Source organism: Pelophylax lessonae (genome assembly GCF_965119305.1).
Source record: "Pelophylax lessonae genome assembly, chromosome: 4".
Classification (NCBI taxonomy): domain Eukaryota; kingdom Metazoa; phylum Chordata; class Amphibia; order Anura; family Ranidae; genus Pelophylax; species Pelophylax lessonae.
The window spans coordinates 14,196,624-14,340,802 of NC_138771.1; the positions used below are offsets into that span (position 1 = coordinate 14,196,624).

The window sequence follows — 144,179 nt, forward strand, 5'->3', positions numbered from 1 at the left end:
TATGAAAAAAAATTTGATTTTTAATTTTTTTTTTTTATTGGGAATGTTTTATAGCAGAAAGTAAAAAACTTTTTTTTTTTCAGAATCATCGCTCTTTTTTTGTTTATAGCGCAAAAAATAAAAGCCGCAGAGGTGATTAAATACCACCAAAAGAAAGCTCTGTTTGTGAGAATGAAGGACATCAATTTTATTTGGGTACAACGTCGCACGACCGCGCAAATGTCAGTTAAAAGTACGCAGTGTTGAATTGCAAAAATGGCCTGGTCATTAAAGGGGTAAAACCTTCCGGTCCTTAAGTAGTTAAGGGTATTTTTTCAAAAAATGTTTTGAATTTTCTTATATATCTCTGTGACCTTTTGTACTTAAATATGATTTAATTACCACCACAGGCCGCTAAATTCCCACTAGGGCAGTGATGGTGAACCTTGACACCCAAGATGTGTTGGAACTACATTTCCCATGATGCTCATGCACTCTGTAGTGTAGTTGAGCATCATAGGAAATGTAGTTCCAAAACATCTGGGGTGCCAAGCTTTGCCATCACCGCACTAGGGGGTCCCCCCCATCCCTTTTTTCCTATTACAAGGAATGTAAACATCCCTTGTAATAGAAATTAGGATGACGGGTCCTTTTTATGGAGAGATCGAGAGATCTGGGGTCAAAAAGACCCCAAATCTCTTCTTTATCTTTACAAGCAAAAGATTAAAAAAAAAAAAAAAAGAAAAAACTTTTTTTGATTTAAAAAAAGATTTAAAAAAAAATCTTTTTGCTTTAAAAAAAAAAAATGATTTACTTCCAGCCTAGACCGAAAGTGACATCATGACGTCACTTCGGTCCTCCAAGGCCATAGAGGTGATTAAAGAGTATCCACTCTTTGATTGCCTATGGGAGCAGCCGGCCGCGTCGTCGGATCATTTCTCAGGAAAACCGGTGGAAAGGTTAAGCGGTAGCAACACCGGTAAGCAGCGGGAGGAGGGGACGTCCCGCTGCTTTGGAAAGCATTCCAGCAGCCATAGACGTGTGCAGGGGGTATGTCAGGTGTGCCTAGGCACACCCTAATCACTACATGCAGGCACTGAATCCCCTCTATTGCCCCCCACCCATGCCCCGCAGTGCTGTTGGCTTCCCTCCTTTCCCCCCCAGCTGCTGCAGGGGGATGCTTCATGATGGAGAGTGGGGGGAAAGGGGTAGTAAAATTTGTCATTTACCAGTGCCTTCCTTTTTTAAATGAACACAGTGAACTCACTCACTCACTGTGTTCATTTATAACTGAAGCATAGTAAACTGTTTACTATGCTTCCGTTTGTGAATGAACAGGAAGCTGCTCAGCACAGAGCACTTCTCATTCATTCACTGTCCAGTGCAGCTGAGGCTGCAGAGAAAGGCATGTTGTATGAGCTTGGGGGTGCACACCCTAATGCCATAGGCAGCGCACACCTATGCCAGCGGCTTATGAGCACTCGGACTGCTTTCATGAGAAAGATGGCCGCCAGCTGCAAAAAAAAAAAAATGATACCGGGGTTATGGGTGATAGCAGGGCTGCTGTTAGAAATCGCGGGGCCCCGTACAGACTACCTGCAAGGGCCCCTCAAAAAAATATTAAAGATATATTTAGCTAAAATTACAACAAAATCACTATTAGCAGACACAAATATAACATAACTCGCATAATTCCTGCTAAATCTAAAAAAAAACTATGTTAAATAAAAAAGAAGATGAGATGAGAAAAATATACAGGCTGGGCAGTTGGAGCTCAGTGATCAGAGAGACAGAGAGAGAGAAACAAAGTTACAAATAAACTCCTGAGCAGAGATAACATTAGAGCCAGTGCTGGGAGGGGGGGCCCACACAAGGGAGGGGGATTAGTGAGAGACGACTGTCTCTTTCTCAACAGATAAAAACGCCCCCCCTCCCGCCGCCTTTCCGCGGTTCGCCCGGGTCTCCCGTCCCACCAGGAGACCCGGGGAACCAGCCTGCACGGCCGCCGAAGACCCAATTAAAGCCGCATTCGGCTCTGATCGGGTCTCCATGTAAAACCCGGAAATGACGTCATGACATCACTTCCGGGTACTCAGCGCCAAATTAAAAAATATGACCGCATTCAAAACAGCCAAACTTGCCGTTGAATGCTTTTAAGTGCAGAGGAGGGGTTTGGGGTCTTTTAGACCCCCAGATCCCTGCACAAGAGTACCTGTCCAGTGCTAAAAATAAAAAAAAATAAACATTTTTTTAAATGTACGAAAATATCGGCCAATATCGGCCGATACTGATATGCATCGGCCAAAGTATCGGCAACGAAAAACCGATATCGGTCGATCACTAATCCAATGGTTGTCAAGATGTCACCCCCCCCCCCCCCTTTGCTATTACCAAAAACTTCAAAACCAGGACTGAGGATTTTAACCCTTTCACTGCCAAATCAATTTTTACTTTTTTTTTTTTTCACACGTTTAAAAAAAATCATTTTAGGCCTGAAGATTACATAAAATCCCCAAAGCATTATATATTTTAGAGCAGACTCCATAGAGATTAAAACAGCAATAGTTCCAATTTTTTATGTCACACGATTATTACTGCAAAGGTATAAGAAATGCATAAAAAACCACACTAAAGTGAATGTTACAAAAATTAAAAAATTGTGCTCTTGTTAGACTTTCCTAAAGAGTGCCACATCCCTGGTATAAGACTAGAGTGGAAAATTCCCCTGGTTGTGGGATTTTTTTAGGCACTTCAAAAGAAAATTAGATATAAACATCAAAAATAATGAGAATATAATTTATTGAAAGTACAAATGAATTAAAATAAGGCTAGCTGTATACAATACATGACTTAGGTAAGCAGATGACAACCATAGGACCCCAGGGTGTGTACCCAACGCGTTTCGAAGTCAAATTGTAACTCCTTCTTCAGGGGTGACCTTGGGTAGTTGTCTGTGGGTAATTAATTACACAAGTAAATGATTTGTATGTTTATATAACAGTGCATATACAATACATATGATATACAGCAAAATCATACATAGAAATATCACTGGTGGGAAAAAATGATAAAGTGAATGTTAGGGCAAACAAACGCAATCAAATACTAAAATTGTTGATAAAATATAAATATTGGCAACTATGGGAGTCTGCCTGTCAGTTTTAGAGCCCATTCACACTAGCACAACTTATGAGGCGACTTGTGTCGCCCCAGGTCGCTTGACATAACAAAAGCAATGTTAATCAATCAGTGCCGTCTTAATTGGCACTACTGAAGTCGCTCTGACTTCAGAAAAGGGTCCTGTACTAATTTGAGGCGACCTGTGATCCAACTGTCCCATATACTTCAATGGGAGTCACCTCCTTATCTTAATTGAAGCGACTTGTTATCAGACTTTCCAGGAAGAAGAAAGAGTTTAGCCAGGCATTCCCCACATTGCAGCCATACCTATATGGTATATAGTATATGATATATGATATATATATACATATACATATACATATATATATATATATATATATATATATATATATATATATATATATATATATATATATATGTGTAATGGTATATATATTCCATTATCTCTGCTTGGTCTGTGTCAGTGGCACTGGTGGACACAGATAAGTGGCACTGGTGGACACTGATTCATGGCACTGGTGGACACTGATTCGTGGCACTGATACGTGGCACTGGTGGACACTGATTTGTGGCACTGATACGTGGCACTGATGAACACTGATACGTGGCACTTATACGTGGCACTGGTGGACACTGATTCGTGGCACTGATACGTGGCACCGGTGGACACTGATTTGTGGCACTGATACGTGGCACTGATGAACACTGATACGTGGCACTGATATGTGGCACTGGTGGACACTGATTAGTGGCACTGATACGTGGCACTGGTGGGCACTGATTCGTGGCACTGATACGTGGCACTGATACATGGCACTGGTGGACGCTGATACGTGGCACTGGTGGACACTGATTCGTGGCACTGATACATGGCACTGATACGTGGCACTGGTGGACACTGATTCGTGGCACTGATATGTGGCACTGGTGGACACTGATTTGTGGCACTGGTGGACACATCCGTGGCACTGGTGGGCAGTGGCACTGGTGGACACATACGTGGCACTGGTGGGCAATGAGGAAATTTGTTTAAAAAAAACAGAAAAGGGGAATTAGGTCACAACACATCATATTCTGATTGGCCAAATACAAAGTCGTCTGTCATATAAGTCGCGCAAAATAATTCACAAGTCGGCGCTGAAGTCGCGGTAAAATCGCGGTAAAAAGACGCTCCGACATGGGGCGACTGATAGTCGCGGCAGTGTGAACCGGCTCTTACACACAATCCCGGTGGCTGCAGCTATTGGATTGTGTGAAATCCCCCCGCTGTCAGGTCCTTAAGCTGTACAGACCTGGCATTGAAAAGGTTAAAGGGCAAAAAGGGTAAAAAAAAATTGCAAATAAAAAAAAAAAAAATGTAAATAGCATAAACAGTACAATAGCGCACAAGCAATATTATAATAAAATGTTTTGTGGAAAAAAAAAAAATGTTACTAAAAATGACCGCAAAAAAATACATAGGAGGGCGCAACCACCTTGTGCATCACCATAAATAATTTTTATTGATTCCACACAAACAAATGGATACTCGCATGCCAACAAAAAATAACAAGCCAAACTGATCCGCTCCAGCCGTCACGTGAAGTCCTAAATGCAAATGGTTGGACAACTGACGCGTTTCGGGGGTCATGCCCCTTTCCTCAGATCTCTGATAAGTTTGGATTTTTGTTTTTGGTTTGCATGTGAGTATCCATTTGTCTGTGTGGAATTAATAAAAATTATTTATTTAACAGTTAAAAAAAAAAAATTGGGACTTTTTTTAACCACCTTAGCCCCGGAAGATTTACCTCCCCTTCATGACCAGGCCATTTTTTGTGATACGGCACTGCGTTCGTTTAACTGACAAATGCGCGGTCGTGCGATGCTTTAACCAATTAAAATGTACAGTATGTCCTTTATTTCCCCCACAAACAGAGCTTTCTTTTGGTGGTGTTTGATCACCTGTGCGGTTTTTATTTTTTGCGATATAACCGAAACAAAAAGACAATTTTTGGAAAAAAAAAATATATATTTTTTTTTACTTTTTGCTATATAATATTCCCAATAAAAAACATTTAAAAAAAAAATCTAATTATTTTCATCATTTTAGGCCAATATGTATTCTGCTACATATTTTTGGTAAAAAAAAAAAAAAAAAACACAATAAGTGTATATTGATTTATTTGCACAAAAATTATCACATCTACAACCAAGGGGATAGATTTTTATATTTTTTACTAATAATGGCGGCAATCAGCAATATTTCTCGGGACTGCGACATTGCAGCGGACAGATCTGACACCTAACTGACATTTTTTAAACTTTTGGGGGGGGGGGGGACCAGTGACATTACTACAGTAATCAGTGTTAAAAATATGCACTGTTACTGTAATAATGACACTGGCAGGGAAGGGGTTAACACCATAGGCAATCAAAGGGTTAAGTGTGAGCCTAGGGGGTGCTTTCTAACTGTGTGGGGGCTGGACTCACTAGATGAACACAGAGATCCGTGTTCCTAAATAGCAGGCACACAGGATCACTGTGTTCACCCCTGACAGAATGGCGGTCTGCCTTGTTTACATCGGCAGCCCGCTGTTCTGTCTCTCTGGGGAGCGATCGCGGATGGCCAGCAGACATCACATCTGCCAGACCCGCTGATTCCTGATTGGCTCCCCCTGTGGCTAATCTGAGCACATGCACGCGCCCCCGCTGGCTATTGCGGGAAATTACATACAGGTAAATTGTTTTGTGCAACAGAGCCGACCTGCCTCTGTATATGTACTGCGGCTGTCAGCAAGTGGTTAATTGAAACATGGATTTAAAAAAAGCATCCTAAAATCATTGAGGCTGATACATCAATTTATCACATCAAAACCACCCCACATACATATTTTACATCATAATTGTTACCATAGCCAAATTCTGACACCAATGTTCATGTGAGTTCCGACGCATTTCAGTTTCCAAAATCTTCTTCGGGGAGAGGTGGCTGTTCTGCAAAATACAGTATCTCACAAAAGTAAGTACACTCCTCACATTTTTGTAAATATTTTATTCTATCTTTTCATGTGACAACACTGAAGAAATGACACTTTGCTACAATGTAAAGTAGTGAGTGTACAGCTTGTATAACAGTGTAAATGTGCTGTCCCCTCAAAATAACTCAACACACAGCCATTAATGTCTAAACCGCTGGCAACAAAAGTGAGTACACCCCTAAGTGAAAATGTCCAAATTGGGCCCAATTAGCCATTTTCCCTCCCCCGGTGTCATGTGACTCGTTAGGGTTACAAGGTCTCAGGTGTGAATGAGGAGCAGGTGTGTTAAATTTGGTGTTATCGCTCTCACTCTCTCATACTGGTCACTGGAAGTTCAACATGGCACCTCATGGCAAAGAACTCTCTGAGGATCTAAAAAAAAGAATTGCTGCTCTACATGAAGATGGCCTAGGCTATAAGAAGATTGCCAAGACCCTGAAACTGAGCTGCAGCTCGGTGGCCAAGACCATACAGTGGTTTAACAGGACAGGTTCCACTCAGAACAGGCCTCGCCATGGTCGACCAAAGAAGTTGAGTTCACGTGCTCAGCGTCATATCCAGAGGTTGTCTTTGGGAAATAGACGTATGAGTGCTGCCAGCATTGCTGCAGAGGTTGAAGGGGTGGGGGGTCAGCCTGTCAGTGCTCAGACCATACGCCGCACACTGCATCAAATTGGTCTGCATGGCTGTCGTCCCAGAAGGAAGCCTCTTCTAAAGATGATGCACAAGAAAGCCGGCAAACAGTTTGCTGAAGACAAGCAGACTAAGGACATGGATTACTGGAACCATCTCCTGTGCTCTGATGAGACCAAGATAAACGTATTTGGTTCAGATGGTGTCAAGCGTGTGTTGCGGCAACCAGGTGAGGAGTACAAAGTGTGTCTTCCCTACAGTCAAGCATGGTGGTGGGAGTGTCATGGTCTGGGGCTGCATGAGTGCTGCCGGCACTGGGGGGCTAAAGTTAATTGAGGGAACCATGAATGCCAACATGTACTGTGACATACTGAAGCAGAGCATGATCCCCTCCCTTCAGAGACTGGGCCGCAGGGCAGTATTCCAACATAACGACCCCAAACACCTCCAAGATGACCACGGCCTTGCTAAAGAAGCTGAGGGTAAAGGTGATGGAGTGGTCAAGCATGTCTCCAGACCTAAACCCTATTGAGCATCTGTGGGGCATCCTCAAACGGAAGGTGGAGGAGCGCAAGGTCTCTAACATCCACCAGCTCTGTGATGTCATCATGGAGGAGTGGAAGAGGACTCCAGTGGCAACCTGTGAAGCTCTGGTGAACTCCATGCCCAAGAGGGTTAAGGCAGTGCTGGAAAATAATGGTGGCCACACAAAATATTGTCATTTTGGCCCCAGTTTGGACATTTCCACTTAGGGGTGTACTCATTTTGTTGCCAGCGGTTTAGACATTAATGGCTGTGTGTTGAGTTATTTTGAGGGGACAGCAAATTTACACTGTTATACAAGCTGTACACTCACTACTTTACATTGTAACAAGGTGTCATTTCTTCAGCGTTGTCACATGAAAAGATAGAATGAAATATTTACAAAAACGTGAGGGGTGTACTCACTTTTGTGAGATACTGTATATGTACATAGCAAAGCAAAATGTTCCTGTGTGGCGAGCAGAATTATATATAACAATTTTAGCCAAACTGCATAGACAGACAGTAATAGGCATCAATGTCCACACATCGCTGATTACTATCATTGTGACAAGAGTGATATTTCAGGCACAACAATGGGGGATGGAAAATAGCCCAGTGAACAGCCAGGAGGCTAAGGATTTGTATTGTCTTTTTTGTCTTCTGACAACCCTTGCAAGGACTTTTCATGTTAATTTTTGATTTGCAAAGAAATAAAAGTAGGCAAGAAGCCCTAAAAAGCAATCTGATGTGTTGATAAGGATGCTCCTCACAAATACTCCATTTGAAGCTGGAATCTACATTTGGTGGAGCATGCGGGCATAAAATGAATCTCACTTTGCCTAAAGACAGCTAGTCCCCAATAAAAGCAAGCACTCCTGGTATGGAGTATGTATATTTTGGGCTAAATATGGTTCTGCAAGACACAGAACTGTGAATGAGGCAGCAGTTGTCGACCTTTGGAATTTAAAGGGACAGTGCACCTGTCAGATACCTTGGTTGAGGCCGAAGTGCTGAGAGGGCTTCCCTTGCAGCTTGGTGCAGATCACCCCTGGAAGTGGTACAGGAGATGACACGTCCCAAGGAGCACTGGATGCTTGTGCAGTATCGGTGGGTGGGTTAGGTAGACACCTAGGACAGCTTCCAGGAACTCCGATGGTATTCAGTAATACAGGTGCAAAAGTAAGGGCCAAGCCAAGGGTCATACACGGGTAATCTGTCCTGATGCAAGCAAGCAGATAATCAAGCAAGCCGGGGCCAGCGGTAGCAGAAGGGATAAACAGGAGCCAGTCCGTTTGAAGTAAGCCAAGGTCGGTACACAGGAGATCAAACAGAAGTGCAGCGGGAACAAGGGTGGTCAGGCAAGCCGAGGTCAATCACAGGAGAGGGAGCAGACAGGTCCAAAGGTAAGCCGGGTCACAACAGAAAAGCAAGGTAATTCATAGGATACAGGCACAGGGAGCTGACGATAAACCAGCGTTGGAGTAAGCCAGGAGAGAGCTTTATATAGGGGCAGGGCTGATGTGGTGTGCGTCATGACGCACGCGCTCCGCGCCGGCACGCATGTGTGCCCTCGCCGGCGCGCTCCCGCGCATGCGCACCCGCCCGAGTTGTTCTGTTGCCGCTAAGCGGCGATTACGTCCCTGACAACCCCATTTGTGGGGTTTGTAATACCTGCTGTGTGTATACACTAGAGAGATTCAGTAAGGCCCTAAAGTAGTTCTAAATGTTTTTTTTTTTTTTTTACCTCAGTGCATTCTCTACATTAGGTTAAACAAAAAAAAAAAACACCACTTGCCCCCCCCCAACATTTACCTGAGTCCTCTCACTGCTCCAGTGCTATCCAAGCTGCAGCACCACTCCCCTCTCTTTATGATCTCACAGGAGACCTACTACTGTCAATCAAACTCCTGTGAAGAGGGAGCCGGGGGACGTGACTTACTGGTGCTGTGTGTGTCTATGGATGCACAGAGCACTTCTCCAGAGCACGCATGAGTTCCCTCGATAGCACATGACTTGTTATGGAGGCACTCAGAGGAAGGGGAATGGACAGCGCCAGTGGGGGACAGCCAATGTTGCACAGAGCAGGTAAGTATAACATAATAATAATAAAAGCCTTTATTATCAATTTAAAGGCAATCTAATATGTTGATGGGCTCCTTACAAACACTTTATTTGAGGCCGGACCCTACAGGGAGCACTAAATGGGCAAAAATGGGCAGTCGTGACAATATGCAGGCAACAAATTTAACAATTGTGATGATATCCAGCAGGAATAGTAACTAGAGCCCAGTTCACTCGCCCTTCGAGTACTTCTACTCCTGGCCTCCAGCCACCTTTATTCAGGCATCACCTTCTGAGAACATTTATGACCAGAGGGAGGAACTAGGTGAATAGAGAGCACAGCCTGCACTTCCTCCAGGCTCTCTATTACTTGAAGGTAGACTGCAATAAAAACTCCTCTTCTGCCTGCAAGCAATGTTTCTTCTGAAAGTATGCTGATCCATGCATCACACACTGCTCAGTGTACATTCTCAACATGCAGTGCTGTATTTTGGCCTAGGCCAACAAGGCCCAGGCCTAGGGCAGCACTTTGCAGGGGGGCAGCAAAAAAGCTGCCCCCACTCCACCTGAGACTCTGTTGGCCACTAGCTGCTAGAACCGCCTCTCTCATCCCCCTCTCTCTTTCTCTATCATCCCCCTTCTCTCGCTCTCCTCTTACACTCTCTCTCCCCTCTCTCTCTCATTCCCTCTCTCTCTCATCCCCCCTCTCTCTCTTTGATTCCCCCCTCTCTTTCATCCCCCCTCACCCACCCTCTCTCTCTCTCTCCCTCCCTCACCCACTCTCTCTCTCTCTCTCATACCCACTCTCTTTCCCTCCCTCACCCACCCACCCCTCTCTCTCTCTCATACCCGCTCTCTTTCCCTCCCTCACCCACCCACCCCTCTCTCTCTCTCTCGCCCCCTCTCACCCCCCATGAGATCTCAGGGGTTCATGCTGGGACTTTCCTTCAGTTTTGGATGGAGTCACATCTGTTAAAAAAGGAGTGGGGAAAATTTACATGGGGTGGGGGGCGCCCAATTTTAGTCTTGCCTAGGGCAGCACAAAACCAAAATACACCACTGTCAACATGCCTTGAGTGCTGGGATGAATTGACATTTATGCGCAGGCACACGAGTTTCGCCACCCTAGGCTGGTCAATTAAGATGGCAGAAGCCGTTAGAGACAGTGTCTCTTTAGTTATAAACTATTTTCCCCACAAATTAGAACATTGTCAGGAAACCTTTATGAAGATATGGTGGCTGCCATTGTTGATGTCCCACTGTGAAATTGTGATTAACCGCCTGTCAAGCTAGCTGACCCTCTGATGTCCATACTTTGAAACATAATTCCAGAACAAGTGTGCAGATAAGTCTTCTAACTTTTTTCACACATTTGGAAGGGCTCATTCACATGGACGGGTGGTCCTTGCAACTGTGTGCCACCAGCTTGGTAAAATCAATGACGGGCTGATGGCTGAACAGATCTTTCCTGAAGGAACATCTCTGTGGGACTCATACATGGCTCTGAAAGCAGTATCGGTGGTCACTGGTCAGTAGAAAGATGAATGTCTCAGAACTGGTGGTCATTGTAAAGAAGAATGCCTCAGGATTGGTGGTCAATAAAAAACAGAATATTCCAGCATTGTCAGTCAATAAGAGGAGAATTAACCCAGTATTGGTGGTCAGTGGAAAGAAGAATGCCCAAGAATTAGTGGTCAGAAGAATGCCCCAGCATTAACGGTAGTGGGAAGAAGAATGCCCCAGCTTTGGTGGTCAATGGGAATAGGAATGCCCCAGCATTGGTGATCAGTGGAAGGAAGAATGCCCCAGCCTTGGTGGTCAGTGGAAGGAAGAATGCCCCAGAATTGGTGGTCAATGGTTGGAAGAATGCCCCAGAATTGGTGGTCAGTGAAAAAAGAATGCCCTGGCATTGTCGGTCAATGAGAGGAGAAACAACCCAGTATTGTTGATCAGTGGAAAGAAGAATGCCCCAGAATTGGTCAGAAGAATGCCCCAGAATTAGTGATTAGTGGGAGGAAGAATGCCCCAGGATTGGTGGTCAAAAGAATGCCCCAGCATTAGTGGTTAGTGGGAGAAAGAATGCCCCAGAATTGGTGGTCAATGGAAGGAAGAATGCCTCAGCATTAGTGGTTAGCGGGTGGAAGAATGTCCCAATATTAGTGGTCAGTGGAAGGATGAATGTCTTAGAATTGGTGGTCAGTGGAAGGAAGAATGCCCCAGAATTGGTCGTCAGTGAAAAAAAAGTCAATGAGACTTTGTCGGTCAATGAGAGGAGAAATATTCCAGAATTTGTGATCAGAAGAATGCCCTAAAATTAGTGGTTAGTGGGAGGAAGAATGCCCTAGCTGTAGTGGTCAGTGGAAAGAAGAATGACTCAGAATTGGTGGTCAGTGGAAGGAAAATTGTTCTAGTGTTGTTGGTCAGTGAAAAACAGAATGCTCAACACTGTCAATGGGAGTAGAACTGGCCCATTATTGGTGGTCAGTTGAGAGAATACCCCAGAATAGGTGGTCAATGGGAGGAAGAATGCCTCAGCATTAGTGGTTTGTGGGTGGAAAAATGTCCCAGTATTTTTGGTCAGTGGAATGCCAAATACCTCAGAATTGGTTGTCAGTGGAAAGAAGAATGCCCTAGCATTGGTGGTCAGTGAAAAATAGAATGCTACAGCACTGTTACTCAATGAGAGGAGAACTGGGCCAGTATTGGTGGTCAGTGGAAAGAAGAATGCCTCAAAATTGGTGGTCAATGGGAGGAAGAATGTCCCAACATGAGTGGTTAATGGGGGAAGAATGCCCCAGTATTGGTGATCAGTAGAAAGATGAATGGCTCAAAATTAGTGGTCAGCGGAAAGAAGAATACCCCAGTATTGGTGGTCAGTGCTGGTCTATGTCCTTCTTTTCTGACTAGTAGGTTAGTGGGGGAAGAATGCCCCAGTATTAGTGGTCAGCGGAAAAAAGAATGCCCCATCATTGTGTGGTCGGTGGAAAGAAGAATGCCCTAGCATTGGTGGTCGGTGAACAGCAGAATGCTCAACACAGTTAGTCAATGAACGGGGAACTGGCCTAGTATTGATGGTTAATGGAAAGAAAATGTCTCATAATTGGTGGTCAATAAGAGGAATAATGTTCCAACATTGGTTGTTAGTGGGCGGAAGAATGCCCCAGTATTGGTGATCTGTAGACAGATGAATGTCTCAGAATTTGTGATCAGTTGAAAGAAGAATGCCCCGTCATTATGGATTTGGGGAGGAATAATGCGCAGCATTATGTGGTCAATGGAAAGAAGAATACCCCAGCATTGGTGGTCAGTGATGATCTATGTCCTGCTTTTCTGACTAGTAAGCAGACTAGCCAGGTCAGCAAGGGTAGCCAGTTTGACCAGGATGACCTACGTGCCAACAAGTGAAGCTGAACTGAGTACAGGTGTCCAGATCCAGTGACCCTCCTGGAACTAGATTGTGGCCAACCAGAAGATCCTCCAGTTATTTGGCAGCCTAGTCTAACCCTCCCCACAGTTACAAGGTGTCAGCACTTTTCTAGCAATATGCATTGGACACTTTGGTGAACGGGATAGGTGAACCTTTACGTAGAAACCCCCCTTTAGCAAACATTTCGATATCCAATATCTTTTTTTTCTCCTCTCTTGTGTTCTCCTCTACTTGGTCTCTCTTCCTAGGTCGGGTCCTACAATTCTTCTTTGTTGCACATTTTTCATAATTTATTGAATAATACTCATTGACCGTACTATGAACATTCCTGATAAGGAGCCCAGACCATAGGATATTGTGGGTTTGCTCTGTTACTTGCCTTCAAATAAATGTTTCATATCTCTGTACACAGAGGTGACAATCTTCCAGATGTATAGGTCGTGTCACCATGGAGATATGTACGCACCTACCCTCTTCTGCCTCCAGATCTGACAGGTTAATAAGCAGGCCTCCTCGGCGGCAGCACTCGAGGTTATAATTATGTCTGTCTCCCCTGTGTGCAGCGGCTTCCCATGCTGCAGAAATCAGCCCGAGAATCATCGGGATCATCCGCCTGCACAGCTGTCATCACGGTGATGGCCTAGCCGCAGGCTACCTTTGTTCACGTACAAACTAATAAAGTTGTACTAGAATATTGAATGCGAATATGTAACTGGTCTTTACAGGTTACAGCATTGGTTGGTGTCAGTTATTTTTAGGCTGTGAGATCTCTAATAAGAATAAAATTGTTTAAAATATTTTAAAATAATCTAACAGTTAGTGTGTGCTACATCAAAAAAGCAATTTTTGTACCTACGCCCTGGAGATACATAGCAATTAACCAGTTCTGGACTGGAAGGATTTGCCACCTTAATGACCAGGCCATTTTTTTTGCGATTCGGCACTGCGTTACTTTAACTGACAATTGCGCGGTCGTGCAGCGCTGTACCTAAATAAAATTGATGTCCTTTCTTTCCCCACAAATCACAAATAGAGCTTTCTTTTGGTGATATTTGTTCACCTCTGCAATTTTTTTTTTTTTGCGCTATGAACAAAAAAAAAAAGTGACAATTCAGGAAAAAAAACAATATTTTTCACTTTCTGCTATACACAGTATCTCACAAAAGTGAGTACACCCCTCACATCTAATCTTTTCATGTGACAGCACTGAATAAATGACACTTTGCTACAATGTAAAGTAGTGAGTGTACAGCATCTGTGGGGCATTAATGGCTGTGTGTTGAGTTATTTTGAGGGGACAGCAAATTTACACTGTTAGTCCCCATTCACACTAGCGCGACTTGTCAGGCGACTTGGTCGCCTGACAAGTCGCGGTGGGTCGCCTGCCATAGATTAGCACAGGACCGGTTCTAATAGGAGCGACACAAGTCGCTCCGACTTAGAAAAAGGGTCCTGTACTACTTTGGGGCGACCTGGAGGCGACCTGCATTGACTTCAATTATATGAAGTCCGTGCATGTTGCGCCGAGGTCGCGGTGCACGCTGTGCACCGCGACTTCACAGGTCGCCCCAGCAAGTAGGGTCGCCCCTGTGTGAACGGGGTCTTATACAAGCCGTACACTCACTACTTTACATTGTAGCAAAGTGTCATTTCTTCAGTGTTGTCACATGAAAAGATATAATAAAATATTTACCAAAATGTGAGGGGTATACTAACTTTTGTGAGATACTGTAACATTCCCAAAAAAAAGAATTTAAAAATCTAAATTTTTCATAAATTTAGGCCAATTTGTATTCTGCTACATATTTATTGTTAAAAAATTTGCAACAAGCGTATTTTGATTGGTTTGTGCAAATGTTATCGCGTCTACAAACTAGGGGACAGATTTATGTAATTTTTATTTATTTATTTTTTACTAGTAATGGTGGCGATCAGTGATTTTTTGCGGGACTGCGACATTGCGGCAGACAGATCGGACCAATAACTGACATTTTTGACACTTTTGGGGGTACCAGTGACATTACTACAGTAATCAGTGCTATAAATATGCACTGTCACTGTAATAATGTTGTGTTTCCTTCTCTCTCAGCGGGGAGCGATCGTGGGTGCCCGGTGGAATCACGGCAGCCGGTCCCGTGGATCGGCATCCCCGCTGCCTAGTGGGGGCGGCAGCGCGCTGCTGGCGATGCGCACTCGCCCACGCGCGCGACCGTTGTAGGGCTATGACATTTCGCGCAGCCGAGCCAGAGGGCCGCAGTAAATATGCAGTGGGTGGTCGGCAAGTGGTTAAAGAACTGGATTTGAGGCACTGAGGACTTTCATGGTACGGTAAAGGACTTACAAAACACAAGGTATATGTAAAAAATTACAACAATTTATTGAAATCATTTAAAAGCCGTGACCACCCGATTAGGGGGTTAAATATGCAACATATATTACATTGAGGTTGTCTATAACAGACTACTTGACTATTCCTCTGGCATGAATAGATGCCACCATTAAAAGGGTGGGACCAGGGCCACTAGAAGTGGCTCTTGCCAATTATACTCGAAATGTTTCGTGGGACTTCCGCTTCTTCAGGAGTTTTGAGAAATTATTCTGTAGATTTGTGGGAAAATTCGTCATCAGGTACGGAAAGTGAGGACAGCGACGATTCTGATGTCTCTTTCTGGCACATCGCTCGGTTGGAAATTCTGAAGAATCATTTGATATTCTTCCCAAATTCCACATCTATGTGCCAGAAAGAGACAGAATCGTCGCTGTCCTGAAGAAGCGGAAATCCCGTGAAACATGTCGAGTATAATTGGCAAGAGCCACTTCTAGTTGGCCTGGTCCCACCCTTTTAATGGTGGCATCTATCCATGCCAGAGGAATAGTCAAGTACAATTATATATGTATGAGTTATAACGGTTCTAGATGTGTATTAGTCTTTTATAGACAAACTCAATGTAATATATGTTGCATATTTACCTCCCTAATTGGGTGGTCCCGGCTTTTAAATGATTTCAATACATTTTTGTAATTTTTTACATATACCTTGTGTTTTGTAAGTCCTTTACTGTACCATGAAAGTCCTCAGTGCCTCAAATTCAGTTCTTTAACCACCTGCTGGCCGCTCGCCGCATATTTACTGCGGCAGGCTGGCTCGGCTGGGCGAAACGACGTAGCCCTACGTCGGTTGCGCGTGTGGTGGAGGGGGGGGGGGGGGTTGTGAGCACATTTACAAATTCCATACATATTACAAAATAAATATTTTCTGATTGGGCGGTAGTTGAAGTGGGGGCGGGCACAGGGGCTCTTCACCACCAGAAAAGAGGTGTGTCTAACTAAACCCTTTATTGCTGGCACTGTTTTCAGCAAGATGGCGATCAATGGATTCTGATCAGAAACAGGGAGATATATTCTGGCTTCTCATCCGTCATGTGACTATTAACAGTGGAAGATCATTTTCCCCAAATCAGAATGACTGAGAGGCGTGGATTGGAAGGCCAGACATTCAGGTTTATGCTAAAACAGGGGTGGCCCTACCACCTGTGCATTCTGTGCGGCTCCACAATGGCCGTCTGAGGCTACTTATACATCTATACATGAATTAGGGGTCTATTTATTTTAAAAAAATCACTGTATGGCTGTTTTAATTCTTCGTACAGCCATCACAAATAATCCCCTTCGTACATTTATTTCCTATAACCATCAGCTCCATCTAGTGGTCATATTGTAGTATGTTCCTGATTGAGGCGTTTCAGATAAATACTGCATAATGGCCACTAGCTGGCACTGATGATCATAGGAAATACACATACAGTATTAACCTCCCTAGCGGTATTACCGAGTGTGGCTCGGGGTTAATATAGAGTAACAAAAGCGGTAACCCCGAGCCACACTCAGGATTACCCCAGAATGATACTCACCTTCCCTGCGATCCCCCACCATCCTCCCTCTATCCTCTCCCTCTGTCCTCCCGCTCTGTGCTCAGCAGATGCCGGCACCTGTCTTCCGGTTCCCTTCCCTGCCAGCGTTGCAAGGGGGGGTGGAACCGGCGGAATTTCAAAAATGTAAATACACCAAATGAGATGATACATAGCTGTGATCCTAACGGATTACACTGAATCATCCCATCTCACCACAGGATTTCACCTGGTGACTTTTCCAGTGCCCTGCCTGTGCTTTTCCAGTTCTTTGTGCCTGGAAAATAGAGAACGACCATGGCGTCCAAAAAGCGTTATTTTTGCGCAAAATCGCTTTTAGAGGAACTGAAAAACAGCGACAGCGAAACGGAGTTACTTGAAGAACTGAGCGATAGCGATTGGTGGGAAAATTCGTCATCAGGTATGGAAAGTGACGACAGCGACAATTCTGATGTCTCTTTCTGGCACATAGTTGTGGAATTCGGGAAGTTTATCAAATAATTCTTCAGAATTTCTAACGGAGCGATTTGCCAGAAAGAGACATCAGAATCGTCGCTGTCGTCACTTTCCATACCTGATGACGAATTTTCCCACCAATCGCTATCGCTCAGTTCTTCAAGTAACTCCGTTTCGCTGTCGCTTTTTTCCAGTTCGTCTAAAAGCGCTTTTGCGCAAAAATAATGCTTTTTGGCGCCATGGTCGTTCTCTATTTTCCAGGCACAAAGCACTGGAAAAGCGCAGGCAGGGCACTGGAAAAGTCACCAGGTGAAATCCTGTGGTGAGATGGGATGATACAGTGTAATCGCTTGCAGGGAAGGGAACCGGAAGACAAGTGCCGGCATCTGCTGAGCACAGAGCGGGAGGACAGTGGGAGGACGGCGGGAGGGTGGTGGGGGAGGACGGCGGGAGGACGGCTGGAGGACGACGGCCGGGGAGGATGGCGGAGGAGGATGGCGGGGAGGACGGCAGGGGATCGCAGGGGAAGGTGAGTTTTAAAATATAAAACAACAGATTTCCATGCAAAACAATGTACTGTTTTTAGCACAGAAATCCTGACATAATCAGACCGCCAGGGAGGTTAAGCAAATTACATCAATTTTGTTTTAAAAATAGATTCCTAAGTGTTCTTGATTGGACGGTAGTTGAAGGGGGCAAAAATTGTTCTTCCCAAGGGGCCCTATATGCTAAAGCCTGCACCACCCAGTGGCGTCACTATAGGGGTGCGGACTACACCCAGGTGACACCCGCCAGCCAGAGGGGTTACACCCGTCCCACCATTTACAAGCCGAGGCGCCGCTGTCATTATTCCAGGCAGGAGACAGGACAGCTCAGGATAAAGGGCGGGGCTGCCCAAGTTAACAGCTGGTGATTGGTTGTTTGGATGCAGGTTGGTCCTAGCAACCAATAACCAACTTGCAGCCCCGACCCTCTGTCCAGACCCGCTGTGTCCCCAGGCCTCTGGACTGTCTATATAAGGTAAGACAGGAGAAGGAGCGATGAGGGGGTGGGGAGCTGAGGACAGCAATGGGGCGCTTGAGGTGGATAGCTGAGGACAGTAATAGGGTGCTGTGGGGGGAAGGGGGAAGCTGAGGAAAGTAATGGGGCCCTGTGGGGGGTAGGGGGAGAACTGAGAACGTAATGGGGTGCTGTAAAGAGGGGGGCTGGGGATAGTAATGGGGTGCTGTGGAGGGAGCTGAGGACAGTAATGTGGCGCTGTAAAGGGGGGCTGAGGACAGTAATTGAGCTCTGTGGGGAGGAAATGAGGACAGTAATGGGGCGCTGTGGGGGGCAGGGGAGACTGAGTTAAGTAATAGGGTGCTGTAAAAAGGGGGGGGCTGGGGACAGTAATGTGGAGCTGTAAAAGGGGGGCTGAGGACAGTAATGGGGTGCTGTGGGGGTTGGGGGAGAACTTAGGACAGTAATGGGGTGCTGTAAAGAGGGGGGCTGGGGACAGTAATGGGGCGCTGTGGGAGGAGTCGGGCTGGGGACAATAATTGGGTGCTGTGGAGGGAGCTGAGGACAGTAATGTGGCGCTGTAAAAGGGGGCTGAGCACAGTAAATGGGCGCTGTAGGGGGGGAATGAGGACAGTAATGGGGCACGGTGAGAGGGGGGCTGAGGACAGTAATTAGGCACTGTGGATGGCAGGGGGGAGCTGAGGACAGTAATGTGGAGCTGTAAAGGGGGGGGGGCTGAGGACAGTAATGGGGCACTGTGAGGGGCAGGGTGAGAACTGAGGACAGTAATGGAGTGCTGTAAAGAGGGGGGCTGGTAATAGGGTGCTGTGGGGGGAGGGGGAAGCTGAGGACAGTAATAGGGTGCTGTGGAGGGAGCTGAGGACAGTAATGTGGCGCTGTAAAGGGGGGGTTGAGGACAGTAATGTGGCACTGTAAAGGGGGCTGAGGACAGTAATGGGGCGATGTGGGGGGTGGGAATGATGACAGTAATGGGGTGCTGTGAGAGGGGGCTGAGGACAATAATGGGGTGCTGTGGGGGGTGGGGGAGAACTTAGGACAGTAATGGGGTGCTGTAAAGAGGGGGGCTGGGGACAGTAATGGGGCGCTGTGGGGGGAGGGAGCTGAAAGTAATGTGGCACTGTAAAAGGGGGCTAAGCACAGTAATTGGGCACAGTAGGGAGTGGGGGGGGGGATGAGGACAGTAATGGGGCACTGTTAGAGGGGGGCTGAGGACAGTAATTAGGCACTGTGGATGGCAGGGGGGAGCTGAGGACAGTAATAGGGCGCTGTGAGGGGCAGGGGGAGAAATGAGGACAGTAATGGGGTGCTGTAAAGAGGGGGGCTGGTAATAGGGTGCTGTGGGGGAAGAGGGGAGCTGAGGACAGTAATGGGGTGCTGTGGAGGGAGCTGAGGACAGTAATGTGGCACTGTGGAGGGAGCTGAGGACGGTAATGTGGCGCTGTAAAGGGGGGCTGAGGACAGTAATGGGGCAAATGTGGGGGGGGGGGAATGAGGACAGTAATGAGGTGCTGTGAGAGGGGAGCTAAGGACAGTAGTGGGGCACGGGGGGGGATCTGAGGAAAGTAATGGGGCGCTGTGAGAAGGGAGCTGAGGACAGCAATAGGGCATAGGGCATTGAGAGGAGGGGGGGGGGGAACCTGAGCACAGTAATGGCGTGCTGTGAGGGGGGGGGGCAGTAATTGGATGCTATAAGGGGTGGGAGCCGAGGACAATAACAAGGGCCTGAGGACAGGAATTGGAGGACTGAGGAGAGTAATATGGGGGGGGGGGGGGGGGGGAGCTTTGCCGATGCGCTAGCCTGCTCAGTGTCCTACTGAGCGGGAAGGGGGCACCACTGGCACCGCCATCAGCTGAGGTCTATCTAGCTGTATTGCTGTATTTAGGAATAGGAAGCGATGAACATGTATTTATGTCTTCTCACCTGCATGTGACTATTATTAGCAGAGGAAGATCACTTTCCCCTCTGATTGAAGATCTGCTTCCAAATGTGTTTATAAAGGGCATCCTCCTCACTTTGTTTAATATAAAGCGAAGTACTTTGTCTGTGAGCGCCCCCCGGAGACACATTTCTAGTCCTAGGAGCCCCTGAGAGCGGATAAGAAGAACATTAAATAGGAAGACTCAATTGTTACAATTGGATTGTTAGCAGTAACTTGTTATTCTTCTGTCTACATGAAGAGGTGGAAGGGGACCTCCGGGAGGACAACAGCAGAAGACACTTGTCAGGTTCTCAGGTGTTTCTTAGGAGAGTTTACTGACTCATCCTGCCATGGAAAGTCATACGATGGGACTGCGATTAGAAGAAGAAGTGCCATCTACTATCAGAGGGACGCGCACAGCATTGCGTTGCTAACGTTAGTTCACAAATCACAGCAAAGTAAACCCAGCAACTGCAACGTTTGTTATTATAAGATATAAATAATAATAAACGGTGTTTTTCTCTTTATTTGTCATGAAACATGTATTTTACACAAAGCACGGAATTACGTAATCAATCAAGTGTGTCGGCAGCACAGTTCTCCTTTTATTTGGTTCGTTACAATGTTTGAAGTTTTCTAAGTCATTGGGGATGATTTACTAAAACTGGAGAGTGCAAAATCTTTTGCAGCTCTAAACCAATCAGCTTCCAGGTTTTTCATCAAAGCTTAATTGAACAAGCTGAAGTTAGAAGCTGATTGGCTGCCAGGCACAGCTGCATCAGATTTTTGCACTCTCCAGTTTTAGTAAACCAACCTCATTGTCACAATTAGTGGTCATACAGAAGGCATGTAGGCAGGTGCAGTCCACTTTCTCCACTGCAGGTGGCAATCTTCTGCAGCAGCACTGTTGTTGGAGAGGGACTCAAGAGCTTCCTCTATGGTTTTCTGGGTCACTGGGGAAGCTATCCTATTGGATGCAGCTTCCCCATGTGACTCAAACAGTCATCTTTGGTCAGGCAGAGCCTGTTTAACCATTTAAAGACCAAGCCTATTTCTGACACTTGTTATTTACAAGTTAACCTCTTCCCTACCTGCACATTGTAAAATGACGCTGGTAGGAATGCTCTGTCCCTCCGGGCGGGCCTCATATGACGTCCGCCCATTCTCGCCGCTCTCCTGCGCCCCCGGGGGTGCACAGCGCAGTGATCGGGGGTGCGGCATGTCCCTCGCGACACAGCCCCTCCCCGATCAGTGTAAAGAGCCCAAAAGAAAAAAAAAGAGGCTCTTTACCATGTGACCAGCTGTGTCCAATCACAGCCGGCCACATGCACTGTCCCTGTGCAGAGCGGCGATCGGGGATGGAGAGTGTCACTCTGACACAGTCCATCCCCGATCTGGGTAAATCACAGCCGGTCACAGAATGTCAACAAACCCGGTAACTAGCTGTTACCGAGCTCTCCTCCTTACACACCAATCCCGTGTGAGGAGGAGATTGCGGTAACAGCTAGTTACCGATCATACAGTGCACACCAAACACACGATTGCCCCCCCAATAAAGAGGACCTGTCACCAGCCCACCAAAGTACCTGTCACTAGCCCCTCAGAGCACCTGAGTAGCTGTCCCAGCCCATTAGGTACTCTGATGACAGATACTCAGGTACTCTGATGACAGGTACTCTGATGACAGGTATTTGGGTACTCTGATGACAGGTGCTCGGTTACTCCGATGACAGGTACTCTGATGACAGGTGCTCTGATGACAGGTATTTGGGTACTCTGATGACGAGTACTCAAGTAACTCCGATGACAGGTACTCTGATGACAGGTGCTCTGATGACAGGTATTTGGGTACTCTGATGACAGGTACTCGGTTACTCCAATGACAGGTACTCTGATTACAGGTACTCGGGTACTCCGATGACAGGTACTCAGGTACTCCGATGACAGGTACTCGGGTACTCTTCTGACAGGAGTACCCGAGTACCTGTCATCAGAGTACCCGAGTAACTGTCACCAGCTCATCAGGGTACCCGAGCAACTGTCATCAGAGTACCCAAGTACCTGTCATCGAAGTATCTGAGTAACTGTCATCAGAGTACCCGAGTGCCTTTAACTAGCTCATCAGAGTACCCGAGTACCTGTCATCGGAGTACCCGAGCACCTGTCATCAGAGTACCTGTCATTGGAGTACTCGAGTAACTGTCATCAGAGTACCCGAGTACCTGTCATCAGAGTACCTGTCATCGGAGTACCCGAGTATGTGTCATCAGAGTACCTGTCGTCGGAGTACCCGAGTACCTGTCATCGGAGTACCCGAGTACCTGTCATCAGAGTACCTGTCATTGCAGTACTCGAGTACCTGTCATCAGAGTACCCGAGTACCTGTCATCAGAGTACCTGTCATCGGAGTACCCAAGTACATGTCATCGGAGTACCTGAGTACCTGTCACCAGCACATGAGAGTACCTCTCTGTAGCCCTTTAGAGTACCTGAGTACCTTCTCCAGGCCAGAGTACCCGAGTACCTGTCTCCAGCCCAGAGTGCCCGAGTACCTATCTGTAGCCCATCAGATTACCCAAATACCTGTCTCTAGCCCATTAGAGTACCCAAGTACATGTCTTTAGAGTACCCAAGTATCTATCACCAGCCCATCAGAGTACCCGAGTACCTGTCTCCAGCCCTTCAGAGTACCTGACTACCTATCATCAGAGTACCCCAGTACCTGTCTCCAGCCCTTCAGAGTACCTATCTGCAGCCCAATAGAGTACCCGAGTACCTGTCTCCAGCCCATCAAAGTACCCGAGTACCAGTCTCCAGCCAATCAGAGTACCCGAATACCTCTCTGCAGCTCATCATAGTACCTGAGCAGTACCTCTCTGTAGCCAATCAGAGTACCCGAGTACCTATCTGCAGACCCTCAGAGTACCCAAGTACTTGTCTCCAGCCCAGAGTACCCGAGTACCTGTCTCCAGCCCAGAGTATCTGAGTACCTGTCTTCAGCCCAGAGTGCCTGAGTACCTATCTGCAGCTCATCAGATTACCTAAGTACCTGTCTCTAGCCCATCAGAGTACCCAAGTACCTCTCTGCGGCCCATCAGAGTACCCAAGTACCTTTCTGAAGCTGATCAGTGTACCTAAGTACCTGTCTGCAGCCCATCAGAGTACCTGAGTACCTATTTGCACCCATGCCTCCTAGATTATGTGATGGGGAGTTTGCTTTCCAAAATGGGGTCATTTTGTGGGTGTTTCCATTGTCCATGTGCTCTGGGGACCTTCAAAAGTGTGATAGGTTGTCATGAAATTAGATGTGAAATTTATGATCCTAAAACACCTGACGGTACTACTTGGGTGTTGGGCCTCTGTATGTGGCCAGGCTGTGTAAAAGTCTCACATATGTGGTATCGCCATACTCAGGAGGAATGTCAGAATGTATTTTTGGGTGTAATTTTTGCTATACACATGCTATGTGTTAGAAATATCTTATAAATTGACAACTTTGTGTAAAAAAAAAAAAAAAAAAAAACAGGTTTTCATTTTCTTTTCACATTTTCCAAAAACTTGTGGAAAAAAATGACATGTTCAAAAGACTCATTATGCCTCCTAGAATATGTGTTGGGGTGTTTGCTTTGCAAAATGGGGTCATTTTGTGGGTAATTCCATTGTCCTGGCACTCCAGGGCCTTCAAAAATGTGATAGGTCGTAAGGAAATTATATGTGCAATCAAATGAAAGGTGGAGGAGTGCAAGGTCTCTAGCATCCACCAGCTCTGTGATGTCATCATGGAGGAGGGGAAGAGGACTCCAGTGGCAACCTGTGAAGCTCTGGTGAACTCCATGCCCAAGAGGGTTAAGGCAGTGCTGGAAAATAGTGCTGGCCACACAAAATATTGACACTTTGGGCCAAATTTGGACATTTTCACTTAGGGGTGTACTCACTTTAGTTGCCAGCGGTTTAGACATTAATGGCTGTGTGTTGAGTTATTTTGAGGGGACAGCAAATTTACACTGTTATACAAGCTGTACACTCACTACTTTACATTGTAGCAAAGTGTCATTTCTTCAGTGTTGTCACATGAAAAGATAGAATAAAATATTTACAAAAATGTGAGGGGGTGTACTGACTTTTGTGAGATAGTGCAGATAAAATAAAAAAATGGTAATTTATTGCACATAAATAATACAAATATATAACATGAGTTTCCAGATATTATACAGATATATGTGAAAAGAGTAAAAATTCATATTATAATATTTTGTATTTAATATTTTCTAACAAATATTATTTAACTATTATAATATGAATTGTTTTACTATATGATTTTTTTCTGTGTCAGCTTTTTTCACATATGTCTGTATCATATCTGGAAACTGATGTTATATATTTGTATCAATTACTGAATGTGTAATAAATTACTATTTTTTGATTTTACGAACAAAAACTGAACAACTGGAGGGCCATAGTTTGAAGACCCCTGGTCTAAAAGGTAAGAAATACGTTTTTTTTTTTGGTATGATTTGTGAATGGGAACATAACAAGCATACAGTGTACAGTGGGGTGTTATCAAATTTGATTATAAAGGTGGAAATACATTTGTGGCACCCTCTTAGAGTAGTGCAGGCTGTTAGGTAAATTTAGTTTGCTCCTCTGTAATCAAAGGAGCAGGGGTTGATTGTTTAGGCCTGCTCAGTGTTTCACAGGGTGCTGCTCTGATTTCTTCCCCTTGTATTTTAGAGGATTCTGGAAGTCTAGTGGGAGGAAGAACAGATTGGGCTGCCTGAATATTTATGGAACTTCAGCCAATCCCTTTGAAGTTCTGCCCAGTAGGTGGGTGGAGAGTCCATAAATAGTATGAGGCTTGAGGCAGAAGCTGCAGTGTTCCTGGGTCTAATCCTGCTGGAGGAGACCTCCTGTGCAGGGGCTTTGCCCTTGAGGCAGGAGTGATAAAGAAACCATTGTGAAGACACTAAGATCCCAGCTAGGATTATCAGGGTGCCTATTTGCAAGTCCTGGAATCAATTTAGGCCAAAATAGAGCTCACTGGAGAGAGCCAGGAGGAGGTAGGGGGAAAGAGTGTCCACCTTGTCCTACGGTAGTGTGAGTCTGCATCTTCCTCACTATGAAGAGCCTAGTGCAGTGATGGCGAACCTTGGCACCCCAGATGTTTTGGAATTACATTTCCCATGATACTCAACTAAACTGCAGTTTGCATGAGCATCATGGGAAATGTAGTTCCAAAACATCTGGGGTGCCAAGGTTCGCCATCACTGGCCCTAGTGGATATCAGAAGGAGGCAACTGATGATCCTGTGGCAGCGTGAGTAGATGGTCCATGTGCTGGAGAGTAAGGCCTCGTACACACGCAACGATTATCGGCCGACCGATCGTCCGACTTTTGTCCAGAGTGGTGTTTTGTTGGTTGGAATGTGCCTAGACTGCACACAAATTTTCTCGGCCAACAAAAATCAACTTCAGAAGTGATGTCATGTGCTGGTTTACTTTCCGTGTGTTTTTTCTTCTCTGAGCATCCCCAGTCTTGCTCATCAGATTTTTGTCTGCCAAAATCTGTACTGACTGACGGAAAATTGTCCGTTGTGTTGACGGCCAACAAAAATTTTATATCATGCACACCAGATTATTTTCGGCCGAAAAGTCGGAGTCGGTTGTCGAAAGCATCATACTAACAAGCCGAAAATCGGCCGATCGGGCGTTGGCCGAAAATTCCCGGCCAATAATCGATGCGTGTGTACGAGGCATAAGTGACTGTGTGTAGCTTTTGGTCTCTGGGAGAATTCATAGTCCCCATCAGCATTAGAGGTTCGTTGGGGCATTTTTGTACAGTGCCGCAAGATAATGAGTCCTCCAAGAGTTCAGTTCTGGGGTATTCCATTACTCCCTCACCCCATCCAAGTTTTATGTTCCAATAAAAGCTTAAAAAGACACCCCTAGACTGTTCCTTTGAGCCAGTGGAGTAAAGAAAATGCTAAGTGCCTGTCTGTGTGTTCTAACTAGGGAATAAGGCTAAGTTCACTAACGGGTCGTTCAGGGACACACTTTACGAACAACTTGTACCAAAGGCACAGTTGTCCTTCAAAAACAAGCCTTCCTTGATCTGACCATTTATTAATATTTGTAGGCACCTTACATTCTCATTGAATTACTCTATTATAACAAAGACTAAATGTCTAGAAATTTTCCTTAAAAAATTTGAAGTTGAACTGTTCGCAGTGAGCCTTGATGACTTTAGCCAGTGCCGGAGAGCCACAGTAGAACACCTGCACCTTTCCTTTCTTTTCTTGCTCAATTTTCTGGAAAACCTAAAACCAAGAATACAAATTATTAATTGCTTTTCAAAAAATTTCTATAAGCCAATCCATAAATATTCGTCTGGAATTTAGTCTTGCCTTGTTCCAGTCTGGACGTCCCGGCTGCGTTCGAGTCTTCAGTCCCGTAATGGAGTCTTTTTCTTCCTTCTTGGCCAGAAGGTCTAGAGCCATCTGTAGTCCGATGGCCTTCATGTCGTTCTTGCCTAGAGCGGAAGTCATGTACATGTGCATTTCCAGGAATCGACCTGTGATACAGAATGGTATTTCATTTTCTAAACAATTGTACTGCGGTCATATTTAAAGCATTTGTTACCCCAACACTTCATATCCCTGATATGTGCCTGTTGTACCATTGTGACGGAATGCTTGGCACCCCACATAGGTGCCAAACAGTGCCTCCTGTCCTCCAAACCCTTCCAGCAGACTGAGAGCCAATACCAGTCCTTTTGCCCCAAGCATCGTCCACAGACAAAATGTTGGGAAACGAACCAAAGGAATACAAGTTTTTATACACTTCAAAATTGGGTCAGTCACCACATGAACAACTTACCCAAAACATCACACAAAGGTTAGATAACGAGTTAGGCCCCTTACACACAGGCTTTCTGATCCGGTCCCTGTCAGTTTTTCAGGCGGACCCGATCGGATGCTCCATGCACCCCATGGAGCGCCAGATGTCAGAGGTGACATGTCCGCTGACACTCGTTGCTCTCCGATCCGATACTGTCCATGAAATCCAGACAGATGGAAACCCTATTTTCCATCCGTCTGGAGGATCGGATCGGATAGGATCGGATGAAAATGGACAGGTGGGCCATTTTCATCCGATCTCCAAAAGAGGAGAGCGGGGATCTGAAAGGTCCATCACAGCACTGTGAGCTTGCTCAGAGGGGCTTGGCGGATTGATCCCCGCTGAGCAAAACCGGGCGGAAAGCTCATGTGAAAAGACCCGTAGCGTTGACACCAGACTAACCCCATCATGTAGGAACCTCCAAAAGTTAGCCAAATTAGCCAACAGACAGAAACAATATGTGACTCAATGAACCCAGTTAACAATGGAAATGCACACCTAGAAGGCACACAATGATAGAGACACACTTAATAAACACGTAACACCTTAAGGCCCGTACACATGTACCGATCATCGTCATACAAACGTCGGCGGACGAAAGATCTGCCGATTGTACGCTTGTTAGTATGGTGCCTCCGACAGCTGTCTGCGCACATTCTGCGGACAAGAGTCTTTCTTGCAAACATAAAAATTTTTGTATGCCGACACCAGAACGGACGATTGTTCGCCAGTCAGTACAGAAATCAGCCGACAGACCGCAGATTTGCAAGACTGGGCATGCTCAGAAAAGAAAAAACACAGGGAAAGTTAACCATTACATGACATCACTTCTGCAGTCAGCTGAAGTCGGCGGACAAAATTCTTGTGCTGTCTTTGCACTTTTCAACAGACATCGACATCCCGGGGAGAAAAGACGAACGTTTGTATGACGACGATCGGTACGTGTGTACGGGGCTTTAGTGCCCTTTCACACGGGCTGTCTAAACAGGTCCACCTGTCAGTTTTTCAGGTGGACCAGATCAGACCCTACAGTTTCCTTTTTGGAGCGGCAGATATCAGCAGACACCCACCGCCATCCGATCCTGCCCACAAAAAAACAGGCTGGTGGTGGTCCTATTTTCCCTCCATCTGGCTGATCGGAAGGAACTGGGCTGGCGGTCTGTTTCCAACCAATTTCCCCATAGAGGAGAGCGGGACTGGGTCCGTGTCCGCTCTGCAAAGTGAGCGGACACGGACCTGCTATCCGCTTGCTCAGCGGAGCAATCTGCAGAGCTGAGCTAGTGGATTCCGCTACATGGAGGCGCCCGTGTGAAAGGGGCCTTAAGAAACAAACTATAGCAGGAGACCCCAGCATCAGGTTGCTTGAGCTGATTAAATTAACATCTGCTCCGAGTCTCACAGTCTAAAGCAGTCAATGCTGGTTTGGACATAGAGAAGGTGACCAGAATTTTAAAATGAAATCCGGGGACATATTTTTTTTTTTTTTTTGGCAAATGGCACAGGACTACACAATACACAGAGTGCTGGGCACAGGACTGCATAATACACAGAGCGCTGGGCACAGGACTGCATAATACACAGAGCGCTGGGCACAAGACTATATAATACAGGACTACTGGCCACAGAGGACGGAGAGAAGGCAAAAGTGCTAAATAATTTCTTCTCTTCAGTCTTCACAAAAGAATCGGGGGGCTACACTAGCCCAGATGGTAATGTTAAATTAAATAATACACCTCAGGAAGTACCGCCATGGTTAACAGAAGATAGACTTAGAACTAAACTAGAGAAACTTAACATAAATAAATCACCGGGACCGGATGGCTTGCACCCGAGGGTTCTTAAAGAGCTCAGCCAGGTGATAGCCAGACCATTATTCTTGATCTTTAAGGATAGTTTACAGATGGGTATGGTGCCAGCTGATTGGAAAAAAGCCAACGTGGTACCAATATTTAAAAAAGGGCAGAGATATATCCCGGGTAACTATAGGCCGGTCAGCCTAACATCAGTAGTCTACAAGATTTTGGAGGGGATGTTAAGGGACCACATACAAGACTTTAGTAATGAAAACTGTATTATTAGTAGTAATCAGCATGGATTCATGAAAAATCGTTCTTGCCAAACCAATCTATTAACCTTCTATGATGAAGTGAGCTGCCACCTAGATAAAGGAAGGCCTGTGAATGTGGTGTATCTGGACTTTGCATAGGCATTTGACACCGTTCCCCACAAACGCTTACTTTAGAAACTAAGGTACGTAGGTATGGACCATAGGGTGAGTAATTGGATAGAGAACTGGCTCCAGGGGAGAGTTCAGAGGGTGGTGATTAATGGGGAGTACTCGGATTGGGCGGGTGTGGAAAGTGGGGTCCCCCAAGATTCTGTCCTGGGACCAATCCTGTTTAATTTATACATAAATGATCTAGAGGAGGGGATACCCATCACAATCTCGGTATTGGCGGATGATAGTAAACTAAGCATGCCAATATCTTCTATGCAGGATGTGGAAACCTTACAAGCGGACCTGAACAAAATAATGGTGTTGGCAACTACATGGCAGATGAGGTTTAATTTTTAGAAATGTAAAGTAATGCACTTGGGCGTCAGAAACACAAAAGCAAGCTGCTCACTAGGGGGGGAAACCTCTGGGTGAGTCTAGGATGGAAAGGGACCTGGGGGTACTGGTAGACAACAGGCTTGGCAGTGGCATGCAGTGCCAAGTCGCTGCAAGCAAAGCCAACAGAATACTGGGATGTATAAAAAAGGGGATTCACTCCAGAAATAAAGAGATTATTCTCCCTCTCTACAAGACTCTGGTCCGGCCACATCTGGAGTATGCTGTCCAGTTCTGGGCACCGGTCCTCAGGAAGGATGTGCTGGAACTGGAGAGAGTCCAGAGAAGGGCAACAAAAATAATTTGGGGAATGGAGGGCATCGGTTATGAGGAAAGACTACAAGCACTGAACTTATTCTCTTTGGAGAAGAGACGATTGAGGGGGGATATGATATCAATGTACAAATACTGTACTGGTGACCCTAGCATAAGGAACAAACTATTCAGAGAAAGGGAATACAATAAGACACGTGGCCACTCACTAAAACTAGAGGAAAGGTGGTTTAACCTTAAAATACGTAGGGGGTTCTTTACTGTCAAAGCTGTGGGATGTGGAATTCTCTTCCACAAGCAGTGGTATCAGCAGGGAGCATCAAAAGCAGAGCAGTTCAAAAAATTATTAGATGGGCACCTTAAAGACCACAACATACAGGGGTATACAATGTACGGTTAACATCAAACACACACACACACATCATAGGTTGAACTGGATGGACTGATGTCTTTTTTCAACCTCACTAACTATGTAACTATGTAATACACAGAGCACTGGGCACAGGACTACATAATACACAGAGTGCCCTAACATAGAAGCCCCAAACATGTATCTGGGTCCTCCAGTTCCCAGGGTCTGTGTGTTTTGGGGAGACATGGATTTGAATCCAAAGTAAAATTACACCAACGGTCCCCCAGGCACACACCTCCCAAAGAATAGAGCCCCCCCAAACACCAGGGCCCATAGTCAGTAGACAAGAAGTTACCCTGCAGTCCCCTCCAAAAGTCTCTGTCCTGTGTGAGAAAGTATCCTGTTCTCTTTGTATTGCTTCCTTTATGTGAAATCCCTGGTGCTCCTGCCAGTCCCTCTGCTTTCCTATTAAAAACTGACCACACTAAGCAGGAGAGCACAGCGTGGTCAATTCTCTAGTGCTGGGAACTCTGTGTGCTCTCCTCCAATGATCACACCTGTCCTGACATGCACCCCCCCCCCCCCCCCGCTGCACAGCCTGTCACTGGGAAGCTCTGTGTACTGTTGCTTCTCCTCCCCCAAGCTCTTATGCAGCTGAGAACAGAGGGAATGTGATCACTTATAAAAAAGGGGGGAAAGGTGTTTATAAATTTTTTATATCTATATACAAATGTTTTGCATTTCATTTCTATTTTAAACTGAATGGGTTGTTTTACAAGGTGATCGTTTACAATCAAACTTTAACCACTTGTCGTAGTATAATGGCCCAGTATTGTGGGGGCAGGAGGGAGTGAGAGTGCCCGGTATTGGGGGGTCAGGATAGGGGGTGAAAGTGCTCGGTATAGAGGGGGGCAGGAAGGCGGTGAAAATTACAGATAGACTGATATGTTTTTTTCAGGGCCGATACCGATATTTTGTTCACAACATATCGGTATCGGCCAATATGGGCCGATATTTTGTACATTTAAAGTTTTGAAAAATAAAGACAATTTTTGACACAAATTTGGTACTGAACATATTCATTATTTAATGCTTAATGGCTGGTTTGCTGTCTCCCTGTGGTCGGTGGGTGGGTGGCTGGCTGTCTGGCACCTTGTGTGGTGGGTGGCTGGCTGTCTGGCACCTTGTGGTGGGTGGCTGGCTGTCTGGCACCCTGTGGTGGGTGGCTGCCTGGCTGTTTGGCACCCTGTTGTGGGTGGCTGGCTGTCTGGCACACTGGGGTGGGTGGCTGGCTGTCTGGCACCCTGTGGTGGGTGGCTGTCTGGCACCCTGTGGTGGGTGGCTGGCTGGCACCCTGTGGTGGGTGGCTGGCACCTTGTTGTGGGTGGCTGGCTTGCTGGCACCCTGTGGCGGGTGGGCTGTCTGTCTGGCACCCTGTGGTGGATGGCTGGCTGTCTGGCACCCTGTGGTGGATGGCTGGCTGTCTGGCACCCTGTGGTGGGTGACTGGCTGGCACCCTGTGGTGGGTGGCTGGCACAGGGCCTGTGGGTGGCTGGCTGGTACAGGGCCTGTGGGTGACTGGCTGGCTCGCTGGTACAGTGCCTGTGGCTGGCTGCTACAGGGCCTGTGGATGTCGGTGGCTGGCACCGGGCTGCTGTGGGTGGGTGTATGGCTGTGATACAGTTCCGCAAGACTAGTCCCGACTCCAAACGAGGCTGTTCAAGGCGAGGGAGGCGGCCTAAGAAGGCAGAATGACGTCACAAAAATATCAGCAATATCGGCCAGTTCCGGGGCCGATACCGATATATCGGGGAAAGTGCATATCGGCCACCAATATATCGGCCTTGCCGATAATAGGTCTCACCCCCTTCCTGCCCCACCCCCCCCCCCATACCAGGCACTTTCACTAGGGATAAAGTCCCCTGGACTGGGGGGGGAGCAGGAAGGGGGTGAAAGTGCCAGGTATTGGGGGGCACGAAGGGGGTGAAAGTGCCAGGTATTGGGGGGGGGGCACGAAGGGGGTGAAAGTGCCCAATATGGGGGGGGGCAGGAAGGAGGTGAAAGTGCCCAGTATTGGTGGGGGGAAGAGGGTGAAAGTGCCGGTATTGGGGGGGCAGGATAGGGGGTAAAAGTGCCTGGTATTGGGGGGCAGGAAGGGGGTGAAAGTACCTGGTATTGATGGGGGCAGGAAGGGGGTGAAAGTGCCCGGTATTGGTGTGGAGAAGGGGGTGAAAGTGCCGGTATTGGGGGGGGGGCAGGATAGGGGGTGCAAGTGCCTGGTATTGGGGGGCAGGAAGGGGGTGAAAGTACCTGGTATTGGGGGGCAGGAAGGGGGTGAACGTACCTGGTATTGGGGGGCAGGATAGGGGGTGCAAGTGCCTGGTATTGGGGGGCAGGAAGGGGGTGAAAGTACCTGGTATTGGGGGGCAGGAAGGGGGTGAAAGTACCTGGTATTGGGGGGCAGGATAGGGGGTGAAAGTGCCCAGTATTGGGGGGGACAGGAGGGGGATGAGAGTGCCCAGTATTGGGGGCAGGATAGGGGGTGAAAGTGCCTGGTATTGAGGGGGGCAGGAAGGGGGTGAAAGTGCCTGGTATGGGGCAGGGCAGGATGGGGGTAAAAGTCCCCGGTATTGGGGGGTCAGGAAGGGGGTGAAAGTGCCCGGTATTGAAGGGTTTAACTGGTTTATTATGATGACAATTATTAAGTTGGCATCCTCCCAGGGGGGGCAAATACTTTGACCGCCGTCCATAGGCGCAAGTCGCACAAGTGTGAATGGAGCCTCAGGCGCACGTTTCCAGTGCCCCCCAACCGCTGGGATAAATGAGGCCTTATGGATACGGGGACGCCAGTTTCCTGCATAATATGAAACACACCAGCCGGATTTGAATTTTAAGGGAAGCTGTGATTTCTTTTTTTTTTTTTTTCTTCAAAAAGTTTTCTCTGGCGTCCCTTCCACCTTCCCGTCACCCGGGGAAATGTAAAGTTCTTTTGGCAGCACAGATGTATTTCCCGTCCCGGGGTCTCCTGAGCCCGCGATGTGAGCGATCGGCGTCTGACAGCAACACTGCAATCCATGATTAGGATATGTGAGAGCGAGACGAGTCATTAATCACTGACAGCTTACCGCACCGTGCACACCTCTGACTGCGCATCGGGGGAGGGGAAGTGATCAGCGGGAAAGTAATAAGGAAACGTGTCGCTCTGCAATCATCGCAGGGAAAGAAGTGTGCAGGTTCCTGGAGAGGAGAAGATTGCCGACAACTTGCATCTCTTTCTCCGTCTTAAATTGTGTTTCCACTTTTGCAGCCAAATTAAGAAACTTTGACTTTAAGGGGGACCGGACTGTGACCATTGGGACTAGAAAAAGTCCCGACGTCAGTGGGAATAAAGAATGCCCCACTGTTGGTGTCAGTGGGAGGAATAGTGCCCCATTGTTGGTTTCAGTGGGAGGAATAGTGCCCCATTGTTGGTGTCAGTGGGAGGAATAGTGCCCCATTGTTGGTGTCAGTGGGAGGAACTGTGCCTCATCATTGTTGCCATTGGGGGGAATTGTGCTCCTTCATTAGTGTTGGTGGGAGAAGTTGTGCTCCATCGTTGGTGTCATTGGGAAGAATTGTGACCTATTGTTGGTGTTACTGGGAGGAATTATGCCCCATCGCTTGTGTCAGTGGGAGGAATTGTACCCCATCATTGGTATCAGTGGGAGGAATAGTGCCCCATCATTGGTATCAGTGGGAGGAATTGTGCCCCATTGTTGGTGTAGTTGGGAGGAATAGTGCCCCATCATTGGTATCAGTGGGAGGAATTGTGCCCCATCATTGGTGTAGTTGGGAGGAATAGTGCCCCATCATTGGTGTCAGTGGGAGAAATTGTTGGTGTCTTTGGGAGGAATTGTGCTCCTTCATTGGGTGTTGATGTGAGGAGATGTGCCCCAGCATCAGTGCAATTGGGAGCAATTATGCCCCATCGTTGGTGTTACTGGGAGGAATTATGCCCCATCATTGGTACCATTGGGCCCAATTGTTGGTATCATTGGGAGGAATTGTGCTCCTTTGTTGGTGTCATAGGGAGGCTCTTTGCCCCATCGTTGGTGTCATTGGGAGGAATTGCGCCCTGTCCTTGGTGTCATTGGGAGGAGTTTTGCTCCATCATTGGTGTCAGTGGGAGGAATTTTGCCCCATTGTGGTGTCAGTGGGAGGAATTGTATCCCATGGTTGGTGTAGCTGGGAGGAATAGTGCCCCATCATTTGTGTTAGTGGGAGGAATTGTGCCCCATCGTTGGTGTCAGTGGGAGAAATTGTTGGTGTCTTTGGGAGGAATTGTGCTCCTTCATTTGGGTGTTGGTGTGAGGAGATGTGCCCCAGCATCAGTGTAATTGGGAGCAATTATGCCCCATCGTTGGTGTTACTGGGAGGAATTGTTCCCCATAATTGTTGGTTCCAATTGTTGGTATCATTAAGAGGAATTGTGCCCCATCGTTGGTGTCATAGGGAGGATCTTTGCCCCATCGTTGGTGTCATTGGAAGGAATAGTGCCCCGTCCTTGGTGTCATTGGGAGGAGTTTTGCTTCATCATTGGTGTCATTGGGCCCAATTGTTGGTGTCATTTGGAGAAATTGTGCTCCTTCCTTGGGTGTTGGTGTGAGGAGATGTGCATTGGTGTCATTTTGCCCAATTGTTGCTGTCAGTGGGAGGAATATGTACCCCATATTTGGTGTAATTGGGAGGAATTGTGCCCCTTTACTAGTCTCAGTGAGGAGCGGGGATAATGCCCCTTATTGGTATCAGTGGATGTAAATAGTGCCCCAAGGGCCAGATAAAGGCAAACAAAGGGCCGCATCTGGCCCCCGGGTCGCAATTTGGAGACCACTGGTCCAAGAAACCGTTATCAGCCTGTGAAAGCATTGGTTCAGATGTTTTAAGAGCAAAGGAAAGATCTGGGGTCTGATCCCATATGCCTCAGAAAAGGGAACCTTTCACTGCCCATGCGGAGTGGCAGCAGTTTAGAAATTGTGGCAAGATTTCTTTGCTCCCCCTCTCGGAAATCTTCATCTCCACTCTAGTTTTGAACATTCCACCATTCATTCCTACGGGGGGCCAATTTCGTCACAAAAACTACGATATTTCGCAAATCACTCAGCGAAAACCTTCCAAAAAGTAATAGCAACGCGATCGGGAACGATCCGCTCGTTTCGGTATATTACTTGTCTATGTAGTGTGAAAACTGTGGGAGGAGTTAGGGTGCCAAATTTTCCCATAGGCTTTCACTATAATAAGAATAGTACATATGTGAAAGAATAGTATATATGTGAAAGAATAGTAAGTGTACATGCCATAGGCAAGAACACTTAATACTGTTTTTGTTAAAGGAGAAGTACGGGGAAAGCTAGTTTGGCTGTACTTCTCCTATGGATCACAGAAGTGCAATTCGTTTTGCACTTCTATGACCCGTTTTCAGCAGACAGCGGGCTGAAAACAAAACAAAACAAATTTTTTCATCATTCACATGTCTTTTAAGTACCGTCGTTTGTAGCGATTATACAATCGGGCGCAAACTTTAAGCACTTGCCGACCGTGTAACAATTTACTGTGGCAGGCCGGTTCTATTGTGCGAAATCACGTACCTGCATGTCATTAACTGCAATAGCCTGTAGGAGGCGCGCATGCACCGCCAGAGACCCGATCATGGGCTGATTGGAGAGAGGGGGAGCTAATCAGCGGGTCCAGCGGATGTCAGCTGGCCACCTGTAAACGTTCCCGAGAGAGGCAGATTGTGGTTCCGACAGAGGAGAAGATGGAGATCTTGTGTTTATGTTAAGCAGGAACACAGATCTCTGTCTTCTCCTAGTCAGAGCACCTCCCCCACACAGTTAGTAAGCACTCCCTAGGAACACAGTTAACCCTTTGATCACCCCTGATGTTGACCCCCTTCCCTGCCAGTGTCATTAGTACAGTGACAGTGCATATTTTTGAGCACTGATCACTATATTGTGTCACTGGTCCCCAAAAAAGTGTCAGTTAGGTGTCTGATTTGTCCGCTGCAATGTCCCGCTATAAGCCGCTATAAATACCTTCCGGCTCCTCGTCTGCCTGGTCCAGCTCCAGCTTGGTTAACAAACTGACAAACCACTCAAAAAACTTCTGGTCTCGATTTATCCAGATAAAGTCCACCTGGAACAGAATAAAATGGCGGAAATTTACTCATCACTTTAAATTCTTTTTTGCAAACTGCAGTTATTTATTTTATTCCAGTATTTGTCTGTTTTCTTATAATAACTTATTTATTGGTTAGCAGCCTCAGTCTAAGTTAACCGATTCAATACCGGACACTTCCACCCCCTTCCTGCCCAGGCCAATTTTCAGCTTTCAGAGCGGTCACACTTTGAATGACAATTGCGCGGCCATGCAACACTGTACACCTATGACATTTTTTATCATTTTTTTGAGACAGCTAGAGCTTTCTTTTGGTGGTATTTAATCACCACTGGGGTTTTTTTTACTAAACAAACAAAAATAGACCGAAAAGTTTGAAAAAAAAAAGATTTTCTTACTTTCTGTTATGAAGTTTTGCAAATGAGCCATTTTTTTTCCTTCACTGTTGTACGCTGATGAGGCTGAAATGATGTGCACTGATGAGTGTGCACTGATGCGGCTACACTGATGTACATTGATGAGGCTGCACTGATGTGCACAGATGAGGCTGCACTGATGTACATTGATGAGGCTGCACTGATGTGCACTGATGAGGCTACACTTATGTACGCTGATGAGGCTGCACTGATGTGCATTGATGAGGCTGCACTGATGTGCACTGATTAGGCTACACTGATGAACACTGACGAGGCTGCACTTATGTGCATTGATGAGGCTGCACTGATGTGCACTAGAGAGGCTGCACTAATATACGTTGATGAGAACTGATATACATTGATGAGGCTGCACTGATGTGCACTGATGTACGTTGATGAGGCTGCACTGATGTGCACTAGAGAGGTTGCACTGATATACGTTGATGAGGTTGCACTGATGTACATTGATGAGGCTGCACTTATGTACGTTGATGAGGCTGCACTGATGTGCACTAGAGAGGCTGCACTGATATACGTTGATGAGGTTGCACTGATGTACATTGATGAGGCTGCACTTATGTACGTTGATGAGGCTGCACTGATGTATGTTGATGAGGCTGCACTGATGTGCGTTGATGAGGCTGCACTGATGTGCACTAATGAGGCTGCACTAATATACGTTGATGAGGCTGCACTGTGTGAAATGATGAGGCTGCACTGATGTATGTTGATGAGGCTGCACTGATGTGCGCTAATGAGGCTGCACTGATGTGCGCTAATGCATTGATGTGCGCTAATGAGGCTGCACTGATGTGCACTGATGAGCGCTGATAGGTGGCACTGATAAGCTGCACTGATTGGCACTGATATTCAGGGAAATATGCATCTACCATTTTATTCTTTAGGGCCTCTGCTTAAAAAAAAAAAAATGATAATGTTTAAGGGAATTCTAAGTAATTTTGTAGAAAAAAAAGAAAATAAGTTACATGTAGGAGAGGAATGCGATTGGCCTGGACTGGAAGCGGATAATGAAGTTTTTATTATTATAGGGTTTATATTGCCATGTGTTATGCAGTATTGTGTTATCTGTAGCCGGTCCCATCGTCTACAGTCCTCACCTTTCTGAGCTTCATCTCGCTGTCCTTCAGATTCTCAAACCACGAGTAGCTGCAGTTCGGGCAATTCTGTTTCCGCCTACGGTACCTGATAAATATACAAATCATTCCCAAATACAGAGACAGTATTTTTGTGTGCTGGATTTTTATTGGTTCAGATGATGCTTGTAGCAGAGACTGCCCCTACCAACATACCGGACACCAAGGGGTGTATTTACAAGATAAAAAAAAAATGTAATATACGTGTTCGTCCATCAAAACTGCATGTAAATACGAGCCATGCAAAATCGAGTGCTCTCAGGCTATAGTTTTTGCCATTTGTGCGAATGCAGAAATACCACAGATGGCCACCAGACGGAGCCAAGGAGCACATGTATTCCTATATCAGTGCCATCTAGTGGCCATAATGCAGTATTTACAGTTATCACCAGATCAGATCAGAGGAAATCTTCCAATGGGATCACCTATGACGTTGACTGCTAAAAGGGGATTTTCTATTACTTTAAATTTAATTTCCTGTTGTGTCTGTTGGAAAGAAAGTGAATGAAGATCCCTAAAGAGACACGGACAGGAAAAAAAAAAAAATTTCCTACGCTTGGCTATAAATAAGTGCTGACTATTAATTTACAATTAATACAAAAATGCATTAATCTATAAAATTAACTAACTTACCTACTTCTAATGCAAATTAGGTAAATAAAGGGATGAATTTAAAAAAAAAAAAAAAAAAACTTGCTGAGCTATTTATCCTGCAGAACTGCATGTACATTCGTTCTGTGTGAATGGTGCAAAATGGACTTTTACTGGGTTGTTTTCTACCCAGGTCGGATGGTATTTATTCATAAGAAAAGCACAAACCACAACACACTACAATATGGCCACTAGATGGAGCTCATGATCATAAGAAATAAATATTTACTATGCTCTAGCTCCATCCACTGGCTATACTGCGGTATTTTCCTGATTCACACTGTATTAATGAATTAATAACACTTGATTTAGCCTAATAATATTCGATTTTGCAGTATTCACACAGAACGAATGTACATGCAGTTTTGAAGGGCGAATAGCATAGCTTTGCAAATTTTTAATAAATACACTCCATAGAGTTTAACCACTTCTGGACCGGAAGATTTTCCCCCTTAATGACCACCAGGCCATATTTTGCGATTTGGCACTTCGTTGCTTTAACGGACAATTGCGCGGTCGTGCGATGCTGTACCTAAATAAAATTGATGTCCTTTTTTCTCACAGATAGAGCTTTCTTTTGGTGGTATTTGATCACCTCTGCGATTTTTATTTTTTGTGCTATAAACAAAAAAACAGCGACAATTCTGAAAAAAAACAAAAAAAACAATATTTTCACATTCTGCTATATAACATTCCCAAAAAAAAAAAAATATTTAAACATCAACATTTTTTAACATTTCAGGCCAATTTGTTTTCTGCTACATATTTTTGGTAAAAAAAAAATCGCAATAAGCGTATTTTGATTGGTTTGTGCAAAAGTTATCGCGTCTACAAACTACGGGAAAGATTTATGTCATTTTTATTGTATTTTTTTTTTTTTACTAGTAATGGCGGCGATCTGCGATTTTTAGCGGGACTGCGACATTGCGGCGGACAGATCGGACACCTAACTGACATTTTTGACACTTTTGGGGTTACCGGTGACATTACTACAGTAATCAGTGCTAAAAATATGCACTGTTACTGTAATAATGACACTGGCAGGGAAGGGGTTAACAATATGGGTGACCAAGGGGTTAAATGTGTACCTAGGGGCATGTTTATAACTGTGGGGGGCGTGGCTTGTGAAATGATCATAGAGACATGTGTTCCTATATAGAAGGATCACAGGCGCTCTGTGATCGTTCCAGGCAGAAGAACGGACGGATGTGATTACAACAGCTGACCGTCCTTCTCTCTCAGCGGGGAACGATCGCGGGTGTCAGGCGGCAATTGGAGCCTCCTACCCCGTGCATCGGTTTCCCCACTGACGAGCTGTAGGCGCGCGACCGGCGTGTGGTCGGCAACCGGTTAAATACATATATGTGTCTTATATTCCTAAAAATTTGTAATTCCTTTAAGCTGATTTTGTGATTCATACACCCCGGTCAGGCGGGTGACATCTATTTTTTGGCAGATTTTAGCAGTTTCCTGTGTCACCTGTCTGTCTATTATCCAGGTAGGTGCCTTAGCACGGTGCAGGGTTGGACCATAAAGTAACGTGAACCTCTTTCCTGTGTGGCTACAAATATTTTGACAGGTAAAAAGCATAAACATGTATGTATTTAGCTCATTGGCTGGAATTACACGATGGGGGTGTGCTATGGGCTATTTCCTGTGCCAGTCGAGTGTTTTTTTCCATTCTAATTTTGATTAAAAATGGAAAATACTCCATTTGGCCACTAGATGGTGCTAAAGCATCATAGGGTTTGATCACCATCTAGTGGCCAAATGCGGTATTTCCTATTTTTGCCCAGTAAAAGTGCATGTACCTTCGTTCTGTGCAAAATGGGCCAAAAAAAACAAAACAAACAATGAATATTATTAGGCTATTTTCTGTGCTATTCGAGTGTTTTTCGTTTAAATTCTGATTATGAATGGAAAATACCACATTTGGCCACTAGATGGTGCTAAAGCGTCACAGGATTTGAACACCATCTAGTGGCCAATTTCGGTATTTTCTGTTTTCGCCCATTGAAAGTTGATGTACATTAGTTCTGTGCAAATAGCGCAGAAAAGAAACAATGAATATTCTTAGGCTATTTCCTGTACCAGTCGAGTGTTTTTTTTATTAAATTTTAATTTTGATTAAAAATGGGAAATACCACATTTGGCCACTAGCTGGTGTTAAAGCAGCAGAGGATTTGAACACCATCTAGTGGCCAATTTCGGTATTTTCTGTTTTCGCCCAGTGAAAGTGGATGTACATTAGTTCTATGCAAATAGCGCAGAAAAGAAACAATGAATATTCTTAGGCTATTTCCTGTACCAGTCGAGTGTTTTTTTTATTAAATTTAAATTTTGATTAAAAATGGGAAATACCACATTTGGCCACTAGATGGTGATAAAGCATCACAGGATTTGAACACCATCTAGTGGCCAAGTGCAGTATTTTCTCTCCTAAAGGGAGAACCATTCGCCCAGCACAGGCAATAGCCTAATAACATTCAGTTAACAGTTTTTTTTTTTTTTTTTTTGCCACATTCACACAGAAAGAATGTAAATGCACTTTTAGTGAAAGTGTATATACGTTAGTTCTGTGCAAATGGGGGAAAAAACAAACAATGAATATTCTTAGGGTATTTCCTGTGTCAGTCGAGTGGTTTTCATTAACATTTTGATTATGAATTATTATTATTATTATTATTATTATTATATAGGATTTATATAGCACTGACAGTATACGCAACGCTTTACAACTTGAGGGTAGACAGTACAAATACAACACACTTTAATACAGTAGAAATCAGAGAATGGAAAATACCACACTTGGCCACCAGATGGTGCTAAAGCATCATAAGATTTAAACACCATCTAGTGGCCAAATGCGGTATTTTCTGTTTTAAATTAAAAACCTTTTTGACCAGCACAGAAAATAGCCTAATACCATTCATTTTTTTTTTGGGGGGTGGGGGGGTTCCACATTCACACAGAATAAATGTAAATGCACTTTTATTGCATTATTGCTATGCATTTAATATTATTATTATTTTTTTTATAAATACACCCTAATCCAGTTCTGGTTAATACTACATTTGGCCACTAGATGGTGCTAAAAGCACCATGGCATTTGAACACCATCTAGTGGCCAAATGTAGTATTTTCTGTTGTTGCCCAGTAAAAGTTTATGTACATTTGTTCTGTGCAAAATGGGCCAAAAATCAAAACAAAACAAACAATGAATATTTTTAAGATATTTCCTGTGCCAGTCGAGTGTTTTTCATTTTATGGAAAATCGAAATTTGGAAAATACCACATTTGGCCAATAGATGGTAGTAAAACAACACAGGATTTGAATACCATCTAGTGGCCAAGTGCAGCATTTTCTGTCTTAAATCAAAAACCATCCGACCAGCACAGCGCAATAGCCTAATAACATTATTTTTTTTTTTTTTTTTTGCCACATTAACACAGAATGAATGTAAATGCACTTTTATTGTGTGAATTAATATGCATTTTTTTTTAATACACTTTATTCCAGTGCTGGTTAATACTACATTTTGCCACTAGATGGTGCTAAAGCATCATAAGATTTGAACACCATCTAGGGGCCAAACGCAGTATTTTCTGTGTTCGCCCAGTAAAAGTGCATGTACCTTCGTTCTGCGCAAATGGGACAAAAAACAAACAATTAATATTTTTAGGCTAATTCCTGTGCCAGTCAAGTTTTTTTTTCAATTTTGATTAATAATAATAATTATTATAATTATTATACAGGATTTATATAGCGCCAACAGTTTGCGCAGCGCTTTACAGTGTGGGGGAAGACAATACAGTTACAGTACAATTCAATACATGAGGAATCAGAGGGTGGAAAATACCACATTTTTCCACTAGATGGTGCTAAAGTTTCATAGGATTTGAACACCATCTAGTGCCCAAATGCAGTATTTCCTGTTTTAAACTGAAAACCATTCGACCAGCACAGGAAATAGTCTAATAACATTTGTTTTATTTTTTTTGCTTGTTTTTTTTGCCACATTCACACAGAATGAATGTGAATGCACTTTTATTGTGTGAATTGCTATGCAAATGTTTTTTAACCACTTCTGGACCGCCTGCTGCATATTTACTGCGGCAGGGCGGCCCGGCTGCGCAAAATCACATACATGTACGTGATTCTGTGCAGCGGATTACGGGGCACGCGCGCGTCGCCGGAGTGGTGCTCCTGCTGTGTCCAATAAATCCCGCTGATCGTTCGGCGGGATGACAGAATGGCAATTTGCCTATGTAAGCAAAGCAGACTGCTGTTTTGTCAGGGAGGAAAAGAGAGATCTGTGTTTCAGCTAAGCTAAGCTGAAACACAGATCTCTCTTTTCCTCAAGTACATCCAGTCCCCCCACAGTTAGAAAGCACTCCCTAGGAGCACACTTAGCCCCTTCAGCACCGTAGTACTACGTCGGTCTCGCGCTTGGTGCTGGGGGGGGCGAGCACGCACCGCTGGCGGTGCGCTCCTGCCCCCACTAGGCAGCAGAGATGCTGATGCACTCGGAGCCAGCAGCTGCGATTGCCGCCGGGCACCCCCGATCGCTCCCTGCTGAAAGAGGACGGTCTGCTTTTGTAAACACAGCTGACTGTTCTTCTCTCTGAAATGACTATAGAGCTCCTGTGATCCTTCTATATAGGATCACAGGTCTCTATGGTCATTTCAGAAGCCCCTCCCCCACAGTTAGAAAACACCCCCTAGGCTCACATTTAACACTTTGATCGCCCCTGGGTTAACCCCTTCCCTGCCAGTGTCATTATTACAGTAACAGTGCATATTTTTAGCACTGATTACTGTAGTAATGTCACTGGTCCCCCCAAAAGTATCAAAAATGTCAGTTCGGAGTCCAATCTGTCCGCCGCAATGTCGCAGTCCCGCTAAAAAATCTCAGATCACCGCCATTACTAGTAAAAAATAAATAAATAAATAAATAAAAAATTACATAAATCTTTCCCGTAGTTGGTAGACGCGATAACTTTTGCGCAAACCAATCAAAATACGCTTATTGCGATTTTTTTTTTTTACCAAAAATATGTAGCGGAATACAAATTGGCCTAAAAGGATGAAAAATTTAGATTTTTACATTTTTTTCCTTTTTTGGGAACGTTATATAGCAGAAAGTGAAAAATATTGTTTTTTTTTTTCAGAATTAAAATTAAAAATGGCACAGATGATCAAATACCGCAAAAAGAAAGCTCTATTTGTGGGAAAAAAAGGACATCAATTTTATTTGGGCACAGCGTCGCACGACTGCGCAATTGTCAGTTAAAGTAACGCAGTGCCGAATCGCCTGGTCATTAAAGCTAGATACACACTATACAACTTTTGTTGATCAATTTCCTTTAGATTTACCTTCGACTATGTAGTGTGATTGCATACAAATTGAATGTTTTTACGTTACGACCTCATATTTTATGGTTTTTGTAAATCTAAAGGAAAAAATCTAAAGGGAATTGTATAGTGTGCATCCAGCTTAAGGTGGTAAATCCTTCCGGAGCTGAAGTGGTTATTTAATACACCCATAATCCAATGCTGGTTACAGAGTGTCAGAGATGATGATTGTTTTGTTTTATTGGCTGTTTATGCTTTTTATTCTGTATGAAGATATTCAGATTGGAACGTGTTGGAATTTCTCCCGGTAGCGTTCCATACAGACCTGTACATGATACTTTGCAGGATTGAAGCGAATGGTGTGATGCCAATTCCCGCTCCAATTAGCACAGCGTGGTCGGAGGTAAAGATGCGTCGATTGGGAGTTCCGAATGGCCCATCGATATAACACTGCAGACAGAGTGTGAAACAAGAAGTGATTTGTAAAGAAAAAGATACAATATTACATTTCCAGGAGATGTAAATCTGCGGTACAGAATATGTCCAATGTTAACCAGTTGCCGACTGCCCCATGCAGATTTTCTGCGGCAGGGCAGCTTGGCTGCGCATAATCACGTACATCTACGTTATTATGCGCGCGGTTTCAGCGGCGCACGCGCGCGTGCGCCAGAGCCGCGCTCCCGCTGCAATTAGACACAGCATGAGGCACACCGTCGGAGTGGCGCTTCCTCTGTGATTAGACCCCTGGGGTGGCAGACCACGGGAGGAGCGGGCTCAATCGCAGCCGGCCTCCCGCGATCTTCGGCAATACGGACAGGAGGGCCGCCTGGAATGTAAACAATGTAAAACGGCTCTCCTGTCAGGCAGGTAGGGAAAGATCGTGTGATTCAGCCAAGCTCAATCACCAATCTCTCTCTGCCTCTGTTCAATCCATCCCCCCACACAGTTAGTAAGCACAATAGGGAACACATTTAACCTCTTGATCACCCCCAGTGTTAACCCCTTCCCTGCCAGTGTCATTTATAGAGTAACAGTGCATAATATTTAGCACTGATCACTGTATTAATTAATTAATGTCACTGGTCCCCAAAAAGGGTCACTTAGGCCCCTCTCACACTTGTGCGACTTCAAATTCGCACGATTTTACCGCGACTTTGTTGCGAGTTTGACTGGGCTTGAATGCCTTTGGACTGCAAAACACATCAAAATCGTGCCAAAGTAGTGCAGGGACTACTTTGAAGTCGGGGCTACTTCAAGTCGAACAGATATGAATGGTACCAATTGGAAATAATGAAGAACGACTTGTCATGCGAATTTGCAGTCCCAAAATCGCATTACAAGTCGCACAAGTGTAAAAGGGGCTTTAGTGTTAAATTTGTATACCGCAATGTCGCAGTTCCCACTAAAAATCGCTGATTGCCGGCATTACTAATTAAAAAAAAAAAAAAATAAATAAAAAGTTCAGAAATCTATCCCGATGTTTGTAAAAGCTATAACTTTTGCGCAAGCCAATTATTATACGCTTTTTAGGGATTTTTTTTAACAAAAATATGTAGCAGAATACAAATTGGCCTAAACTGATAAAAAAAATTAGATTTTTTTCGTTTTTTTATTTATTGGGAATGTTTTATAGCAGAAAGTAGAACATATTGTATTTTTTCAAAATTGATGCTCTATTTTTGTTTATAGCACAAAAACAAAAAAACGCAAAAAAAAAAAAAAAACAATAAAAATGATATAACTCTCTCCCGTAGTTTGTAGACGCGATAACTTTTGCATAAACCAATCAAAATATACTTATTGCTATTTTTTTTTTACCAAAAATATGTAGCAGAAAACAAATTGGCCTAAAATGTTAAAAAATTTAGATTTTTAAATGTATTATTTTTTTGGGGAATGTTATATGAAACAATGTGAAAAATATTGTTTTTTTTTTTTCAGAACTGTCGCTCTTTGTTTATAGCGCAAAAAATAAAAATCGGACAGGTGATCAAATACCACCAAAAGAAAGCTTTATTTGTGGGAAAAAAGGGCATCAATTATATTTGTGTACAGCATTGCACGGCCACGCAATTTTCAGTTAAAGCAATGCAGTGCCGAAAAAATGGCCTGGTCATTAAGGGGGAAAAACCTTCCGGGGCTGAAGTGGTTAAACCATAAGCTCTAATCTGTCCCTAATCATCTGCTCTTCCTCGGCATCTCAGAAGGTACAAGAACCTCCAGTTTTGTAAAATAATAAAGCAGCTCTGGCTGCAATGCTCTATTCCTCTCCAGGGCTGTCCCTGGCAGTACCTCAACTCTGCCACAAGATGTCCCCAGTCTTTCAGACTGAATTATGCCCAGAATCAGCAGTATTGAGGTCTCCTTTACACCATAAAGTGCATTTGAGCGCCTGCAATTATTTTTTCCATTCCATCGCCGCGCGTTCAGGTCAGCCTAATAATTTAATTGAAAAATAATAGAAATATGGCAGCAGACATAAATTACACTCAGTGCTCCGGACTAGACATGGGCGATTCGTTTAGTTCCAAATTGAAATTTGGACACATTTTTTGTTCGTGAATTTAAATGAATCCAAAAAAAGAAACAAAATTTAGGATGAAATTCGAATTCCAATACTTTTTTAATTAAATTTGAATCGTTTTATAATCAAGTTGAATTTCCAGAGAGAATAAAATAGAACAGAAAACAATATAATAAAACTGAAAAGAATAGAATAAAAAAAAGAATAGAATATAATACAGTAAAAAGAATACAAAATAAAAAAAGAGAATAGAATATAAAGGGATAGAATAGAAAAGAATAGATTAAAACAGAACAAAAAAGAATAGAAAATACAAGAACAGAATAAAATAAAATAGAATAGAAAATAAAGGAATAAAATAGAATTAAAAAAAAATAGAATAGAATTAAATAGAAAGAATATAACCATCTTCTGAAATTCGAATTTCAATTGGGAAAAAAAAAATGAATTAGAATACAATAGAAAATAATAGAATAGAAAAAAAGGAATGGAATATAATAAAATAAAATATAAAGAATATAACCATTTCCCAAAATTCAAATAGAATAAATTTAAATTAGAAAAGAATAGAATAGAATAGAAAATAAAATAATAGAATAGAAAAGAATTAACAATAGAAAAGAATAGAAAGAATATAACAGTATACTGTTTTCCGAATTTTGAATAGAATACATTTGAATTAGAATAGAATAGAAAAGAATATCATACAACAGAAAAGAATAGACCAGAAAATAAAAGAATAGAATAGAAAAAAAACCAATAGATTAGAATGGAATATAATGAATATAACCATCTTCCAAAATTAAAATTTCAAATAGAATAAATTAGATTTCGAATAGAATGCTATTCTAATGCAATTAGAATGGAATTTGATTTGAATTTCAATGTAATTCTAATGGAATTCAAATCGATTTGAATTTTCAGAATTCATTTGAATTAAATTTGGGAAATTTGAATTGATTCAAATAAACGAAACAAATTCCGAAAACAAATTAAAATCATTGAACAAATTTAACAAAACGCTTTTACGTAAATGCTGAATCGAAAAGAAACAAAACAAATGTTTTTGTTCTCCACATGTGCACTCTGGATTGAGACAAATACACACTATAGAGGGATATGCTTTGTCCATATTTCATGCCTGAGGTTTACAATCAGTATAAGGGTTTCTATATCATCTATATATCGATTTGCTGTAATCTATTACTGGAATAGAATATGTTCTGATTGGAGCGTTTTGGACACTCACCTTTATATTACACAAAATGTGATTTTCGTTAACTTGAAAGGAAATCTGAAAGACAGAATAACAATTAAGATTTTTGCAGATTCAGCAACCTGTTCATAGTGCTTCTAGGCCTTAGTCAAAATATTCTGTACTGTGCAACCTCCCTCTCTTGCACCAAATGTGTGCTGTCAAGGCTAAAGAGGGCGCAGACAGGGAATGACTCTAGGAACATACTGGCTAATTCAAATCTATTTATAAGATGGACACCTTAATCTGGCAGCGGCAAAACACTGGAGCGAGAGGCGCTAGTAGATTACCTAAATACCCTCCCAGCAGCCAGTATCAGATGGAAACTGATTACTGGGGTTTTCTGGCTGCTGGGAGATGCCAGCTGGTGGGCACCGGAAATACAACCTTCCACTTTAGAAAGGACAATGACACCAGCACTCCAGGAATTAGCCAAATTAAACCCTTGCAGTGGACCAACTACCCTCCTCCTCATCCACCCCCTCACTCCAACTTCTCACCCCCATCCCCCACCATTAAGTCTAGTGGGGGTTGCAGAGGATATACTACAAAGTACTTACCTTACCCATGCTCCAGCAGGCTATGGTGCTCTCCTTCTCCTCTTCAAAGGTCTGGGCTGTTGGCTGTCTCTTTGCATCATCACACGCAATACAGGGCTAATAATCCTGCATTGTACATGAAGAAGGCAGAAGTGCGACCACGGTCAAAGCTTCTTAGGGTTCATTTACATGGGCGTCACTCTCTACCACCAAGTGATCCACAAAGGATCAGTATTGGCTTCCAGGCATTTAGGATGCAATACAGCTCCCTTCTGAATGCCCTGTATTTTCCAGCTGAAGGGGAATTTTTTTATCAGAATATGGGGTGGCAACCATGAGCCAAGGCTGCTGCTTAGCCCTACTTATGTCAGCACCTACATCATCTGCTGGTGGCACTGTGGTTCCCTGGATGGAGAGTTGTTATTCCAGTGTACACCAATGGGTGTCTCTCAGCAGCCAGCAGACCCCAGTATTCAGTTTACTGCTGATGCTGGCTGCTGGGAGGGTATTCAGATCCTCCCCTATTAGTCACTCTCGCTACAGTGTTTTGCTGCTGCCAGACTCTGTTGCCATAGATTTGATCTTGCTCCTGCCCTGTATCCTGTACTCTGCTGTCAGGACCTACAGTAAATCCACTGCTTGTGGCACTGTGGTTCCCTGGGCAGAAGGTTGTAATTACAGCGTCCACTAGTGAGTGTCTCCCAGCAGTCAGAAGACCCCAGTATTCAGTTTCCACCTGATGCTGGCTGCTGGGAGGGTATTTAGGTCCTTCCCTAGTAACCCTCGCTACAGTGTTTTGTTGTTGCCAGACGCTGTTGTTATAGATCTGATCAAGCTCCTGCCCTGTATCCTGTACTCTGCTGTCAGGACCTGGATCACCTGCTGGTGGCACTTTGGTTCCCTGGGTGCGGAGGTTTGTTATTCCATTGCCAACCAGTGGGTGTCTCTCAGCAGACCCCAACAATCAGTTTTCACCTGATGCTGGCTGCTGGGAGGGTATTTAGGTCTTCCCCTATTGGTCTCTCTCTCTGATCTTGCTCATGCCCTGTATCCTCTGCTGTCAAGACCTGGATCACCTGCTGATAGCACTGTGGTTCCCTGGGCAGAGATTTGTTACTCCAGCAACCAGCATATCCCAGTCATCAGTTTCCACCTAATGCTGGCTGCTGGGATGGTATTTAGGTCCTCCCCTATAAGTCCCTCTCACTTCAGTGTTTTGCTATAGATCTTATCTTTTGATTCACTTATTTATATGTTTATGTTTGCTACAGAGCAGCCCTGATCCTCTTCTTCTGGAATGCCCCGCCGGTGCACCAGGCCCCTCCTCTTCATTGGGTGACCCCACAGAAAGCTGCTTTCTATGCTCCCCATGCGGGCTCACTCCATTGGCACAAACAGCGGGACTCTGCCCCGCTCCCATGTCACAGCTTTTGATTGACCACAGCGGGAGCCAATGGCTGCTGTATCAATCCGTCCAATGAGGATAGCAGCAGTGGCTGGAGCCGCTGTGCTCGTGCACATAACTGGATCAGATCGGGCTCAGATAAGGTGGGGTCTGGGGGAGGGGGTGTAGCTGCAGCACAGAAGGCTTTTCACCTTAATGCATAGAAAGTATTAAGGTGAAAACCACTTTAAGCATGTCAGTGAGAACCACAATGCTCTCCCTCTGGTCAACAGAGCAGTGTCCTCAATATCCGTCCTCTGTCTTAAAAGTGGAACATAAGAGGTCTGTTAGACCCCTGATATCTCACAAAAGCCCCCCAATGAAGCTACTAAAAAACTTATAAAAAATTAAATTGTAATAAAATAAACAAAATAAAATGGTAAAAACAAAAAAATAATATAACAAAAGTAAAAAAACTACTGACACCACTGACAGACCAGGGTTGCAAAGGTCACACTTGTGACCGGGCTCTAGTGTTCCACCACCATGGGGGGCCCTAAGATGGGAGAACACGTGAAAGGGTCCCGCTGCCATTATGGGGACCATTATAAGGGGCCCCATAATGGGAATAAAGGGCTCCAGGATTAGTGGGAAGGGTCTAGAGAGAAGGGCCCCAACTTGGGGTCAGGGCACCCTTAATGGTTTCTTGCACCGGGGACCTGAAGGTTCTAGTTACACCTCTGCCTGGGGTGAAGGGTTATCTGCTTTTACTGGTGCAAGCCTGGTTGGCTCTGGAGTGGGTAGTTGTAGAGGAAGAGAAGTCCCCTCACCTGACGATAAGAGAAAACCCCCTCATATATCATGCGTCAGGTGGCCTGGGCCCCTGTGTCTCATGGGCCTCGGTTCGTCAGTTGGGTTTCTGGGGCTTCTATCTGGAGCGCAGAAAACATAGGATTATATGAGAGCACTCCAGGCGTGAAGGGGATAATGTGTGCCGTGACCAGAAGGATATGGTGGAGAGGTCCAGGACCGAAACCGTGCACGTGCACAGTATGTGGTAGTTTGGGCGGAACACGAGCATGATGCACTGATGACCCTGTATGTAGGTGGGATCCAGCTGTGTGTGTCAACCACGGGACCCTATACAGCCAACCTGACAGGTCCCCCACCTCTGAATAAACACAGTTTACTATGCTTCAGTTATGAATGAACACAGTGAGTGATCGGTACTGATCACTAATTGAGTTCATTCAGGAAAGGAAGGGGTTTGTAAATGTCACATATTTACCGGACACTTCCCCCACTCTCCACCCTGAAGGATCCTATTGAGTGCTTGCAGCTGCCAGTGGGAAGGAGAGGAGGGAAGCCATCAGCACTGCAGAGGTAGGGGAGTTTGGGCACCAGCAGCAGGGGAAAACGTATGGTGCACAGAGAGTGTGATCAGTGTAATGGGGGGGGGGGCAACCAATCCCCTGTATGGCTCTCTCTGCAACAGCCTAAAGCCAGCTGAAAGGAGATGAGTAGAAGACAGCTTTCAGCTGCTGCAGAGAGAGCCATGCAGGGGATCAATTCCAGTAATTGCCCCTCCCCTGCTGTGCCAATCACCCTCCCTGCCCACATCCAACCCAGCCATTCAGTCCACCCTGCCTGGGTACCCTCTGCTGACCTGGGCCCTGTACAGGAGGACTGGTAGTACCCCCTCATCTACGGCCCTGTGGACAGAAGCAGAGTATCCGGCCTTACAAGTGCAAGGGGAGGCACTGCATGGGTAGATTTTGGCTAATTCCTGGAGTTCAGGTTTACATCTATGTAGTATTACACCTGAAAACTGTATACAAAGAATTTCTATTTTTCCTACATCACACCTTCTTCCCATATCTTCCTGTATCAGCGTCACTCATTGAAAAATGGGCCATGAACTGTTAGCTTAGGCTTAGGTGTACATTATACAATTATCTTGTACAATTATCCTTTAGATTTACCAAAACCATACACTATGAGGTCAAACCCAAACACTATCAATGTGTATGCAATCAGGAAGGCCCTTGTACTGCATAGTTGAAGATAAATCTAAAGGAAATTGAACCAGAAAATTGTATAATGTATGGCCAGCCTTACTTCTCGGCTCTGTGAGCTTCCTCCTCCTTCATCCACGCCGATTTGGACTTCTTCACTAAGCGGATTCTTTCGTGGTCGGTATGACGTCAGTTCAATCTGTGCATCCGCATTGCTCGCGATAACTCCGGTGGAGCTGAAAAGATGTTCCTGCAATGATAAAATAGAATCAGAAATTCATAGATGCCAGTGACGTGACGGTTGCATTGGTCTTAATTTTTCACTGTAAAGGAAACTTATAGCAATAAAAAAAAATGGTAAACTACAGTGGCGGCTGGTCATACGGGGCGCAGGAGCGCTGCCCCCCCTATCCATGCGTCCGGCCCCCTAATCTACATGCGGGGCGCCGGATGCATGGAGTTCAATGGGGCTTTTTTTTTTTTAGCCATGTGATTAGAGCCAGAGGTTCTCACAGGTTAAAAAAAAGGGTGGGCTCGGGGCGCAGAGCAGTGCACCCCGAGCCCACCCAGTTGTGTGACAATAGCAAATGAAAATTCACTATTGTCACACGGATCCTCCTCCTGGCCAATCAGGAAGCGGGTTTTGAGACCCGTTTCCCCGATTGGCCGAAAGGAGAAGCCATGCCATTGGGCATGGAGGAGGAGGGAGGAGACACAGAAGACAGGGAAGAAGCCAAAGCTGCCGACGCCTCCTGCTGCACCCAGGCAGGGTGAGTGAGTAGGGGGGGTCCTCTCTGTCCTCTCCTTTCCTGTCTCCCTGTGGTCCGGGGGGGGGGGGGTATGGTGTGCGGCCTGATGTGATCCGGGGGGGGGGGGGTATGGTGCGGTCGGTCTGCCGACCGCCCTGCCCCGTGGAGCACCAGCCGCCACTGGTGAACTAATATATGCATGTGTTGCACATAAGCTGAAAGTATGGTCAATAATTCTAATGTGTGCAGGGAGCGGACCAAGTGAAACCACAAGTGTTTTTATTGAAAAGTTTCTGCAATGACATAAAGCATGACCTTCAATCTGATAGACAGGATAGCAACTGCTATTCTGTTCCCACCAGAAACAAAGGTCTGTCTTTTTGGTTCCCCCTGCTATATTAGCAGTGTTCTATTAAAATGTACACTTGGTCATTCAGGCTTTTAACTCAATGCTGCCCTCTACTTGTGCTTTAAAAGAAATGCTATGAGTTTTACTTTATGAACAGAACTATAATCCTGAACTGCTGGAGCTGGAAATGTGATACTTATCAGTTTGTTTTTTTATGAGGTACATGATTTTTGGCATCCCCTACACATGGAAGATGCGAGAACACACTGTCAGCAAATAGCTTTACCTGTTTGAACTTATATCTTAGATCACCCCCCCCCCCCATACTTATTAGTTTGTTTTTTATGAGGAACCTCATTTTTGGCATCCCCTACACATGGAAGATGTGAGAACACACTGTCAGCAAATAGCTTTACCTGTTTGAACTGATATCTTAGATAACTCCCCCCCCCCCGCCCCCAACCACACACACACGCAATATCTCTACTTTCTAGTTGTAGAAGAGGAACTGGACCCAACACACAATGCAAAACCTTGTGCCTCAGCATCATCAAACCCAGGTATTGGCACATGCATGGCAAGGGTTGTCCTTCTGGCAATGCGGACAATAAATTAGCTGCTTCAGGAGGACTCTAGAAAATGCTGCTCTACCTGACCATATCATTAAGACTGGGTTCACACTGGATTGCGGAGCGGCTCGCAGCAGGAGGTCCGGAGCGTCCTGTTGACTGTTTCGGTCCGAATTGTTTGGCTGAATTCGGACCTGAAACAGACCAGAAAATGCACACGAATTTCCTGCAAACCGATCCGTAGCCGCCCCGGAGATGTGTGAACTGGCTTCATTGAGAGCCGGCCACACTCTCCTGTCATGTGCAGCGCTAAAAATTATGATAAATGAAAATATCATAATAAATAATACCAATAAAAAATGGTAAATAAATCACTGGGAATCTGCTCAAAAATGCCACCAGAGATGGTATATTACACCACACCTAATTGCAAAATTTTCCAAACATACCTCAGCCCAATGTTGGCGATGTGGGGCTCAAGTGGGCACGCTTCTACACATGGCATGGACATGCCTACATGTCAAAAGCTTCTGGGCTGCCGTCTTCCGATTGATTGCCAGAGTCACAGGTAACCTAATCAAAAAGAACCCGGCCCTGGCGCTTCTAAGTATAGGGAGTGAATTAATACACAGCTCTATTAGACCTATCACCATGCAGATTCTATTTGCAGCCAGAGCAGTGCTGATGAGACACTGGAAATCTGCTGAAGTCCCTGAATTAAGCGAAGCCACTAGACTTCTTCAGGAAATTCACATGTATGAACGCATGATGGCCTTAAAAGATGGTTCTACCCACAAAATAGGCCAATATTGGAAACCGTGGCGGGAGTTTCAACAAGCTACATAATTTCTGCCTTCCCAATATTGACCATCAGGGTGCGCTGTAGCCTTGTCTTTATTGTTGCTTTGTCTATATGATCACTTCATCTGCATTACTATACACTTTTTTTTTTGTTCTGATATGTAAACTACTTTCTTGAGTCATATGGGGGAAATATACTGGCTTTATTCTCCCCCTAGAGATGAATAGCATTAATGTTTATCTCATGCTTTTGTTGTTGCCCGATGTTAACCCCATGTTCTTTTGTACGAATGTTCCTATATATGACTATTCTAGCATTTGTACGTTTTGTCGTGTAACTTTTTGAAAATTCAATAAAAATTACTTGTTAAAAAAAAAAATGGTAAATAAACACAGTGATGATAAGTGAAAACATCATAAATAAATAAAAATGGTAAAAGAACACAAAATCCAGTTTTTCCAAGGTGAAAAGTGTGATCACAGTGCACGCCAAATCCCGACACCAACAGGGAATGATGTATGCACTCACCAGAATGATTGGACCATTGGGTTTTTAATTTTGGTCAGTCAGCACGCAGCGAACATTGTGATTGATGATGAATTTTTAACATGGGACTTTTTTGGGGATTTTTACTTTTTGATAAAGGATTTGTAAAACATTTGGGGGACTTTATTTCTAGGTTACATTTTTTTTTTTTTTTTTGTGAATGAGTAGAAGTACTATGTAATCCTATGCAGGAAGGGGGACCAGTATCTGGGGGTCTTCTAGATTCTGAAAAGCCCCTCCCCTCCCTGCAGACCCTCACAACCACTGTGCCAGGGTTGTGGGGAAGAAACTCTTGTCTTCATCAACATGGGGACAAGGTGCCTTGCCTAGTACTAGTTCCCCAGGGCAGTGCCTTCCCCCTGCCCCCCCCCCCTCATTTTTCTTCCCATGCTATTTTTTTTAACAACCCTTTGTCTATTAGCCCATAAAATGGGCATTTTGACAGATTTAGCTCCCATTGGTTTTAATGTGGTTCAGGTTTGGCATCCAAACTTCCGTTCAGACCGGACCCAGGGCAGTTAGGCACATTTCTAGAAATATTATTTAACCACTTGCCAACAGCCCGCTGCAGATATACTGCGGCAGGCTGGCTTGGCTGCGTGAACCGACGTATAGGTACGACGGTTAGCTGGAGGGCTCCTGGGGGTGCACACGTGCCCCACATTAGGCAGCAGTGAAGCCGATCCACGGGGCCTGGCAGCCGCGATCTCTCCCCATGGAGAGAGAACGCCGGTCTGCTGTTGTAAACACAGCAGACCGTTGTGCTTTCTGGTATGAACACAGAGCTCCTGTGATCCTTCTATTTAGGATCACAGGTCTCTGTGTTGATTCCACAAGTCCCTCCCCCTCACAGTTAGAAGACACACCCTAGGCTCACACTTAACCCTTTAATCACCCCCCGGGTTAACCCCTTCCCTGCCAGTGTCATTATTACAGTAACAGTGCATATTTTTAGCACTAATTACTGTAGTAATGTCACAGCTCCCATTAGGCAGTGGGGAAGCCGATCCATGGGGCCGGGCAACCGCGATCGCCCCCTGTGGAGGGAGAACAACGGTCTGATGTTGTAAACACAGCAGACCGTTGTTCTCACTGGAATGAACACAGAGCGCCTGTGATCCTCCTATTTCTTTCTTTATTTATTTACAGTTAGAAAACACCCCCTAGGCTCACACTTAACCCTTTAATCACCCACAGTGTTAATCCCTTCCCTGCAAGTGTCATTATTACAGTGACAGTGAATATTATTAGCACTGATTACTGTAGTAATGTCACTGGTACCCCCAAGTGTGTCAAAAATGTCAGTTAGGGGTGCGATCTGTCCGCCGCAATGTCGCAGTCCCACTAAAAATCGCAGATCGCCGCCATTACTAGTTAAAAAAAAAAAAAATACATAAATCTTTCCCCTAGTTTGTAGACGCAATAACTTTTGCACAAACAAATCAAAATACGCTTATTGGGATTTTTTTTTAACCAAAATTACGTAGCAGAATACAAATTGGCCTAAAAGGATGAAAAAAGTTTGATTTTTACATTTTTTTTATTGGGAATGTTATATAGCAGAAAGTGAAAAATATTGTGTTTTTTTTCAGAATTGTCGCTTTTTTTTGTTTATAAAAATAATCGCAGAGGTGATCAAATACCACCAAAAGAAAGCTCTGTTTGTGGGGAAAAAAGAACATCAATTTTATTTGGGTACAGCATTGCACGACTGCGCAATTGTTCGTTAAAGTAATGCAGTGCTGAATCGCAAAAAATAGCGAATCGCAAAAAATGGCCTGGTTATTAAGGGGGTAAATCCTTCCGGTCCAGAAGTGGTTAAAAGAAGACACAAAAAGTGAACGTTCAGCGTGACGTTCTCTCCACCTGGCTTTGGTAGATTCCATTCTTCGGATTCTCGGCCGCTCTCTTTTTTTCTTGTTTCCTGGCAGCCTCTGGAAGACGGAAATATTCATACAATCTGTTTGTCCACTGGCCGAGGGAGCGGATGTGTACCCAGAGAGTGTCTGCAGGGAAAAGAGTTTCATCAGAGCCCCCCAGTAGACCCGGACCTGGATTTCAGTTGTAGTTTCTAGCACTTGGGGATACGGAGTTGGGGAATTTTCTTACCTGCCTGCTCAGGGGCACTGCTGATAGTAAATGGGTGCCATTCATACTTGGCAATGGCTGGTATGTTCAGGTATATGTAATCACCGGGCTTGTATTGGAAGGATGGCGGTCTCCTAATGACAAGATGTGTCACCTTCATTTAGAGGGATGAGAAATAACGAAACACATGTAACATTTTGTATTTTCTAATAATCAATTTAAAGGAGAACTAAAATCAAAACCATTTTATTTTTCATTTTGGATAGAGTAAGGGAGGGTTGAAAAAAACTCCTCTTTTTTTTGCCATTTGTGACCCATTGGAGAGATTTCCCTTCATTTCCTGTCCCATAGCCACAGCTGGAAGCAGAATGAAATCTCTCCAAAGTGGTTGTCACCAAAACTAGTGTCCCTACTGGGAGATTTCCCCCTACTCCTGTACTGGTGACCACTCCAATATTCAAGATTTTTTTTTTTTTTACTTTCAGTGGTAGCTGTCATCTGGACAAATAGAGAGGAGTGAATCTCCCCAACCAGGACACAAATAGCAATAAAAACCCGCCAGGGGTTTTAATCTCTCTTCACTCTAGTACTGCGGTGGTTATGTGCAAAAAAGTAGCATAGTGATTGGAGGAGAGAGCACAGTGATAGAAAGATGTGCTCATCAGTCTGCTGCTTCTCTTTTGATTGTCCAGTCACAGGATTGAGGAAACTCTGCAATGTAGACACAGCACAGCCCTGAACAATGCATTTTATACATTGCACGGCCCGAAAATTTGCATTGTATACACCACACAGCCCTGAAATCTGCATTTTATACACCGCACAGCCCCCCGAACTCTGCAGTGTATACACCGCACAGCCCCCAGAACTCTGCATTGTATACACCGCACAGCCCCCAGAACTCTGCATTGTATTCCCTCCCCACCTCCATTAATGAGCCTTCTCTCCCCACCTCCATCAATGAGCCTTCCTTCCCCACCTCCATCAATGCGCCTTTCCCCGCACCTCCATGTGAGCCTCCCCCCGCCCCACCTCCATCAATGAGCCTTCCCTCCCCCACCTCCATCAATGAGTCTTCCCTCCCCCACCTCCATCAATGAGTCTTCCCTCCCCACCTCCATCAATGAGCCTTCCCTCCCCACCTCCATCAATGAGTCTTCCCTCCCCACCTCCATCAATAAGCCTTCCTTCCCCACCTCCATCAATGCGCCTTTCCCCGCACCTCCATGTGAGCCTCCCCCCGCCCCACCTCCATCAATGAGCCTTCCCTCCCCCACCTCCATCAATGAGTCTTCCCTCCCTACCTCCATCAATGAGTCTTCCCTCCCTACCTCCATCAATGAGTCTTCCCTCCCTACCTCCATCAATGAGTCTTCCCTCCCCTCCACCATTAATGAGCCTTCCCTCCCCCACCTCCATTAATGAGCCTTCCTTCCCCTACCTCCATTAATGAGCCTCCCCTTCCCACCTCCATCAATGAGCCTCCCCCTCCCCACCTCCATCAATAAGCCTTCACCCCCACCTCCATCAATGAGCCTTCCCTCCCCACCTCCATCAGTGCGCCTTTCTCCGCACCTCCATGTGAGCCTCCCCCCCCCCCCCCCCGGCCCACCTCCATCAATGAGCCTTCCCTCCCCCGCCTCCATCAATGAGTCTTCCCTCCCTACCTCCATCAATGACCCTTCTCTCCCCTCCACCATCAATGAGCCTTCCTTCCCCCGCCTCCATCAATGAGTCTTCCCTCCCTACCTTCATCAATGAGCCTTCCCTCCCCACCTCCATCAATGAGACTTCTGCCTTCCACATCCATCAATGAGCCTTCCCCTCCCCACCTCCATCAATGAGCCTTCACCCCCCACCTCCATCAATGAGCCTTAACCCCCCACCTCCATCAATGAGCCTTTCCTCCCCACCTCCATCAATAAGCCTTCCCTCCCCACCTCCATCAGTGCGCCTTTCTCCGCACCTCCATGTGAGCCTCCCCCCCCCCCGGCCCACCTCCATCAATGAGCCTTCCCTCCCTACCTCCATCAATGACCCTTCTCTCCCCTCCACCATCAATGAGCCTTCCTTCCCCCCCCCCCCCCTCCATCAATGAGCCTTCCCTCCCTACCTTCATCAATGAGCCTTCCCTCCCCACCTCCATCAATGAGACTTCTGCCTTCCACATCCATCAATGAGCCTTCCCTCCCCACTTCCATCAGTGATCTTTCACCTCCTCACCTCCATCAATTAACCTTCACCTCCATCAATGAGCCTTCTTCTCCCCTCCACCATCAATGAGCCTTCCCCCCCCCCCCCCACCTCCATTAACGAGCCTTCCCTCCCTTACCTCCATTAATTAGCCTTTCCTTCCCACCTCCATCTATGAGCCCTGCCCGCCCAGCATCCTGTCACCAGTTCCCTGGTTCTCCTTCCTTGGGCCACTTTTGGTTGGTCCTGAGCACTGAAGACCGGGAACATCCCACAAGAGGTGCAGTTTTGGAGTTGCTCCGACCCTGTCCCCTAAACATTACAATCAGTGGCGGCTGGTGCTCAAAATTTTTTTTTTTTTTTGTGAAGATGATTGGGGGGGCGGCGCCCCTGCGCCCCCTATCGGCCGGCCGCCACTGATTACAATATGCCCCTTGTCAAAGATGCTGAAATCCTTACACTTGCCCATTTTTTCTGCTTTCAACACTTCAACTTAAGGAACAGCATGTTCACTCGCCACCTAATATATCCCACCCACTTCCATGTGCCATTGTCAGGAGATAATCAGTGTTATTCACTTTACCTGTCAGTGGTCATAATGTTATGGCTGGGTGTAAATCCAGCTGTCTATATCTCTGGAATAACTAAAGAGAACCTCCTGTTTGCCTTTTTTTATTCTTAGTTTGAATCGGAACATTTACTAGGACAGAATTTCTGAAAGAATGACACATGTAGAATGAAAGCACCTTGGAGGGTAGGAGGTTCACCTCTACGATATGCAATCCACCCATACGGGATGCAGCCACTCCGAAGAGCTTCTCCAGCACAAACAGGAGTCCCGGCACCAAAAACCACTTCCAGAATTTGGGGGTGTGAAGATATAAGAGAATCCAGGACCAGATATAGGACAGATGTGTCCAGTAAAATACCTGTTGGAAGGAAGAATACTCTTTATCAGGACTGGCCCAAGACACTGTTCTGCCTGGGTCCAAAAATTAAATGCTGCCCGCCCACCCTCCCCCCCCCCCAAAAAAAATCATGCCCACCAAAAGGCCCCCACAATTTTATTTTACATCATGATATATAAAACTAAAATTAACCACTTTAAGACCAGAGGGTTTTCCTGCTTAACGTCCAGGCCACTTTTTTCAACTTGGCACTGCGCGACTTTAACTGACAATTGCGCGGTCATGCAACGCTGTACCCAAACGAAATTTACGTCCTTTTTTCCCACAAACAAAGCTTTCTTTTGGTGGTATTTGATCACCTCTGCACTTTTCATTTTTTTGTGATATTAATAAAAAAAGAGCGAAAATTTTGCAAAAAAAAATTGACATTTTCTAATTTGACAGTTAAAAAATATCCAATATATTCAATTTTTGTCATATATTTAGGCCAAAATGTATTTAGCTACAGGTCTTTGACAAAAAAATTCTCAATGAGCGTATTTTTAACCACTTTAAGACCGGAAGATTTTACCCCCTTCCTGACTAGGCCATATTTTGCGATTCGGCACTGCGTTACTTTAACTGACAATTGCGAGGTCGTGCGACACTGTACCCAAATTAAATGTATGTCCTTCCCCCCCTCACAAATAGAGCTTTCTTTTGGGGGTATTTGATCACCTGTGCGATTTTTACTTTTTGCGCTATAAACAAAAAAAGAGCGACAATTTTGAAAAAATAATATTTTTCACATTTTTTTTATATGAAATTCCCCCCAAAAATAATGTAAAGATCAACATTTTTTAATATTTCAGGCCAATTTGTTTTCTGCTACATATTTTTGGTAAAAAAAAATTGCAATAAGCGTATTTTAATTGGTTTGCGCAAAAGTTATCGCAGCTACTAACTACGGGAAATTTATGTCATTTTTATTGTTTTTTTTTTTTTAATTAGTAATGGCGGCGATCTGGTGGTGATCTGCAATTTTTTTTGCGGGACTGTGACATTGCGGCGGACAGATCGGACCCTTGACTGACATTTTTCACACTTTTGGGGGTACCAGTGACATTACTACAGTAATCAGTGCTATAAATATGCACTGTTACTGTAAAAATGACACTGGCAGGGAAGGGGTTAGCTTTTATTGGTGATCAAGGGGTTAATGTATGCCTGGTGCTTACTAACGTGTGTGGGGGGAGGGGACTGTGTGACATAGGCACAGATCGCAGGTTCAGCTATGCTGAACCCTGCAATCTGACCATGCCTGTCACATAGGAGATCCGCCCGCTTTGTTTACACAAGCGGGCGGATCTCCACACTCGATCCCCGACGATCGGGGAAGAGCGGTGGTGATCACCGCCTCTCCTCCCCTGGCCAGACACCCGCTGTGACTGAAAACAGCGGGAGCGAGCGACGATATCGAGCCACTTTGCCGCAGTACAGTCAACGTGACCGGTCGGCAAGTGGTTAATTGTGGTGATCACATTACTCCAGGTAAGATTATTCCTAGTGGGAGGAGCACATGGAGGTGGCACACTATTGGTTTTTTCCACTGAGAAGAAATTGCACGTCGAATCAAGCACTGTGTTTTTTTGATTGATTTTTTTGCTTTATATTTCCTTTGCAAGCAATCATTTGCATGGAATCTTTCGTTGTTATATGGTGATTGCACGTTTATGTTGGACAGTATTTCACTATATACAGTGCCTTGAGAAAGTGTTCGGCCCCCTTGAACTTTGCGACCTTTTGCCAGATTTCAGGCTTCAAACATAAAGATATAAAACTGTAATTTTTTGTGAAGAATCAACAAGTGGGATACAATCATGAAGTGGAACGAAATTTATTGGATATTTCAAACTTTTTTAACAAATAAAAACCGAAAAATTGGGCGTGCAAAATTATTCAGCCCCTCTTAAGTTAATACTTTGTAGCGCCACCTTTTGCTGCGATTACAGCTGTAAGTCGCTTGGGGTATGTCTCTATCAGTTTTGCACATCGAGAGACTGAAATTTTGCCCATTCCTCCTTGCAAAACAGCTCGAGCTCAGTGAGGTTGGATGGAGAGCGTTTGTGAACAGCAGTTTTCAGTTCTTTCCACAGATTCTCGATTGGATTCAGGTCTGGACTTTGACATGGCCATTCTAACGCCTGGATATGTTTATTTGTGAACCATTCCATTGTAGATTTTGCTTTATGTTTTGGATCATTGTCTTGTTGGAAGACAAATCTCCGTCCCAGTCTCAGGTCTTTTGCAGACTCCATCAGGTTTTCTTCCAGAATGGTCCTGTATTTGGCTCCATCCATCTTCCCATCAATTTTAACCATCTTCCCTGTCCCTGCTGAAGAAAAGCAGGCCCAAACCATGATGCTGCCACCACCATGTTTCACAGTGGGGATGGTGTGTTCAGGGTGATGAGCTGTGTTGCTTTTATGCCAAACAACGTTTTGCATTGTTGCCAAAAAGTTTGATTTTGGTTTCATCTGAGCAGAGCCCCTTCTTCCACATGTTTGGTGTCTCCCAGGTGGCTTGTGGAAAACTTTAAACAACACTTTTTATGGATATCTTTAAGAAATGGCTTTCTTCTGGTCACTCTTCCATAAAGGCCAGATTTGTGCAGTATACGACTGATTGTTGTCCTATGGACAGAGTCTCCCACCTCAGCTGTAGATCTCTGCAGTTCATCCAGAGTGATCATGGGCCTCTTGGCTGCATCTCTGATCAGTCTTCTCCTTGTATGAGCTGAAAGTTTAGAGGGACGGCCAGGTCTTCGTAGATTTGCAGTGGTCTGATACTCCTTCCATTTCAATATTATTGCTTGCACAGTGCTCCTTGGGATGTTTAAAGCTTGGGAAATCTTTTTGTATCCAAATCCGGCTTTAAACTTCTCCACAACAGTATCTCGGACCTGCCTGGTGTGTTCCTTGTTCTTCGTGATGCTCTCTGCGCTTTAAACGGACCTCTGAGACTATCACAGTGCAGGTGCATTTATACGGAGACTTGATTACATACAGGTGGATTCTATTTATCATCATTAGTCATTTAGGTCAACATTGGATCATTCAGAGATCCTCACTGAACTTCTGGAGAGAGTTTGCTGCACTGAAAGTAAAGGGGCTGAATAATTTTGCACGCCCAATTTTTCAGTTTTTTATTTGTTAACAAAGTTTGAAATATCCAATAAATTTCGTTCCACTTCATGATTGTGTCCCACTTGTTGTTGATTCTTCACAAAAAATTACAGTTTTATATCTTTATGTTTGAAGCCTGAAATGTGGCAAAAGGTCGCAAAGTTCAAGGGGGCCGAATACTTTCTCAAGGCACTGTATATATATATATATATATATGCACTTTTTAATATTTTAATATTATTATATTCTTAATTATACAGTCATTTTGTATCCACATAGAGCAACATTTCTTGTGTATTGATTTAGTTGGCACATGAATGGGATTGTGAACAATGCTAGCAGCTTATATTCACTATTATTTCATAGATAGTAGCTCGCAGGATCAATATATTTAAAGATATGAGTCACATGTCACTTAATTGACCAACCTCAAGAGACAAACCTTTACTAACCTCAAAGTGCCCCCCTTTCCTGACGAAGGTGCTGGAGCAGACGAGCATCAGGCAGACAAGCAGCTGCAGCAAGATTCCAGTGACGGAGGCGCTCCCATGTATCCATCCAATGCCGGGCCGCAGAGTGAGGAAATATTCCCAGAAGGTGAAGATACCCGGGTCTATGGACTTCTTTACTAGGGGAATAAATTACATGGTGAGCCCACGTCACTAACCTAATATGACAGAGCGAAATTCAGAGATGTAACTTGGTGCAGAGTTTGTAGCAATAGCCATAAAGGCCGCAGTTCCAATATCTTGTGCCTCTTACATCGACCATATTCGTATCAATACTTGGTAAAATAATTTTGTTTAATAGTCAGATTTAACTGCCTATCGCATAAATTTTTTTTTCGGCCTTCTCTTTTTCATACACAATATTATGCCTATCGACAGGACTGCCATTAGGGGGGGGGGACAGCCCATACCATACACATGTAGCGGGCCCGGGCATTCCAAGGGGCCCAGCCCCAACCAATGAGATTGAGTTGTTGCTGCTGTAGTAACTAGTCATTGCTAAAGCAGGGTGGCCACAGAACAAGCCATTGCAGCCAAAGGGATGTCTCTTTGCTGGATTGGGCTGTCTCTTTGCTGAATATATGAGGCCATCTGTTTGCTGGATTGGGATGTCTCTTTGCTGAATATATTAGGCCATCTCTTTGCTAGATTGGTCTGTCTCTTTGCCGGATTGGACTGTCTCTTTAATGGATTGGGCTGTCTCTTTGCTGAATATATGAGGCCATCTCTTTGCTGGATTGGGCTGTCTCTTTGCTGAATATATGAGACCGTCTCTTGGCTGGATTGGGCTGTCATTTTGCTGAATATATGAGGCCGTCTCTTGGCTGGATTGGGCTGTCTCTTTGCTGGATTGGGCTGTCTCTTTGCTGAATATACTGTATGAGGCCATCTGTTTGCTGGATTGGGATGTCTCTTTGCTGAATATATTAGGCCATCTCTTTGCTGGATTGGGCTGTCTCTTTTCTGGATTGGGCTGTCTCTTTGCTGGATTGGGCTGTCTCTTTGCTGAATATATGAGGCCATCTCTTTGCTGGATTGGGATGTCTCTTTGCTAAATATATGGGGATGTCTCTTTACTGGGTTGGATTCATTTTCATATATTAAGTTGTAAGAGTGTTAAAATAAAAGTGGGTGCACTGAAGGACTCGGTGGGATGGCCAGTGGGGGGATCCGGTGGGACGGCCAGGAGGCTGGCCTTGGGAATGTTGCTTGTCAGGCCCGGAGGGGCCCAAGCCTTAAGCAGTGTAAAGGTCCCCAAAATTTCTGATGGCTGCCCTGCCTACCAACTTCTCTTCCACCCTCGCCTAATTACTCCTCTGGCTCAACTTTTTTTTTTTTTTAAAGGCAATCCAGTGGCCATAATGCAGTACTTTCTTCAAAGACTTAATCAGGAAAATACTGCATTATGGCCATTAAATGGATCTAATGATTATAAGAAACATATTAGGCCAGTGTTTTTCAACCTCTTTTATCAGTCAAGGCACCCCAAATCTCTGCTTCTAGCACAAATCCCCCCTCGTAGCACAACCTCATCTCGAAGTAGCCCAAATCCCCACTCCTAACACAACCCCCCAAATCCTGTCTTCTAACACAAATCCACCCCCCCAATCCCCCTCCTAGCACAGATTCCCCCCTACAAAATCCCCCTCCTAGCACAAATCCCCCCCCCACAAAATCCCCCCTCCTAGCACAAACACCCCAGAAAATCCCACTCCCAACATGACTCCCCCATCCTCCCAAATCCTTTCTCCCATCCCTACACAGATCCCCCTAAATGACCACTCCTAGCACACTTCTCCAAACTCACCCTTTCCAACACAAATCCCCTTCCCCCACCTCACATGATACCACATCCATTCTATATTTATCTATTCTCTTTTATTCTATTCTTATTTGTTCTACTTTTTTTCTATTCTATTCTGTTTAATTCTATTCTTTTCAAAATATGAATTTCGGAAGAAGGCTATATTCTAATACTAATGCCGGCCATATGTGGTTCAAATTTCTACTCTATTTTTTATTTTCTGTTCTATTCTTTTATTTTCTATTCAATTCCATTAAAATGTATGCTATTCTATTCTGTTTTATTCTATCTATTAAAAATTCAAATTTCGGAAGGCGGCTAATACTAATACTAATGCCGGCCATACATGGTACGAATTCCAAACTAATTTTCTTTCGAAAATCGTAATTAAGAATTTTTGTTTGAATTTCGCACCATTAGTGGGGCGCAGCAACAGCCGTTTTTTGTTCGCCCATCGAATTTGAGTGATCAGGCATGTTTGAAATTTTTTGAAAAATTAAAAAATTTCCAATCAATGATGGGAGAATCGTGCGAGAAATATAATCAAAAAAGAAATTTGCATGACCTGTGACCTGGAAAGAAAAGAAGATTCCCGGCTACGATACTTATTTTCTGTAGCAACATGAGGAGAAACTGAAGGTTTGGTTGGTCGAATTTTGAAATCAATGGTGGTATGATTGAGTCACAAAATGCACTAAATTTATGATTTTTCTAAAGAAAATTAATTTGGATTTTGACCCATGTATGGCCTGCATATTACATGCAGTCTTTGAAGGAAATGAGCAATATTTAGCAAATGTTTATATTTCAAGTTGATTTTCAAATTCGATTTAGTTTTAAAATTCGAATTGCACTTGAATTTTGGCGAAAATGTAATTTCATTAGGCTCCTTTCACACGAGCAGTGCGCCCAGCGGACTCCATTTTGCTCAGCGGGGGATCTGTTATATTCTCCGTGTTGTGAGAGACACAGGACTCTGGTCTGGAACAACGGATGTTTATTCAGGACTCACTGTACAGCATTACAGGACAGCTCTGCATATCAATACATCTCTACATGTGTCTAAAGATGGCCACTCTGCCCCTTGACCCTTGTCATCACTCCTGGGTGGAGCCAGCCTTAAAGTGACAGTACATGTGAAACCCTTCAGGTATAACACCTTCCATCCATACCTAAAAAAAAAACAAAAAAACAAAAAAAAAACAACAAAACGAGAACAGGCATAAAACAGTAACTCATAATTGTCCAATACAGTCCTCCAACTCAGGAGATTTACATGGTTTCTTCCACGTCCGGATGTGAGAACAACTTCCAGGGAAGCTCCGGGGGGAAAATGGCAGCGGATCACTTTCGGCGGGCCCGTCGAAAGTCTCGTAACCGGTCTTGCATTTGAAACCGGTCAGGAGGGCGACAGTGTCGTTGAGGACGGGCACCCAGCGACTCGGGGCTGGAGGAAGCAGGGCTGGCCGGAATGGACACCGGCGGGGCCAAGAGGGGATTCCCTAGCTCAGAGGGTGAGCAGACCTCTGGACCAGGGCTGGAGGGCTCTGTTGGAGCTGAGTTCAAAAGTTCAGAGTCTCCCCAAGCATCAGTCTCAATGCCTCCTGATCCGGTAGGAGCAGATCCTTGAGACACTGGAGGTGCAGCCGATGTCAGGGATTCGGGCAGCTGAGAACGAGAACGCAATTGGTCCACATGCCTTCTGCAAATGGAACCATCTTCCAGGCAGACCCGATACATTTTGGGTCCCAAAGTCTCTGCGACGATAGCAGGAAGCCAACGAGTGTTGGAAGCGCCATAAGATCGGGCCCATACCTTTTGCTGGGCTGTAAACCGGGGAATCTCGTCGTGTTCGACCCTCTTGTCTTGGGACTGCCGTACATGTTCCTGGACCGTTTGAGGGCGGAGCATATCCAAAACAGTCCATGGCTGCCGACCCAAAAGAAGTTCAGCTGGAGTTTTCCCAGTGGTTGCATGTGGTGTGGTTCTGTAAGCAGAAAGGAAGGAGTCCAGCTGCTGGGGTGACAGGGACTGTTGTTTACTTGTAGCCACAGTAGCTTTGAAATAGCGTTTGAAGGTCTGTACAAACCTTTCTGCTTGACCATTTGTAGCCGGGTGGTAAGGTGCGGTCAACTTGTGTTTGATGTTGTGGGCAGTCAGGAAACCCTGAAACTCCTGGCTTGTGAATTGTGCACCGTTGTCTGTGACAATTTCTCTGGGGTATCCAAACGTAGCAGCGAGATGTAACAGTATGGAAATCGTCGCCTTAGTCGTTGGCTGAGTAACAGGAACGACCTCAGGCCACTTTGAATGGGCATCAATAATGATCAAAAAGGTGTGTCCTCTGATCGGGCCTGCAAAGTCCAAGTGTAGGCGAAACCAGGGAACCGTGGGCCAAGTCCAGGGCTGGACGCACCCTCGAGGAGGGTCTCTCGCAGTTTGTGCACATCCAGCACACGCATTCACATATGTCGTGATATCGGAGTCGAGGTTTGGCCACCACACATAGCCTCGGGCCTTTTGTTTCATACGTGTGCCCCCGGGATGACCAGTATGTAGCAATTCCAGAATGTGTCTCCGGAGGGTCTGTGGAACGATCACTCGGTCTCCCCATAAAACACAGTTGCCAGACACAGTTAATTCCAGACGCCTACGGAAGTAAGGCTCATAATCCTGTGTGACAGTTGCAGGCCAACCGTACCGTACCCAGGAGAGTATTGTCTTAAGGAAGGTATCCTTGGCTGTATGGGCTGCTACTTCCCCGGAAGACAGAAAGGACAGGCTAGTGTAACGACAACTCTTGACAGGTGGAGAAGAGTCTGTTAATGTCCTTGTCAGACGGGACATGGCGTCTGCATTAGCGTTGGCATCATGGCTGCGATACTGGATTTTGTAGCTATATGCTCCCAAGAATAGGGCATAGCGTTGAAGACGGGCTGCAGTCGTCTGGGAGATGCCTTTGTCAGGGCTAAAGATCTGAAGGAGTGGTTTATGATCAGTCAGTATGGTGAATTCCCTACCATACAGGTAAAGATGAAACTTCTTAATTGCCCATATGAGCGCCAGAGCCTCTTTGTCAATGTGAGAGTAATTGCTTTCTGCTTTTGTCAAGGACCTGGAGGCGAATGCCACAGGTTTCTCTGACCCATCTGGTAAAACGTGAGATAGTACAGCCCCTAGACCATAGGGTGAGGCATCACAAGCCAAGGTGAGAGGCCTTTGGAGGTCATAGTGCACGAGCATGCGTGACGCCAACAGCTTTCGCTTAGAAACTTCAAAAGCACGTTGGCATGCAGCCGACCAGTTCCATCTGGAGTGTTTCTCCAAAAGCTTGTTTAATGGAAACAAAGTGTGTGCTAGATCCGGCAGGAATTTGTGGTAATAGTTCAGCAAGCCCAGGTATGATCGCAGCTGCTGGACGTTGGTCGGGGCTGGAGCTTTTACTAAAGCATCAACTTTGGCTTCCGTGGTGTGTATACCCTCTGCATCCACAAGGTGGCCACAAAACTCCAATTTAGGTACCATGAATTGGCATTTCGCTAAGTTCACTTTTAGACCCTGCTCTTGGAGTCTGGCCAACACAAGCTCCACGTTACGCTTGTGTTCCTGGTCCGTCAGGCCCGTGATGAGCATGTCATCTAACAGGCACTGTGTGAAAGGAATGTCCGCCAAAATCTCATCCATTTTGCGTTGCCAAATGGCTGGGGCGGAGGCTACCCCAAACACCATCCGATTGTATTCATACAGTCCCTTGTGAGTGTTGATTGTTAGAAACTTGCGGGACGAAGGGTGGACCTCAAACTGTAAATAAGCTTGCCTGAGATCAAGCTTGGTGAACTTTTGACCTCCTGCAAGAGAGGCAAAAATGTCATCTACTCTGGGTAGGGGATACTGGTCTATCTCCAGTTGAGAATTTAGTGCCATGCGGAAATCGCCACAAATGCGTAAGTCCCCATTCGCTTTCTTTACTGGTACAACTGGTGATGCCCACTCGCTGTGCTCTACCTTTGAGATGACACCTTGTTCCTCCAGCCGGCTTAGTTCAGCTTCCACACCTGCTCGGAGTGCGAAAGGTACCGTCCGAGCTTTGAAGAACCTAGGCTGGGCATTGGGTTTCAGCCTGAGTCTCACGCAGTCATGCTTTATTTTTCCCAAATGGTTATCAAAGACTTGCGGGAATCGCTGTTTCAGGGACTTCACCCATCCCTCTTCATCCCCTGATGGGATGGTCACGGTGTTGCAGGGGTTAATGGCGATGTCTGGCATGCCAAAGTGAGCAATCCAGTCTCTCCCAAAAAGAGGGGGTCCCCCATGTTCTAGGATATATAATGGCATTCTCTTTGTCTGACCCTTGTAGGATACCTGTACTTTCACGTACCCCAGTGGGTGGAGTATCTGCTTTGAATATGTCTGCAGTTTGATTGGTGTTGGACGGACAGTTGTTCGGATCAGAAGTTTTCTCCATTGTTTCTGGGTGATAACTGAAACTGCTGCTCCTGTGTCTACATCCATCTTGAGTTTCTTTCCTTCCACGGTTACCTCTACAGTCATTGCTGAGGGTGCTGAATGCATATGATGTATGTCTAATCTGTGGAGCACCTCCTCATCCTCTGATTCCGATGACGATGGATATCTTCCCACCATATATGCCTTTGTCCTGGGGTTCAGAGGTTGTTTATTTCGCACCTTCTTACTACGGCAGACTCGTTTCAGATGGCCTGCCTTTCCACAATTATGACAGAGCTGATCCTTAAACCGGCAGACTTTGTGATCATGGTCTGTATTCCCACAACGGTAGCAAGCTGACGTCCTGGTTGGTGAGGTTCTATATTTACCGTTAGCTGCAGTTTGCTTGACTGCTGTTCTGAAAACTTCCTCTTTAACCTCTTCCCTTCTGCTCTGGGGGTTCAAAGCTTCTGTATCTTTCACAGCCATTTCCATCACTGAAGCTATCTCAATTGCCTTTGTAAGGGTAAGGTCTTTCTCTGTTAACAGTCTCTTTTGGCTAGACTCACTATTCAGTCCCATGACAAACTTATCCCTCAGTGCAGTTGGTAAATACTCCCCAAAAGAACAAGTTGAGGCTAGTCTGCGAAGGGCGAGCACATAAGCCTTAATATCTTCACCTGGCTGCTGCTGCCGCTGATAGAACCTGAATCTTTCTGCAATCTCTAGTGGTTTAGGCTGGAAGTGATTCCCTAACAGTGTCAGGAGCTCTGCCAAAGTCTTAGTTGCTGGTTTTTCAGGGAAAAGGAGATCCCTAAGAGTGTCATATGTCCTAGCACCAACCACTGTCAGAAACACTGCTACTTGCCTGTCGCCTGGGATGGCATTTGCACAGAAATATTGTTCTAATCTTTCAATCCAAGAAATCCACGTTGTCTGTTCGCCATCAAATTCACTTAATGTCCCGATCAATGACATTTTCCTGCTGGGCTCTGTGGGTGTTTGTATTCCTGACAATCCAGAGTTTTTTTTTCTTCCTTTCCTTTCTCACACGGATAGTAACCTTGTAAATCCCATCCTCGTCGCCACTGTTATATTCTCCGTGTTGTGAGAGACACAGGACTCTGGTCTGGAACAACGGATGTTTATTCAGGACTCACTGTACAGCATTACAGGACAGCTCTGCATATCAATACATCTCTACATGTGTCTAAAGATGGCCACTCTGCCCCTTGACCCTTGTCATCACTCCTGGGTGGAGCCAGCCTTAAAGTGACAGTACATGTGAAACCCTTCAGGTATAACAGGATCCGCCAATCCCCGCTGAGCAGGCGGATGACAGGTCTATCTCCGCTTACTTTGCAGAGACGAAGCTGTCAGATCCCCGCTCTCTTCTACGGGAGATTGGATGAAAACGGACCGCCTGTCCGTTTTCATCCGATCCGATCCTCCAGACGAATGAAAAATAAGGTTTCATTCCGTCCGGATTTCACGGACAGTATTGGATCCGATAGCAGCGGGTGTCAGCGGAGATGTCATCGCTGACATCCACTGCTCTATAGGGCTGCTTGGAGCATCCGATCGGCCTGAAAAACTGATAGGCAGACCGGATCAGAAAGGCCGTGTGAAAGAGGCCTTATTGCGGATTCGTTAAAATTCGTTACTATTGTAACTAATGTAATAACAAAGAATTTATCAGAATTTTGATTCGGAATGAAACAAATCACACATGTCTATTATAAATATACTTCCTAATAATGGATATACTTCCAAATTATTAGTGTTGTTTGCACTTACTGAAATTGATCACATGGGCAGCTGTATGGACCCAGGTGAAGACGAATATCACATATCCAACCAGTTCATGAAGGAAGATATTCTGGTCCAGTGGAAGGAAATGCGAAACAAATGTAGCACGGAGCCACGTCAGACAGCGGCGGAGCATCAGAAACTGAAGGCAGAAATTTAGATGTGCTTGTTGGCAATAACAATATATAACCTTGTCAATACAAATGTTGTATCGGTATTAGAAATACACAATCCTGCCATTAGATCTGCTCTTGCAAATGCTTTATATGTCTGATGACAGTGATTCTCAAAACGTATCTAAATCCAAGAACTAACATTTCATATATCCAGACCAAAACATTTTCTGGCACTTTTTGTTTACAAGTAAAAATCATTATTTTTTGCTAGAAAATTACTTAGAGCCCCAAAACATTATATATACACACACACAGTATCTCACATACACAGTATCACCCCTCACATTTTTGTAAATATTTTATTATATCTTTTCATGTGACAACACTGAAGAAATGACACTTTGCTACAATGTAAAGTAGTGAGTGTACAGCTTGTATAACAGTGTAAATTTGCTGTCCCCTCAAAATAACTCAACACACAGCCATTAATGTCTAAACCGCAGGCAACAAAAGTGAGTACACCCCTAAGTGACAATGTCGAAATTGGGCCCAAAGTGTCAATATTTTGTGTGGCCACCATTATTTTCCAGCACTGCCTTAACCCTCTTGGGCATGGAGTTCACCAGAGCTTCACAGGTTGTCACTGGAGTCCTCTTCCCCTCCTCCATGACGACATCACAGAGCTGGTGGATGTTAGAGACCTTGCGCTCCTCCACCTTCCGTTTGAAGATGCCCCACAGATGCTCAATAGGGTTTAGGTCTGGAGACATGCTTGGCCAGTCCATCACCTTTACCCTCAGCTTCTTTAGCAAGCCAGTGGTCCTCTTGGAGGTGTGTTTGGGGTCGTTATCATGTTGGAATACTGCCTTGCGGCCCAGTCTCTGAAGGGAGGGGATCATGCTCTGCTTCAGTATGTCACAGTACATGTTGGCATTCATGGTTCCCTCAATGAACTGTAGCTCCCCAGTGCTGGCAGCACTCATGCAGCCCCAGACCATGACACTCCCACCACCATGCTTGACTGTAGGCAAGACACACTTGTCTTTGTACTCCTCACCTGGTTGCCATCACACACGCTTGACACCATCTGAACCAAATTAGTTTATCCTGGTCTCATCAGACCACAGGAGATGGTTCCAGTAATCCATGTCCTTAGTCTGCTTGTCTTCAGCAAACTGTTTGCGGGCTTTCTTGTGCATCATCTTTAGAAGAGGCTTCCTTCCGGGACGACAGCCATGTAGACCAATTTGATGCAGTGTGCAGCGTATGGTCTGAGCACTGACAGGCTGACCCCCCAACACCTTCAACCTCTGCAGCAATGCTGGCAACACTCATACATCTATTTCTCAAAGGCAACCTTTGAATATGACAATGAGCATGTGCACTCAACTTCTTTGGTCGACCATGGCGAGGCCTGTTCTGAGTGGAACTTGTCCTGTTAAACTGCTGTATGGTCTTGGCCACCATGCTGCAGCTCAGTTTCAGGGTCTTGGCAATCTTCTTATAGCCTAGGCCAGGGGTACTCAAATGTAAACTTGAAAGGTCCACTTACCAATTTTCCATTCAGTCCGAGGTCCGGAAAACTGACCGTCAAATTCCAAATACAGAACGCCAACAACAAAAGGCATTCCCCCAAAACTTTTGAACTATACACAAAAAAATGACCTAACAAATACACAACCAATATGTGAAATATGATGTTTGATCCATAGATAGAGAGAGACTGCAAACAAAATTTTGTGTCTTTTAGCTATTCTTCCCGTCAGCCTGATTTATAATTTCAGCCATTGTGGCGGCAATGATGGAAAACAAATATATATGTGCATGTAAAATAAATCTATAATTTTAACTATACAGAACTACAGAAATGTTTTTGAAAAGATTAATGTATTTCACCTGCATATCCACTGAAAATATACAGCAAAAAATAGTTTGTACTACTGTAAACCATAAAAATGAAGTCTCACTGCATTTTTAAAGAATTATTTTCATTATATTATATGAAAATAATTCTTTAAAAATGCAGTGAGACTTCATTTTTATGGTTTACAGTAGTACAAACTATTTTTTGCTGTATATTTTCAGTGGATATGCAGGTGAAATACATTATTCTTTTTAAAAACATTTCTGTAGTTCTGTATAGATAAAATTATAGATTTATTTTACATTCAAGCATTCCCGCACTTACTTGTCTTCCTAGTTGCTGTAGTGTAGAGAAAAGAAACCCCCTTCCTCTAAGGTGGCATGATCGGTGGTCGGTCGGGGATGCAGGGATGGTCAGGATGTGAGTTTGGAGTGACCCTCTTCGATGTGGTAGGTCCCGGTCTTTCTGCTTGGCAAGGAGATGAGCTCTCAGACGCCCATGCACCTAGCCACCGAGCAGATGTCTCTTCACCACCTGCCGCCGAAGCCCGGCTTCCCTCAGCTCAGTGTCCACAGACTACAACTCCCGGAATGCAGCGCGGCGGGGGTGCTTAGGCGCGAGGAGGAATAAGTTCCTCCTCCGCTGTGAATGCTGGGCGACGGGCAGGGCGGCGGTTGGGTGAAAAGGAATAGGCAGCAGCTTCAGCACAGACAGACCGCCGCGGTCCAGAGCTAAGCGCGCCTGGGTCCGGACGCGGCCCGGAGTCCGCCTATTGAGGACCCGGGGCCTAGGCCATCTTTATGTAGAGCAACAATTTTTTTTCAGATCCTCAGAGAGTTCTTTGCCATGAGGTGCCATGTTGAACTTCCAGTGACCAGTATGAGAGAGTGAGAGCGATAACACCAAATTTATCACACCTGCTCCCCAATCACACCTGAGACCTTGTAACACTAACGAGTCACATGACACCGGGGAACGAAAATAGCTAATTGGGCGCAATTTGGACATTTTTACTTAGGGGTGTACTTACATTGGTTGCCAGCGGTTTAGACATTAATGGCTGTGTGTTGAGTTATTTTGAGGGGACAGCAAATTTACACTGTTATACAAGCTGTACACTCACTACTTTACATTGTAGCAAAGTGTCATTTCTTCAGTGTTGTCACATGAAAAGATAGAATAAAATATTTACAAAAATGTGAGGATTGTACTTACTTTTGTGAGATACTGTGTGCAATTTCTTTTTAAAAAATACACTTTAATGAATTTTAATGCATAAAAACACAATAAATAATTGGTCAAATATAAAAGATGATGTTCTGCCAAGTAAATAGATACAAAACATGTCACACTTTAAAAATTGCGCTCGCACATGGAATGGCGACAAACTATGATATTTAAAAATCTCCATAGGGGACAATTTAAAATTTTTTTACAGGTTACTAGTTTAGAGTTACAGTGGAGAATTATTGCTCTCGCTCTAACTTTCGCAGCGATACCTCACATGTGTGGTTCCAACACCCTTTACATATGTGGGAGCGAACTAGGTATGCGTTCGCTTCTGCGCATGAGCACGAGGGGACGGGGTGCTTTAAAAATAAAGGATTTAATTATTTTTTTATTTTACTTTATTTTATTTTTTTCTTTACACTGTCCCTTTATTTTTTATTTTTTTTTTTTTAAATTTAAACATTGCTTGTGAAAGAAATAAGGGATGAAAGGTCCTTTTTATGAAGACATCTGGGGTCTAGAAGACCCCAAATCTCTCCTCTACCCTGGAAACCATGAGATCAAAAATACACAATCATTGACCTCTGTTTCCTAGAAAAAAAAAAAAAACATCTGCCAGAACTGAAAGTGACATTATGACGTCGCTTCCAGCCTCCCAGGACCATAGAGATGGCCAGGGACCATCTGGTCCATGGCCGGCTCTGTGGCAACCCGATGGAAGTGCTGGATCGCATACCGAGCTACCCAATCATATGGGAGAACCCAGAGAGGTGACAGAGAGCAGCAGAAGAGAAGGGGGGGAAGTCCCCTTCCCCCTGCCTGTAAAAGCAATCCAGAGGCTTATTAGCCGCTAAGTTGGCTTTTACATAAAAGGGAATCACTTGCTGAAGAAAAAGAAAAAAGATACCAGGATGAAGCCTGACGCTGCTTGCAAGCATAATCACGGTATAACCACTTCAACCAAAGGACATGGATGTCCTACAGTCTGAAAGTGGTTATAAACAGTTTTTTGTTTGCTACCAATTACTCTAAACCTCTTGAATAATTATATATTTTCTGAAAGCAGACACCCTGAAGAATAAAACAGTGGTAGCTGCAAATTTTTCATGTTGCATAATATCTGCACAGCTATTTATCAAATGCATATTTTCAGGAATAAATTACACTAAAATGAATGTTAGTGCAAACAAATGCAAGATTATACCTAATTTTTGGTAAAATATAAAAGATGAGGTTGCATCAAGTAAATAGATACTCGACATGTCTTGTTTAAAATTGGGTATGTTTCAAAAAAATTGCAAAAAAATACCAAAATTCTCTATAAGTAATACTTTAAAAGCACTTACAGTTAATCATTGTACAGCTAACCAAGAATTATTGCTCTCACTCCGACATTTGTGGCTATACCTTACATGTGTGGTGCAATTGAAGCTTACATACGTGTGCATTTGAATTAGGGTGTGTTATAAGAGTGACGGGGGGGGGGGGGGTGCTTTAATTTTTTCTTAATTATTTTTATTTATTTTGTACAATTTTTTTTCTTTATTTAACTTTATTGCTATCACAAGAAGGCTAATAAGCCCCATATAAGATATCACTGGGAAGGTGTCAGGTCCTCTTTAGGGAGACATCAGGAAGTCTGTCAGACTCCCAATGTCTCCCCTGCCCTCCACTGCAATAAATCGAGCACAGATCGTGCTTGAGTAGCTGCTCCCTTGGCTGTAGTAGCAGAGGAATGGCCGTTTACTGGGGTCCTGGGCTCCCCGGGAAAATGGGAGAGTCAGAGAACCACTGCGGGTTCCAAGTGCATTCAGCTATGAAAGCAGATGGGAGTTCAAACTCTGAAATCTAAAATTGGTAGGGAAACATGGCCCTAGAATTATTGCACTCAGTCAGAGATTTGCAGCTATACCTTACATGTGTGACGCAATTTAAGCTTACATACGTGTGCATTTGAATTAGGGTGTGTATGGGAGTGGCAGGGGGTGCTTTAATTTTTTCTTATTATTAATTTCATTTATTTTATACAATTATTTATTTATTTACTTTTTTTTTATTTACCTTTATTTATTATCACAAGAAGGCTAATAAGCCCCACAAGTGATATCATGGGGCAGGTGTCAGGTGACGGTCCTCTTTAGGATGACATCAGGGAGTCTGTCAGACTCCCAATGTCTCCACTGTAGTTAATGAAGCATAGATCATGCTTTATTAGCTGCTCTCTTGACTGTAGTACCTGAGGAATCATCGTTTGCTGGGGTCCTGGGCTCCCCAGGAAAATGGGAGAGCCAGGGAACCACTGTGGGTTGCAAGTGCATTCAGCTATGAAAGCAGGTGGGAGTTCAATCTCAGAAATCTAAAATTGGTAGGGAAATATGGCCCTAGAATTATTGTACTCACTCTGTAATTTACAGCTATACCTTACATGTGTGGCGCAATTTAAGCTTACATACGTGTGTGTTTGAATTAGGGTGTGTATGGGAGAGACAGGGGTGCTTAATTTTTATTAAATTATTATTTTCATTTATTTTATACAATTTTTTTCCTTTATTTACCTTTTTTTTTTTTATTATAACAAGGCGGCTAATAAGCCCCCACATGTTACATCATTGGGCAGGTGTCAGGTCCTCTTTATGGAGACATTAGGGAGCCTGTCAGACTTCCAATGTTTCCCCTGTCTTACATTGCAGTTACTCAAGCACAGATCATGCTTGCTTAGCTGCTCCCTTGGCTGTAGTACCCGAGGAATGGCCAGTTTGCTGGGGTCCTGGGCTCCCCAGGAAAATGGGAGAACCAGGGAATCCTTTGTGGGTTCTAAGTGCATTCAGCTATGAAAGCAGGTGGGAATTCAAACTCGGAAATCCAAAATTGGTATGGAAACCATGTCCTTCTATTAAAAAATATGGACTAAATTATATTTAGAAGTTGAGCAGATATCCAGCATAGATCATGCTTGATTAGCTGCTCCCTTGGCTGTAGTACCTGAGGAATGACCGTTTGCTGGGGTCCTGGGCTCCCCAGGAAAATGGGAGAACCAGGGAACCACTGTGGGTTCCAAGTGAATTCAGCTATGAAAGCAGGTGGGAATTCAAGCTCGGAAATCCAAAATTGGTAGGGAAACCATGTCCTTCTATTAAAAAATATGGACTAAAGTATATTTAGAAGTTGAGCAGATTTCCGTTTTTGAGGGTTTAGGTGTTTGTGGTCATAGTGAAATCCATGGTCAGCAGCCACTTACCACAATAAAGGCGTAGTTGAAGTTCAGACATTGACCACAACCCTTGGCCACCATGACCCATCCTCCGAGAAAGGAATGGTTGACCGCGTTCAGGGTGAAGAGCAGGATGTTGACACAGCAGTAGGCACACATGAAGAGGACCTTGCTGCGGTTGTTGTGCCAGTAGGTTGGAGTCAGATAGCGAGGGGTGCGATTCTTCTTTGTCACAGTTGGTGGCCTCAGCCAATTTGCGGCACTGAAAAAAAGATAATTGGAACATCACATCCGAACTCCGGGAAGATACAAATAAATGCGGCTCTGTATTTATGAATAAATCATTAAATGTATTTTTGTAAATGCATGTTCAGAAAATATCTGAATTTGAGCTGGAATCAGTCTTCTCACATCCCTTATACCAGGCGTGTCACGTTCAATTTTTCACGGGCCGCATCAGCAGTATGGTCGTCCTCAAAGAGCCAGTTTTATCTGGAAGACTAGATGTCCAGAGTACCCCACCCCCCTTAGTTTAGATACCAAGAGCCCCCCACCATCAGAAGTTAAGAGCCCCCCCAACCTCTCTAACAACCCTCTTAACTTGTGCTGCTGCTGGGAAGAAAGTGGGGGCGAAGCTGGGAAGCAGAAAGTGCAGGGTCTGGAGGAGGACCAGAGGAGGGGTTTAGTCAGTTACTGGAGTCTGCTGCAGGGGAGGACTGGGCCAGGGGGCAGGGGGGCAATTGCCCCCGGGGCTGCTCTGATGCCCCATAAAAAGGCTGCACCGCTTCTGCCACAGACATGTCTAAAGGATTCCTGGAGAAGGGAAGTAAAAAGTCCCCACTGCTGACCTACTGAGTGCGGGATGAAGACAAGGACAGAGTGCAGACCTCCCCCCCAGCAAGGATGGGGTAAACTGTGTCTTAGCAGAGGCCAGTTCCATGCCCCACTGGATACTCTCCTCCCCTGGCCAGCCCCGACTGAGCTTTCCCAGCTCCCTCCAACCAAGCTCTGCTGGCCAGACCGGGAACCCGGATTTGGCTGGTTAGTAGAGAGTACCCGGAACGGAGCTTCAGCATGGAATGGGGGTCAGGAGGAGGCCAGGAAGTGAAAGAGTGGGAGGGGAGCCGAGTCGCTGCACCATGGGCCTCTGGTTTGTACTTGACCCCTGGGCCGAATGTTGCCAGTCAGCCCCTGGTCTGCAGAATGCTGAGACCAGGGGAGGTGGAGACGAGGGGGTGCTTGGCTGCACAGAGAGGCACAGGATCTGTAAGAGGAGTTCTGTCCTCCTCTCTACTGCCGACAGGGAAGGTGTGATGCGAGTCATTTTGGTTGGGGGGCTTGTGGAACCCAGATTGCTTTAGGGAGGTTGGGAGACTCCTCGTCCAGTTTCCCCAGTCCTTCCTATGTGTAAGTCACCCTGTGTCTATTAGGGGCACAGAGTGACCAAGAACCCCAGTCAGGTCTGCTCTGCACTAATCAGACTCTTGCTAGTGGGGTGGGGGGTTTGTTTTTGTTAAATACCTGCATTCCATTGTTATATTGTTATTATGGGATGTGTATGTTGTGTGGATTGACTAAGGGGGAGGGGTTGTCCCAGAAGTGTTCATCTCCTTGTGCTTTGTGTTTGAATAAACAGTTTGATTCTGGATGACTCCAAAGCTTGTACTGTCGAGTTCTTTGGGTAACTATAGCCAGAATCACGGATCCCGTGTTCCAGAGCTTAGGAAGCAGGTTACTGGTGGAGATACCCAGTCGCGGTGTCCGGATTCCGTCACAGAAGGGTTGGCAGAGATGAGCCTCTCTGTGGCTGCATGGAGAAGCACAGGATCTGGTGGAGGAATTCTGTCTTTAACCGCTGACTGCTGAGACACATGTGCCCTATACGCTGGGCCCAGAGGCTGCATGTTGCCATTTGTCTCTTATTATACAACCCTTGCTGCATCTCTACATCAACATGACCTCTGTACTAATATAGCAGCACAGCCCCATTTTGACATCATGGCAAACTCTTGAGGCAAGCATTGTGTCGGACTCAGGAGCAGCGCTTTTACTATCACCTCCTACTCCCTACATGAGACTGCCCCAAGTCCTGGCTTCTCCTTCCTTTGTCTTCTCTCTGCAATATACTGTCCTCCTGGGACTTGTAGTCCCATACAGTTCTCCACTTAATAGAGGCTTCTTACCTGGGGACTATATCCCCCACAATTCCAAGCAGCTCCAAGTAGTCTTTTAGAGCTCCCTGGGTGGGCTCTATCCTTTCCCAAGCTGCACTGCAGCCAATCACAGTGTCTCTGTATCCTAGGCAGTAAGATGGTACTCCTCCGACCATGGCTGTAATAGAAGCATGTCACACTCAGGCCGTCTCCTTTCTCCTGCAGCATCCTATGGAGCCAACCTTGCATGCAGGGACTAGAGTTGTGTCTCTCTACACTGTGTGCATCCATAGAAACACACATTCCCATAGCCTAGGATGGTAGGGCATTCCCCCTCTCCCTTCTCCTCCCCCATTCCTTCTACAAGATAAAAGAATGACTGGGGACTGCACTGTCCACTGTTCAAATTACACAAATTGATAGCTTTATTTTCCAAAAATAATCTGTCCCACGCTGCATCTGCCCCACGCTGCATCTGTCCCACGCTGCATCTGTCCCAAGCTGCATCTGTCCCATGCTGCATCTGCCCCACGCTGCATCTGTCCCATGCTGCATCTGTCTCACGCTGACTGTCCCACGCTGCATCTGTCCCACGCTGCATCTGTCCCACACTGCATCTGTCTCACGTTGGCTCTAAGACTGAGACCCGAGCGATCAAACGCCACCGACTGCTTGGTTCTCAGAGCTCTGTGAACAGAGAGCTGGTGACTGCTAGTCACCGCTGTCTGCTCTTCCTTCCTTTCCCCCCAAATTCTTCGGCCAGCTTTTAAAGGTTGGAATAGTTACCCGATTGTCATGTTCTCAATAACTTTTCGGAAATGCTCCAGTTCTGCCTTAAGATCCTGTGTCCAAGAATGTAATGGAACCGCTGTTGTCCTTATCAGCCAACTGGAAAGTACCAGAGTCAAAGCATCTAACTTTTCCTCCTTCAGTAGAGTGCGGAGCTCATCCGGCTCCAAGGCTGCAGTTTGGAAACCACTTTTCTAGTGGGTTCCCACAGGTATGCTATGTACTGTACATAGCTACATTGATCCAAGCTGAACCAATGTAACTATGTAAAAATACACCTGGAATTCATCTTTAATATATCTAGGAATCCCTTCAAGTAGCAGATCTGGATGAAATTTAAATGCCTTTCGAATAAAATTAGTTGACTGAATAGTGTTGGAACAAGTTGGAACAAAATTCTACAGCCAGCTTTAGCTTAGAAGGTTGTAAGAGTTACCGGATTGTCAGGTTCTCCATGACTTCTTGGAAATGCTCAAGTTCTTCTTTTAGTTCCTGGAATGTGATGGAACCATTGTTGTCATCAGCCAACTGGAAAATTACCAGAGTCAAAGCATCTAAGTTTTCCTCTGGCAGGGCATTGCGCTCTCCAGCAGGCATGACTTTAGTTCAGTGTGAAGCTCATCCGGCTCCCAGGCTGCAGTTTGGAGACCCATTTTCAAGAGGGATCCCAAAGGTATGCTATGTACTGTATATAGCTACATTGATCCAAGCTGAACCAATGTAACTATGTAAAAATACACTTGGAAATCATCTTTAATACATCTAGGAATCCCTTCAAGTATCAGGTCTGGATGAAATTTAAATGCCTTTCGAATAAAATTAGTTGACTGAATAGCGTTGGAACAAAATTCCACAGCCAGCCTTAGCTTAGAAGGTTGTAAGCGTTACCGGATTGTCAGGTTCTCCATGACTTCTGGGAAATGCTCCAGTTCTTCCTTTAGTTCCTGGAATGTGATGGAACCACTGTTGTCATCAGCCAACTGGAAAATTACCAGAGTCAAAGCATCTAAGTTTTCCTCTGGCAGGGAGATGGCGCTCTCCAGCAGGCAAGACTTCAGTACAGTGCGGAGCTCATCCGACTCCCGGGCTGCAGTTTGGAGACCACTTTTCTAAAGGGATCCTACAGGTAAGGTATGTACTGCGTATAGCTACATTGATCCAGGCTGAACCAATGTAACTATGTGTAGCACCCTCCTAGGTAGGTGCTAGGTAATCTATTAGGGAGACCTTGTTTGCTTATCAGCAGGGTCCAATTGTTCAGCTAGGCTTTCATGTGTTCTCAGGTGTGACTGTTGAGTTGGGGAGTCTCCCCACTGTATCCAATGAGGGCTCTCATTGGACAGTGGAGTAAACCTGACCAATAGCACACCAGGGCTTGTATCCATCCCAGAGGGCAGAGTCTGCCGCAATGCATCCTGGGAGGGGGTATAAATCTGCGGGGAGCACATGACAGGATGTCTTTGGCGGGAAGCAGAGTCCCAGGAGGAGGGTGACATCTATCTCTCCTTCTGTCAGCATGAGGAAAGGTGTCCTTGGCGATCGGCCTAGAGGACGTAAGGTTGAGCTGAGCTGCAGAGAGGGATCCAGAGTGCCGAGGACCAAGTGGAGCTGTTGGGGTTGGAGTTTCCAGGAAAGCAGAGTCGTGAGTACTGTGAACTGCCCCGGGGTCTGCCTAGGATAGGAGACCGCTCCAGGAGGTCAGAGGGATCCAGGAGCCAGCTAACCAGGAAGAAGCTTAGAAAGGGGGTGCCTGAGTCTAAGCCCTGAAGAGAATTCAGTGAGAGAGGGTGCCGGTGTGGGCCCTGAAGTGTTAAGAGTTACAGCAGTGTTACAAGTAGCTAACTCAGCTAGGAGGGCTAAAGGGAGCTGTGCAAAGGACTTTGTGTCACCGGGGAGTGTCAAAGTCAGTTCAGTGTTAAGACAGCAAGTCAGCGTTAACAAGTGCCAACCGGCGTTGACCGGCACTCAGCCGGCGTCAAGTCAGCGTCGAGAGGCATTTATTTCAGTTGTCCTATTACAGTGTGTATAGTCAAGCCAGAGGAGTATCCCACTCAATCCCTTCTCCCATCCAAGTTCCTAAAATAAATACAAAAACCAAAGATGCTGGACTGTTTCTTGTCTTAGTGCTCACACTTCTCGGAGAACAGGCTTAAATGTGCTGTTGTTACCAGCGGTAACCCTGGCAGACCCACATCCAGCACAAAGGCTGGAAATCCTGCTACATATGTAAAAATACCCATACCTGGAAATCATCTTTAATACATCTAGGAATCCCTTTAAGTAGCAGGTCTGGATGAAATTTGAAGGGCTTACGAATAAAATTAGCTGACTGAATGGTGACAAGTTGGAACAAAATTGGAACAACAGCCAGCTTTAGCTTAAAATGTTGTAAGAGTTACCTGATTGTCAGGTTCTCCATGACTTCTGGGAAATGTTCCAGTTCTTCGTTTAGTTCCTGGAATGTGATGGAACCGCTGTTATCCTTATCAGCCAACTGGAGAAGTATCAGGGTCAAAGCATCTAAGTTTTCCTCTGGCAGGGAGATGGAGCTCTCCAGCAGGCATGACTTCAGTTCAGTGCGGAGCTGATCCGGCTCCCGGGCTGCAGTTTGGAGACCACTTTTCTAAAGGGATCCTACAGGTATGGTATGTACTGCATATAGCTATATTGATCCAAGCTGAACCAATGCAACTATGTAAAAATTCCCATACCTGGAAACAGAGGCGTAACTAGAACCTTCAGGGCCCTGATGCAAGAAACCATGAAGGGCCCCCCAGACCCCTGGCCGGGGCCCTTACCTTCAAGCCCAGGGCTCTTCCCACTAATCCTGGGGCTCTTTACACTCGTTGCATGGCCTTTTATTACGGTCCCGCAGCAGGATTCTTTCACAAGTTCTGCAGTGGGCCCCCTTCCTGCAATCTTGTGGGCCCACTTCCTGCAATCTTGGGGCTTCCCCACAGTGGTGCAATGCCAGGGTCCGGTCGCAAGTGTGACCTTTGCGATCCTGGAAGTTCACCCACTGGTTTGCTACCGGGCCCCCTGGAGCATGGGGCCCGGTAGCGATTGCAACCCCTGCAACCCCTGTAGTTACGCCCCTGCCTGGAAATCATCTTTAATACATCTAGGAATCCCTTTAAGTAGCAGGTCTGGATGAAATTTAAAGGGCTTTCGAATAAAATTAGTTGACTGAACCAGTGGCGGCTGGTGCTCCATGGGCTGGGGAGGGCAGCAGACGGACCACACCATACCCCCCCCCCCCCCCCCAGACCACACCAGCTCGCACACTATACCCCCCCCCGTTGCTGGCTCACTCATCCTGGACTGACGTGAAGGGCGGGCAGCGGCGACGGAGGCTTCCCCCGGTGGCAGCTTCCCCTGCATCTCCTCCCTCCTCCTCCTCCTTGGCCAATACCATGGCCTCTCCTTTCGGCCAATCGGGAAACGGGTCTCAGGACCAGCTTCCTGATTGACTGGGAGGAGAATCAGTGTGATAATAGCGAATATTCATTCGCTATTGTCACACAACTGGGTGGGCTCAGTGCTCTGCGCCCCGAGCCCACCCTTTTTTGAAGCCTATTAGAGCCTCTGGCTCTAATCATGTGCTTGAAAAAAAAAAACCCCATCGGAATCCATGCGTCCTGCACTCTGCATATAGATTAGGGGGTTGGACGCATGGATAGGGGGGGGGCGGCGCCCCTGCGCCCCCAATGGACGGGCCCCCACTGGACTGAATAGTGACGAGTTGGAACAAAATTGGAACAACAGCCAGCTTTAGCTTAAAATGTTGTAAGAGTTACCTAATTGTCAGGTTCTCCATGACTTCTGGGAAACGCTCCAGTTCTTCCTTTAGTTCCTGGAATGTGATGGAACCGCTGTTATCCTTATCAGCCGACTGGAAAAGTACGAGGGTCAAAGCATCTAACTTTTCCTCTGGCAGGGAGATGGCGCTCTCCAGCAGGCAAGACTTCAGCACAGTGTGGAGCTCATCCGGCTCAATGGAACCACTGCCTACATTGATACATTGATAAATAAATGGTGAATAATTTAACTGGAAGTAATAATGAAAAGTGTACTAAGTAGATCAGTCTTTCTGAACCTTTTGTTTCGCACAGGGCGATAATGTTGTGCCCAGGCACACCCAGCACTGCAAAAGAGAAATGGACAGAGGGCGCACCAACCTAGCGCATTATCTTTAAAACAATTTATTGTAACAGACATGCATACACATTATACTCACAAAACGATTATGAAACACGGGCAATAAGCAATGAGGGACCACCAGGGGTCTCCACTGGGCATCCTCAGCTGCCGCAGGCCGTGAAAGGATGTAGACCTCCAAAAAACCGCTTAGGCGTTTCGGGGTGTTCCCCCTTCATCACCCCTTACGCGTTTCGGGGTGTTCCCCCTTCATCAGAGCTCTGATGAAGGGGGAACACCTCGAAACGCGTAAAACGTTTTTTGGAGGTCTAAATCCTTTCACGGCCTGCGGCAGCTGAGGATGCCCAGTGGAGACCCCTGGTGTTCCCTTATTGCCTATGTTTCATAATTGTTTTGTGAGTATAATGTGTATACATGTCTATTACAATACATTGTTTTAAAGATAATGCGCTAGGCTGGTGCGCCCTCTGTCCATTTCTCTTTTCCAGTATCTGCTTTGGGTTACCACGACCCGTTGAGAGTGGTAGCACAGCCTGAATTTACTACAATTTGACCTGAATCGCATTTTCAAGATACCAGCCACAAGGCCACCCCTCAAGCACAGGAATCATTTGCTCTTTGTACACCCAGCACTGCCCGTGCACACACCTCAGATGCCCAGATCCAGTTTCCATGGTGAAACACGTGGTCAGTCAGCCATAGCTTAAGGACCCCTTAACCACCTCTGGAGGAACCCTAGGGTTCCATGGAGCTCTGGCTGAGATCAGCTGGATTAGAGTCTATTATGATACTGTAGACTAACAGTGTTGTAATCTGTCATGGTAGAGTGTAATGCTGGTAAGTGTAGGTGGGAGGAAAGCAGAGAACTGCTCATAAGTCCTGGACCCTCAATACCCACCTGAAATCTGTCATCTTTATGGGTATCTATCAGCCTAATTTGCAACTGGAAGTAACGCAGCAAAACTTATCATTCACTAACTGCTCTTACCTAGTAAATTGGGAAGAGTAAATGAGTGCTGTTGGTTAATTAAATGTGTAAAACTGGCCATACACGGTGCGACTGTCAACCCAATCCCCACCGAGATTTTCTTTGTGGGTGGTCCTGTCAGCCTCCCACTGAAGAAGCCATGTGAATTAGAAGCAACCACTGTCTGGGTATTCTAAAAGCTGTCATTGGCAGCAATACAAAAGCCCAGCAGGGGGCCTATCCGCCGTGTATAGGGAGGATGGAGGAACCTGTTATATTTGTTTTAGTATGTTCAGCTTGCAGTGTATGGCCAGTCTTAGCTCAAAGTAGAAGTTCAGCCAAAACCTAAATGACTTAGAAAGTTTTTGGCTAAACTTCCACTTGAAATATCAAGTTTGATGGCCATACTATTGTAGCGCCCTCTAGTGTGCTACTAGTGTGAGTGTAGGCAAATGTATGTGTTGACTCAGGTAAAATGTTACTAACGTCCATTTTTTTTTTTTTTTGCATAAAAATAACAAACATGTTATACATACCTGCTCTGTGTAATGGTTTTGCACAGAGCAGCCCCGATCCTCTTCTTCTCAGGTCCTTCTTCGGCTCTCCTGGCCCCTCCCTCCTGTTAAGTGCCCCCACAGCAAGCAGCTTGCTATGGGGGCACCCAAGCCGAGCCACAGCTACCTGTGTCTATTCAAACGCAGAGTTGCGGCTAGGCCGCCCCCTCTCTCTCCTCATTGGCTCATTGATTTTAATTGACAGCAGCGGGAGTCAATGGCACTCCGCTGCTGACCATTGAGGAGTAAGAGTCCCGGGCAGCTGAGTCTCTCCTGCAACATTGCTGGATAGAGATGGGCTCAGGTAAGTATTAGGGGCTGTGGGGGGGGGGGCTGCTGCACACATAAGGTATTTTATCCAAATCCACAGAATGCAGCTTCTGCCCGGAGTGTTACTAAACCCACAACAGTAAAGTCAGTCTGTATATGCGGTGAACCCACTGTGGAACCTAAGGGGTTAATCCTCTGCATTGTGTAGTAAAAGAGCGGTTTGATCCTGTCTTCTCTGATCCTCCCATTCTTTTACTCTCCCCAATCCATCTGCTGGGGGGGGGGGGGTGCATGTGATCAGCACAGGGCCAATCAGCACTGTCCAGACAGAAAGTCAGGGGTCCTGAAGCCTCATAGGACTGTCAGAGGAGAATGAAAACTCCTCCAAAGTTTAACCAGACACTGATACTGACACAGGCCACAAGGCTGCAATATACTGCTGACAAGAAAAGGGATTTAGCAGTTTAGATTTACTAAAATAATTTCATTTCCATATTCAGTGTACTGTGGGAGACCAGATATAGTGATTGCGGGTTCCTGGGGAGAACAGATATAGTGACTGCAGGCTCCCGGGGAGACCAGATATAGTGACTGCAGGCTCCTGGGGAGACCAGATATAGTGAATGCAGAGTCCTGGGGAGATCAGATATAGTGACTACAGAGTCCTGGGGAGACCAGATATAGTGAATGCAGGCTCCTGGGGAGACCAGATATAGTGACTGCAGGCTCCTGGGGAGACCAGATATAGTGAATGCAGAGTCCTGGGGAGATCAGATATAGTGACTACAGAGTCCTGGGGAGACCAGATATAGTGAATGCAGGCTCCTGGGGAGACCAGATATAGTGACTGCAGGCTCCTGGGGAGACCAGATATAGTGACTGCTGGCTCCTGGGGAGACCAGATATAGTAAATGCAGGCTCCTGGGGAGACCAGATATAGTAAATGCAGGCTCCTGGGGAGACCAGATATAGTAAATGCAGGCTCCTGGGGAGACCAGATATAGTAAATGTAGGCTCCTGGGGAGACCAGATATAGTAAATGCAGGCTCCTGGGGAGATCAGATATAGTGACTGCAGGCTCCCGGGGAGACCAGATATAGTGACTGCAGGCTCCTGGGGAGACCAGATATAGTGAATGCAGAGTCCTGGGGAGATCAGATATAGTGACTACAGAGTCCTGGGGAGACCAGATATAGTGGATGTAGGCTCCTGGGGAGACCAGATATAGTGACTGCAGGCTCCTGGGGAGACCAGATATAGTGACTGCAGAGTCCTGGGGAGAGCAGATATAGTGACTGCAGAGTCCTGGGGAGACCAGATATAGTGAATGCAGGCTCCTGGGGAGACCAGATATAGTGACTGCAGGCTCCTGGGGAGACCAGATATAGTGACTGCAGGCTCCTGGGGAGACCAGATATAGTGACTGCTGGCTCCTGGGGAGACCAGATATAGTAAATGCAGGCTCCTGGGGAGACCAGATATAGTAAATGCAGGCTCCTGGGGAGACCAGATATAGTAAATGTAGGCTCCTGGGGAGACCAGATATAGTGAATGCAGGCTCCTGGGTTTTGTAACACTTTAAATAAACCTTACATGGTAGGTTCACATTTTCACAATGCACTATGTGGGGTTTTGTGTTATTACCGTCCACATCGTACACTTGGAAAAGAAAGCCAAGTTTGTCTGCTTCACTTCCATGGATCAGGAGATTGAGAGCCTTCATCAATTCATCCAGCGTGATGGAGCCGCTACCATCTGAATCAAACAAAGCAAAGAAACGCTCTGCAAAAAAGGACTGAGAGAAGACAGAAGTATTAGAGATATATACAGATATATATATTTATACACACTATATTACCAAAAGTATTGGGACGCCCGCCTTTACACACACATGAACTTTAATGGCATCCCAGTCTAAGGCTGGCCATACACTATACAATTTTCTTGTTCAACTTTCCTTTAGATTTACCAAAACCATGTAATATAAGGTCAAGCCCTAATACTTTCAATTTGTATGCAATCAGGCAGGCCCTTGCACTACATAGTTTAAGGTAAATCTAAAGAAAATTGAATAAGAAAATTGTATAGTGTATGGCCAGCCTTAGTCCGTAAGGTTCAATATTGAGTTGGCCCACACTTTGCATCTATAACAGCATCAGCTCTTCTGGGAAGGCTGTCCACAAGGTTTAGGAGTGTCTATGGGAATGTTTGACCATTCTTCCAGAAGCGCATTTGTGAGGTCAGGCACTGATGTTGGACGAGAAGGCCTGGCTCGCAGTCTCTGCTCTAATTCATCCCAATTCGGGTTGCGGTCAGGACTCTGTGCAGGCCAGTCAAGTTCCTCCACCCCAAAACTCACTCATCCATGTCTTTATGGACCTTGCTTTGTGCACTGGTCCAAATCATTTGGTGGAACTTGACTGGTCTGCACAGAGTCCTGACCTCAACTCGATAGAACATCTACCCACCTTTTTTACCTAATGATATTCTGAAGAAATCATTATTTGTTCCTCTGTGCCTCTGTGCTGAGTGGATCAAATGGGAGTGTTTTCATAATTATCTATCAGCTGTGGCAGCTGCAGGGCCCCAATGAGTAAATCTGCTGGGCCTGCATCCCTTTAGACGTGTTCCTATTGGGAGTCTCTCACCAAAATTGACATTTGTGTTGCAGGGGATGCCAGAAATCTGAATTGTATCTTAGTGCAGACTTCTGTGAAAATTAGTGAGCCAATCACACAAGCAGGAAATGATGTTTCTGGAGGTGTGGTCAGTATACATTCTGTGTACAGAACAGCTCCATATTGCATTTACAGAAAATTACAACAGCTGCAGATTGAAAAGGAAAGGTCATTTTTAATAACATTCAATTACAATATGATTTGTGTCGCAATTGTATGCGCTATATTGTTTTTTCTTTATTTGCTGATTTTTTTTCCCCACGAAAGTGGAGTTACCCTTTAAGTCCGATTCACAAACGAAAAAGGAACTAAAAAAAAGGTGCAATATTTAAAATCACCCTTTTGGTGGCGATAACCAGTGCGGTACCAGAAAGAGGGGTCTATTCAAACCCTCGGAAAGGGGAATTCCATCCACCAAGAGCCTAATTCAACCCATAGAAAGGGGTGCAATACTACCCTCAGAGAAGGGTCTAATTCCACCCACAAAGAACCCACAGAAAGTTGACATTATTCCACCAGCAGTGGAATAGTGTAAAAACGTGGCATCATATGTACACAAGTATTTTATTTTTTTAAATTAAATTAAAAAGACATGACCTGCAATGCAAATTAAATGCTAACATCAGCTGAAATTTAAAGCGGAGTTCCGGGCACAGATCTCATTTTTTGATGAACATACCCCCGGGACAGTCAGGGCTAGCACATTCCACAATGGCTAGCCTTACCTGCAAGAAGAAATACTTACTTTGAAAATTTCCTCCACAGCGTTTCCATCTCTCTTGTGGGCAGCTGAAGCCGGCGCGGTCCTCTTCTGTGTCTTCTTCCGCGTCTTCTTCTCCCAGAATGCGCCGCACCGGCCCCTCTCGTCACTTCCGGTGCGGCGCCGCATTCCTAAACAGCTTCTGGGCATGCCCAGAAGCTGTTTAGCAGGGGAATGCGGCGTCGCCCGGAAGTGACGAGCGGGGCCGGTGCCGTCGCATTGATTCCTGGGAGCGATGACGTTCAGCTCCCAGGAATCATCGCGAGGCAGGAAGTGACGGGGTGAGCCGCGGCTCCGAGGGAGGAAGTACCCTGAAGTGAGTATTTACGATCTTCGATTACAAGGTGAGTGTACAAAAAAAAAAATATAACTATCCAATTCCTTTTCAGGTTCTGTGTAGCTAGCGGAGGGGCACAAAAAAAAATACAGATTTTGTGCCCGGAACTCCGCTTTAACATCACGAACTTAAAAAAAAAAAAAAAATAAATTTATTTTTTAAGTAAACGTTTACAAAAGTGCAACAATGTAATATGTCAACCATGACAATTACTCCAGCTAGAAGTCACCTCTTGAAGTGGCCACTGTAGTACTTTTGGTTATATACACCATTACAACAAGTTAAACTTGGATAGGAACACGAAAAATAAATAAAAATGTTAAAAATATATATAAAAAAAACATAGTCCAGTTTTTTTTTTAGTTTCCACAATATAAACATAGGCAGCAGCACAGAATTGTGCCAAAAACATAGAAAAGTGCGCTTTCAACAACTCTAGTAGCCAGACATTTACAAAAAAAAAAAAAAAACACATTTCATGATGGATTTAGGGAAGGAGCTTGGATTACCAAACATCAGGAGAGATTTGAGAAGGCAATTCTGCCTTTAAATACAGATTACTGTAAAAAAAAGTTAGATTAAAAAAATCTTTTTGCAAAAGAAAAATACCAAACATGCTAAAAAGTAAAATATTATAAGGAAATGACCTTAAACAACCCTTAACAACTGACACGTGCGATAAATTACCGCATGAGAAATTGCGGTAGTTACCGATCAATCAAAAAATACCGCATTTGTTATTTAACGCTAAATTCTTAGTGAATTGAACTTTTAGAACTGATTTTACGAATTAGTTATTTTACCGCATTTTAATTGCCTCTTAGTGAATTGACCCCCTGTGACTGTTATCATTCACAGCACACGCTTTGAATGTAACTTTTTTTATTTTCGAAACTGGTAAATCAATGGGAAAAATCAATCAATCAAACATCTACCTTCTGAAATCCAGTGGGACTTTCACAATTTAGCGACTTAAAATCGCAGGGACTATATTTTGTTGCAAAACAAACTTTTTTCCTTTTTTTCGGTGGTTTTCGTTTTGTGTACACATCCACTTTATATATTTTTATTGGTGATCACTATTAATTTAATCATCATCACTGTTATTTAATTTTTTTTTATATTTGATCTTCTTTGGGTTTAGTGCTACACATTTTTTGTACTACTATCTGGGATTCTCTGCATTTATTTATTGAGATAAGATATATTATATTTTCTTAGCGCAGAAATCCACCCTACCTTCCAAATCAATGGGTTCAGTTCCACTTTAATGAACAAGAAAAAAAATTCTGCTTACTTTCCCTATTTCAGTAAAGTTGCGTGCCTTGCAGAAGTTGCAATAGGTACATCTTTTTATTTACTTTATAGTAGTTTATACAGACTCAGCAGTAAGAAACAGATAGATACGGCATCAGCTGCAGCATCCTGAACGGTCTCCCAACCAATCATTACCAAACGAGATTACAGTTTCATTTCTCCCATCAACGACAGTATACTGTAAGTGCATGAGATATACCAATACCCCCACACAGGACACCATACCACTCTGCCATCTTGTGGAATATTAGTGTATAGCTTTGCACATTTTATTTGCAAGCTTAAAGTAAAACTATAGGCAAAACTTTTTTTTTTTTCATTTTGGATAGAGGTATCCATGTATAGTGATTTTTTATTTAAGGTCCCATATATGGTATACATTTGGGGCTCATGGTGTTCAAGAGCTACCCAGGGTGGTGGAGTTGAGGTGGTGGAATATGAGGCCCACTAGCATATAATATTTATGACACTCTGGGGTTGATTTACTAAAACTGGAGAGTGCAAAATCTGGTGCAGCTCTGCATGGCAGCCAATCAGCTTCTAACTTCAGCTTGTTAAATTAGGCTTTGGCAAAGAAACCTGCAAGCTGATTGGTTTCTGTGCAGAGCTGCACCAGATTTTGCGCTCTAAAGTTTTAGTAAATCAGCCCCTATGGGTAGGGGTATATTTTGTATGCATATATGGTGATGCTGTTGTTGTAATTTTCCCTAACTGGGTATTTTGGCTCTGGATCCATTTATTGGCTGGGCATTCACCGCTATTGGCCAGCCTCCATTATTTCTCCCCTTTTTCTCCTTTCCCCTTGGACCATAGAGCGGTGGATTGCAAGCCCTCCCTGTCTGTGGTGATTATGAGTGCCTTTGTGGTCTCTTCTTGTCCCCTGCTGCTGTGGCTTCGTTGGCCCCTATGTGGTGGCTTGTGGTGCAGATGCACCTGTGCGCCTGTTAAGCGTGTTTGCTCATGCACGCTGGTGCAGCATTAGGTTAGTGTGGGGTGGCGCTGGTGCGTTTGCACGCAGGCCCGCTGATAGGGAGGGACCACCAGTCCGCCTGTAGGGGGCCCGGGCACACGGGGGAGGGGGGTCCAACAGCAGTGGGAATCTGTGCGGTCGGGCAGAGGGGCAATTACAGAAGGAAGCCCTGTGCGGCTCTCTGCAATAGCTGAAAGCCAGTTTCTCCCCTTCCTACCAGCTTTCAGCTGCTGCAGGGGAAGACACAGACACACAGGGCATCGTTCCTGTAATTGCTTCTCTGACTCCGATCCCCCTCCATGTTCTGCCTGCTCCTGATCCCCCCCGCCCCCTTTTTACTGTGCCGTTCTCCCCCTCCCTCCCTCCTGCAGTGCTGAAGGCTTCCCTGTCCTGTAAAAAAGTAACAAATTGTAAAAAAAAAAAAATACGGTGGGGTAGGGGAAGTCAGTGGAGAGATTGGCAAAGAGGGGCAGCAGTCCCAGGTCAGTTAGCAGGGGAGGACTGGGCCACGGGGGGCAGGGGGGCAAATGCCCCCAGGCCACACTGATGCCCCATAAACAGGCTGCACCACTTCTGCCACAGACATGCCTAAAGGATTCCTGGTGAAGAGAAGTAAAAAGTCCCCACCGCTGACCTACTGTGGAGTGCGGGACAAAGACAAGGACAGAGCCCAGCCCTCCTCATCCCCCCCCCCCCCCCCGCTAAGACGGTGTAAGCTGTGTCTGTGCAGAGGCCAGTTCCATGCCCCACTGGAGAATCTCCTCCTCTGGCCAGCCCTGACCGAGCTATCCCAGCTCCCCCCAACTGCCCCCTGCTGGCCAGGTCAGGAAACTGGATTTGGCCGGTGAGAAGAGAGTACCTGGAGTGGAGCTTTAGCCTGGAATGGGGGTCAGGAGGAGGCCAGGGAGAGAGTGGGAGGGGGGCCGAGTCGCTACACCATGGGCCTCTGGTTTGTACTTGCCCCCTGGGCTGAAAGTCGCCAGTCAGCCCCTGTCGGTTAGTAAGGTGTATTAGTCTAGCAGCAGCATTCATGATAGACTGAAGGGGGGGAATAAGCTGTGTAAAGGTCGGCCATTGAGAAGAGAGTTGCAGGAGTCAAGGCGGGAAATAACCAAGGAGTGAATAAGTTGTTTTGTGGTGTCAATAGGAAGGGGCGAATTCTGGAGACGTAGCGGAGGTTAAGGCGGCAAGATTTAGCCAGTGATTGGATGTGGGGGCTGAAGGAGAGGTCAGAATCTAGGATTACACCCAGCACCCTGGCATGTGTGGAGGGGCCAATGGTTGTGCCGTTGATCTAAAGTCACCATGCCCGCAGCCTCTGCATCATGCCCGCAGCCTCTGCATCTCCTGCACCATGCCCGCAGCCCCTGCATCTCCTGCACCATGCCCGCACCCCTGCACCATGCCCGCAGCCTCTGCATCTCCTGCACCATGCCCGCAGCCCCTGCATCTCCTGCACCATGCCCGCACCCCTGCACCATGCCCGCAGCCTCTGCATCTCCTGCACCATGCCCGCACCCCCTGCACCATGCCCGCAGCCTCTGCATCTCCTGCACCATGCCCACAGCTTCTGCATCTCCTGCACCATGCCCGCAGCCCCTGCATCTCCTATACCATGCCCGCAGCCCCTGCATCTCCTATAACATGCCCACAGCCCCTGCATCTCCTATACCATGCCCGCAGCCCCTGCCTCTCTCTCTCTTATTTGTTACAAATATTTTTTGTGTATGTTTAGGTGACCAGGGGGCCCAGTCCAGTGAGGCCATGTATTTGTGTTACATCGGTGTAAAGGGGTTAAAGTAAAAAAAAAAAAACCTACTTACAAGTAGTCAGTGGAGTCCAGCATTGTCTGGCTTGTAGGGAAAGCTCTTCCTACACCGTTCCTCTCCTGCAGTGTAGCTTCTGACTTTTAATAAAAACACACTCACCTGTCCCAGGATCAAGCGATGCGGCCTCCCAAAGCCTCACTCCTCTCCCTCTCATCTCTGTGGCGCCAACATCAGTGGTGTATTTAGGTTTTGTGCTGCCCTAGGCCTGACTAAACTTGTGCAGCCCCTAATTTAAATATGACCCACCTCTTCCTGTAAAGGCCACACCCCTTCCTGTTTTTTGACCCGCCCTGTCATCTGTAAACCACAGACCACAACCAGTCTATCAGTGTCCATCAGTCCAGCCTCATCAGTGCCGCCTTATCAGTGCCCATAAGTGCAGCCGCATTACTGCCCATCAGTGCGGCCTCACCAGTACAGCCTGATTAGTGGCCACCAGTGCAGCCTATCAGTGCCCATTAATGCAGCCTATCAGTGCCCATCAGTGCAACTTATCAGTGCCACCTTATCAGTGGGCATCAGTGAAGCCTACTAGTGCCCATCAGTACCAGCAGGTAGCAGTGTGACTGCTTTATAAGGGTGCCAGACTGATTTGTCCCATAGGACTGGCACTATACTAAAAGTGTAGTGCAAGCCGGTGGGGACCCTTTTCGTGTGGGAGACAGGAGGAGGCTTTTTTTTTTCCATGTGGGGTGCAGCTTTTTTGCTGCCCCCTGCAAAGTGCTGCCCTAGGCCTGGGTCTTGTGGGCCCTCGGCTGTGACAGCTTGCGGCTTCAAAACTAGGTACCTGCCCCCCCCCAAAAAAATTACATGCCAAAGGTCGCATATTTGTGGGAGAGGAGTGCTTAAAGCAGAACTTCCCCTGTTAGGTGGAGATTGTTTTTAAAGAGTTTAGTGTCACTTTAACTCCAAAATTCTTCCTTACCTCCTTGACATTAAGGGCGGTCTTAAATTCTTGTAAATCGATTTCCTTGTCTTCTCCAGCAATGTTCTCAAACTGTTTGGTCACCCACTCCAGCCATTTGGTATCTTCGTCCGTACTCATGGTTCTCACACTGAACGAAACAAGCAAATTCCATGTTACATTTACTTTCATTACCCACTTTGTGTCTGGGGCAATTTTTCAATTTTTTTGCAAACATGATAAAAATCTTTTTTTCTTTTTTGCTAGAAAATTATCAAACCTGTACCGGCTGGCCTATGGGAAGATGACACCTGCACAAGCCTCTCATCGAGTCGGGTGGATGTCCTATGACATCTTCTCGGATCATGTCCTGCTAGGGTTGCCACCTCATCTGCTTAAACCAGGACACATATTATTACACAGGTTCTGAGGCTGATATAATGCACATAAGGCACTAAGATAGTTTAATTAATGTTAGAGCTCAAGGTCTCTAACATCCACCAGCTCCGTGATGTCATCATGGAGGAGTGGAAGAGGACTCCAGTGGCAACTTGTGAAGCTCTGGTGAACTCCATGCCCTAGAGGGTTAAGGCAGTGCTGGAAAATAATGGTGGCCCCACAAAATATTGACACTTTGGGCCCAACTTGGACATTTTCACTTAGGGGTGTACTCACTTTTGTTGCCAGTGGTTTAGACATTAAGGGCTGTGTGTTAAGTAATTCTGAGAGGACAGCAAATTTACACTGTTATACAAGCTGTACACTCACTACTTTACATTGTAGCAAAGTGTCATTTCTTCAGTGTTGTCACATGAAAAGATACTGTGTAATAAAATATTTTTAATAATGTGAGGGGTGAGATGACTTTTAAAAAACACCAAAACAGGTGGAACTCTGCTTTAAAGACAGGGAGCTGTGCATGCCAAGCTGACCAATTTTTCTCATAGATGCCAATGAGTGCTGAAAGCTGAAAAATGGTCTAGGCAGGAAGGGGTGAAAGTGCCCTGTATTTAAGTGGTTAAGGGGAATTCTATGACAGAATTAAAAAAAAATTGGCGTGCCCCCCCCCCCAAAAAAAATCCATACCAGGCCCCTTGGATCTGGTACAAATTTTAAGGGGAACTCCACGCCAAAGATTATTAAAAACGGCGTGGGCCCCCCCCCAAAATCCATACCAAACCCTTATCCGAGCATGCAGCCTGGCAGGCCAGGAAAACTGAACCATACCAGGCCGCTTGCCCTCAACATGGAGAGGGTGCTTTGGGGTGCCCCCCAAAGCACCTTGTCCTCATGTTGATGGGTACAAGGGGCTCTTCCCGACAACCATTGGCTGTGGTTGTAGGGGTTTGCTGGTGGGGGGCTTATCGAAGTATGGATCCTGGCGCCCCCCGTATGTGAATGGGTATTGGCACATCGGATTAAAGGACTTGTCAAAAACTGAGTTCTGTGCTTTTGTCTTTTTTACGCTTTTTTGGTGAATGGGTACGGGTACGATACCCAATCACATGGGGGGGGGGGGGTCTGGCGGCCCCCTTAGTAAAGGGGGCTTCCAGATTCCGGTAAGCCCCCCACCTGGAGACCCCGACAACCACAGCTCAGAGACCAGTGATTTGGACCAGTGCACAAAGCAAGTTATTCTTGTCCAACATCAGTGCCTGATCTCACAAATGCGCTTCTGGAAGAATGGTCAAACATTCCCATAGACACACTCCTAAACCTTGTGGACAGCCTTCCCAGAAGAGTTGAAACTGTTATAGCGGCAAAGGGTGGGCCAACTCAATATTGAACCCTATGGACTAAGACTGGGAAGGATGCCATTAAAGTTCATGTGCGTGTAAACCCAGGGGGACCCACACTCAGCAGCTCCCTTGGGAGTAGTGCTATATATACTGTATGTATATACACCCAGGGCTTTTTTTTTTTTTCAGCCTGAATTTGGCAGAACCCCTAATCCCTGAACTCTGTATGTAGTTTGCTCCTTACCCTGTTAACTGTACACGGCACACCCCTGAACTCTGCATTCTGTACATAGGGCACCCCTGAACTCTGCAGTATGTACATAGCAAGCCCTTGAACTCTGGGGTGGGGTGTGGTTGAGTTGAGCACCTATTCTCTGAGAAAAAAAGCAGTGGATGCATTTATATAGTCTTAAAGATACAGCCGACCCTTTGAGGGCAGCCAGAATGCTGATGCAGCCTGCGATGAAATTGAGTTTGACACCCCTGCTGTAGCTCCTGCTGGATTTTGCTTCTAGTTGTGAATGGACATTTTATGGTTACACAAACTATCACATTGCTATAATCTTTTTATATGGACTATAAACTAAAGGGCTTATGAATGAATGGTTGTTGAACGAATCAGCTGAGTTTCCATTATTTCTTATGGGGAAATTTGCTTTGATATAAGAGTGCTTTGGTTTACAAGCATGTTTCTGGAACCAATTATGCTTGCAACTCAAGGTTTTACTGTATATGGTCTAGTACAGCCTTTTTTAACCAGGGTGCCCAGGCACCCTGGGGTGCGTAGGGTTCTTCAGGGGTGCCTTAGCAAAATGCCCACAAATTGCCCCACAATTGTAAACAAGTGGGTGGATAAAACCTGCCTTTTAGTTACACAAAGCCACGGGTTTTCATTGTACACCATTTCAACCTTCTAGCTGCCAACTGCCTAATGACCAATGACATCATCAGTTGATAAGGAGGATGTTAGTTGCCTGCATTTCACCCTTGTTTGACCTTTGACCTTCCCTTGCCCCTCTACATCAGCTTTAGGGTCTCATTAGCTAAGTGATGGAGAAATACTGAGGGAGAAGAGAAACATTGGAATACTAGTCAGTACCAGTTTGCAAAAGTGTATTTGCTTTGGAAGATCAAATCACCTTTAATGTTGGGTGTCCTACGTGTATTGATGTTGTTGCATTATGTAAAACTAACAGAACAAGTCTATCCAAGATTTTTGAGGGTGCCTCGAGATTGTCCATAATTTTTAATGGGTGCCCTGACTGAAAAAAGGTTGAGAAACAATGGTCTAGTGTATATCTCACATGGTGCTGCAGTCAGAGACAGATAAGAAGTTGAAGGAGAAACTTCGGGAGAGATTGGATCTGATTCCAATAGGTTGCACAGCTTCTCTGTCTCCATCCGGAACAGACGGCCACCATTGGGACAGTATGGGATTTTCTCCATGTTAGACCACACAGCACCTTTTTTGGCTCCAATTTTGTGAACGTTCCATGCAGCCTGTTTTGAACTCTGGGCATGATCTGAGTGGATCCGCCGGCTATCCTGTTCATCCTGAATAATAGTGGATGCGAGAGGGTTAAGGACCCCAGGTTTTTACGGTGCGGTAACAACCTGTTACTGATGTCAGTAATGTATTCACTGCACCCGAGCAGTGCATTGTGGGGCTTGTGACGTCAGGTCCCTATAAAACAGCTGTCAAAATCAAAGCAGTTCAGAGCGCGGGAAGCGCCCAGAGAAGCAGGAGCTTCTTCTTCTTTTTTCTATTTTTCGGGCGAACGGGAGACTGATCAGTCGGGGGACACAATTTTTTTATTTTTTAATAAAGGACTTTTCCAAAACTGGCTTTTGTCTTCATTTTTTTTTGTACACTTTTTTTGTGAATGGGTAGGGGTACGATGTACCCGATATCCATTCACATAGAGGGGGGGCAGGGATCTGGGGGCCCCTTTGTTAAAGGGGGATTCCAGATTCTGATAAGCCTCCCCCCGGAGACCCCCAGAACCACAGCCCACAGTTGTCGGGAAGAGACCCCTGTCCCCATCAACATGGGGGCAAGGTGCTTTGGGGTGGGGGGGCAGAGCCCCCCTGCCCCAAAGCACCCACCCCTCATGTTTAGGGCATGTGGCCTGGTATGGTTCAGGAGGGGGGGGGGTGCTCGCCAGGCTGTGTGCTCAGATAAGGGTCTGGTATGGATTTTAGGGGGAACCCCAAGCCGTTTTGTTTTTTGTTTTTTAATTTTGTTCCCCGTAAAATCCATACCAAACCCGAGGGGCCTGTTATGGACTGTGGGGGGGACCCCACGCTGTGTTTTTCAGTAATACTGACATAAACTGATATAAACCGAAGTGCCTATACATATATATATATATATATATATATATATATATATCTTTGTGGTATACACTGCACTATCTGATCTCAACAAACTGTAAAAAGCAAAAATCCCTCTCCCTGCCAGCAATGTATTTAGTAACTATAGAATTCCACTTATATATCACCTGCTGGCCAAGGAATTTGAACCCACAACCCTGCAATTATAGCAAGACTGGTGTTCTACCAGCTACGCCACCATCAAGTAGGCTTAGGTTGAACACACTTTCCCTGCCTAACTAACTCCTATCTCACCCTACACACAGTGGATAAGATAAAAGTTAGTGTGTTCAGTTTAAGCAGGCTTAATGGTGGCGTAGATGGTAGAATACCAGGCTTGCAATGACATGGCTGTGGGGTTCAAATCCCCCAGCCAGCAGGTGATTTATTTAAATCAGAGGTCAGAGTCCATGATAACGCAGGAAACTCGAAGCTCCCGCGAAGAAGCCCATTTATTCGTCATTCGACAAATAAGCAAACAGCCACTGTTCAACTCGAAGATCATCCCTATTAGCAGATGGACAAGCCTCATTATAGTTTGATATGTGGCTATTGTTCTCGTTATATTTATATTTCGTTATAGCACTGATTTGGACACTTATTATTATTTTACATTTTTTAGCGCTGCACTTTTTGTTTAGTGGTCTAGTATATATGTTACATTATTATTGCTTATCCCTCAGCGTCAATATAGATATATATAATGGAGGCCCCAGCTTGTTCTCTCTGATCCTGTACAGGATATGAGTAGGGCTGTCTGTAATCATTGGCTTCACTAATGTATGTAGGGATCAGGAGAAGGAAGTGGGATTAGGTATCTGCTATGAAGGCAGTGAGACAATATTTAATTAAGATGACAAATTCAGGACACCTTTATCAATACAGAATCCATTATCCGCTCTGTAATTCTTTCAATGGATGAACATTCTTATTAATCTTTAATGTTTTCTCAGGCCGGGAGGTTCCTGCTGGGAAGAAGTCATCAGCACCTGTTTTGTTCTATGGGAAGCGTCTGCTGTCAGTGACAGTCCACAGAGGGGGGGGCGATGATGAGACAATGAAGGGGGTCATGTGTGCGCCTACAGGGACAGCTGTTATCCTCAGTGATGTCACCGTCTCATTCTCATTGTTACTGTCCAGCACCTTTTTATCTTAAAGAGACCCTGTCCCTAGAAAAAAGTGTTTCTCAACCTTCTGAAAGTATGCAAAATGTTGAGGCAGCCCAGTCTAAGATGGGGACCCCTTCTTATTAGAATACCCCATCATACTTGAAGCCCCTTCTTTCTCCTCAACCCCCCTCCCTTTTAAATCAGAGAAATCCATCACTCCACCCCCCCCCCCCAATTTTTTTTTTTTTTTTTTCATTAGAGTCTTTGATCCCTTCTTCTTTTTACATCAGTCCAACCTGTCCATATCAGAGACATACATCACATTAGAAGCCCCCCTTTTATATCAGTTCTCCTCTTTCTTATCAGAGTCCTCAGTTCCAGCCCCCCCCCTTTTACATCAGATTCCTCACCCCCCCCCTCCTTTCACATCAAAGTCCTCAGCCCCCCTTTTACATCAGAGTTCCCAGCCCCCCTATTTAACATTAGTCCTCAGTTCCCCCCTTTCAAATCAGAGTCCTCAGTCCCCCTCCTTTAGTCCTCAGTTCCCCAGTTTCACATCTTCACATCAGATTCCTCAGCCCCCCCCCCTTCCACATCAGAGTCTTCAGCACCCCTTATGACATTAGTCCTCAGTTTCCCTCTTTCATATCAGGGTCCTCAGTCCCCCATTTTACATCAGAGTCCTCGGCCCCCCTCATTTCACATCAGAGTCCTCACTCCCCCCATTTCACATCAGAGTCCTCAGACCACCTTTTAGATTATAGTCTTTAGTCCCCCTATTTTACATCAGAGTCTTCAGTCGTTCTCCCCTTTAACGTCAGAGTCTTCCGTTTCCCCTCACCCCCTTCACATCAGCGCACTTTGCTCCCATCTTCTTTAAGATCAGAGACCCCCCCCCCCACCTCTCCTTTCACATCAGAGTTCTCAGTCCAACCCTTTTTTTTACACCAGAGCCCTCACTTTAACCCCCCACCCCCTCTCCATCCTTCATATCCTCAGTCCCCCATTTTTGCACATGAGAGTCCTACTTTCCAATCTTCAGATAGCATGGCTGTGGCACCATGGCAGTGGGCAGGGAGTGGAGAAGGTCTACATGGAGGTGGACTTCTGTCCCCTTCTGAATGCTCTATTTATATACAATACCTCTGGGATTCCTCTAGAAGCAGGAAATCTTTGTATAGACACTGCTACTACAGAGCTACTACAGTGATCTCCACTATCTTCCAGGTCCCCTGCTACATTGTGAACATGGGAGGATGCTTGCCCGGCATAGAGAGATCACTTTGCATTTTCTCAAAAAATGCAAAGTGCTCTATGATTGGATGAGGCGGAAAATGTGACATCACCATCCCACCTAAAAATGTACCATACTGAAGCCTGAAAGTTGACCAAAAATCTTTTATATTAGAAGAAAAAAAATGGGGTCCCCATGCTTTGAACTAAAATGAAATTAAAAGACGGTCAGAGACTGCGGACATGATACAAGAGATGGTCAGGGACTGCAGAAATGATACAAGAGATGGTCAGAGAACGCAGACATGATACAAGAGATGGTCAGAGAACGCAGAAATGATACAAGAGATGGCCAGAGAATGCGGACATGATACAAGAGTTGGTCAGAGACTGCAGAGATGATAAAAGAGATGGTCAGAGACTGCGGACATTATACAAGTGATGATCAGAGAATGCGGACATGATACAAGAGATGGTCAGAGAATGCAGACATGGTACAAGAGATAGTCAGAGACTGCAGACATGATACAAGAGATGGTAAGAGAATGCAGACATGATACAAGAGATGGTAAGAGAATGCAGACATGATACAAGAGATGGTCAGAGACTGCAGACATGGAACAAGAGCTGGTCAGAGAATGCAGACATGGAACAAGAGATGGTCAGAGAATGCAGACATGATACAAGAGGTGGTCAGAGACTGCAGACATGATACAAGAGACGGTCAGAGACTGCAGACATGATACAAGAGATAGTCAGAGACTGCAGAAATAATACAAGAGATGGTCAAAGATTGCAGACATGATACAGGAGCTGTTTAGAGACTGCGGACATGCTTCATGAGACAAACATTCACCGAAGACACGTTATATGAAACTGCTTGAAATCACTGCTATACCAGGGCTAGAAGGAAACAAATAGCCCAAGGGCCCCATGCGTCTCCCGGGCTGCAGGTTGAGCACCGGGGATTTAGAGGATCTGCTGCTGATGGCTTGTTGGCAGGTAACACAGCATACATTGTTGCCAACATTTGAAAAAAATTTCCAGGGACACTTTGCAGCGCAGTCAATTACTTACCACACCCACTTCCCTGAAGCTCCGCCCACTCCGCATAATTAATCTCGCCTACTTATCAGATTATAGGGTCTACTTCATAAAGAGAGAATTACAGGAAATTGAAAAGGGAATTGAAAACTTGAGGCCAAAGTAGCAGAGTTGGAATAATTCTCCCATTCAGCTGCACTACTTCTGCCTAAAGTTTAAAATTCTCATCACAATTCCCTGCAATTCTAAAGTGTGAAATGTGCTCAGGTGTGACCATACAAAACATGTAATATGGAAATATAAATAAAGTGCAAGGTGTAAATAAGTACGATTATACTATCTGGTATAATTAGGTTTTATTGTACTTATTTACACCTAATACTTTATTTATATTTACATATTCCATTTTTTGTATGGTCACACCTGAGCACATCTCACACTTTATTCACCTGACTTTGAATTCAGCCCTCGTAGGGTGATAATTTTCATTTACATAAAACAATGTGGCATCCTTTCCTTCCTAACACATTACCCAGTCCATACCAGTATAGATCCTAACACATTACCCAGTCCATACCAGTATAGATCCTAACACATTACCCAGTCCATACCATCCTCACACATTACCCAGTCCATACCAGTATAGATCCTAACACATTACCCAGTCCATACCAGAATAGATCCTAACACATTACCCAGTCCATACCAGTATAGATCCTAACACATTACCCAGTCCATATCATCCTACACATTACCCAGTCCATACCAGTATAGATCCTAACACATTACCCAGTTCACACCAGTATAGATCCTAACACATTACCCAGTCCATACCATCCTAACACATTACAGAGTCCATACCAGTATAGTCCATACCAGTATAGATCCTAACACATTACCCAGTCTATATTATCCTAACACATACCAAGTCCATACCAGTATAGATATCCAGCATGAGATTTTTCCCATTGAGGATTGAGGTCTGTTTTCATTTTTTTGAGCAATATATATATATATATGCACACACATACACGGATATGTACACACATTTATCTAGAGCTAGAAAACTATATATATGTATCAATTAACAGGTGTAAAAATTATATCTATAAAAAAAACATTATTAATAGTAGTAATTAATGGAGTGTGAGGCCTCCAGCTTGTCGAAAGGTGCTCTGCCTGCCCCTGCTGGCGGATTTTGGAAAGTGCACCATGCTGACACCCTGCCTCCGGTGACATGTTAAATTTGCGACAGACGAGAAGAGTGAGCGGGCACAGAGAGACAACCTGCTGCCAGAACTACAACACCTAGCTGGGGTGAGAGCGACACTGTGTGGCACAAAATAATAAAAAAAAAAAAAAATGTTTTTTTTTTTTTATTATTTACATTGTCCCTGATTAACAGGGACAATGTAAATTACCCGGGACAGGCTCCTATTTGCCGGGATAGTCCCGGGAAAAACGGGACAGTTGGCAGGTATGAGCATACCTTCAGAGGTCTAGTGGAGTCCATGTCACCATGGGTCAGGGCTGTTTTGGTGGCAAACAGGGTCACCTACTCTATTTTAGGTGGGTGGTCATAAAATTATGGCTGATCAGTGCATAAATCCTGTATATTAATATGTGAAGTATATTGCCTGTGCTATATAAATATATATAAATAAATACATATATAATACATATTTAAATAATTAATATAAATAATAGATATAAATATAATATGAATATATAATAAAAATACAAATAAATCTAAATACATTTAAATAATAAATATATATTCATATTTTATTTATATCTATTATTTATAATAAAAATACAAATAAATATCCTCAGCTCCTGATATTTTGTGTGCAGCAAATACAATGTACTAACCCAGAACACACTGCATATAATGTTCCGGTACTACCGCATGGCAGATATTGCAGGAATACTTCAATTGGTAAATGTGACAATCTACAGAATACAAAGTAATACCAATAATCAGAGTGTGAGATCATTACCTTCTCCAGGACACGTCAGGTCCCTCTGCTTCCTTGTAGATGCTGAGAAGTGTCCGGATTCATCTTTTATTAGAGACAACCATCCAATCAAAGCCATGGGAGGCCACAATGTATAGAACTACAATATACGCAATGCTCTTCAGGTGTCAAAAAAAAAAAAAAAAAGTCAGCTGCGAGAGAGAAACAAAAAGAGTGGAAAAAGGCAGAGATTTGATTTTGATCCCAGATGGGGGGGATTGGGGGGGGGGGGGATTCAAAGGTCGGAAACCGTTCCCAAATTCTGAAATAAGCAAATAAAATTGGAAAGCAATAAAATAAACAAAAATGATAAAAAAAAAAAAAAAAACAATCCAACAAATAACAATAAGAAGCCCAAACATGAAAGCATCACTTGAAGCTATGGAGGAGTACACTAAAGGCGCACTCACACCACTATGCACTAGTGCAGCACAATGCAAGGACCTGGCAGTTTCCTTTGGGTTCTCTGCGTTCAGTTCATTCATTTTTACCCTGCGCAGCATGTTGCAATGAACTGCACCACAGCGCAACAATCTGCTGGGCATAATAATGAATTAAGTGTCAATGTGTAACATTTTAACCACATCTGGACCGGAAGAATTTGCCCCCTTAATGACAAGGCCATATTTTGCGATTCGGCACTGCGTTATTTTAACGGACAATTGCGCGGTCGTGCGACGCTGTACCCAAATAAAATTTATGTCCTTTTTTCCCCACAAATAGAGCTTTCTTTTGGTGGTATTTGATCACCTGTGCAATTTTTTTTTTTTTTTGCGCTATAAACAAAAAAAAGAGCAACAATTCTTTAAAATATATATATATTTTTCATATTCTGCTATTCCCCCCCAAAAAAATTAAAAAATCAACATTTTTTAACATTTTAGGCCAGTTTGTTTTCTGCTACATATTTTTGGTAATAAAAATCGCAATAAGCGTATTTTGTTTGGTTTGCGCAAAAGTTATTGCGTCTACCAACTACGGGAAAGATTTATGTAATATTTTTGTTTTTTTTACTAGTAATGGCGGCGATCTGTGATTTTTTTCGGGACTGTGACATTGCGGCAGACAGATCGGACCCCTGACTGACATTTTTGACACTTTTGGGGGGACCAGTGACATTACTACAGTAATCAGTGCTAAAAATATGCACTGTTACTGTAATAATGACACCGGCAGGGAAGGGGTTAACCTAGGGGTGATCAAAGGGTTAAATGTGTACCTAGGGGCGTGTTTCTAACTGTATGGGGGCGTGGCTTGTGAAATGACCATAGAGACCTGTGATCCTATATAGAAGGATCACAGGGGCTCTATGATCATTCCAGGGAGAACGGTCAGATGTGTTTACAACAGCTGACCGTTCTTCTATCTCAGCGGGGAGCGATCGTGGGTGTCAGGCGGCAATCAGAGCGCACTCGCCCCCTAGCTGCAGGCATGCGACCAACGTAGCCCTACGTTGGTTTGCCTGGGAGAGCATAGGCGTGCACACAGGGTGTGCCAGGTTTGCCTGGGCACACCCTAATCACCCCATGTGGTGCATATTCCCCCTTTTTGGACCCCTGATATTTCACCAAATAAAAAACAATTTCTCCTTTTTTTATTTTTTCTACAAAAAAAAAAAAAAAAAATATTGGAAAAAAAATAAAATTATAAAAAATATTAAAATTAAAAACTACTGACACCAATATCTGCCCCTATGACACCATCTACTGCTCTGCTGACCCCGTCCACTACTTTACTGACACCGTCGGTATATATACGTATGCACACACATGCATACAGTCTGTGTTTGAGCTTTGGGGTGCACACCCTATTGCAATAGGCTGTGCACACCTATGTGGGAGAGCCACACTGCCGCAGTATATATGCGGAAAGCGGTCGGCAACCGGTTAATAAAGTTGCAAAAAAAATAAAATTATTTGATGCATTGTAATCAGCCTATGGCTGAAGTGGCTGAAGACCTGGGACCAGGCACCTGGAGGAAGCCGGGGAGAAGATGTTGGCAAGGGACCTCACAGATGTCAGAACTTTGGAGGGCAGTTTGTAAGCAGGCGCTTCCAAAGAGTTACTCAGGTCAACTGAGTTTGTGAATACAGATCAAATGTTACAATGTAGCTTCTTGAAACATTTGTGCTTGGTTGACTTGCTAGGATGGTCAGTCTAAGAAGGAAGCACTTATGCTGCTGGTCAGGTTTCCCATTTTTTCCAGTGGGTTGCCGCCCCCTACAGGTCATGCCAAATAAATAGGAGTTCATTTGTATCCCAGAAAGTCGGTTGGGCAAAGACTGTCAAGATGTAGCTGTTACTTTGTCAGTCTGAGCCCCCTTCTGGGAGCCCAGTTGGGGTTCCCCCTTGGGTTTGGAACCCGAGGACTTACATGGACTTATAGCTGCCAGTCATGAGTCATGGACTTGCTGTCTCTGTGGATTTACTGCCTAAATGGACTCTTTCCTTGTGAAGAATTGCTTTATGAATTTTGCTGCTAAACTCAGGTATGACTACCTAAGAGGGCACCTAGAGGACTTCGTACAGGAAAGTGTGTGAAAGATGTCTTTGAGAACCGTCTTTTTGCTGCCTTTAACTACTTCAGTAAGGCCCCTTTCACACGGGCGATCCGATCCGCCTGTCATTTTTTCAGGCGGAACGGATCCGATGCTCCATGCATCCCTATGGGGCAGCGGATGTCAGCGGAGGCATCTCCGCTGACACCCGCTGCTATCCAATTCCCATCCTGTCCGTGAAATCCGGACGGATGGAAACCTTATTTTCCATCCATCCGGCGGATGGGATCAGATGAGAACGGACAGGCGGTCCGTTCTCATCCGATCTCCCCATAGAGGACAGCGGGGATCTAACCGCTCCATCTCTGCACACACAGCGGAGACGGAGCTGTCACCCGCCTGCTCAGCGGGGATCGGTGGTTTGATCCCCCGCTGAGCAGAGAACGGACCTCGTCGGACAGCGCATCGTGTGAAAGGACCCTAAAAGATCTTTGTTGTTAATCTGAAATGTCTGATCTGAAGTCCCCCTAAAGGGGTTCATGCATGGCGTACCAAAGAAAAGGGCTTACATCAGGGGACTGAAGGTTAGATACAGTACAGTGACTTACAATCAGAATGCTATCCAGAGAAGGCTATATTGCCGGTGCTAGGGACTACCGTAAATGTGTCACTTGCTAAAGCAACCAACCAGCCAGGAGATGGGTGGCATGGCAAAGGTGACGATTACTCTGGTTGTAAAGGTGTCATACAACAAAAGTACATTTGGCTTAGAAGAGGGTTCTCCCTCAAAACGCGTCAGTCAGGCATATGCGGACGCCATCACGTCATCCAGTACCATAGGAGTGTCCTGGCAGTGCTGGAGGCCATTGGTTCCATTTTCCTTACATGTGTGCAATTATCATGCGTTTGTGAGTACAATGTATGCTGCTTTTTTTGGATTTTAATAAACCTTTTTAGTGGTAATGCACGAGGTTGGTGCGCCCTTCTCTTGTTGTTGTTTTTCAGTGTATTTGGATACCCTTGGTCCTGAGGGAGCAGCAAGACCTTAAGTGGTGACCACATAAAACCACTCACCTACTCGCATACCGCTTGAGCGCAGGAGAAATACAGTTTTGTAAAGGTGTCGTGCTTGGCCCCTTCCATAGGAGTCGGCTCCCTGCATTCTGGGTTCCAATCTGTGGCACAGAGTACTTAGGGACCCAGCATTGGAGTCAAGCGAAAGAGCGAGATATGTAGAGGGCCCTTGGAGGGAGAACATGGCGTTATGGAGAAGTGCATTTCCTGTGTAGCACTGCCCCCTAGAGGGCTGCTGGATATAGTACTTTCTGGATTCCTCTGGGTTACCCGTAGCAACAGTCAATGGAAACTTATCACTTTAAATGCTTGGCTCAGACAATGAACAGTCCAGGGGATGTTGTTTTGTGGTTTATTGTAGAACTGGTATAGGAAAAGGGATGAGTGGGATACTCCAACTGATAACTATTCACAATGTTGAGGACAACTGACTTTAGGATGCGGCAAGGCCGCTGCTTCACCTTGCCACTGAAGTGAAGATAATTTAAGTGTTCCTGCTTGAATTATCTCTTCAAGGTTCTAAACTTGGCACCCCCTTTCTCTCTTAACGTGTGTGCTAACACCCGTCCACTAACTCTATCCACTGGAGTGGTCCCCTTCCTGGGCACACCCTCGGCAAGCTTCTCTGTACTCACGGACACTGTTTTTCCAGAGTCACTCTGTCTTCAACTCCACCAGTCAGCTTTCCTGGACCACCGGATTAAGCCCCACACTCCTGGCTCACAAGCCGACCGCCTGTAAACCCAATCCACAGCAACGGAAGGAGACAGCCATCACCCTTCTTCCAGGACCTGGCTTCCCGCCCAAAGACCCCCTGCCTCATATGCTCTTGGCCTTTATACCCTATCCCATGATGCACCTCTCTCTGTGCCAACCCACTGGGACGTACAAAAGCCTGTGTATCATTGGCCAGGTTTCCCACAGCATCCAACGTGCCTCCCCATTGGATCTGCTGGGGACACTTCCTGAGACCAGATGAATACACACTGTGCACAATGAGCAGGCCTAACTATCGATCAGGCTCCCCTGATAAGCAGAGAGAGCACACTATGTTTTACCTGCTGCCCCCCTGTCAAGCAGGCAGAGCAAACTATTCACCTTGCTTAGCAATTATCTAGCAGGGTGCTACATCAGTATCCAGTAGCAACAGTTGGACATGTCACTGGGAGTGAGCCCACAGAATTGCTGAGGTGGTGGAGACCGGTTCCGGCTCAAAAATTCTGCACACCTGGGAAAGTGGTGTTCTCTAGCTAATGTTTTGTCGGAAATGCTTAGCGTTAATAGTAAGAGAAGTTTGGCCATGGATCACATAAAGAGTTAACTGTGTAAGTTGCTGCTTGCTCCTGAGTCTGGAGTTCTGCCTTAAAGTGGTTGTAAAACCTTACACATACCCAAAGAAGTGACTGGCCTCAGGTGATACACAGAGATGAAACAAAACCTCCTACATAAGTTGTACCTGTTTATCTTCATCTATCTTTCCTTTACATCCATTCAAAGTGCAGAATTTACACAGGATCTGTCGGCTCTGCCCCCCCCCCCTTACTTCAAAGCATCTTGTCCCTTGTCGGGGACAAAAGCCTCTTCCCTACAACCCTGGGTGGTGGTTGTGGGGGTTTGCGGCAGGGGGCTTATCGAGATCTGGAAGCCCCCTTTAACAAGGGAGCCCCAGATGCCGGCCCCCCCTATGTGAATGAGCATGGAAAAGGAGGAAGTGTTGAGGGGCTGCAAGAATACCATCATCCCAATTGTAATCCAAAAAGAAAAAAACCCTCCAATGGTGGGACTATTTGTAGGCATAATCAGACACCAGGCAAAATGGCCAAAAGATGTATAAAAGATTATTTATTGAAAATCACAGTAAAAAATACCCACAAATTGGGGGAGAAAACAGCTAAAAAAGTGTAAACATGATTGAAAAGTACAAGAAGAACTTCTACACAAAGGAAGGGACACACAAATTGAGACATCCAAAGCGTCTCGAGACTTCGATACTGTGTTCTTCTTCAGGGATGCTCATGTACAGTCATATATAGAAGTTCTAAAATACAAAAGGACAATAAGTAAATAGCAGATAGAACCAGCATATAGTTCAATGCATGAGACACGGTGCGTAACATAAAATGACAACTGACCAGATTCCCAGATGATGCCTCAGTGTCAGAGATAGCCCAGGGTATGTTAATCAAAAGAAGTCCTACATAGGTGTTTCTGCTGTTCCTAAAGCCTCAGCCCAACCAAAGGGCGGACGCATGGTGATCCCCCATTCAAGGAGGTGATGCCACTGGGGGTGTAAATATGGAGCCAAAACCCAACCGGTACACCTAGGGGTTGTATGAATTGAAAAATGAGCCATACAGAAAAAAGAAGAAGAACGAAAGAAAAAGATTATACCCCTACCCATTCACCAAAAAAAGTGTCAAAAATAAATAAAAACACAGACTAAGTTTTTTAAAATTTCTTCATTAAAAATGTAGACCCATCATCAATGACCGCCCCCTTGTGACGTCAGCGACCCAGCATGCACTGGTTGGTGACGTCACATGGGGCGGTGCCACCAAGTGGCATCACCAGGTGGTCTCACCCCTTAATTATATAAAAACTGTCAAATGGTGGAGCCTGCAGTGGGGGGTTAGCCTACGTCATGGGTGGAGTTTTTCTTTTTTAGGGTCCGGTGGTGGCAGTGTTGTGATTGATGATGAATCTACATTGGGGGACATTGTTTTTTTATTTTGTTAATAAAGGAATTGTCAAAAACTGCCTCCTGTCTTTATTTACTTTTGACACTTTTTTGGTGAATGGGTAGGGGTAAATGTACCCCCATATTCATTCACATAGGGAGGGGGCCCAGGATCTGGGGGCCCGCAGACCCCCACAACCACATCCCAGGGTTGTTAGGAAGAGGCCCTTGTCCCCATCAAGAGGCCCCCCCACCCCAAAGCACCCCACATGTTGAGGGCATGTTGCCTGGTATGGTTCAGGAGGGGGGGGGGGGTGCGCTCGTTCATTCCCCCCCCTTTCCTGACCTGCCAAGCTGCATGCTCGGATAAGGATCTGGTATGGATTTTGGGGGGGGCCCAAGCTGTTTTTTTTTATTTTTTTATTTAAATGTCTTTTTTTTTTTTCTTTATAAATGTCATTTTTACTGCAGCAGGTTTTATACACGATACAGATACGCCACTTTACAGGCAGACTAAGGGGACCCCCCAGGCACTATATTTTAGGGAATTTTAATTTTTTCTTGTTTCACTGTAAGTATAATTAAATCAATGCTCCTGCAAAAATTATCTTTTTATAAAAATAATTTTTGCATTCTTAAATGTCCCCCAGAGCAGTAGACAAGCCCCCATACCCTTTTTATGGCCAATAACTTGCATATAACCCTCCCTCTTATATTGTAACTCTAACAAGCAGGGCCCTCTGATTCCTACTGTATTGAAATGTATTGTATTTGTACTGTCTATTCTCAAGTTGTAAAGCGCTGCATAAACTGTTGGCACTATATACATCCCCATAACATTTAGAAAATATTATATATACTGTTATCTTCTTCCATAACTCACCACCGGACCGGTCCACCAAACACCCGCTGTCTGCCCTCAGTCCTGTGTCTGCCACACCCACCACCCTAGAAGATCCAGCCTGCCCTGCGTGAGGTGGAGTGCGCTGATATCTGATGTCATTGCACACACCACGATCCCACAAGGGACGCTCCCCGGAGGAGACGCTCTGCCTCCTCATACTCATCAGTTTGCACTACATGCGGCAGTATGAGATGGGGAAATACCGCCCATAACGCGCCGCAAACTAATGACACATAAAACTACTGGAAAAAAAAAAATCTTGGGAGTCAATTTGCCGCCCCTCTCCAAGTTCTGCCTGGGTCCAATGAATCCAGTGGGACCCATGGTAGGGCCGGCCCTGCGTGTAGGCATAGCGATGTACTGTTACATCGCTGCCTGCTTCCAGGTTTAGGGCACGCACATGTACACTCCAGCTGACACCCGCTGTGATTGTACACATCCGGAGTCTGTCAGCAGATTCCAGCCAATGAGTCATGCCCGGAACTTGCTTATCAGCTGCATCCAATCACAGCCAAGAGACCTGTGCTGACAATCAACACAGAGCTCTGTACAGAAGGAACCATCTCTCTGCAAAATTCCAGTATATATCCCATATTTTGTAGACGCTATAACTTTCACACAAACCAATTAATATACACGGTTGTATTTTATCTATTTATTTTTTACCAAAGACATGTAGCAGAATACATTTTGGCCAAAATGTATGAAGAAATTCGATTTTATTTACATTTTCTATTGGATATGTTTTACAGCAGAAAGTAAAAAAAAAAAAAAAAAAAATATATATATATATATATACACACACACACACATATATTTATTTTATTTTTTTACATTTTCCATCTGTTTATAAAAACACAGACTAAGTTTTTTAAAATTTCTTCATTAAAAATGTAGACCCATCATCAATGACCGCCCCCTTGTGACGTCAGCGACCCAGCATGCACTGGTTGGTGACGTCACATGGGGCGGTGCCACCAAGTGGCATCACCAGGTGGTCTCACCCCTTAATTATATAAAAACTGTCAAATGGTGGAGCCTGCAGTGGGGGGTTAGCCTACGTCATGGGTGGAGTTTTTCTTTTTTAGGGTCCGGTGGTGGCAGCGTTGTGATTGATGATGAATCTACATTGGGGGACATTGTTTTTTTATTTTGTTAATAAAGGAATTGTCAAAAACTGCCTCCTGTCTTTATTTACTTTTGACACTTTTTTGGTGAATGGGTAGGGGTAAATGTACCCCCATACTCATTCACATAAGGAGGGGGCCCAGGATCTGGGGGCCCGCAGACCCCCACAACCACATCCCAGGGTTGTTAGGAAGAGGCCCTTGTCCCCATCAAGAGGCCCCCCCACCCCAAAGCACCCCACATGTTGAGGGCATGTTGCCTGGTATGGTTCAGGAGGGGGGGGGTGCGCTCATTCATCCCCCCCCCTTTCCTGACCTGCCAAGCTGCATGCTCGGATAAGGATCTGGTATGGATTTTGGGGGGGGGGCCCACGCCATGTTTTAAAAAAAATTTAGCTTGGGGTGCCCCTTAACCACTTGCCTACAGTGCACTTTCACCCCCTTCCTGCCCAGACCGATTTTCAGCTTTCAGCGCTCTCACACTTTGACTGAGAATTACTCAGTCATGCAACACTGTACCCATACAAAAATTGTGTCCTTTTTTTCACACAAATAGAGCTTTCTTTTGATGGTATTTGATCAATACTGGGTTTTTTATTTTTTGTGCTATAAATAAAAAAAGACTGAAAATATCGTGAAAAAACGCATTTTTCTTTGTTTCTGTCATAAAATTTTGCAAATTAGTCATTTTTCTTCACAAATTTTGGCCGAAATTTATACTGCTACTTATCTTTGGTAAAAAAACCCCCAAATAAGTGTATATTATTTGGTCTTTGTGAAAGTTATATAGTCCACAAGCTATGGTGCTATTCATTGAAAATTGATCACACTTGATCACACCTGATGTACTGAAGGCCTATCTCATTTCTTGAGACACTAAAAGGTCAGGAAAGTACAAATACTCCCCAAATGACCCCTTTTTGGAAAGTAGACATTCCAAGGTATTTAATAAGGGGCATGATGAGTTTTTTGAAGTTGTAATTTTTTCCCACAATGCTTTGCAAAATGAAGATTTTTTTTTTTATTTTTATTTTTTTTTACAAATTGCCGTATTAACAGGTTATTTCTCTCACACAGCACATGTATACTTGCAACTACACCCCAAAATACATTCTACTACTCCTCCTGAGTATGGCGATACCACATGTGTGAGACTTTTTCACAGCCTGGCCACATACAGAGGCCTAACATCCAAGTAGCAGCGTCCGGCATTCTAGGAGCACAAATTACACATATAATTTCCTGACAACCTATCGTACTTTTGAAGGCCCTGGAGCACCAGGACAATGGAAACCCCCATAAAATGACCCCATTTTGGAAAGCAAACAGCCCAACGTATAATTTTTGAGGCATAATGAGTCTTTTGAATATGTCATTTTTTTCCACAAGTTTTTGGAAAATGTGGAAAGAAAATGAAAACACATTTTTTTTACACAAAGCTGTCCATTTATGCAATATTTCTAACACATCGCATGTACATAGCAAAACTTGCACCCCAAAATACATTCTGCTATTCCTCCTGAGTATGGCGATACCACATGTGTAACACTTTTTCACAGCCTGGCCACATACATAGGCCTCACATCCAAGTAGCGCTTTACACAAAGTTGTCCATTTATCCACTTTAAGACTGGGCCTATTTTTGACACTTGGTGTTTACAAGCTAAAATCATTTTTTTTGCTAGAAAACTACTTTGAACCCCCAAACATTATATATTTTTTTTTAGCAGAGACCCTAGAGAATAAAATGGAGATCGTTGCAATATTTTTTATCACACCATATTTGCGCAGCAGTCTTCCAAATGTGATTTTTTTGAAAAAAATTCACTTTTTTGAACTAAAAAATAAGAAAACAGTAAATTTAGCCCAATTTTTTTTCCATAATGTGAAAGATAATGTTACGCCGAGTAATTAGATACCCAACATGTCATGCTTCAAAATTGCGCATGCTCACAGAATGGCGCCAAACATTGGTACTTAAAAATCCCCATAGGCAACATTTTAAAAATTTCTGCAGGTTACTAGCTTAGAGTTACAGAGGAGGTCTAGGGCTCAAATTATTGCACTCGCTCTAACGATCGCGGCGATACCTCACATGTATGGTTTGAACACCGTTTACATATGTGGGCGGGACTTGCGTATGCGTTTGCTTCTGCGCGCGAGCTAACGGGGACAGGGCGCTTTAATTTTTTTTTTTTTTTTTTACCTATTTATTTTATTTATTATTTTTTTATTTTTACACAGTTTAAAAAAAAAATGTTTTGATCATTTTTATTCCTATTACAAGGAATGTAAACATCCCTTGTAATAGAAATAGGCATGACAGGTCCTCTTTATTGTGAGATCTGGGGTCAAAAAGACCTCACACCTCACAACTACACTAAAAAAGAAAAAAAAAAAAAAAAATTGTTGAAAGAGGAAAAAAAAAAAAGCAAAAAAAAAAGCGGCCCTTTAAACCGGTTGCTAGGCAACGTCTTTTGACGTAGCTCCGGTCCTCCAAGACCATAGAGTCGAGTGAGGGCCATCTTGCCCTCACTCGACTTCCTGTCTCTGAGGATCCGGGACCGGATAGTTTTCCCAGCTGCCGGCGGGTCCGGTAAGCTGGGAAAACGTCTGGGACGCGGCAGGAGGGGGGGGGGGCACCTCTTCCCCTGCACCGTAAGGGTAATTCCGTGGCGAATCCGCCACTGGGACCACCCTTATCTGAAAGCCGACCGCCCGCCGTTTCAAAAAATACCGGGGTTATGGGGGCTATCTGCTGCCATAACCCCAGTATTTAGCTTTTAATGGCCGACGCATATAGTCGTTAGGCAGTCAGTAAGTGATTGCATGTATATGGCAAACAGGTGACGATGACTGACGGGGTGACAGGTGATGATGACTGACGGGGTGACAGGTGACGATGACTGATGGGGTGACAGGTGACGATGACTGATGGGGTGACAGGTGACGATGACTGATGGGGTGACAGGTGACGATGATTGATGAGGTGACAGGTGACGATGATTGATGGGGTGACAGGTGACGATGATTGATGGGGTGACAGGTGACAATCACTGATGGGGTGACATGTGACGATGATTGATGGGGTGACAGGTGACGATGACTGATGGGGTGACAGGTGACGATGACTGATGGGGTGACAGGTGATTGATGGGGTGACAGGTGACGGGCGATGGTCACTGATGGGTGACAGGTGACGGGCGATGGTGCACGGCGGTACTGATGGCAGTCTCTGGTGACCGGTGAACTTTAGGCTACGTTCACATGTGAGCGTAGCGATCACGGGCAGAATCACTGCGATTCTGCCCGCGATCCAGAAATCATTGCAAATTGCGGGGCGCCTGTGCGATGCCCGTGATTTGTAATAGCACCCCAAATGCTGTGCGATGTTGCCGCCATTTCCGCCTGCCGAATCGCGGTAACATCGCGCAAACAACGCATGACGCTCCAAAGAAACTCTTGTACCTTTTTTGGGCGTCATGCGATGTTTGCGCGATGTTACCGCGATTCGGCAGGCGGAAATGGCGGCAACATCGCACAGCGTTTGGGGTGCTATTGCAAATCAGGGGCAGCGCACAGGCGTCCCGCGATTTGCAATGATTTCCGGATCGCGGGCAGAATCGCAGTGATTCTGCCTGCGATCGCTACGCTCACATGTGAACGTTATGGGTGTCAATTTCTGGGCACTGATGAGGTGACTGTTGGGTGACAGGTGACATTGGGGGGGTGAGGACTGTGTGGGGACCTTTATTTCTGTGCTTTTACTTTGTGACATGTGTACAGAGCAGTAACTCACTGTTTCTAGCTCTTCTCCCCTCATACTGGAAACTGTGTGAGGGGAGAAGAGCTAGTAACACTGAGTTACTGCTCTTTGTTTACATTTTGTGATCGGCTGTGAATGGATTCACAGCCGATCACATAGTAAACAGTCACTGTCAGTGACTGTTTACTACCGCCGGTGACAGCTGTGTTCCTACGGAACACAGTGCCACCGACATGACCGCGCTGCGCGCTCCCGATCGCGCATGCGCGGTCATCTGGTGGGCGCCTTCATTGTGATCGGCTGTGTCATTGGAACACAGCCGATCACGTGGGAAACAGCCACGCCCATTGGCTGTTTCCCCCCTGCCGGTGACGGGGGGTGTCCCGGGGACACCCCGACACCGGCAGTGCAGGGCGGCACGCACGCGATCGCGCGCCTGCCCTGCTTAAAGTGCCGCCGTCATATGACGGCGGCCCAGGATAATGGTCGCTCCGCTCCGCCGTCATATGACGGCGGGCGGGCGGCAAGCGGTTAAAATCCATACCAGACCCGGCGAAGGCCCTGGTATGGATTTGGGGGGGGGGGGGGGGCCAAGCTGTTTTTTTATTTTTTTATTTAAATGTCTTTTTTTTTTTTCTTTATAAATGTCATTTTTACTGCAGCAGGTTTTATACACGATACAGATACGCCACTTTACAGGCAGACTAAGGGGACCCCCCCAGGCACTATATTTTAAGGAATTTTAATTTTTTCTTGTTTCACTGTAAGTATAATTAAATCACTGATCCTGCAAAAATTATCTTTTTATAAAAATAATTTTTGCATTCTTAAATGTCCCCCAGAGCAGTAGACAAGCCCCCATACCCTTTTTATGGCCAATAACTTGCATATAACCCTCCCTCTTATATTGTAACTCTAACAAGCAGGGCCCTCTGATTCCTACTGTATTGAAATGTATTGTATTTGTACTGTCTATTCTCAAGTTGTAAAGCGCTGCATAAACTGTTGGCACTATATACATCCCCATAACATTTAGAAAATATATATACTGTTATCTTCTTCCATAACTCACCACCGGACCGGTCCACCAAACACCCGCTGTCTGCCCTCAGTTCTGTGTCTGCCACACCCACCACCCTAGAAGATCCAGCCTGCCTTGCGTAAGGTGGAGTGCGCTGATATCTGATGTCATTGCACACACCACGATCCCACAAGGGACGCTCCCCGGAGGAGACGCTCTGCCTCCTCATACTCATCAGTTTGCACTACAGACGGCAGTATGAGATGGGGAAATGCCGCCCGTAACACGCCGCAAACTGATGACACACACAACTGCTGGGAAAAAAAAAAATCTTGGGAGTCAATTTGCCACCCCTGTCCAAGGTCTGCCTGGGTCCAATGGATCCAGTGGGACCCATGGTAGGGCCGGCCCTGCGTGTAGGCATAGCGATGTACTGTTACATCGCTGCCTGCTTCCAGGTTTAGGTCACGCACATGTACACTCCAGCCGACTTCCGTTGTGATTGTACACATCCGAAGTCTGTCAGCAGATTCCAGCCAATGAGTCATGCCCGGAACTTGCTTATCAGCTGCATCCAATCACAGCCCAGAGACCTGTGCTGACAATCAACACAGAGCTCTGTACAGAAGGAACCATCTCTCTGCAAAATTCCAGTATATATCCCATAGTTTGTAGACGCTATAACTTTCACACAAACCAATTAATATACACTGTTGTATTTTATCTATTTATTTTTTACCAAAGACATGTAGCAGAATACATTTTGGCCAAAATGTATGAAGAAATTAGATTTTATTTACATTTTCTATTGGATATGTTTTTCAGCAGAAAGTAAAAAAAAAAAAAAAATATATATATATATATATATATATATATATACACACACACACACATATATTTATTTATTTTTTTAACATTTTCCATCTTTTTTATTTATTTAATAATAAAAAATAAAAAAAAAACAGTGGTGATCAAATACCACCAAAGGAAAGCTCTATTTGTGTGAAAAAAAACAGTTCAGCCTGGTGGTGGTGGTGTAATGGTGTGGGGGGGGAGGAGGGGGGGGGGGTAAAGGTTCAGGCTGGTGGTGGTGATGGTGTGGGGAGGGGGGGGGGGACGGTTCAGGCCGGTGGTGGTGGTGTCATGGTGTGTGTGTGTGGGGGGGGTAATGGTTCAGGCTGGTGGTGGTGGTGGCGGTGTAATGGTGTGGGGGAGGAGTGTAACAGTGCAGGCTGGTGGTTTTATGGTGTGGGGGAGGAAGTGGGGGGGTAACGGTTCAGGCTGGGTGTGGTTGTGTCATGGTGTGGGGGATATTTTTGTAATAGCAAGTGGGGGCGCTGATTGGCCAGAGGGGGGAGCCAATTAGCGGGTCTGGCAGACGGGATGTCCGCTGGCCACCCACGATCGCTCCCCATAGAGACAGAACAGCAGTCTGCCAATGTAAACACAGCAGACCGCCGTTCTGTCAGATATGAACACAGGGATCCCATGTTCCTGCTATTTAGGAACACGGATCTCTGTGTTCATCCACTAAGTCCATCCCCCTTACAGTTACCAAGCACTCGTTGGGGGCACACTTAACCCTTTGATCGCCCCTGGTGTTAACCCCTTCTCTACCAGTGTCATTAGTACAGTAACTGCACATTTTTATGATCACTGTAGTAATGTCACTGGTCCCCTCAGAAGTGTCAGGTGCCCGATCTGTCCGCCGCAAAGATATAGCGTCTACAAAATATGGCATATATACCGGAATTTACGCAGTTATAGACACTATACTGGTAATGGCGGTATTCGGTGACTTATACTGTGACTGTAATAGGGTGGCAGACAATCTGACACTAACTGATACTATTTAGCCACTTCAGCTCCGGAAGGTTTTACCCCCTTAATGACCAGGCCATTTTTTGAGATTCGGCACTGCGTTATTTTAACGAAAAATTGCGCGGACATGTGACGCTGTACCCAAATAAAATTGATGTCCTTTTTTTCCCCCACAAATAGAGCTTTCTTTTGGTGGTATTTGATCACCTCAGCAGTTTTTAGATTTTGCGCTATAAACAAAAATATAGTGACAATTTTGAAAAAAAACACCATATTTTTTTACTTTCTGCTATAAAACATTCCCAATATAAAAATGTAAAAAAAAAAAAATCGAATTTTTTTATCAGTTTAGGCCAATTTGTATTCTGCTATATATTTTTGGTAAAAAAAAATCCCAAAAAGCGTATAATAATTGGTTTGCGCAAAAGTTATAGCGTTTACAAACTATGGGATAGATTTTTGGAATTTCTATTTATTTTTTTGTTTTTATTAGTAATGGCGGCGATCAGCGTTTTTTAGCGAGACTGCAACATTGCGGAGGACATATTGGGCCCCTAACTGACATTTTTGTGTCAATCCCAATAAGCGTATTTTGATTGGTTTACGCAAAAGTCGCATCTACAAACTAGGGGAAAGATTTATGTAATTTTTATTATTATTTATTTTTTACTAGTAATGGCGGCGATCAGTGATTTATAGCGGGACTGCGACATTGCGGTGGACAGAACGGACACATACTGACATTTTGGGGGTACCAGTGACATTACCACAGTAATCAGTGCTAAAAATATGCCCTGTTACTGTAATAATGACACTGGCAGGCAAGGGGTTAACTCAGGGGCGATCAAAGGGTTAAGTGTGAGCCTAGGGGGTGTTTTCTAACATTGAGGGGATGGGCTTGTCAAATCATCACACCTGTGTTCCTAAATAGGAGGAACACGGGAGCTCTGCATTGATTCCAGAGAGAACAATGATCTGATGTGTTTACAACAGCAAACCGCCGTTCTCTCTTCACGGGGAGTGATCGCGGGTGCCCCGTGGATCGGCTTCTCCGCTGGCGAGTGGGCATGCGCACGCCCCCAGAATCGCTCTTGCGAAACGACCTACAGGTAAGGTGATTCATGGGAACCTGCCGACCTTCAACCGTATATTGACGGCGGCTGGCCGGCAAGTGGTTAAGTGGGTTTTTAGACCCTGTTTGGATTTTCAAGCATATCTCCAAGTATGGTACTTGTTTGTATCTATTGGAAACTTTATAACGGTTTTGATAAATAGGAGGAAGAGATTCGCTTAACAATCTGTACATTGTAGCAAGCTGTACTATATCAGTTCTGCCACTAGATGGTGAAACAGAGTAACTATCACATTTGTTACATGCATCTTTTATATTGTTACATTTTATCTCTACATGTATTTGATATTTTGTTATAAAGCACAATACGCGATCCAATCAGGGGTGTAACTACAGGGGTTGCAATTGCAACCAGGCCCCATCCTCCAGGGGGTCTGTGCGGCTCCCCTGTACACCTGGATACGAGGGGCGGCGGGGGCAGCATGTAGAGAAATCACTGTCCTCCTTTTACTCCTATAGCTGCAGGAGGAAAATGGAGGAGATTGGTTCCTCTGTATGCTGCCCCTGCCACCCCTCCTATCCAGTTCACTTGTGTTCTGCTGTCTCTGGGCCCCTGTGTGCTCCCCTAGTTTCTCACCCCCCCGCCCCCACTGTGCTCCCTTCTCTCTCCTGCTGGCTGCTGCAGGGGATGTGTCACAATAGAGAACCAGGAAGGGGACGGTAAATATGTAATTTACCAGCTCCTTCCTTTTCTGAATGGACAGAGTCATAGTCAGTGACATTGTAAAAAATAAAATTAAATGATAAAAAATAATACAAATAAAATACCAAAAAATAAAAACTACTGACACCAGTGGGTGAATTTCCAGGATCGCAAAGGTCACACTTTCGACTGGGCCCTGGCATTCCACCACCGTGGGGAGGTCCCAAGATGGCAGGAAGGGGGCCCACTGCAGAACTTGTGAAAGGGCCCTGCAACGAGAGTAAAGGGCCCCAGGATCAGTGGGAAGAGCCCCAGGCTTGAAGGTAAGGGCCCGGGCCAGGGGGCCTTTCATGGTTTCTTTTACCAGGGCCCTGAAGGTTCTAGTTACGCCTCTGGATCCAATGCAAATATTATGATGATGATCTGTGCAGGAACTCTGCAAAAGGCCCTACACCCCAGGGAGTGGAAACCTTGGGGTTCCCTCTCCCAGGTTTCTGGAGGTTTCTTGTGCGTGCGCTCTACTGGGACAACATTGATCTGTTATGGACCGCCCCATGCAGATATACTGTGCTAGGGCGGCCCTCCTGCACGAAATCATGTAACTGCACTTGATTTTGTGCACTGGGTGTGCACACACGGATGCAATGTCAACCAGGATCCGTCAATCGTACTCAGGAGAGTAAACAATGCAGATCGCTGTTCTATGAGAGGGAAAAATTGTGATCTTGTGTTCCTGCTAAGCAGTAACACGGATCTCTGCCTCCATCCAGTCAGAGCACCTCCCCCACACAGTTAGAAAGCACTCAAAGGGAACTAATTTAACTCTTTGATCGCCCCTGATGTTAATCCCTTCCCAGCCAGTGTCATTAGTACAGTGACAGTGCATTTATTTTAGCACTGATCACTGTATTAGTGCCACTGGTCTCCAAAAAGTGTCACTTAGTGCCGCTTCACACTGGTGTTATGACAGACATAGCATGTGATTCGCACCACATTGGCTGTAATTGCATCGCATTCGCACCAAAATGGTGCAGGACCGTTTTTTTTGGTCCGCACTGGAATCGGATCGCATAGGTGTTTACACAAATGGAGAGAGGATCTCTCGCTGTGACAGCCTGGATCTGTGGGTGGGGTAGTGGTTGGGTGGCGCGGTGGGAGGTGGTTGGGTGGTGGGGTGGCACAGTTGGAGGTGGTTGGGTAGGAAATGGTTGGGTGGCGCGGAAGTGGTTGGGTGGCACCAGAGATGTATAGTAACGAAGTAGAACTACTTAAGTACTGTACTTAAGTACCGAAATGCGGTATCTGTACTTTCCTAGAGTAGAATTTTTTTCTCCTACTTCTACTTTTACTTCACTACATTTTTTCGATGATTTCGATACTTCTACTCAAGTATTTTTTTTTTGTGCTGCATAGTTACTCGTTACTTTTACCACTGCCAGAACAGTAGATGGCAGGTTGCATAAAGCTCAAAAAAATGTGTATAATGTCATTTGTAAATCAGCGCATACGAAAATAAAGGCTGTGTATAATAAAAGCTGCTATACCAAATCTTTCCAATAAAAAGAAAATATGAAACAAACAAATAAATGGTGCTACAGCGCTTAAAGTGCATCAAGAAACTACTAACAAACACAGGTTAATCATTTGAATAAATCATTTGAAATAATAAAAACAATATGATGTTCATACTTTTGACTTCTTTCTTTAATAACTACATAACACAGTACTTGTACTTCTACTTTCAGTACTTGAGTAGAAATTTAAGTAACTTTTTCTGCGAGCACTTCCACTTCTACTCAAGTAATTTTTTGATCGAGCACTTGTACTTTTACTCAAGTAGAAATTTCGAGTACTTTATACAAGTCTGGGTGGCACAGTTGGAGGTGGTTGGGTAGGAAATGGTTGGGTGGTGCGGTGGGGTGGCACGGTGGGAGGTGGGGTAGTGGTTGGGTGGCACAGTGGGAGGTGGTTGGGTGGCACGGTGGGAGGTGGTTGGGTAGGAAAGGGTTGGGTGGTGCGGTGGGAGGTGGTTGGGTGGCACAGTGGGAGATGGTTGGGTGGCACGGTGGGGTAGTGGTTGGGTAGGAAATGGTTGGGTGGTTTGGTGGGAGGTGGTTGGGTGGCGCGGTGGGAGGTGGTTGGGTGGCACAGTTGGAGGTGGTTGGGTAGGAAATGGTTGGGTGGTGCGGTGGTGCAGTGGTTGGGTGGCGCAGTGGAAAGTGGTTGGGTGGCACAGTTGGAGGTCGCGTGGTGGGAAGTGGTTGAGTGTCGCGGTAGGAAATGGTTGGGTGCTGCGGTGGGAGGTGGTTGGGTAGCGCGGTGGGAGGCGGTTGGGTAGGAAATGGTTGGGTGGCGCGGTCGACGGTGGTTGGGTGGCGCAGTGGGAGGTGGTTGGATGTGTCTTTATATTTTTACACTAAACTTTTTATTTTATCACCTGTGGGGGGGGGGGGAGCAGTAGAAATGTTCAGGTGAGTTTGAATTGGTGCATCAGGTGACCCCACTCATCACACAGAAGAGGGGGGGGGAGTGACACCGGATGTCACTATCAGAGGATGATACAGACCTTCCCCGTGCCAGTCTCCGGGCCCCGCAGCGCCCCCTGATGTCGGAGTGGCTCTTAGCGCCGCGGGCACCTCTCTGCCCATCACTACAACACGGGGGATCCCGGGTTCGGCCGCCCATTGGCTGCTCCAACCGCAGGCTGTCTCCTGATTGGTCAGACGAGCCGTCCGTCAAAGAAAGCCCAGTTTCTGCCCGCCCCCCTTCCTTCCCTGGAACCAGCAGGTTAGTGTTCACCGCCGTGCAGCGCTAAGGAGCCCGGAAAAGCGCAGTTACCCGGATTCGGGTGAGACGGACAGATCACAGGATGGACATGAAGAAGAGGATCCACCTGGAGCTCCGGAACCGGACGCCGGCTGATGTAAGACTCCGGAGGGGGAGGGGTGTTTGCGGGGCACCTGACGGTAACGGACGGGCGGTGTTTAAGGTTACCCCTCCCCTCGTTTACCGACCATTGTGACCATTAACAGGCAATGTTTACCGACCCTGGTCTGCGTTTTGTAACTTTATCACGCGCAATTTGCGCTCCTCCGGTAACGATCGGTGCGGTGCCCCCGTGTTGTCCGTTTCTCTCTGCGGCGGCGATCGGTCGTGTCAGGGCGGGATCGGACACAGGTGAGCTCCGGGTGTGGCGGGTGGCGGTACACCTGGCTGTTATTATTACACCCCCGGGATGTTAATAAAACATCGCTGCCACCTCCCGGTTACGGCGGAGCGGAGGATTACGCAGCCGCCTCGTTGACAGAACATGGCGGAGGAGACGCGGTAACATGACCAGCCGCCGGGGCCATTTTGTTTCCGAAGTGTGACCTTAGGAAGGGCAGGAGGAGAGGGGGAAGGGAAGAGACGGTGCTCGGTGCGGCTCTCCGGTGATCGGCTCCGGCGGGCTGTGTGACAGAAGACACAATGGTCACTTTCCCGCCCAGCGCGGCTGTGAGGAGAGCGGGGGCGGAACCCCATTGGCTGACGTGCGGTCACGTGGGAGGGAACAGGTGTCTGTGAGGAGAACGGGCTGAGTTCCCTCAGATGCTGTTATCCAGTGGTTACCGTACCGGGCGTTATCCAGAGGGGAGGGTTAACATACTGGGCGTTATCCATACCATACTAGGCATTATTCCTGAGGGGAGGTTTACCGTACCAGGCGTTGTCCTGAGGGGAGGTTTACCGTACCAGGCGTCGTCCTGAGGGGAGGTTTACCGTACCAGGCGTCGTCCTGAGGGGAGGTTTACCGTACCAGGCGTCGTCCTGAGGGGAGGTTTACCGTACCAGGCGTCGTCCTGAGGGGAGGTTTACCGTACCAGGCGTCGTCCTGAGGGGAGGTTTACCGTACCAGGCGTCGTCCTGAGGGGAGGTTTACCGTACCAGGCGTCGTCCTGAGGGGAGGTTTACGGTACCAGGCGTCGCCCTGAGGGGAGGTTTACCGTACCAGGCGTCGTCCTGAGGGGAGGTTTACCGTACCAGGCGTCGTCCTGAGGGGAGGTTTACCGTACCAGGCGTCGTCCTGAGGGGAGGTTTACCGTACCAGGCGCCGTCCTGAGGGGAGGTTTACCGTACCAGGCGCCGTCCTGAGGGGAGGTTTACCGTACCAGGCGCCGTCCTGAGGGGAGGTTTACCGTACCAGGCGCCGTCCTGAGGGGAGGTTTACCGTACCAGGCGCCGTCCTGAGGGGAGGTTTACCGTAGCAGGCGTCGTCCTGAGGGGAGGGTTACCGTACCAGGCGTTATCACTACCATACTAGGCATTATTCCTGAGGGGATGGTTACTGTACCTGGCGTTATTACTACCATACTAGGCATTATTCCTGAGGGGAGGTTTACCATACCGGGCGTTATCCTGAGGGGAGGGTTACCATACCGGGCTTTATCCTGAGGGGAGGGTTACCATACCGGGCGTTATCACTACCATACTAGGCATTATTCCTGAGGGGAGGGTTACTGTACCTGGCGTTATCACTACCATACTAGGCATTATTCCTGAGGAGAGGTTTACCGTACCAGGCGTCATCCTGAGGGGAGGTTTACCGTACCAGGTGTCGTCTTGAGGGGAGGTTTAACTTACCAGGCGTCGTCCTGAGGGGAGGTTTACCGTACCAGGCGTCGTCCTGAGGGAAGGTTTACCGTACCAGGCATCGTCCTGAGGGGAGGGTTACCGTAGCAGGCGTCGTCCTGAGGGGAGGGTTACCGTACCAGGCATTATCACTACCATACTAGGCATTATTCCTGAGGGGATGGTTACTGTACCTGGCGTTATTACTACCATACTAGGCATTATTCCTGAGGGGAGGTTTACCGTACCGGGCGTTATCCAGAGGGGAGGGTTACCATACCGGGCTTTATCCTGAGGGGAGGGTTACCGTACCGGGCGTTATCCTGAGGGGAGGGTTACTGTAACTGGCGTTATCACTACCATACTAGGCATTATTCCTGAGGGGAGGGTTACCGTACCAGGCGTTATCCTGAGGGGAGGGTTACTGTAACTGGCGTTATCACTACCATACTAGGCATTATTCCTGAGGGGATGATTACTGTACCTGGCGTTATTACCATACTAGGCATTATTCCTGAGGGGAGGTTTACCGTACCGAGGGTTACCATACCGGGCTTTATCCTGAGGGGAGGGTTACCATACCGGGCGTTATCCCTACCATACTAGGCATTATTCCTGAGGGGAGGGTTACCGTACCGGGCGTTATCCTGAGGGGAGGGTTTCTGTACCTGGCGTTATCACTACCATACTAGGCATTATTCCTGAGGGGAGGGTTACTGTACCTGGCATTATCACTACCATACTAGGCATTATTCCTGAGGGGAGGGTTACCGTACCAGGCGTCGTCCTGAGGGGAGGTTTACCGTACCAGGTGTCGTCCTGAGGGGAGGTTTACCGTACCAGGTGTCTTTCCCCCCCCTCCACAAAAGATTTCAGGATGTGTAGACTTTTTATATCCATTGTATATAACATGTTTGAGGGGATTCACGTGTGAGAGAAATTTCAGAAATGTCCCGGGCTGGAAGTGGGTAATATTCTGGGTTTTAGAGTTTACAGTAATATGTTGTTAGTACAATATTTGTTTTCAATGGATTGTATGATAAATTTTTATTTATATATATATATATATATATATATATAATATAAATTTATCTCCCCTCATGAATCTTTTACAGCGTATCGTTTTTTTTTCTTCCCGAGTACAAAGATTGTAATGGGTGTTGATTGTGGTCATGATGTCAGCGCAGTTGTATAATGTAGTATCCGGGCGCTGGGAGCGTCTCTGTAAAGCGCTGTCAGTGCAGATGGTGCTGTTTAATATTTTAGGATGCTGCTTTCATCTGATCAGAGGGAAGGAAAGTTGTGCCGTCTGACAGATGTCTTTTTTCCTTTTCTCAGCGCCAGTATTATTTTCTGGGACATGTTACCCAAAGAATGCTTTGTAGCAGATAAATCTATGTTTAAACGCTTACCGACCGCCCCGTGTAACTACTGCGCTGGATCAGGTACATGTACACGATCTGGGATTCACGGGTAGGGGGAGGGGGTGAACGCGCCTCCTGCCTCAAACTGTGCTTTGATTTGGTATAGCACAAATCAGTCAGCAGGTTCCGGCCAATGATTATTGGCCAAGACCTGCTGATAGGATATGAAGAGGTAGGGGGAACTTCTGTGTGGACAAAATAAATATACAATCAAATCCACGGCACTATCCCTAAATCGAACTGAAAAGGAGGAAGCCCCCACCTTTTCTCCACTTGGAGAGCAAGGCAGGAAAGAGGGGAGATTTTAAGGTGCCTAATATTAATGATGATTCTACAATCCACAAGTATAAAAACATGAATAATTTATTAATACATCAAGTATTAAAACCATAAGATAGGTGACAGTAACATAATTCTCTACTAGGCTTGTGACGGTATCAGATTTTCATGCTGCGATTAATTGATTAAGGTTTTGCCACGGTATACGGTATTATCACGGTATTCAATTATTAAATTTCTACCTCACTTGAATTTCATTGCTGAATTTAGGGACTTTGGTTCACTTATGCACATTATTATATAGTCAGTCAGTACAGACTCTGAACCAGGCCTAAAATAAGCCATCAAGCAGTGTCTGGCCTAACTGGTGATGACTGGTCCTGGCGCTCAGCTCCGATCCAATGGCCTGGTCATTAAGGGGGCAAATACTTGTGGTCAAGAAGTGGTTAAACCTGAAGGAGGACCGGTGTTATTTATAAAATTACTTTACTATTGCTTTAGGCCTGGTTCACATGTATGCAGGTTGGCGGTTTACATGTATGCGGGTTGGCGGCCCACATTTGCACAGGCATAGCAGCCCATTGATTTGAACGGGCTGCTATGCCCTCATTGTCCGCAGAAAAAAGGTGCATGCAGCATTTTTTAAAAATTCAGTGGCCTTGAAATCCATCCTGCTTTTGCACCATGCGACTAACCTGCAGTTCCTGCTCTAGCAGGCTTTCTGCGTTTTTTATATACGTGGGCCCAGCATTTAAAAACACAGTTTGCGTGTGCAGGAACTGCAGGTAAGTCGCATGGTGCAAAAGAAGGGATGGATTTCATGGCCACTGCATTTTTTTTAATTCTGCATGCACCTTTTTTCAGCCGAAAACGCAGGCATAGCAGCCCAAGCCCATTCAAATCAATGGGCTGCTATGCCTGTGCAAATGTGGGCCCCCAACCCACATACATGTGAACCAGGCCTAAAGCAATAGTAAAGTCATTTATAGATAAAAACACCGATCCTCCTGCAGGTTTAACCTCTTCTGGACCGCAAGGATTTGCCCCCTTAATGACCAGGTCATCGGATCAGAGTGCCAGGACCAGTCATCACCAGGTAGGCCAGACACTGCTTGATGGCTATATAATAATGTAATGTGGGCTGCTATGTGTGTGTGTGTATTAGGGCTGAACGATATTCGATGTAACATCGAATATCGTGCTGCGGGCGTGGGCGATAGTCACGTCGCTGGATCAGCCGATATTGGGGACTCCCAGTGAAGGAAGGTAGAAGAATATAGCCCAACATCCGTCCCGCATGTCAAGTCCGTCCTGCAGCTCTCCTGAATGAGTGGTGAGCAGCTGCACAGGGAACCAATCACGCGTGTCTGCACACCTGATTGGTTCGCTGTGCTGCTACTCACGACGTGATTGGGTCGCTGTGCCACTACTCACCGCTCGGTCAGGAGAGCTGCAGGGGCAGACTTAACATGCGGGACGGATGTCGGGCTGTATTCTTCTACCACCACTGTAAGTCCCGATTTCTCTGCCTAAGTTCCACAGCACAGTCATATGCCCCGTACACACGTGCAGATTATCTGAAGACTTTTGTCTGCAGACTTACCAAAACCATATAATATGAGGTCAAACCTAAACACTTTCAATTTGTATGCAATCCGGCAGGCCCTTGCACTACATAGAAAAGGTAAGTCTGCAGACAAAAGTCTTCAGATAATCTGCACCTGTGTACGGGGCATTACTGTCATCTTATTAACCTGCAGTTCCCTGGAGTGTCCACCCAGTTCCCTACATTACCATTAACCCTGGCCTGCATGGTGCAACTGCAATGACATTTAGAAGGCTGCTGCTGCACTACTTCCCAAATCCTACTACAGTAAAATTAACCCTGGATGGCCCTGTAGTACACTCAGAAGAAGGCTGCTGCACTACTTCCCATCCCTACAGTAACATTAACCCTGGCTGGCCCTGTATGGTACAATCAGAAGAAGGCTGCTGCACTGAATCCCTACAGTAACATTAACCCTGTATTTAGCCTGGATTGATGGCTCTCTCACTATCGCAATATATATATAGTTGGGGAAAAAAAATATTGCAATGTAGTTTTTTTCCAATATCGTGCATCCCTAGTGTGTATATATACAGTGTGTACGGAAAGTATTCAGACCCCCTTAAATTTTTCACTCTTTGTTATATTGCAGCCATTTGCTAAAATCATTTAAGTTCATTCTTCTTCCTCATGAATGTACACATGGCACCCCATACTGACAGAAAAACACAGAATTGTTGACATTGTTGCAGATTTATTAAAAAAGAAAAACTGAAATATCACATGGTCCTAAGTATTCAGACCCTTTGCTATGACACTCATATATTTAACTCAGGTGCTTTCCATTTCTTCTGATCATCCTTGAGATGGTTCTACACCTTCATTTGAGTCCAGCTGTGTTTGATTATACTGATTGGACTTGATTAGGAAAGCCACACACCTGTCTATATAAGACCTTCCAGATCACAATGCATGTCAGAGCAAATGAGAATCATGAGTTCAAAGGAACTGCCTGAAGAGCTCAGAGACAGAATTGTGGCAAGGCACAGATCTGGCCAAGGTTACAAAAAGATGTCTGCTGCACTTAAGACTGGCCATACACTATACAATTTTCTTGTTCAACTTTCCTTTAGATTTACCAAAACCATATAATATAAGTTCAAAACCTGAACACTTTCAATTTGTATGCAATCAGGCAGGCCCTTGCACTACATAGTTGAAGGTAAATCTATAGGAAATTGAATAAGAAAATTGTATGGTGTATGGCCAGCCTAAGGTTCCTAAGAGCACAGTGGCCTTCATAATCCTCAAATGGAAGACGTTTGGGACGACCAGAACCCTTCCTAGAGCTGGCCGTCCGGCCAAACTGAGCTATCGGGGGAGAAGAGCCTTGGTGAGAGAGGTAAAGAAGAACCCAAAGATCACTGTGGCTGAGCTCCAGAGATGCAGTCAGGAGATGGGAGAAAGTTGTAGAAAGTCAACCATCACTGCAGCCCTCCACCAGTTGGGGGCTTTATGGCAGAGTGGCCCGACGGAAGCCTCTCCTCAGTGTAAGACACATGAAAGCCCGCATGGAGTTTGCTAAAAAAACACCTGAAGGACTCCAAGATGGTGAGAAATAAGATTCTCTGGTCTGATGAGACCAAAATAGAACTTTTTGGCCTTAATTCTAAGCGGTATGTGTGGAGAAAACCAGGCACTGCTCATCACCTGTCCAATACAGTCCCAACAGTGAAGCATGGTGGTGGCAGCATCATGCTGTGGGGGTGTTTTTCAGCTGCAGGGACAGGACGACTGGTTGCAATCGAGGGAAAGATGAATGCGGCCAAGTACAGGGATATCCTGGACAAAAACCTTCTCCAGAGTGCTCTGGGCCGAAGGTTTACCTTCCAACAAGACAATGACCCTAAGCACACAGCTAAAATAATGGAGTGGCTTCACAACAACTCCGTGACTGTTCTTGAATGGCCCAGCCAGAGCCCTGACTTAAACCCAAATGAGCATCTCTGGAGAGACCTAAAAATGGCTGTCCACCAACATTTACCATCCAACCTGACAGAACTGGAGAGGATCTGCAAGGAGGAATGGCAGAGGATCCCCAAATCCAGGTGTGAAAGACTTGTTGCATCTTTCCCAAAAAGACTCCTGGCTGTATTAGATCAAAAGGGGGCTTCTACTAAATACTGAGCAAAGGGTCTGAATACTTAGGACCATGTGATATTTAAGTTTTTCTTTTTTAATAAATCTGCAACAATGCCAACAATTCTGTGTTTTTCTGTCAGTATGGGGTGCTATGTGTACATTCATGAGGAAGAAGAATGAACTTAAATGATTTTAGCAAATGGCTGCAATATAACAAAGTGAAAAATTTAAGCGGGTCTGAATACTTTCCGTACCCACTGTATATATAAATAATATGCTGCTATGCCCATGTGTATGCATGCGTGTGTGTGTGTGTGTGTGTGTGTGTGTGTGTGTGTGTGTGTGTGTGTGTATATATATATATATATATATATATATATATAAATCTCTAATTCTATCTGCAGAAACTTGCTTGTAGTAGGCAGTGTTTGTCTGTGTCTGAGCCCTGGAAGAAGCATGTGGGTGTGTGCTGGGAGCTGTCTGGTTACAGGGAGGAGCTAAGTCTCTCACTCTAGGATCATATTACCAGAGCTGTTTCTATTGAGTGAGTGAACTGCTGAGTGAGTGAATGAGTCATCCAGGTCACTGAAATGTATCAATTCTAAAGTAAGACTTGAGGAGCAGATAAACACAGTATTTTAAAAATGGCACAATAACAATACCGTGGCTATGCAATACCGCGATATATCGAATTATCGAAAACCGGCACATCTCTATTCTCTACACATATAATGTATCGGACTCGGCGGGATCAAATAAATACGATCTGGGTAATTCAGGATCAACGCCCTGTTCAAGGGCTTCTTCAGGATATAGATATGAATAATTACCAGCACTACAGAGACATAAAAGACAATTAACATGCAGATATAAAGGAAAAATACATAGATATACATGATAATCGAAAAAATATAAGGACACCTAGCACAAAAAGAAAGAGGACATGCTGATAGACTTTGACCAATCACAGCAGAGAGCCCTGTGTTTACTAACAACACAGGGCTGTGTACTACAGAGTAGAGATGTGGGCGTTTTTTTTTTTTTTTTTTTCTTCTTCTTGTTTAACTGCTTGCCGACCGCCGCCAGTACATATACTGCGGCGGTCAGCCCCGGCCAGGCAAAGTGACGTACTGGTACGTCACTAGCCTGTGAGCCAATAGGGGGTGAGTGTGCGCCGCCGGAGGCGCGTTCCCGGATACCTCCGCGCGAGTGACCGGCTGCTGTGAAGGGAGAAAGGCAGGCGGCTAATGTAAACAAAGCCACCTGTCATTCTTCCCTGTGTAACAGCAGAGATCTAACGGTCCTGCTGTGTAGGACCGTAGATCTCTGCTGTTACATGTAAAGCCACATCCCTGCACAGTTAGAAACACGCCCCTAGGGACACACTTAACCCCTCCTTCTCCAATAAACTTAACCCCTTCCCTGCCAGTGCCATTTTTACAGTAACAGTGCATATGTATAGCACTGATTACTGTAGTAATGTCACTGGTACCCCCAAAAGTGTCAAAAATGTCAGTCAAGGGTCCGATCTGTCCGCCGCAATATCGCAGTCCCCCCCAAAAAATCGCAGATTGCTGCCATTAATCGTTAAAAAAAAAAAAAAAATGACAAAAATCTTTCCATTAGTTAGTAAACGCAATAACTTTTGCGCAAACCAATCAAAATACGCTTATTGTGATTTTTTTTTTTTTTTTTTTTTTACCAAACATAGGTAGCAGAAAACAAATTGGCCAAAAATGTTAAAAAATTTAGATTTTTACATTTTTTTTTTGGGGAATTTCATATAAAAAATGTGAAAAATATTGTTATTTTTGCAAAATTGTCGCTCTTCTTTTTTTTTTTTTTTTTTTTTATAGCGCATGATCAAAAAATCGCACAGGTTCTCCCTGATACCAGCCCTAAGTTGGATGCCGGTGGGACGGGAGGACTTCTCTAAATATGCCCGACAAGCTCCCATGTCAACCGTTAGTCATCGTACCTTCTACCATTGGGGTCCCTTGATAATCTATATATCTGACAGGGTCTCCGATGCAATCCTATTTTTTACACCATTGCTCGATATTAGATATACTGTATCTGCTGTGAAAATGGACCACTGCTATCTTTTTTGTGACTTTACTTTTTCCATTCATGACCACTGTTGCCTTTCTGTATGCCTTCTTGTTTTACTGTTTTATTAAATAAATAAAGAATTAAATAAAAAAAAAAAATAAAAAAAAAAAATCGCACAGGTGATCAAATACCACCAAAAGAAAGCTCTGTTATGGGAAAAAAAGGACGTCAAATTTGTTTAGGTACAGCGTCGCACGACCACGCAATTGTCAGTTAAAGTCACGCAGTGCCGAATCGCAAAATAGGGCCTGGTCAGGAAGGGGGTAAAATCTTCTGGGGCTTAAGTGGTTAAATCGGCCTCATTTTAGTTAAATCTGCTGTTTTTTGTTTTTTTTTTTTAAATCGGCCACATCTTAGTTAAATCGGCACACAGTTAAGCCCGTACACACGTACCGATTGTCGGCCGTAAATATTCGGCCGCCGAACGATCGGCCGATTGTCGGCTTGTTAGTATGATGCTTCCGACAACCGACAGCGCATTTTCGGCCGAACAGAATCGGGTGTGCAGGCATTAAAATTTTTGTTGGCCAACACCAGAACGGCCGATTGTTCGCCAGTCAGTACAGATTTCGGCCGACAGACAGCAGATTTGCAAGACTGGGCATGCTCAGAGAAGAAAAAAGACAAGGAAAGTTAACCATCACATGACATCACTTCTGCAGTCGGCTGTTGTTGGCCGACAAAATTCGTGTGCAGTCTTTTGCAGTTTTCAACAGACACGACAGCCCTGGACAAAAGACGGCCGATCGTTCGGCCGACGATCAGTACGTGTGTACGGGGCTTTAACCCTTTAATCGTCCTAGATGTTAACCCCTTCCCAGCCAGTGTTATTAGTACAGTGACAGCGTACAGTAAGATTGCTTTAGTAGTGTCACTGGTGAGGTAGTCAGTTCTGGGTTCCAGGAGTGTGCCCCCCTTTCCAGCACCCCACGCCGACTCCCGCTGTAATTGGACGGGGGGATTTTGTCAGCAGGTCCGGGCCAATGATTGTCCAATCACAGCCGAGTCCTGAGTTGACAAACACACAGGGCTCTGTACAAAAGGAATAATCTGTGTCTTTTGCCTGAAAGGGAGAAGGAACAAATCGATTTTTAGTTAAAAGCAGCACATTATATACATATTAAAGCGTTTGTTACCGTTAAAAAAAAAAAACAATTTTATTTTGGTACCGGGTACACCCGTGCAATTGTCAGTTAAAGCAGTTCAGTGCCATATCGTAAAAAATGGCTTGTTTAGGAAGGGGGGGGGGGGGGGTGAACCTTCCGAAGCTGAACTGGTTAATAATGTTAGGTAACCCAGTGTCTGTCTGTATATGTATATGTGTGTGTGTGTGTATATATATATATATATATATATATATATATATATATATATATATATATATAATATATATACACCTTTCTATACCTTATTTTAGAGCGCAGCTTGGCACTCACGTGACTGCTCGCCCCTCTCCTTCCGACTGCAGTCAGCGGGGGATTCTCAGTTCCTCCTGCTGTAGCTGTCATATCAAGAGAGAAGAGGTGCGGCCGGTCACGTGAGTGCCAAGCGGCGCTCTGAAATAAAGTATAGAACGACTTTTTTTTTTTTTTTGTTATAAAGCCAACACTGGCAACTATCATTAGGGAAAGACAGAGGATTGTGTGAAGACAACACAGTGGCTTGACAACCACTTTAACACTTAGTAGGCACACACTTAACACCTTAAGGCTCCGTTCACACCTGGGCGTTTTTGAGCGTTTTTCAGCTCCAAAAACGCTAAAAAAAACGCTCCAAAACGTCCAACAAGTAAAACCCCATTCATTTAAATGGCCCCTGTTCACATCTGAGCGTTTTAACGCCTGAAGCAAAACGCCTGTAGCTGAAAAAAGTACATGAGCTTCTTTTTGGGCTGATTACCAGCGTTTTTGATAATGTCAATGCCTGCCTCCAAAAATGCCTGAAAATCGTGGTAAAAAACACGCGAAAATGCTACGCTCAAGTGTGAATGCAGCCTAATTGCCCCCTGATGTTAACCCCTCCCCAGTCAGTGTCATTAATACAGTGACTGTGCATATTTTTATTACTGATTACTGTAATGCCCAGTACACACGATCCGAAAATCGGGCGACGTTCCATCCGTTATTTTTCGTATTCTAGCAGCTCTCAATAATATTCGCTAACGGGAGAGGTTACTCACGATACGAATTTTCTCGGACGAAAAATCTTAGCTTCCGGTATGCGTAACCACGCTGTAGCGTGTGAGGGGAAAATTATGTCTACTGCTCATGCGCTGTCTACTGCTCACCATTTTTTTCAGACGAACAACATACTGATCATACGATTATCGTACGATGTGTTATAATACGATCAAAATTTTTATGCTTGCACGACCGGATAATATCGGGTGAACTGTCGTGATCGCCTCTCGTAAGCTGTGTACTAACGATCCGATTATCGTCCGATCCTTTCACAAGCGTTTATTTTCGTCCGATTTTCGGATCGTGTGTACGGGCCATAAGTGTCACTTGTGATGTCAGTGGCAGTCCCCCCCCCCCCCCCAGCGTCAGTCAGTGTCAGAATCTCTGCTGCACTATTGCAGAACCACTTTAAGTTGCTGATCATTACTAATTACCATTAGTAGTATAAAAAAAAAAAAATCCAGTATATATCATAGTTTTGTAGACATAACTTTCACACAAACCAAATATACACTTATTGGGGTCCTTTTTTTTTTTTTTTTTTTTTTTTTTTTACCAAGGACATGAAACAGAATACATTTTGGCCTAAATTTATGATGAAATTTAATCTTATTGGGATTTTTTTTTTTATAACTGTAAAAAATATTGTCTTAAACAAAAAAAAAAAAAAAGTCAGTTTTGTTTTTTTTTTTGTTTTTTTATATAATCAAGATAAAAAAACTCAGTGGTGAGAAAATACCACCAAAAGAAAGCTCTATTTTTGTGTGGAAAAAAAAGTGATACAGATTTTATTTATGTACAGTGCTGCATGAGCGCTCAATTACCAGTTAAAGTAGCACAATGCTGAATAACAAAAAAAAATGCCTGGTCATGAGAGAGATAAAACCTTTTGGAGCTGAAGTGGTTGATGTTCTCTTCAGTGTGTTTGTTTCCAGTAACTCTGTATAGTAGGAATATTAAAACCAGAGAGTGAAATGCAGCTAGTGAAGGTAGAACTCGCTCTGTTCATAAATGATATCATTATAATAATTTCTGTTTATTTGCTCTGGTTCAGGATGTAGGATGTAATTGTGAAAAGAAGTTTCCGGCAGCTTAGGACCTCTTCGTACCTCTATGTTTGCGGCAATTATCCCGTGTTGTGTGCTGCTTGAATTGTCAGCATGTAGCACCTGTGTGCGTTAAAGCGGCATTAAAACCAAAAATGTAATATATTGCAGCTTAACCGCTTGCCGACTGCGCACAGTAGATTTACTGCGGCAGTCAGCCCCGGCCAGGCAGAGTGACGTAGGTCTACGTCGCTCGCCTGTCACTCCTTCTAGAGCCAATAGCGGGCGGGCGCGCCCGCCTCGGCTCGTTCACGGAGGAGTGCGGGAGTGTGACTGGCGGACCCGATGTCCGCCGGTCACACTATGATCACCGGTACAGCGGGAGAAAGACAGAGCGGCTTATGTAAACAAGCCGCCTGTCAGTTCTCCCTGTGTAAAAATGAAGATCAGACGGTTCTACTATGTAGAACCGTTGATCTTTTTTTTTTACACCAATAGGAATGTCCCACTACAGTTAGAAGCACGCCCCTAGGACACACTTAACCCCTCCCTGTCCAATAAAGTTAACCCCTTCCCTGCCAGTGTCATTTTTGCAGTAACAGTGCATATATATATAGCACTGATTACTGCAGTAATGTCACTGGTAACCCCAAAAGTGTCAATGTCAGTCAAGGGTCCGATCTGTCCGTCGCAGTACCGCAAAAAAAATCGCAGATCGCCGCCATTACTCGTTAAAAAAAAAAAAAACACCAAAAATGACAAAAATCTTTCCCTTTGTTAGTAAACGCGATAACTTTTGCGCAAACCAATCAAAATACGCTTTTTGCGATTTTTTTTTTTTTTACCAAACATAGGTAGCGTAAAACAAATTGGCTGAAAATGTTAAAAAATTTTGATTTTTACATTTTTTTTTGGGGGGGGGAATTTCATATAAAAAAAAGTGAAAAATATTGTTATTTTGCAAAAATTACGCTCTTTTTTTTGTTTATAGCGCGTGATCAAAAAATCGCACAGGTGATCAAATACCACCAAAAGAAAGCTCTGTTTGTGGGAAAAAAAGGACGTGAAATTCGTTTAGGTACAGCGTCGCACGACCGCGCAATTGTCCGTTAAAGTCACGCAGTAAAAAATCGCAAAAAACCCCCTGGTCAGGAAGGGGGTAAAATCTTCCGGGGCTTAAGTGGTTAACAATTGGATGTGGTGGTGGCTTTCGTTGTTTGTTTTTCATTTCCAGGCTAATGTATTAAATATTATTACATTTTGGTCACTTTATCTATAACATTACTAATTACTATAGTGTGTGTATATATATATATATATATATATATATATAGTGTAGTCCTTCCAAATACCTTGATCACAAAAGCTGGCAGGGTCCATGTCCACTGTGGGCATCTGAAGCCCTCCTCGATCTCTTTCCGGGGATAAGGTGCAGCTGGCTACCCAGCATGCACCGCCCGATCTCGCGACTGCGTGGTAATGCCACCTCGCGAGGCTCCTTCCTCGTGACATGTTGCCATAGCAACTCCTCCCATTCACGTTGTTTCCGGTCGGGAAATAGCGCGAGATTTCGACATTAGGCGACTCCCATGGACTGCTGGGATACATGACGCCGATATCACAGGTGTTCATGAGAAGTGCCTAATGATGTAATCACCTAGGCGGAGAGAGCCGGAAGTGCTCCAGAAGATACCTAAATAAAGGTATTTAGTAGAAGGGGAAAAAAAAGTTGGCATTTTTCAATGAAATGGGGATGTGCATTTGATTTATTGTATCTTAAATAAATGAGTGGAAAGGTTTTTTTTTTTTTTTAATAACAAACATGTTATACTTCCGTGCGCTGTGAAAGGGTTTTGCACAGAGCAACCTTGATCCTCCTCTTCTGGGGTGCCCTGGCGGCACCTCTGGCTCCTCCTTTTCATTGGGTGCCCCCACGGAGAGTGGCTTTCCATGGGGGCACTGCTGCTTCATCCATTGACACAGACAGCAGGATTCGGCCCCGCCCCCTGCTCTTGTGTCACTAGATTTGTTTGACAGCAGGCGGGAGCCAATGGCTCCTGCTGCCAACATTTTATCCAATAAGGGCCCGAGACAGTGGCTGGGCTCGTGCTCATTGCTGGAAAGTTCAGGCAAGAATAACGGGGGGGGGGGGGGGGGGGGGTTCTGCAACCAAACCAATCTATGCATGAAGGTGAAAAGCCTTGAGGCTTTACAACCCCTTAAGCCTCATATACACGTTGAATATCCGATAAATGATCGTTTTTATTTAATTTTTTTTTTTTTTTTTACATGCTGGTCTCATATTGAAAATGAAGAAGTTGCTAAACTTGTGAAATTCTTGTACAACAGAACACAACTTCAGAAGTTATGTAACCACTTCCAGTCCAGGCCTTTTCTGGCACTTTTTGTTTACATGTAACCATCAGTATTTTTTGTTCGAATACTTAGAACTCCCAAACATACACATATATATATATATATATATATATATATATATATATATATATATATATATATATATATATATAATATACTCTTAGACTTTAAGCTCTAACGAGCAGGGCCCTCTGATTCCTACTGTATTAAAGTGTATTGTATTTGTACTGTCTACCCTCAAGTTGTAAAGCGCTGTGTAAACTGTCGGCGCTATATAAATCCTATATTATAATAATAATAACAATCTATAATATGTATATAATTTAACCCCTTAGGGCCAATGTAACGAAAATATGCGGCCTTGGCTTCAGGGGGTTGTACCGGGGTAATGCCTGCAGCTAAAAGCATCACCCCAGTACCGTTTAGAGCCGACGGTCGGCTTTCTTGTAATAACAACCGATGCGACTCAGCAGCCGCTCGGTTGTCATTACAAGAAGGGGAAGCCCTCCCTCCCGCCGCCCTCCGTGGCTCGACTGGCTCTCCTGTCCTACTGTCCTGGCTGACAAGACAGCGTTCAAAACAGCCAAACTTGGCGTTTTGAATACTTTTAAGTGCAGAGGAGGGATTTGGGGTCTTTTAGACCCCAGATCTCTCCATAAAGAGTACCTGTCACTGTCTAATACTGTCATATAGGATGTTTACATTCCTTGTGACAGTAAAAAAAGTGATCAAAAAGAAATGAAGGGACAGTGTAAAAATGAAACGAATGAAGATAAAAAAATGTAAAGCGACTCGTCCCTCCATGCTCACGCGCAGAGAAGCGAATGCATACATAAGTCGCGCCCGCATATGTAAATGATGTTTGCACCACATGTGAAGGATCCTTGGAGTGAGAGCAATAATTCTAGTACAAGACCCTGCTCCGTAATTCTAAACAGGTAACCGTTGAAAGCGTCGCCTATGGAGATTTGCAAGTACAGTAGTTTGCTGCCATTCCTCGAGTGTGCGCAATTTTCGGCCGTGGTCTTTTTCATCCGATTTTCTGATCGTGTGTTCTAGGTATTAGATTCAGCCAACCCCCGCATGTTCCTAATTGGTTACATCTTTGTTTACTTCCAGGTAAAAGAGCTTGTCCTGGATAACTGCCGGTCCAAAGAAGGAAAAATCGAGGGACTGACGGATGAATTTGAAGGACTGGAATTTCTAAGCACAATCAACGTCTGTCTCAGCTCTGTTGCAAATTTACCAAAGCTAAACAAATTGAGAAAGGTAATCGGACGACTGCTGATGTTCCTGATGTTTTCATGAGTTGTCATCCTGAGGCTGTCAGTACATTGGGGGGTGGGGAGAACTCTTATCCGCAATCACTGGGGAGAGATTTGCCTATTTTTTTTTCTCAGTTTGGGACTTTCTAAAGTTTTGTTAGATTTCTTTACCAACCTTTTCATGTGGCCCTTGTACTGTAAAGGATTTCTTTTCCCCTGGAGAAGAGGAAATTATCTGTAATCCCTAACAGATTTTCTTTCAAGTTATTCCATGGGATTCATCCCATATGTTGCTGGTCTCAAACCATACACAGAATACAGTGAGGGGAAAAAAGTATTTGATCCCCTGCTGATTTTGTATGTTTGCCCACTGACAAAGAAATGATCAGTCCTATAATTTTAATGGTCGGTTTATTTTAACAGTGAGAGACAGAATACAAACACAAATATCCAGAAAAACGCATTTATAAAAAGTTATAAATTGATTTGCATTTTAATGAGTGAAATAAGGATTTGACCCCTTCACAAAATATGACTTAGTACTTGGTGTCAAAACCCTTGTTGGCATTTACAGAGGTCAGACATTTCTTGTAGTTGGCTACCAGGTTTGCACACATCTCAAGAAGGATTTTGTCCCACTTCTCCTTGCAGATCCTCTCCAAGTCATGAAGGTTTTAAGGCTGACGTTTGGGAACTCGAACCTTCAGTTCCCTCCACATATTTTCTATGGGATTAGGGTCTGGAGACTGGCTAGGCCACTCGACCTTAATGTGCATCTTTTTGAGCCACTCCTTCGTTGCCCTGGTTGTGTGTTTTGGGTCATTGTCATGCTGAAATACCCATCTTCAATGCCCTGGTTGAGTGAAGAAGGTTCTCACCCAAGATTTGACAGTACATGGCCCCGTCCTTCGTCCCTTTGATACGGTGAAGTTGTCCTGTCCCCTTAGCAGAAAAACACCCCCAAAGCATAATGTTTCCACCTCCATGATTGATGGTGGGGATGGTGTTCCTGGGGTCATAGTCAGCATTCCTCCTCCTCCAAATTTTGGTCTCCTCTGTCCACAACACTTTCACCGAATTCTCCTCTGAATCATTCAGATGTTCATTAACAAACTTCAGATGGGCTGTACATGTGCTTTCTTGAGCAGGCGGACCTTGCGGGGCTCTGCGGGATTTCAGTCCTTCACGGCGTAGTGTGTTACCAATTGTTTTCTTGGTGACTATGGTCCCAGCTGCCTTGAAATCATTGACAAGATTCTCCCGTGTAGTTTTGGGCCAATTCCTCACCGTTCTCATGATCATTGAAACTCCATGAGGTGAGATCTTCCATTGAGCCCCAGACCGAGGGAGATTGACAGTTATTTTGTGTTTCTTCCATTTGTGAATAATCGCACCAACTGTTGTCACACTCTCACCAAGCTGCTTGGCGATGGTCTTGTAGCCCATTCCAGCCCTGTGTAGGTCTGCAATCTTGTCCCCGACATCCTTGGACAGCTCTTTGGTCTTGGGAATGGTGGAGAGATTGGAATCTGATTGATTGCTTCTGTGGACAGGTGTCTGTTATACAGGAAACAAGTTGAGATTAGGGGCACTCCCTTTAAGAGTGCTCATAATCTCAGCTTGTTACCTGTATAGAAGACACCCGGGAGCCAGAAATGTTGCTCATAGGGGATCAAATATTTATTTCACTCATTAAAATGCAAATAAATTTACAACTTTTTTAAAAATGCGTTTTCCTTGATATTTTTGTTGTTTTGTCTCTCACTGTTAAAATAAACTGACCATTAAGTCCCGGTTCTCACTACCGCGACTTGTCAAGCAACTGGTCAGCCTGACAAGTCTCGGTCCATTCTGTACTACGGGAACCGTTCTAATAGGAGCGACTCAAGTCGCTCCGACTAAGAAAATAGTTCCTGTACTACTTCGGGGAGACATCGGAGCGACTTGCATTGACTTCCATTATGTGAAGTCCGTGCAAGTCGCGCCGAAGTCGCGGTGCATGCGACTTCACAGGTCGCCCCCGAAGTCAGATCGCCATAGTGTGAACCGACACTTAAATGATAGACTGATCATTTCTTTGTCAGTGGGCAAACGTACAAAATCAGCAGGGGATCAAATACTTTTTTTCCCTCACTGTAGCTGATACTATTTTCATACTTATAGCAAAAAGCAAAGAAAACCTCACAGTACATTTAAAAGAGAAGTATGCGAATCAGGAATATTGCACATTTATACTTGGGTGGATGCAGCATCTGTCCCCCGGTACCTCTACACTGCGAACCGAGAGGTGGGCGGGAGCGGCCGGCTCAGGCTTTCAGGGGCTCGCTGGTCCAGGCATGTGGGCGGATCCAGACTGTGTGATTGCGATTTTGCCCGAGCCTGGACCGGCTCTGTGACGTAAGCAGACAGCGGACTTCAGCCCGCTGTGTGCTGAAAATGGGTCACAGGAGTTCAAAATGAACTCTGCACTCCTGTGATCCATAAGAGAAGTACAGCCAAACGAGCTTTGGCTGTACTTTTTCCCTTTTAAGTAGTGCACCCAACATTAGAAAACATACAGGGATGCAATTAAAGTGTAATATAGTGTAAGTGTATGCACCTTGTACCTTTTCTTATGGACAGTTTCAAAACTGATGGCTGTGGTTGATTACAGCTACAGGTAGGTGGCAGCAAAGACTCAGTTTCACATATTCTTCCTTTAGATGTAGAGCTTAGTTACCTGACTAGAACATATTTTTCTCGTCCATTGACGGATGCAAGAATTCAGATACAGTCGGGTTATACTGGCTCTATAGAAAAATTGTAAGCCAACCCCATATAACTGCTCTTCCACCTGTCATAAATTATTTAGAATCCTAGGAGGATGGAAGTCTTTTCTTCAACACTGCTGAGAAATCCATGCAGTTTTTTGCTAGCCTTTTTTTTTTTTTTTGGGCTTCCATGGACATTAAGATTCTTCAAGACATGACTGCTTGAGCTGGTCTCTACATAGCTGCCTTTCTTCAGCCTGACTTTAGCATGCCATACTCGAACTCTGGTGGGACTGGGCGCCTTTTCAATTTTGCACCACTGCTGGGTTCACTGCAGTAAGGGTTAACGAGGGACTTGGCACTGATGCCACCACCTTGGTGACTGGTCACGCACACTCAGTGCTTTCTTTCCCGACTTTCAGGGCAGAGGAAGCGCTATCCTTCTGCTGATTCTGCTTGCAAATCACCATGTGGAACTCTGGTCCTTTCTGCCCATCTACAATGACCTGGTCACTTACAGCTGCCTGATTCTCAACACACGGGGGGGGGGGGGGGGGGGGGCAGTTT

General features: G+C 45.2%; 2 protein-coding genes across 3 annotated transcripts in view; one reads left to right on the top strand and one right to left on the bottom strand.

Annotated features, from left to right (window-relative positions):
• Window positions 1-26,207: 26,207 nt before the first annotated feature.
• LOC309552209 (NADPH oxidase 5-like) lies at window positions 26,208-105,296 on the bottom strand. The gene is made up of 17 exons (XM_082253045.1): window positions 105,204-105,296; window positions 95,727-95,856; window positions 88,555-88,705; window positions 84,759-84,969; window positions 78,047-78,281; window positions 71,587-71,740; window positions 63,483-63,658; window positions 59,705-59,887; window positions 56,787-56,919; window positions 56,544-56,683; window positions 51,766-51,912; window positions 47,719-47,763; window positions 44,271-44,395; window positions 37,903-37,987; window positions 36,287-36,386; window positions 26,487-26,653; window positions 26,208-26,399 (listed from the first exon to the last, which is right to left on the bottom strand). The coding sequence occupies exons 2-17, from the start codon at window positions 95,844-95,846 to the stop codon at window positions 26,268-26,270; spliced, it is 2,304 nt and encodes a 767-aa protein (XP_082109171.1). The 5' UTR covers window positions 95,847-95,856; window positions 105,204-105,296; the 3' UTR covers window positions 26,208-26,267.
• A 19,319-nt stretch (window positions 105,297-124,615) lies between these two features.
• Window positions 124,616-144,179, top strand: part of ANP32A (acidic nuclear phosphoprotein 32 family member A) — a 43,064-nt gene continuing 23,500 nt past the window's right edge. The window contains exons 1-2 of one of the 2 annotated variants that reach the window (XM_082253040.1): window positions 124,616-124,807; window positions 140,717-140,866. In XM_082253040.1, the coding sequence (XP_082109166.1) occupies window positions 124,754-124,807; window positions 140,717-140,866 (204 nt within the window). In that variant the 5' untranslated portion in view covers window positions 124,616-124,753. The remainder of the gene's footprint in view (window positions 124,808-140,716; window positions 140,867-144,179) is intronic. The other variant, XM_082253039.1, reaches the window with a different exon arrangement.

What these genes read in the sequence shown, in the direction of transcription:
- LOC309552209 (XM_082253045.1), bottom strand. Translation starts at nt 95,846, where the DNA reads ATGAGTACGGACGAAGATACCAAATGGCTGGAGTGGGTGACCAAACAG. An exon ending in CCGCCCTTAATGTCAAGGAG is followed by an intron (nt 88,706 to 95,726) that starts GTAAGGAAGAAT and finishes GTCTTCTCTCAG; the next exon opens with TCCTTTTTTGCAGAGCGTTT. An exon ending in GACGTCCAGACTGGAACAAG is followed by an intron (nt 26,400 to 26,486) that starts GCAAGACTAAAT and finishes TCTTGGTTTTAG; the next exon opens with GTTTTCCAGAAAATTGAGCA.